This window comes from Crassostrea angulata, chromosome 8, assembly GCF_025612915.1.
Source record: "Crassostrea angulata isolate pt1a10 chromosome 8, ASM2561291v2, whole genome shotgun sequence".
Lineage (NCBI taxonomy): Eukaryota > Metazoa > Mollusca > Bivalvia > Ostreida > Ostreidae > Magallana > Magallana angulata.
The window spans coordinates 38,198,027-38,342,205 of NC_069118.1; the positions used below are offsets into that span (position 1 = coordinate 38,198,027).

Below are 144,179 nucleotides of genomic sequence, written 5' to 3' on the forward strand. Positions count from 1 at the left end.
TGTACACGGTTGCTTTTATTTTTTTTTTTCATTGGCGCCCGTCTAAATCGATGTCTAAAAAAATTCAATCCGTATAGAACTTAACATAATTTATACCGTTTATATTAAACATTGATCAATCTTAGAGGATTAACAATTTTTTTTACACTTATCTAATAAAATGTGGGGTTTTTTTGGGGGGGTTTTGTTGTTGTTTTTTTACTGAATAAAATGCATTTTACACGAAAATAAAGGGCACCTATGAGGTATCAAGCATGGAAACTTATTGTTTACATGTACTTCACAAATGACCGATACTGAATAGAAATACTAAGTTATACCATAATTAACAAAATGCTGAGTTTGGAATAATGTTACCCCAGTCCTGATGCTAAAACAAGAAGAGGAGAAATCTGTTGTTACATTTATTTGGCGGGTTTCAGCAGATATCAGAGTTAAAACCTATCACCCCGTATTCCGGACTTCCACGCTGGAGTTATCTCCCTTGCTATTTTACATATCAATCAACAAAAAAGGGGGGTGGCTGAAACCCCCAATAACTACCCGTCACACACTCCCCTTCAAAACTGAATGTCGCCCCGACATTTACAAAATAAAACACTGAAAATCAAATTTGTTGCCATGACAATCAAAATCACAATTATTCAACTGACCTATGTCATTCAATTTGTAACATATGTTCTAGTCTACACACCAAATATGTTTACAATTGGCCAAATTGCAAACGGAGACTTTAAAGAAACAAAGATATGAAACTAAAACACTGAGGTTACAATTCAGAGTAGTACATACTACTTAAAACAGTCTCTTTCATCACCATGTTAATTCTTTAAAACACACTGATAGTAGTAAATACTACTTGAACAGTCTTTATCATCACAAAGTGCAGTCTCTGTATAAACAGAAAAATTAAAACACAACTTTACACAAATATCTCACAGTCCACTTTTAGGGTTTGTACAAACGATGGTTTTCCCAGTTGGTCATATGTGAGTTTCCTGGGAACTTTAGTTGCTCTTCTTGGTCTGTACCTGTGGTCTTCGGTTCCACTGGAGCCGCTGTTACCCGGGGTATTTGTTTCCACTAGTTCGTCATGCAAATATGGATCTTCCCCACCATCCAGACCACTTGAACTATGAGCTGACTGGAAACTATCCGCTGAACTGTGTGAAATCAACACAGGTTCCACGGGGTTGTCTGTAGGATTCCTCACTTCAACAACTGAATCTGAAGAGTCACTTCCTGTCCTGCACTGCTGCGGAGTGAATGGTTTGGCATTCGGATTTAGAGGGATTTCAGTAATCTCAATGAATCCATCAGAATCTGAGGAACTACTGTCAGCGTCATAGACTGGGACGTCTTGTTTGCTGGGTTTTTTTGGTCTGCAGGATTTCCTGTCGTTATCCATGGACTCTATTGGTAGAGAGTTGCACTGTCTCAGGAGGTTCCTGTGAAGTCGCCTTATTCCACCCTGTCCGGATCTCTTCCTCACTTCATAAACTGGTGTCTCCTCATTCACCTGCTTCACAACAACATATATATCCTGCTCCCAGAATGATCTTAACTTTCCAGGACCTCCCTTCTCTAAAAGGTTCTTCACTAAGACGTGGTCTCCTGGATGTAACCGTGCACTCAAAAGTCCTTTGTCATGTTGTTGTTTTCCTTTTTCAGTCATTCTTCCTGCTTGTTGTGATGCCAATTTGTAAACCTCTTCCATGCGGTCTCTCCACTGAGCCACATATTGGGAATAGGTCTGTTTTCTAGTCGGCTGTTGCAGGTCTGGAAATACCAAGTCAATGGGTAATGTGGGGTGTCGCCCAAACATTAGAAAGAATGGTGAATAACCTGTGGTTTCATTCTTCGTGCAGTTGTAGGCATTAACAACTTTATTCAGATGTGATTTCCAATCCAGTTTCCAAGATGGCTCTAAAGTCCTCAACATCTGTAATAGCGTCCTATTAAAGCGTTCCACTTGTCCATTCCCCTGTGGGTGGTACGGTGTGGTCCGAGAGCCTTTGACCCCACAAATTCTTTGCATCTCAAAGAAAAATCTGTTCTCAAATTCACGTCCTTGATCATGGTGTAATCTGCTTGGCATCCCAAATTTTAGCACAAAGTCGTTGAAGACCTTCTCTGCAGCAGTTTTTCCCGACTTGTTCCTTGTTACATACACCTGTGCAAAGCGGGTATAATGGTCCATCACAACAAGTATATACTCAAAACCACCCTTGCAGCGCTCTAAATGGAGAAAATCAATTGACACAAGTTCTAACGGACAAGTGCTGGTAATTGGCTGCAGTGCTGCTTTGCGTTGGACATGAGGCTTTTTGTCCTTGATGCACTGACACTCCTGAGTAACATACCGCTCTATCTCGGAACTCATATGAGCCCAATAGAACCGATCCCTCACAGAGCTCAAAACTCTTTCAGCTCCTAAATGTCCTAAATCATTATGTAAATGCTTCAGAACTAGTTTCCGAAAACATTTCGGTAGCACTACCTGTTGAATTATTCCCTCTCGTGGGTATGAAATTTCTCTTCTCAACAGTCCATTCTCTACTTTCAATTTGGCCCATTCACGCAGTAGGCACTTTGCAGCTGGGCTCCATCCCTTTGTTACTTGCTTGGTAGGTTTTTCCCCCTTCTGAACCCAGAGTAGGACTGTACCTATGTCTTCATCATTGCGCTGTTCCTTTGCCAGAGTATTGTTGTCAATAATAGGTAGGGATGCCCCCTGAATCAACTGCTCTTCTACTGCTTCAGCCTCCTTGACAGGTGTGCTAATGCTGCTACAGGTAGGCTCATCTAGTCTCACTGCTGACACAATGGCATCAATTGTATCTGGAGAACACCTTTCGGTAAACTGAGATACATCAAGTGGCATGCGGCTGAGTCCATCGGCGTCACAGTTTCTCACACCTGGCTTATAATGGATGTGAAATCGAAAATCTGCCAACATGGACACCCACCTTAATCTAGTAGCATCCAACTTTGGGGCCGTAAAAATATACCGTAAAGGGTTATAGTCACTGTACACTTCGAAGTGAGGAGCGTAATATAAATAATCACGAAATCGTTCAGTGACGGCCCACTTGAGTGCGAGGAATTCTAATTTCCCTGAGTGAAGATGGTAGTTCTGTTCAGCAGGCGTCAACGTCCTGGATGCGTATGCGACTACTGCTAACTTTCCATGGTCCTGCTTCTGGTAGAGAATCGCTCCCAAGCCCATTTGTGATGCATCAATATGTAGAGTGTATGGTCTATCAAAGTCAGGGTATGTCATCACTGGTGGGTGGAGTAGGATGTCAATGAGCTCTTCCAAGATGTTCTGATGTTGAGTCGTCCAAGTAATGTGCACTGATGACCCCTTCTGTCCGGATGTCTGTGACTTCATTTTCTTTTGTTTTTTATTGGATTGAGTTGGGACGTTCTCATTCCTCAACAAATCATAAATGGGTTTAGCTCTGCGAGAGAAGTTGGGTATATAACTCCTGTAATAACCAATAAAACCCATTATTTTTCTTACATCTCCAACTGTTTTAGGTCTCTGATCCTTCAACTTTATTACTGCCTCTTGGTCTGTAGGGTCTACAGTATGTCCTTGCGTGGTGACTAGGTGACCTAGGTAACGTATCTGCTTTTGAAACAGGTGGCATTTACTAGGTTTCAGTTTCAAACCCTTTTCCCTTATACGAGTCAACACGCACTTCAAGTCATTCAAATGGGATTCAAATGAATTACTGTAAACCAGTATATCATCCAAATATGGTAGACAACATTTGTCCCTCAATCCCTCAAGAGCTTCATTCATGTAGGCTTGGAAAATTCCTGGAGCACCAGTGAGTCCAAATGGAATTCTATTCCACTCGTACTGTCCCCATGGGGTCACAAACGACGTATACTTCCGACTCTCTTCCTTAACAAAACCCTGATGATATGCTTTGCTTTGATCAAGAAGAGAAAACCATTGACTTCCACCCAAAGAATCAAGAGCATCCTGGACTCGTGGAATTGGGTGCTGGTTCTGGACAGTTTTGGCATTCAACTTCCGAAAGTCTACACATAGGCGGAGTGATCCATCTTTCTTTCTCACACAAACAATTGGACTGGAATATGGTGAAGTTGATCGGCGAATCCAGTGCTTTTGCAGTAAGTTGGATATATAGTCCTTGACTTCTTGGTAGAGAGGTCTAGGGACGGCCATGTAAGAACTATGTACTGGCGCCTTATCCATCAACTCCAATCCGAGCTCTAAATCAATAGCACATCCAATGTCGTCATCATTGACTGTAAATGCTTTGCATTCCTCCCTTAATAAACTCTCCACTCTTCTTTTCTGTTCTGTATTTAGGGGGGAATCTGTTAGATCAACAGGTGGATCCCACTTCCCATCGTTCTCAGCACTCACTTGGTTTACTGTGGTCTGAACATGGTCGCTACTCGAGCCTGCTATTCCAAAGGGAATGGATGAACAAATCTTTTCAAAACGTCCTAACAAAGTACCTTTAGACAAGACAGAATCATTTTTGGAAGGATTACACAACAGTAATTTCACACGTCCGGCGTGGTTTGGCTTTACCTCCACAAGCATTTCCTGAGTTGATATTCCCAATGCATCGAGTTGGTGAGATGGGACGAAAAGAGCCTCACAACCAGGCTGGAGTTGTCTGCCTTTGAATGGTACACTAACGACTATGGATGACTGCTGTGGGACGAAAATATTCCGACGTCCTACTTTTACCGTACCAAGCGTTTCATCTTCATTGTCTTTGAGTTCTTTGTAGAGTGCGTTGACTTGTGCTTCATTGGCTGCAGGAAGAGTAAGTCTGAGCAGATCAATTGCATTATTACTATGGACAGTTTGTAATAAATGTTGTATGACATTGTATCCCAATATTGGTTCATTGCTCGATACACTAGTGACAAGGAAAGGCACCTGAACAGCATTACAATGTTCTGACAATTTCATCATAACAGTTACAACACCTTCAACAGGTATATCTGAACCAGATGCAGACACTAATGAAACATCTTTTAACTGCAAAAAGTCTTCAACATTCTTTACATGCGTATACAATTCAGGAAAATGATTACCAATCCATGACTTGTTCATAAGGGAGACTTGAGCCCCTGTATCCCATAACACTTTTACAGGTTTCTCATTCAAAAATAAACATACATGACATGGTTTACTAACAAGTTTGACAAGGTTAGGCCCAATGTTATTAACTTTTCCTTTTATTTCCTTTACTTCATATTTCTCAAATTTGTGGTGATGCTCTAGACGGTTGTTGGGACAACTTTCTTGTTGGGCCGCCCTTTGTCCCTCTAGGTCGACCCGCTGCTGTTTCCCGAGAGCTTGAACTTCTTGCTTGGACACTCCTGTCGACGATGTCCAGATCCACCGCAGTTCCAACAATGATTGCAACGCTTGCCGACAGACTGGCAATCTGTACAGGATCGTGGTCCGCTTCGTGAAGGTGTTGGTTGAGCCTTTGCTGTGTTCGGAGATTGTTCAACCATCTTCTTCAATGCTGTCATTTCGATCCTTAGTGACTTAATTTCACTGGCAAGATCATTCTTTACTTCCTCTTTCACAGCATTGATTTCCACTGAGTTAGAATTGATTTGAGACACTGAATGTTTGGCTTGCAGTTTGTTATGTCTTTCACTCTCTTGTATGGTAATTTGGTTCAGTTCATGCATTAACGTTGCATCTGTTATTTTCACATTGTCCAAATGTGCTTTCATCTCATGACGCAGTGTTGTATCTCTTAGTCCAGTGTAGACGGTCCGTCTAAAGAGTCCAGCCACCAGTTCTGGACTGTATTTGAGTTCATGGCTATCCTCCTGTGATGCAAAAAGGATTCGGTTACGTAGATCCATAACCCTCAGGAGAAAATCGTTCGGAGTTTCCTTTGGATTTTGTGTGGCACTAGCCAATTCACTGTACAATTCGGTTGCATTCTTTTCTGCATAGTGTCCCCTAAGGATGCTTCTAAGGGTTGCCAAATTTATGTCTGGCCTTCCGTCTAAATAGCTGCGCAGGCTTGACGATGGGACTACTGCCTTTATTACACCATCTATTATGTCCACATCCGAGTATCCCTTCTGTTTACCAGTTTCAATCTGTCTAATTAAGCTGGTATATGAAATCCCTGATTTGCAATCCACTTGCCCACTGATCTTAAAATCCTTATGTAATTTCACTGCTGATGTACTTTCAGTCTTTGTACTTGCTGGTTCATTAGAGGCTTCTATTTTCACGGTTTTGTCTGTTGATGTGCCAGGACTCTCTAATGCAAATTTCACAGCTAACAATGTTGTTTGTGCTTGGTCACCCTCCATTTCCTTCATAAAAAATCTGTCGGCTTGCATCGCCACCTTGAAACGCCCCTTCGCAGAATCCACTGGCTCCCCAAATTCCTTCAGAATTTCTGCCAGGACTTCTAATGGCGCCATCATTAGCTTTGCTCGCACCTCCAGCATCTCCTCTGTTATGTTTTCCGACATCATGGGATCCCGGACGAGCCCCCAAAATGTTACCCCAGTCCTGATGCTAAAACAAGAAGAGGAGAAATCTGTTGTTACATTTATTTGGCGGGTTTCAGCAGATATCAGAGTTAAAACCTATCACCCCGTATTCCGGACTTCCACGCTGGAGTTATCTCCCTTGCTATTTTACATATCAATCAACAAAAAAGGGGGGTGGCTGAAACCCCCAATAACTACCCGTCACAATAACCCTCAATCAAGTTAAATCAGGGGACTGTTCCCACCCTATTTATTTAGAAAACGACATTTTTCTTCAATTTACATACAGAAAAGACCCCCAACCCAATTTTAAGGACCGGTGTTTATTTTATTTTCCTATCCAAGACATTAGGAAAGGTCTGGTTCCCACTTTCACTTTAAAGGAAAACAAATGGTTATGCAAAAACATCTGGAGAGAGAGAGAGAGAGAGAGAGAGAGAGAGAGAGAGAGAGAGAGAGAGAGAGAGAGAGAGAGAGATTGCTCGAATAGAAAATAATTTTCCAAATATTGAGGTTTAAATGTTTATGCCTTTTTTTAAACCAACTTTTCTAATTTTCAGATGAGTCGTGAACATTGGAATAAATGTATTTGTTGTTTATGCTAACAAGACAAAGTATAATTTTGTTTCAGGTAATAGCTTTTTAACCTTTAACGATCCACAATAGCCCAGGATTCATTGAACATGGATTCAAAACACATAATTATGTATTACTCAGTATTACTCAGTATTCAATTAGACATAATTTTCATGTTTAAGTATCAGTATACATGTAGGAGCGGAATTGTGTCCCAATAACTGTTCCCTGAGCTTTAAAAGTTCCCATCCCCCCTTTGCTTTTAATCTATAAAAATCTAAGAAAATATATATATCCACTATAAAATTTGTTTAACTTTTCAATCGGTTTTCTATTCCTAATGATTAATTTATACATCTCTCTACCCAAGCATTTATTGATATTCTAAGCATCTACTTTTTCATTTTCAAAAAAAAAATAAAAATGCGTGTCCCTATAGACCTAAATCCAATATTCTTTGATCAATTACTTATTATAAGCAGTAACGTTTTTGTTCTTTTCTACTCTAAAATGCTTCGAATTAATATCAGAGTTATGTATTATGGATTGGATAACTTAAGTTACAATGCTTCAAATTGTGGGTTTTTTTTTTTATTTATGATTAAATTCTTAAGGAATATTATGGGCGACGGAATACTATAAAACAGTTTATTTTGTTTGCCACGAGTTACAGTATGTAAATATGTAATAATTTTATTCAGCCTTACATGTACATTACTTGAAAACAATAACAATACTCGAGCTTGTTTTTTGTTAGCAAAACAAACGGAATTTTGCTTGTAACTCAAGTTGAATTTCAATGTTTAAAGAAGATGGGTGGATAAGGCGTGTAAAATGCCCATACACGGTCGGACAAGCTACTGAAAAATTAAAATATCAATAAATCTTATATTTAAAAAAAAAATCATTAAAAACAATATATATTTAACATATTATTGATTTTAAACATATGAATATGTTCAATACTTGGAACATGTTGACTCAAACAGGCGTATACATGTGCGTATCAAAACCAGCAAATAGTATCCTTTTTTAGAACTTTAAGGCATTTTCTTTTATAGAGTGGGTCTGGGCTCCATATTTTTTTTCATAGTCTAATTAAGGTGTAATGGAAAACAAACCGATTTCAATTAAAAAAAAACGTGGAGAGATGACCCACTATACATTAAAAATATTATTTTGTATCCCAACAATTGAACGTTTTGAAAAAATGATACAAGTTCGTAAATTCGTAGCCAAAGTGACACATAATATTTAAAGAGCCTTCTTTGTTGTGTCCGAAATGGTTCCTGACATAAGCTAAGGTTATGTATTTAGGATTTTTATGGTGTGGGTTCGATGTTAAATATATTAAAAAATGAATATAGTTGGAAATTGTGCTTTGGCAAACTCGTATTGTAATATGTTTGAATAGATTTAATTGGGAAAAAATACATTCAAAATTGTATTTTACGACTAAACCGAATGGGCATTTGCGCCATCGTATACCCCCATTGTCTTTTTTGTCATGGATTACTATTGCTCAAGTTAACTGTTTTAGGCTTGAAAAAACAGGGGGGGGGGGGGGGGGGAATAATAAGATTTTAAAACTTTAGCTCAAATCGTGCCAAGCCCTGTTTTTCATGTTCAATTTATAATTATCCATTGATCGTTACTGTTACTCGAGTAGGCTATTTGTATCAAGCGTTGTGCATATGCTGTATCATATTAGAAAAGTTGATAAATATTCACAAAGTGCATTAAAATTTAAACAGGCAATTTAGCACGAGATTCTAATTGTTTCTAACTGGTTTTGAAATTGTCTGTCATCCTCTTTTTGTCCGCAGTGTAGTTCATGCAGCTCTTCTGCTGTGGCGAACAGTGCACAAAAATATTGACGTTTCTTTAAAATTGCCATTAAAAAAGGGGTTAAAATCGGTATAACCTTGAAATCTTACTTCAATTTTCCTTTTCACTTAATTAGTTTACATCTTTATTTTCGCCATATACAAATTTCATCTCTTTATGTACATATGCATGCATATATAGTAATGGCACAGGAATGATTTTCCTAGCATCTTGATAATTAATTATGTATACTTTTTTTTTCTTTTTAATTGTTTCAGTTGATATAGGATTATATGACAAAATAAACCCATCGAAGAATATTCCAAACAACATTCTTAAATGTTTTTAACCGTGTTTTCCGAAGGAAAAATCTGGTTATTAAAATGGTGAAAATGGCGGGCGGGCGGCTGCCAAAAGGGTACCCTCATTGTACGGATAACTCCTCCTACAGTTTTCAAGATAGGAAGTTGTTCTTTTGCAGATCAATTGTACATATATCAGAGGTGTGCATATTGCTAGGGTTTTGATTTCCGATAATTTATGAAAAAAATACCAGCTTTTGAACTTAGTCATTTTTTTGCAAAACATTGCATATAGGGTACCCTCATTGTACGGATGACTCCTCCTACAGTTTTCAAGGTAGCAAGTTGTTCTTTTGCAGATCAATTGTACATATATCAGAGGTGTGCATATTGCTAGGATTATGATTTCTGATAATTTATCGAAAAAAATACCAGCTTTTGAACTTAGTCATTTTTTGGCCAAATATTGCATATAGGGTACTGTCATGTTGTAAATTTTGAATTTACTGGGTGGGTGTAAATACAAAATTTACAACATGACAACTAGTTGTCATGTTGTAAATTTTGTATTTATACCCACCCAGTAAATTCAAAATTTACAACATGACAGTACCCTCATTGTACGGATAACTCCCCCTACAGCTTTCAAGATAGGAAGTTGTTCTTTTGCAGATCAATTGTACATATATCAGAGGTGTGCATATTGCTAGGATTTTGATTTCCAATAATTCATGAAAAAAATACCAGCTTTTGAACTTAGTCATTTTTTGGCAAAATCTTGCATATAGGGTTCACCATTTCACTGGATATGGGTTGACATGGATTATGGATACAGTTCACATAAAAGAAAACCCGGTTTGCTGTCACATTGACAGCTTTTCACTTGTTATTGACAAGATTCGATGCTCATACTACATTACAATATGCTAATATTATCGTTTGTGCCCATTTTCGATTTTTCTATTTAAACCACATACGGTCATCTTGAAAAGGTCCAATTCCTTGTTATTTTTGCACACTTTGGAGTGATCTGCCTTTTTGGACCAAGATATAGAGTATCCAATTACGTAACGGTAAGCATTGTCTTAAATATTTTTTGCAGAAAACTTACTCAAAATGTGTAACTTTGGACACGAAGTCCAAAAAAAATATATTTGATTAGTGTATACTGTGGGCTCTTCAAGTTAAAAGCCCTTTATAGAGCGAGACTTTACGACTATAATAGATACAATAGATTCCTCTGCTCAGCAAGTTATAACCAAGATGGAGATGTTTTATCAGTCTATAGCAATGTTCTTAACTCTTAGATATCCAGAAAGAATTTATTGGTATCTGTATATCTTGAAGTGTTTCATTTTGCGTATATATATTCCAGAAGGTTATCACACTTCTACCAACAAAAAGTTAGAAATGAAGATTCTGCTTTAATCTGCCATTAAACCTACTAACGTTTACTTTTCGTTTATTCCGTTTCATTATACCTCAGGTTGACAAATTTGCCATAACTTTGTAAATGCCTGGTTATCATAATGAACATTATTTTTTTTTCATCTTATACTGGTATTTAATAAGTATGTGTGAATGTGCATGTATGAAAGTTGTGAGGAGCAACACACAAAATTCTTAGATTAAGAATGATAGCAACGCTCTGAGGCTGAGGATTGGAGAACTTTTAACTTTACCATTAAATCTCCGCACAGCACTCTAATTCCACAAAATGAAATAATGGCACTTTGTATCCAAACCTAGTGAGAGTAAGTTTTCCAAATCACAACAAGAGTTTTTAAAGCTCAATTGTAACAAAATTTAATGAATCTTGTAAAAGCACAAGAAATATATAAACAGTAAAAATCCATTCACCTGGACGGACAAGAAAAATAGAGTTATTAAATCAACAAATATCACTAACAGCATTTCATCAACACTCTCAAAAATAATACTGAATCAAATCAAGTCTGATCATTAAATAAACAGATCCATAGTTTACATATACTTATTATATAAATATTGTCGAAAAATCTACTGAATATTTTCTTCAAACAAGATAGAGAATTAAACTCAGTAAAGATAATATATTTGTAAAAACAAATTATATAATCATGATTATGTATAAAATCTAATTTCACACAATTATTATCATTATATCACAAGTCTTTTATGTATCACAGCTATAGTCTTTAATCGTCAACCATTGGCTCAGACGGGTCATGTGACCTTGACCTGCGTGGACCACATTTTGGGTCGACCCTGGTTGTACTCTCCGACTCCCTCCGCCTCTTTCTTCTGCGTGTACTCGATCAGTGCGTTCATGCTGAGAGGCTCCCATTGAGAGATGTAGTCGTAGTAACGTCGATGCCTCTCGGGGACCGGGGCGGACTGACAGGAAGTCCTGTCCTCTACCAAGTCCTCCGTCGTCAGACCCAGCACAGACTTGGATTTGGTGGGGGTCGGCAGCTTGGTCGCGTTGAATGGTCGCGGGATGTCTGCGTTGTCATACATGTCTCGGAACTTGTCTGTAAAGGTCCCCTTGACATTCGTGTCCTCCTCCTTCATGAAGATGTACTTAGGCTGTGGATGACGGTGTTTCCGGCGACTCATCTGGAGGATGACCTCATCTGTGAATCCCTCGCCACCCAAGTCTTCTTCTGGTTTCTGCCAGTCCTCATCGTCTTCTTTGATTGGCTGGCTGGTGAGGTCACGGCGGGTGTTTCCTCCTTCCTTCACCCATTTCATGTAATCTGGCTCAGATTCTGCCTGAAAGTCAAAAAATAAAACTTCATAAGATACCGAATGTATCTTGGAAAAGTTTTTAAGTCTATTGCATTAAATTATAGCCAAAACTGTACAGCATGCCATGTTATTTTTCTGTCATAACTTCTGATCAAAGTAAATTTGATGTAAATCTGAGACCAATCAGTAAGTTAATGACCTATGAATTTATTCTTGACTTAACAGCATAAATTTATCTACCGGTAAACAATCTCAATCCTACATCCCTCCTCTTAACATTCAGTGTGGTGAATCTAGAGAGATCCTGGTTTTCTTTTTTTGGTCACTTACTCTATCGTCCATCCATGAGGGGAGGTAACGCCCCACCCCGTCCTGGTCAGTATCAAGGGAAGCCACCTCAGGGGGTGGGTTGTTGTGGATCAGGATGTTGGTGCGGTCCTCATTGTTCCTGGAGGCCCGGTACATTAGGTCTACTCTGTGCTTGTAATGGCGCACGCGAGCAGTCTTTGAATGGTCTTGTAGGCGAGCCAACTCTGGAACCTGTGAAACAAAGTGTACATCTACATGTTTAAACAAATAATGAAAATTCAATCTTTGCTTAGCAAAAAAGAAGCTATTTGTTAAAATATGACACTTAATTAATCGTTTATATTGGAGATGTACGTTATATAACTTTTCTGTATTAGTAATCCAGTTTATGTATACATTAATTTTTAAAATCTATGATTGATTAATCTCATTAACAGTAGAACATGCATTTATAAACTTTATTAATGACTGTCTGAATCTCAGATGAATTTGAGATTTTGTGCTTTATGGTGCACCAAACTGAATGGAGCACACTCAGCACAGTGCCATTTAGAATTGAGCACAGTTCTGTTTCTTGTACAACCACAACCACCAATTGCTTACGTCTTCTTGTGGACAGAAAAACCTCCTGACTGGTGGGCGGTCCTTGCCGACACTCTCCCTCACAAAGGCTCCAAAGGTGTCCTGTTAAGGTTCAAGGTTATTACATGACAATTTGTCAAGGTTAATATAATAGACATGCAATACATGTAGTGGTATATTTATTTATGCATAAAAGCATTTTTGTTTATGTTACAAAGCTGTTTGATTCATTAAATCTTTTGTCAACTGCAGATTGCAGGTTTACATTTGCTCTGCCATTGTTAATCTTGTTCGATTTGTCTTTATATTAAAAATATATATATATACATTTGTTGATTAATATTGCATGTAATGCATTATCAACTGACTGGCTGACAACTACTGTTACTGAGAGGCCTGGTTTAATGTACTTATATACAGAGTTATTATTAATGGATTAATGCCACCTCTGTTTACCTTCAGCTCCTGGGGAATGTGGGCGTCGGCCTTAAGCAGTCTGATCTGGGACTCGTCCCTCAGGGTCTTCAACAGTCTGTCCACACCAGCTCGACCTGTTAAAAACAAAAATACCCTGATAAAGAAAACTCAATGGATTCTGATTAATGAGAGCAAAAATAAAGTTTATGTAGTTCAAACCAATGAATTTTTCTATTGTAAATCATACAGAACAAGTGGCATTCAACAATTATACGATTTGAACCACCTTTAAATGGTACATATATTTATTGATCCAAGGAAATATAATATAAAACCCTCTGTTTAAACAAATGTATACCATTCATGGTGGACTTGTTAAAATCTGTCTACATCTGTCTCATAATTCAAATAACTAAGTACCAGTATATATATTGCAGGGGTAAGCATGCACACACAACTTTGGGTACATCGGGTTAGGGATCAAAACACATTATTATACCAAATCTAAATTCAACCAGGACAAATAACATTACAACTTTCTATCACATTCAAAAATGACAGCAGTAATTAATCATTTTAAGTCAGTTATTTCAATAAATGTCTCCATTTTTAAAACATATTCATTGCGATGGGTCTACTCATGAGATAAATGAATAAACGTTGAAATCAGTAAAAGTATTGTAACATTAACATTTTCAAGGTTTAAAGTGTTTCCCAAAGGGAAAATTAAAACAAAAATGGAGACATTTAAACTTAACCATCTTGCAGATGTTCTGATTAAACTTAAATTTGGTATATAATAAACCTTGTTAATTAACAAATAACAAATATGGTGATGAAAACAAAGTGACTTAAATTTTAATCTTTGATTTAATATCAGATTTCATTTTTTTTCTTTTGGCATTCTTACAAAGGTCAAACTGATTTCCAATGACCATTTAAATAAACATTGTACACAAATTTAAGTTTAAATATTCCACCTTTCTCCCTCCTGCACCTACAAACTTTAAATGTTGTGACTGACTGACTGTTAAAATAACCACCGACACTGGCAAATTGATCTTCTCAAATAGGAGTTATCTCTCTTTGCATTTAAAAAAAATGGATTTCAATTCATAAACTATTTATAATCATATAACAAGATTTTAGTATAACAGCTGGACTAAATCAGTGCAATAAGAAGAGGAACATGCACAGAGCCTCCATAAACAATAAATTATGGATGAGATATTGGTAAATGTCTCATTGTTACGGAGGAATCATCAATTTGCCAGTGTCTGATGGGGCAGGGAAGAACAACACAGGGAATATATTGTCCACACTGGATCAAGGGAGACAACCGATTACCTAGGGAATCAAAGGACATCTCGGAACTCTCCCGCTTTCTGCGTTTTCCTGTGAGAGAGGCAAGCATTTGTCATATACATACACATCTGTTAACCAAAATGCAGGCGAAGCAATGGAAATGAAATTAAATGTATTACGATGCAAGCTGGGGATATATATATGCATGTCAGCTATACACTTAAAATTAAAGATGTGTTAATTAAATTGATACATGTTTTACAAAATATAATCTAAAAAAAAGCAAAACAAAAGTAACCATATAAGCCTCTTCTATGAAACCTGATGGCCAAATATCATATTGTTGATTGATATTAGTAATGGTACATACTCTTCCCCTTCTCAATTTTTTTAAAGAAAAGATACTACTTTGTTTTCATTGACAAAAAAATAATTAATAGCTTTTCTTCTTCTGCTGTACATATAAAGATATAATCATTTTACAATAATGCTAAAAACAGAAAAGAATCTGTGATATTCGTGTACCATTTATGACCATTTTAAAACCAGCAACATGCAAGCAATACTTTAGTGTTTTTTATCTCACAACCAATTAAGAAGATGCACTGCACATATTAAGTGCAATAGGGACAGTTAAAATAGCATGTCTGAAGATGGAAGCCAAGATAAACTTCATAAAGACAGAATGTTTACAGCACTGCGCAAATAACTTGTATAGCAATCTAGACATTTGATAGTGTGAGCATGGGTAGTCCATTGTTTAATTTGCAAAAATACAAAAACGATAATAAAAGAGTATAAAAAACCTGTTTGTTTTATTGCCAGTATCTTGATAAAATAGGTTGCATTGAAAAATTTATTGTCTGATCAAATCAAATTTTGTTTTGAATATTTTATACAAGAATGTTCAGCTATGAAAAGTTTTATTTTATTTTAGTGGTTCTGTTTTACATGCAATCATCTCTATCAGAAAGGGACATAACTCTCTCCTAAACTTTCATAATAGAGCCAAAAACTACTTGCAACTTCTCAAAAACTCCAAAAGATATAAGCCTTCAATAGTTTTTTCCCTTATCTTAGACTATCATATTCTGAAAACACTTCTGAATGTTGTCAACAAGATCAAAAAGAGCAATACATAATAATTAAATTGAAAGCTATTTAGGTAAAGCAATATCTGCATACTCCATCAATATAAAATTTATACATTTTGTACATACATGCAGGGATAAACACCTATACATAGATACATACAAATCATACAAAAAGCCAAGTAAAAATGCATATTTAACACGATTTACATTAACCCACCTCCTTCCTTCCTGAGCTTGCTGTTGATGGGCTTGACAGCCTTCTTCTCTATCTTGGGGTGCAGGAAGTAGTCGGCCCCTTTACCCAGCACCTGGTATAGCTGCTTCTGGTGCCACTGGAGCTTCTCCCCCTCGGGCATGCTCCATGAAGGGTCGCGGTCCAGTAGCTCCGTGTTTGTGGGGGTACGACTGACCGGCGACAGGTTGGGGTGGAATCGCCGCGACTTGGAGGGGGTTCTGATGGGGCTGGAGGGGACATTGGATGAAGGGGTGGGTGGGGTGGTGACGGAAGCTTTGGCCTTGGATTTTCTCTCTTTACTGGCAGACCTCCTGTCTTCCTCTGAAAAAAAAAAGAAAGATAAACCCACTGATTTTTTTTTTCAAATAAATTGCACACATCACCACTTCTGCTTTAAAAACTAAACAGCAACAAAACTAATTGCCATCAACGAACAAAAAAAAACATACTGTACAACTTATATACAAAAAATTGTTTAGTATTTGAAATTATGATGTAAATCAACGTAACCAATACACTCAGAATAAATCTGACCTACGGCTGATTTGACCTCTGACCTAGACAAACACTCAGATCCCAGAGGGACATGGTGGGAGAACAATCTCTCCTGACTTGGCCATAAATCTGTTTCAGTATCTGTCGAGGCCTCCCCTATGTAGAGTCTGATGTGGATAAGAAACCCCACTATTGATTTTTGCCGGTCTGCTGCAGTGATTTATATTTTGAATTTCTTCACATCATAACCCCCACATCGCGCATCTAGCACAAAATGGAACTCGACGCATCCAATGAATTGAATATTTCAATAAGGAAGATGCAGATTTAGCAGAAACGGTACCTCATTGTATCATTGCTTCCTGGCTTTTATGTGCATATAAACAACTTTTAAATACCTAAATGTATATAAACATTCAACACATTATAAACTTTTAGATATGAAAATTTTAAAAGACATATTTTGAACCACTACTAAAATAACTACACATGATTTCAAACGACAACATTACAGAAGTACCAAGCGTGTGGAGGCCCCTGTGAATTTACAATTGAAATGCCTGTACACGCTGTAACATACACCTGTCCGATTTTACCTGAGATTGCCTCCAGACTGCTTGACGATGACCCGATGGAGTTAGAAAGTCGGGATCTAGACGGAAACATGGTGGACAAGAAACGGGGAAACTAGCACAGAGAAACAACACCTATAGAGATCACAGTCCAGGGTTTATTTAGATGTGTCCCAAATCTCTTAGTTCCATTCCCACAGTGACAAACCCGCATGTGTAAATATCTCTCTCGATCCTTCAATCAACAACTTGAAATTGTCATTGTAGAGTTCCAAATTTTGATCAGAATCAGTCGGTTTGAGTGCAGCTACAGATAATATTCATACACGATATAAAGATTTCCCATCTAACACAGGTATACCTGTATATACCTTGCCACAGCGTGTTCAGGTGAGGTACAGGTATATAACCAGGTATGGGTTACAATTGCATGGTGATATTGAGTTGGGATTATCCAGGTAGATTTACGGCCCTATTTAATTCCTTTTGAATGCATCCGATACATTGAATCCAACTAAATCTTTATTATTAAGATTAGCAGATTACCCCATTCAACTAATCCATAACAAAGATTATCTTAACCAGCTCTCTAATTTCAGAATATGTAAATTTTATAAAGAAATAACATCTAAAAAGAGGTTAATGAGCTTTAGGCAATTAACTCTAAAGAAAATGCATTATTTACCCTACCATCTACACCCCATTCCATCAGGTGTAAATGAACAGTTAAAAAATTTTTTTTTTGCCTGTACCTATGTTATTAAAGTATAGAAATACCCAAATTATATTTATTTGAGTGCAGGTAGGTTTTTATCTCTGCATCCATTTTACAGGTGAACTATTTTTAAAGATGAAACACCTGAGAAACTTCCATCCTGCGGCTTAATCCCGACACCTGGAGGCCTCTTTTAATCAAGATTGATCCCCCTACAGGTAAGCTTGTTTATTTTAAGGAGTAACAATGTCAGCAAACTCTGTAAATACACCTGTAATTATTTATGTCCACAGCGAGACCTGTATACACACGTCAATCAAAAACAACCCAGGAATTAAAACTGAAGTACATTATCCGCTGAATTCTTCAAATTCGCAGGACTTTAAACAATTCAGGAGGAACAACTCTTTCTTAGTATCTGATTTACCTAGAGTACCTTAATCGAGCATTCAGCATTATAGTTATCAACCTTGAAGATGAGAGAATAAGATTGCCTAAACTGAATCGACTAAAATTAAGATTTTTTTGTTATATCAAATTTTCTTCAACTTAATTTTTTTTTTTTTTAACAATAATAGCCGTCTTGAAAATAAAAAGAAATACATTATCTTTATAAAGCTTTCTGATTTGAGGTCTATTCTAATTACATAAAAGGGTTGGGTTTGCAAACCACTCAGTAAAATTCAAGGGGGAGAGATTTAAACAATTATTTCACCACATTTCTTGCATATAATCATCAACAATGCAGCTCGGTGAATCCAAACAGAGCACAATTTCTGCCCCAATAAACCTTTTGATCGAGTCCACCAAAAAACTCTTCTGTGATTCAAGGTTAGAATGGTCTAGTGACACACAAATGCAAAGCCTTCTTAACCATCTTTTTTGCCTAAAATTAGTCTTAAATAGGTTAAAGAGGACCAATTAAAAACCCCCTCAACAAAATGGAAATTTCATCTGGGAAAAGTACAAATTTTGTGTGCAATACCTAATTTGACAAGCAACTTTGACATTGCAGCTACAAAGACCAACAGGTGAGGACAAAAAGTTGCATAAAGAAAGTGGATTAACCACAAGCAACACTGCCTTGACTCTCTCGCCCATGGTACTAGCCAAAAACACTGTTTGTTCACAGAAATTGTAATTTTTCCTTTCTTGACATAACAACTTCCAACTGACTTGCCTGTAAAACTTGTACCATCTTATTCTTCTAAATTTTGACTTACTCTTGCTGGTCAAATTGAGAACTCATTGACAATTCTTGCTTGTGAGTAGGGAACTTATATTTAAATATGTCATTACAGAACTTCTGCAGTTTGTATACTGCTTGGACTGTAAAGGGCTCCTAAAAGTAGCAGCCTTGATTTAAGTCTAAATTCTAATGTGGAACATGGCGCCAGGTCAGAAGTAACTTGCCATGAACATCTGTGTTCCGTACCATTATTGGGTCAAGATCACTTGGAGGGGGTCTTGTTTCTGGACTTACCTATAGAATTTTTACACTGTTGAAGTAAAGCTGCCTCTTTGGCCTGTTTCTTTGCCTTCTCCAACTCCTTTTGCTGAAAGAAAACTTCAATATTTAGACTGACTGCAGCCAAAAAGTCTGTACACAATATAAAAGATAAACAAGGATATTAAAAAAAAATTAAATCCCTGAACGGACAATTATTAAAACATGAACAAAATATTGTTATCTAACATCTAACACGAAAGTAATTTTAGTAATTAACTCTTACTGGTAATTATGGCACAAAACTCAAAAATTTTAATAATTTAATCAACAATTCTCATAACCTTTGTAATTTATATTTTGCAGTTTTCATTTTTCAAGCTTAACTTTGGAGCTTGCATGTTAGGAATATCAAATTTTATTATTAGCATACATTCATTGTTCTACACCATAGAAAGAGAGAGCAAATTAAGGAGTAAGCAATACAATCCATATGAAACAGTTAACAAATCTAAATTAAAAACAAAACTCATTTAACAAAGAACAAAATTTGGTTTCACTCCATATATTTTCAAAACTGCACAATGACTTTTTTAAAAAAAATTGTCGTTTTAATTAATCTGAAATCTCTATGGGGTTTACCCATGAAACAAGAGCCGCACAACTAGACAAAGGGAAGTCGTATATTTATGAAAATCTCGGGGACATGACAATAATCTACCCAGCCCGGCGTGACTAAAACTGAGGCCTATCCAACACAATGTAACCAATGGAGGATCACTAACGCACTAGCTCTATACACTTGTGTGAATGACACCAACTGGAAAACGGCAAACTGCACTTACAGGCATGGCATTGAACAATTAACAAATTCCTCTCCAAAGAAACAATGGAGGCTCTTTTTTTTGTTTTTTTATCTTCTTCTGTTGTGTAGATATATTGTCTTCTTCAATGAGCCATTCACTGATCAAATTTCTAGATGTTCATCCATTTCTTGGAGACAAAGACAAAGATTTTCAGTACTGATTGTTCAAACAGGGGACTCTATTTCCCTAGCCGTAATAGTCCTCTCTCAAAAATCCTTCGAAGTCTGTCTATCGAGGCTTTGGAATCCTTATTTTTTTGGGGGGTTGAACAAAAATTTATAGTTAAAGTCCCAGTGTTTTCAAACACATCTGATTCTGTTCACACTAAAAAAAATGAGCTATATCTTTCCTACTCAGTAGACAATGTACAAATATAACATAGCCAAACACTTTGATGAAAAAAAAAAAAGACATTGAAGAAACCCATTCAAAAAATGACAGATCGATGTGATTAGGTTCAATAACCGCCAAGCATCGCTCCTTGTAATTAAAAAAAAAAGATCATTTAAATTTCATGAAATGTAGCTCTATAGGATGGGGTGAGTAATGAAATCCATTTCTTCATACAAAAGAATTTCTATGTACTTGAATTTTGCTTAAATATGCATGCTTTTTATTAAAGGTTTGCAATAAGGCACTTTGATGCTTTTCTAGCACTTTTTTTGTATATGTCTGAACAAAATCATCAAAAATGCAATCAATATACCTGTATGCTTAACTATGAATTACAACTGATGCCTATTCCTTTGAAGGGTGAATATTGAAAGCAGATTCCTTTGAACATTGACCTTTGACAACCAAAGCTTAGAGAAAACACACACACAATATCTATCTGATGTTTTTAGTAGTAAACTTCCATATGATGGTAAATAACTATATGAAAACAATGAAATGATTTTTTTTGAAAAGTTGCTCATCTCATTTCTCCTGATTTTTCATACATAAAGAAAAAAATTGCTAAAAAGGAATTGACCATTATGCTTTACAATAACATGATGATTCTCCCTCTATTAATTCCCCCCACATTTCCTGTGGTAACATTCAGATGCTGTGCCACTCAGACAAACTGATTTCAAATGGTGCTAGAACTTGATTTCATCTATTCACCACATGAGACCAGGCTGTCAGCCAGTAGCGTGTCTCAGTTGTTTCCCTTTGCTGTTGTTTCCCCCTGCAGTTTCTTCCCTTGTTCCATTACTTATCTCCCTTGGCCATCTAAAATAATCGTTCTAAGGCAAAATCAATTTAATAGTTCGATAAAGTTTCTTCTTAGGCAGCTAGATTCAAAAGAGGTTTCATAATAGGTAACAATTAAGCTAACTTTGTATTTCCTTTTATAGATCAAGTCCTAATTCTAAGTATCATATACACTTGGAATTTCCTCATAAAAAAATGAAATCCCCCCAAAAAAGAATTTTAAAAAATTAAAGAAAAAAAGAAAAGAAAATGACCAAAAACAAAAAACCTCAATTTTCAGATAGAATTGACACAATTATTTTACCTCTAGTTTGCCTACAAGTTCAAGAGGAATTCTACCTCCCCATTCATCATACAGTGTACTTTGACTGCCCTACTGTAAAGACATGGCCTGTGTTGTGTACAGCCCATCAAGGTCCATTGGCCCTGGAATGGATAGCCCCCTCAACTTCAGTGAAACAGACCATTAGATGATGACTACTTGGTAATCACACATGAAGGAATGCTATCTTCTGGCAATATCAGAGCTAGGTCTGATCAATTTTTTATTGTTTTCTCTCTTCCCTACAGTTAATGTCCTATTGATTCGTAGAAAAAACATTTGTACATCAAAGGGCTATTGTAAGAAACAGGTCTTACTTGTCCATTCCAAACTACAGTTTCTAACCAGTGAAAGGCATGACTTCATTTTTCCATTTATGCACTTTTAAAAAAAACCCATCTTTCTTAAAAAACTGTATTATGATGAAAACCTTCAAATGCTTACAAATCAAACTTCCAACACAAGAAAATGTTGTCTTTTTCTAGCATCTGCAAAATGACAAAATTTAAACTCAATTTCACATTCTTTTACACTATAACCTCCAAATTAGAATAATCAAATTCAAATGGACAAACTTTGCAAAACAGAGGTCCATGCAGAGACAAAACCATTACAAGACAAAATTGATAAGCAACATGGACTACACTGTCCTTCCGTAGTGGTATAGACATTTGTCTTGGAATCTAATTAAGATTCTCTCTGGGACATCAAACATAATGCAATCAATGAATCAGTCTGCATACAAGAGTTATTCTGCAACTCTTTTCCCTCAACATGTGCCAGACAGACAAATATAGCTGCAAAATATACAAATAAGCCCATTAGCACCAGGCCTTACTTTTTCTGAACCAGGAAATCACAAAACCAGGAAAACCCACAAACCAGGAATTGCAGGAAATGAAAGCACCGGAAAAACCACACAACATGGAACCTGATTTCAGAAAGAACATGGCCAAATGGTTTCAATTCATTCATATTTCTCTACTACTTCCCTCCCAGTATTTTCTCATTTAATGTATCTCCACATGGGATACTTTTTTTTTATTACCTGAAGAAGTTGAGTTTATCCGAATTAAACCTAGCCAAGTGACTAAATCAATGGATGCACTCAATGATGGAATCAATGCCGGGGCCCGCTGCAGAATCCCCAAGTCTCCGTGAATCTACTTCATAATTGATTAATTTCAGAAAATATTCAACGACAAGTTAATATGAAATGCATACTGTATTACATATACTCAATGCGCAGATCCCATTTCCCCCATTACACATGAAACAAAAGCGACATCGCTATCAAAACCTGAACAAAGATTTCAAAGCAAATACCTGCAACATCATGAGGCCTTAATTTTTCTGCCAATAATTTGTTGTTCTTGATTTCAATAAGATAGGGATCCTAAAAGTCTGTACACCCTTGGAAGAAGAGCCCATGAATGAACTGTCAGTTCCACACCAGACAGACGATTTTCGGAGGCATGCGGTCCAAATTTAATGAGCCTGGTATCTATGTTTAGGAAGAGAATCAGTCCTCTTTGAGATCGATAAAAAACAAGCAATGTGAATCAATATATAGATGTAGCTCCCAGCCCAATAAATTGTTAATGTACAGGAGAAAGCAGTGAGACTCTAGCATTCACAACTTCTAGTCTGCACCCATGGTAGGCGTCCCAAAGGAGGATGAAACACAGGTACCATTCTACTGATAAATCGACCCCCAAAAAGTAGCCACTTTGTTCATTCACAGATTCCTGCCTCTCAAATTTGCAGTAGAAAGAAAATTATATCGGCATCAATCCAGACCTTTCATGTACTTGTGTACATGCCAACGGCTTAAAATAGCGTCAATAATTTGCGTAGACTGGACATAGACCACGGAAGACTTGATTGTCAATCACTGCGGCACTGACCCAGTCTCTCTTGAATTCCAATTGATTGACCACGCTTCGTTCTCACAATATACAGTCTTGGAGACCATCGCTCACAATGGGCATAACGATAGAGGTATTATCTGTCTCTATTGCTCCCTCAATCATCTTTTCCAGCTCTAGCCACCGTATATATACATACATGCTATATCAGGGTGATTCAATAGTCTGTAGGTTCCAACAGGCCAAAATTACATCAACTTGTGTGTTTCTAACTACCACATAGGGTCAGACTACTCCTATTCGAGATGTCAAACTCTCCATGGAACAATTCAATCCTATTTTTGCAGAGTCGTCTCTAGCATTCCAAATCTACAGCAAACTGCACCCTTTACAACAATCCAATGCAATGCCTAATTAACACGCAAGATCTTGAATTCTGCAATATCCATCTCTTCGTCCTGCATGAGTTTCAAAAACAAAGGCCTCAGTGGAGCATTATCTTTGATATGAATGATTTAAATGCTAGAGCCACTGAGATGTACATATATCCTATATTGGTCCTTTTATCAGGAGCATCTGGGAGGCATTAATAATTTAAACAATTATTCAGGCATCGCCTTCTATGTTCTATTCATCACGTTTTACACAAAGGAACTTAAAAAAAAATTTCCAAAAAAGATCAATGTTTCAAGTATAGATGCATCTACCAACTAATGGATTTCTCATAAAGGGATACTGACAAATCCATTCAAAGCCTATAAATTATCAATTTGTGTTGCTTTCATGTTTCAAAATTCATGAACAAAATTTTCTATTTGGGCTTAAACTTGGAATGTAAGAAACATTTTGTAACGCTTGATCTAATTATGCTGTCAAAAATAAGAAAAAGATACAAAATTTTTGTCAGGAACAACTGTTATCAACTTCCAACAATCTCATGTACACACTTGGAACAATTAAAGCACCATGCCAAGCAATAAAACTAGAGTTATCTTTCCCTGAAGCTGGGTAATGACCAAGGACTACAACCAATTACAGCGAGCAAAAGATCGATGCAGAGCCTTTGAACTTTCACCAGGAATCCCAACCACCAAGGTTGTTGACCCCAGGCATTGCAAAAAATAAAGCAAAATAATGGTCCCCCAAACACATCCTCTCACCATCATCTAAATTGGACAGTCAAGTTTAATGCCAAACATTGAGATTCTAAACTCCACTCTGGCAAAATCTAGACTAACTATTGAAGATGGTGTGTAAAATTTGAGTTCCTTTTAAAAAGCAGAATAGAAGTTAAGAAACTCAAAGTGAGGTCAGAATTACTAAGTTTTTCTAATTGGTGGCATGATTAAAAAAAAAAAATTCCAAAGAAGATAAAACAAAAAAAATCAAATTTTTTCCCCCCCAAAACCACTCTGTGTTGTCTTGCAGGCAGGCAACCAACAGTCCCCTCAATTTTGCAAGGTCCTTGCATTTGATGTAAAGAGCTTGATTAAAAGTCCAATTTGTCAATTAAAATATAAGAAACCAATCTAGAAAGTTTTAAAGAATTCTAATAAAAACAAAAATGCTACATAGTAATTAATTTTGTATATCCCCAGTTAAAATAGAATTCAAACTTGAATGAAAAGCAAGATCATTCAGAAAAACTGATGTCTAGAAAAACATTCTATGCCTTAGTTACCTCAACCAATCAAAAGGGCACCTATCTAAGACAAAGAACTTAAATCACAAACCCGTTAATATGGCCCTAAAATATGTAAAAATTAAAGTAAACATTTCTTTAGAGTACCTTGGTTTTAAATATGAACTATGACCCCGGGATAATGGAAACAATAAGAGTTCTAAAAATAAACACACCGGAAGAGCTGTATACATATTAGAACCAGCAATGGTTTCACAATTTTGCTATTTTTAGATTAAAATTTATCCATTCTGACGATTTTTTAGGTACTGCACACTTTTCGCCCCAAAATATTTAAATCAATTTTGATTATACATGTGTTAAACATTTTGTTGAAGCAAAAAGAACTGGGGGCGAAGCATGTGCACACCTCTTTTTTTAAAAAATAAACATATGGTGTAATAATTTTTACCACATTCCGGATTGCGTTAAACAACGCAATGTAGCTAAAACAAAAAAAAACATCATTAATTAAAGTATTAAAAACGGTCTTTATGTAATATCGTTTTTATATATTGTATCAAAATAGCCTGTTGTTATTTGTGCCTCCATCGAGTTCGGTGTTTTGAAAGTCCGTAGTCTAAAAATAGATTGTGACGTCTGCTTTCACATTCGGCATCGGAAAGATGACAGATACCGCAAACTGAGTAAACCATGTAAACAGCCGTAAAATGCTTCATGTAAATATGATTAGCAGTGTTTTGCATACTCACATAACATTGTTTTGTAAGTTATAGGCTTATTATTTACTTGTAAACTTAGCAGTGTATTTGATCTGTCACTGTGACGTCTGCTTTCACATTCGGCATCGGAAAGATGACAGATACCGCAAACTGAGTAAACCATCTAAACAGCCGTAAAATGCTTCACGTAAGTATGATTAGCAGTGTTTTGCATACTCATATAACATTGTTTTGTAAGTTATAGGCTTATTATTTACTTGTAAACTTAGCAGTGTATTTGATCCGCCACTGACATGTTGACTTGTTTACATTTCATTATCGATTATGCCGGAGACGCGTTCTATATGGCGCTAATGTACTTCACACAGAAGTAATCGGACAAAAAAGTTTTTTATTATTATTACCCATGGTTTATCATTCAAAAAATATACTAGCCATTACTAGGCTACTCTTTTTATATGTTTAAATAAGACAGAAACGCCTGTGTTTATCAAAGGGACGTAACTCTGGTATCGGTGCAACAAATATATGGCAAGCTAGAATAGTCATAAATCAAACAAAATATTGGAATTGATTTTTGTTCATTTACTGAAAATAAAAACATTTTGTATCAAGTATGAAGTCAATAATGTACAATTAGCTTGAATTTATTAGGGTTTTTTTTTTCCATTTTAATTTTTTTTTATAGAAAATAAATAAATATCTATAGGCCTAAAAAAATTCATTATTGTGTAGATAATTTTTGTACTCAATGTTATATCCTATCATAGCCCATTAGCCCTTGAATCAATAACACCATACTAAAATTTAGAAATTAATTATTTTGCCAGCTTTCTTTTGTGCTTTCTTTCCCCACTGAATTTTAAATTAAGGATTTATAACAAAATTCTTGAATATTTCATGTACAATGTACGTAATCAAAAGTTTAAAATATAATAAATATAATAACATGAAATAAATAAATGTGATTAAAATTGAAATTGTCCTGTTCTTGTATTCCTTTAAATACAATAAATGCTTGCACAATTACGCTTTTCAATTTTGAGATTAAATAGATGCAGTACACTTGTAGGCGATTGTAAATATGTGCTAATTATTTTCTGATGAACAATAAATTATTATGAATTTTCTAATAAAATTAGGAGAACCAAGTTATGGGTATCTTAGGAAATGTTTAGCACTTCTCACAATTTGGATATTTTAAGGATTTATAACAAAATTCTTGAATATTTCAAGTACAATGTAAGTAATCAAAAGTTTTAAATATAATAACATGAAATAAATAAATGTGATTAAAATTGAAATTGTCCTGTTCTTGTATTCCTTTAAATACAATAAATGCTTGCACAATTATGCTTTTCAATTTTGAGATTAAATAGATGCAGTACACTTGTAGGCGATTGTAAATATGTGCTAATTATTTTCTGATGAACAATAAATTATTATGAATTTTCTAATAAAATTAGGAGAACCAAGTTATGGGTATTTTAAGAAATGTTTAGCACTGCTCACTATTTTTAAGGCATTTTTTATTATTTATATCCCCTAATATTAATATTTCTCTTGCTGATTAAAATCCATTTATAAAACTCCCCTTAAAATAGAAATCATAACATTTACTATTTTGATTTATTCATGATAATACCATTTATTATACATGTGTATTTTATATAACAGGATGCCTCGCAATGAGAGAAACAACTTTAACTGTGTCTGTTGCACCAAGCGAGTGAGACCAAGGGACAGGAAAACAGTTAACAAAGACATCTGCAAATATTTACAGAAAAAGTTTCTTATTTCTGCTCCGAATAGGTCCATAATTTGTAACAGATGCCGTCATGTATATAGAAAGGAACGTTCCAAGACTGCTAGCATCCACCAGAGAATGCAGCTCTCAGACACTGACAGTGATGATGATTTTCAACACCAAGAACCTCTGCAGACTTCAAAAAAACCAGCAACACAGACCAGTCCACCATCCATTCATTTACCAATTTCATCAACAGTAAAGAGCCATGCATACTGTTTTATCTGTAAACGACCTGGCCCTAAGTTGGTTGTAGTGCCATCAGATTCTAGACTTTCTGTGTTTGTTGAAAAAAATATACTGATTGCAGAAGGAAACAGATGTTGTCCAAATCATTTACAAGATGGAGTCCTTACTCCAGAGGCCCTTCAAAATCTGAAGACAACTGACCACATATTCTTAAATAAACACTCTGTGCTAGATCTCCTAGGTAAAATGCGTCACCTTTGTCAGACAAACAAATCTCACAGACTCAATTTTGATAGCAGAGACGACCTTAGCGACGAGGATTACATTTCTCTCACTGGCCTGAGCAAGGAAAATTTTCATATCCTGTTCGAAACTGTACATGACCTGATAAAGAATACTCCAACCAGAAGCTCCAAAACAACATTGGCTATATTCCTGTGCAAACTAAATTCCGGACTTTCCAACAGATTTTTGGCTACATTATTCAATCTTACAAAATCCAGTTTACGGAGAGCAGTGAAAACAGCCCGTCAAGCTCTTATGGAAAATTTTGTTCCCTACCATCTTGGTTTTCAACATGTGACTCGGGAAGAACTAATTCAAGACCACACTCGTCCTCTTGCTGCGTCTCTCTTTGGAACTTCTGGAAAGGAAGCAATACTGGTCCTTGACGGAACGTACATTTACATTGATAAAAGTTCGAACTTTCATTTTCAAAGAAGATCCTACAATGTACACAAAGGCAGGCCTCTTTTAAAACCAATGGTCATTGTATCAACATCTGGTTACTTCGTATCTGTTCTTGGTCCATACCTTGCTGACAGTAAAAACAATGATTCATCCATACTTAATCATATCATTAGGACCAATGCAGAAGACATTCAGAAATGGATCCAAGAAGATGACATTTTTATTGTCGACCGAGGGTTCAGAGATGCGATTCCTCTTCTTCAAGATCTTGGTATCCAAGCAGAAATGCCCAAGTTCATGATAAAAGGCCAAAAACAACTGTCCACAGAAGATGCGAATTCGAGTAGACTAGTGACCAAAGTAAGCAACTCTCTCTTCAATTTATTTACTTTCTGAACTAGATGTGCATTGTGCATCTAATACTTTTCTACTTACATGTATATCAAAAGTTAACACGTTGTATTAATGTATGTGCATGTATACTAGCATATACAGGTTGATTAGTCTAAATGAAAATAATTGCTTTAATTTAAGGTTCGATGGGTAGTGGAATCAGCTAACGCTCGCATCAAGAGATGGAAATACCTGGAGAAAGTGCTTCCTACGAACCAGATCCCTTATATTGGAGATTATGTTAGGATAATTTGTGCCATCTCCAATAGGTTTCTGCCTCCTCTATCCTCAGGTAAATTACCTGGTTTTAAATATTAAGATTTGCATAACGTAAAAATAAATTACTGGTAATGTCACATATACATAATTATGTGTACATGTATCAATAATATAAATGTGACAGTTATACTGTTTGTTTTTATTGTGTCTGTCTGATGGTTTTAGCTCAAGAGGATGATTCAGCAGTTGCTGCGAGAATGTTGCAGCTCAGTCACCAGGTCAACAGTCTGAAGGAGCGTGTTGAGGCAGAAGAGTTGGATGGTAGGAAATCATCTGTGTGGATCGATGCATCTACAGTACATGACTTTCCAAAGCTCACAGAACAACAACTCCGTGAAATGACGTGTGGTTCGTACCAACTCAAGCTCTCAAGATGCTACATTAAGGAACATATTGATGGAAATCATGACATTCTCATACACAGAGAAGACCGTCACCTTTTGAAAGTAAAAATGCAAAGTAGGCATGTATCATCCAAAGCACACATCTTGTGGATCTCCTTCAATGAGACAGAGGTAAATGCATTAACAGTTACTGGTAGTTAAAAATACTAATTGCTAATGTTACAGTTCATTGTAGCAAGCTGATTAATTGTAACATTTAATACCTCTTGTGCTTATTCAATTCAGGTTACAGCATGGTATTGTCGATGTAAAACCGGTGCACGAGTAGTTGGGGTGTGCGCACACATTGCTGCAGTACTTTGGTACCTTGGATATGCAAGGCACATCCAGGACTCCAAGAACATTGGTGTAAGAAACTGGGCAGAATATGTTGAGGATGCAGCCAATGTGCCAGAGGTGATAGATACATCTGATAGTGATGACAGCATTATTGAAGAATGAACATTTTGTTACAGGGGGGTTTCTTATGTACATGTACTCTTGATAACTTTGAATTCATCAATTTTCAGTGTATAACCTTATGCTTTAAATGTATGTGAAATTAGGAATTTATCTAACACATAAGAGCAAACTGAACAAGTATCATTATTAGATATCATTTTATTGGCATTTGAGGTGGGTGACATGCCAGTCGCTAACCTCAAGTCTCAGTTGAAAACCACTGTAAATAATGAATGAAGTGTTCTTCAAAACTGACATTTGTAAAATTCCCCTACATGTTATTTTGTAAAAGTTTATTTTATTTTAAAAAGAATATAAAAGGGTTTAACCTTTTTTTCTTTTTTAAAATAATATTTTTTTTTACATTTTTCTAATCTACTGATTAGTCATTTTTATTAGTTTATTCTGTGATTAAACTGATAACTTCTTTGCAATCTAAATGTTTTTCTTACAAATTGCACTGTAAAGAAACTTCTACAGATAAGTTATTCATATACCGGTACATGTCATTCTAAGTCTAAATATGTGAATATATGCAGAATGTGAGATGCAAAGCTGTACATTATGTGTACCAAATTAATGAAATATACATATATATATTTATTTACAATTTTATTGTCTTAAACAAAATGTATTAATGTTATGTTGTATAATGGTATTGACTTGTGATTACCTGATTGGAAATCAATATGACATATATGTTCTACTGGTCAGTACCTCAGTATGCGAGTTAAGGTTCTGTGGAGCATGCAGTATAATCAATTTAAGGTGGTATGGGACACTTCCATTTTCTTACGTATTGTTTATCGAAATAAAGAATAAAAACCAGTATAGTTATATAAGTAGTTTCTTTCCCAATATTGTCACCTTACAGCGTAGTGTAGTGGGTTAGAGGGTTTACTACGAATCTGTAAGTCATGAGTTCGATTCCTGCTGGGGGTTTTACAATTTTTACCTCTCGTAATATTTTTAAAAAAAATTTTGTTAAATATTGTAGAATTTGAAAATTCTAAACCAATGAAAGTAGTTCAATTTTAGTGTACTTTAATCCACATTAATATCAACAGATGTCCCATACCACATTAAGCCATCCTTGCTAGTACACTACAGTATGTGTATTCAAGTAAATCTTGTATTAATAAATTGTAATTATAATTTCAAATATTTACATTAAATAAAATAATGGAAAAATAATATCAATAAATATGTAATAATTGTTACCTAAAGTTGGTGATTGGTTAACTTTTAAATCTTATTAAATAATTTGGTACAAAGAACTGATTAATATCTTATGTTCCTTTATGAATTACATGTGTAGCATATCACTGTGCTTCTTAAAATCAAATTGGCATCTTAATGTTAAGAATTAGACATGTTTATAATTAAACACACTTTAGTCTTATCGTGATAAAATATTCATGTTAAAGATGTTGTAATGTTTTGATTTTAACTATGAATGGTTATATTTCCCAAATCAGTTCTTATTAATGATTAATTAAATCATAAACATTTATGCATTACTTTAATATGTAATAAATGAATTCATATTTACTGTTACCATGTTTTCAGGGCTTTCTTTTGTATGTTAGCTGAAGCCTGTACTTACCAACCTGACAAATACTGATTCTTGCACATTTAAAATTATTTCTCACCAGTAACAGGTGGTGTGCAAGAACTTTTTTTTGACTGCTCATTGTTGATTGAAAAGATGGTGTTATAAAATCTTAATAGTGTGAATTTTATCGAACTTATATAAAATTCAAATACATACAACACATTTGGAATACTTACGAAAGTATTTTCCGCGTATCTATATGCAGCTGATATGAACATGATGAAGTCGCGTCATTTTAGTAATCTTACAGGAAAAAATAGACGCCGAATAACTTAACAAACCCAACTAGTAGCACATTCCGGATTTAAATATGAATGTAAAAAATACATCTATACTACACTCACGCTTTTTGGTCTTAAATATAAAGATGTACAATGACACGAAAAATGCACAATATCATCACATGTAAGTTAACAGTTTATATTGACATTATTTTCATTGATGTGTTCCGCGGCATAATTTTCTCGCACGATTGTTGAATGCTCGTACATCAGCGTGTGTTCAGCTTTTGTTATACTGATATTCAACAGACAACAAAATATCAGATTGCTGACTAGATTCCAAGCATAACACAATGAATATCAAAAAATGCTAAAACACATTTTTGATCAATTCCATGGTAATTCTGGCATTCGGTTTTAGATGCGTGACGAAGTATACTGAGCTGCGTACGTGCACAGGGGCATGAAGTATGTTTGTATATAACGATTTATTCGGTTTTATAAGGTACATTTGGAATTTGCTCTTGTTTGTTATTAATTCTGAAAAAAGTTGTTATAATTTTATTACAAAAAATCAATTAACTACCTATTTTTGTCATACATGCAAACTTCGAAAAAATTCCCGATTTCAGAAAACCGGGATTTCAATCAACATTTTCTTACGCACCATGTGCATTTTCGTGAACGTATGAGCATTATCAACTCGTTTGTGATTTAAAGAACACTCTTTAATAATTGTAATTAATATACTTCAAATCATATTTAGCTTATCGATCATGATTTTGAGTAGATAAATGCCAATAAACGTCCAGTCACGTCTTGTAATAATGATACATATTTCATGACGTTACATTATAAACAATGACGTTATTTTTACAAATTTACATTAAAATACAATCATTTTGCAAACTCTGTTATTGTAAAAATATCAGAGATATTGAAAAAAAAATAACAGTTAATTAAAGCTAAAAGTCTATACTATCTATGATTTAAATTAAATCAATTTTGGAGATAAGGCCATTTTTGATGGTTTGTGGCCCTAGTCCTTTCAAGGCCACATTTCAATGTCCAAATCCATGCTTTGTCATTCCACTAAAAGATGCACTGATTTCAAATGGTGCTAGACAGTATTTTCACTCCAAAATCTATTCACCACTTGAAACCAGGGACCTACAGCAGATTCTCATTTCCATGGAAACAGCTCACATGACCTGCAATCAAACCCCCCTCTAAATCCATCCTAATTTTGTGCCTACAGTAAAACTTACTGGTAAAATGAAGCCCTGTGAACCATAAATTCTTAGTTTCAACACAAACCAAGATTCTCAGCTCCAAACCAGAAATCATTACGATTTGAGGAAGAAAAGACGCAAATTCCTGTTTTCACAAAATTTACTTCTATGCGAGTTCTTCATCATCAGCAAGTTTTACTGTATACATGTAACCCAGATAAGATTTGTATCTCCCCAAGATTTCCTTCAATCCGAGTTTTATATAAGTGAGTCTTGCTGTTAGTAACCCCAACAAGTTATGCGTACCTTTCGGGCTTCGTTATCGGCATCTTCCCGCTTGGCTTGTGCGAGGGCGTCCTGTTTCTTAATGAGCTGTTGCTGTAACAGGACTTTGTCCTTGAGCATCTGATGCTGGTCCTGCTTGACATCATTTTTGGCAATGTCCCACTTCAATGACAGTTTCTCTAGTCTCTGTAAGACAAAAATAAAAAAAAAACAACCTATCAATTTCAAAACTCTCTTTGTAACCCATATAGATGCATTATGTGATCTCATAATTTGACAATACAAGAAACTAAAGAAAAAACTGTTGCATTTGTTCATCAGGCTCACACAAATAATCAAACTATTCAGACTGCAATTGATGAGACATTTGTTAATTGGCACTGATCATCTTGACAAATACCTCCAAATTAATGGGGAATTTGCACTCCGCACTCTCTCGGTATGGGCACTTACTGATTTGAATGGCAATATTTTTCTCTTAATCAGTGTGTAATTCTAGTACAATGAAAACTTTAAATTCTCTAATCAAATCATATTATATACATAACATAGTCCCAAGCTGCCATACCAAGTGGCACATTTTTCTGAATGACTCATTGTGTTCTAATCCTATTTCCTACTACAACTTAGCTTCCTTTTTTTCCCCCATGTGAGGTGACAACAAACCATTAACTCCCTTCCCACAGACCACAAGTTCAACAGAGAGAGAAAATGCCACACTTGAATTATACCATTAATGGAGTGGAGCTTCTCTTCTATCTATGGCCATGCAACCTTATAACCTTTGACCTATGCTCAGATCATGCATTGACCTTCGATTGAAAAAATCAGAAAACGGGGTTGGTTGGTTGGTGGGTGGTTGTTACTAAATATGTGTAGGAAAGTAAAGACTTTTAGTGATATAGAATTATAAATATCACTCACTGAATTAAAGCAAAAAAAATTAAATCAATACTAGAGAGTAGGAAAATGCAATAAATATGGGAATGTGCAGTTATTAGTACCGGTACACACTGCAGTCATTAAGTTACTGAGCCCTTCCAGTTGATTGATCACTTATTGGTTTAAGGGTCAAAGGTTACAAATAACTTTAATGAAACTGCTGCAGCGCTGATCATATGCATCAAAGTCACAGTGACATTATGCAAAGTTCCTCTACTCCATTTCTCTATTAATAGGCCAACAACAGATCGACTGAAATCAATAAGCCAAAGCAATGAATGCACTCTGCAACTAAAAAACATCCCTGCCCAAGTTCAACGCTCTGGTGAGGGACCTAGTTTTGAATCCCCTCTCATTCATTTCAAATATGAGAGAATTATTGTATTAGACAACTTCCAAGGCCGCCTCAAAACCTTTCCTCCGTTGGCTGAATATCTTATCCATTTACAAATTTTCTGCTATAGATTCCAGTCAACAATATTTTTGAGGTTTGAAACCAACATTGCTCTTCTACTGTGTTAATTTCTGGCACATTTAATTTTAATGGTTTATGATTGAATGTTTCTCAATTTCATGCCTAGTTGACCACCAGAAGGTGCAGAACATTATAATTATCATGGAACCAAAAATGTATTGTCCAAAATTGGAGAAATTAACATCAACAGGGCAATTTATTTACAATGATATACAACACAAAATGGATTGAGAAATCAACCAAAACAGCTAGAACTGCACAAAGACACGTTAGAATGCTCCAAAATCTAAAGGCTAATACCAAATGACAAATTCTTAATTTCCTTACTTAGAAAAAAAGAAACAATACTTCTTCCAAAAACAAAGCTAAAGAATCATAAGATCTTTCCTTCTTTTGTTTCCAGTTTGATGACCCTTGTGTTAAAGACCCCTTAAATTATAAAGGTTACTTAAAGTCATTATCCAACATTCACTAATTGCATGTATTTCCTTTAAGTTTACGATCATTAACAACATATCCAGAATTTTTTCATCGGGAAAATCCAGTGAAAGCAGATCTATTGATTATTTCCAAAGCATTTCAACAGTCCTGCATGTAGAAATACGGCTCCGCAGACAGGAGATGGTCATAAAGGATCCTATATGCCAAATAAGCGTGTTATAATGCCGGCAATAACTTTTTTTTCCCCCTCTTAGAAAAACTGGGTCAAAATGTGAGCTCTTTGCACCAATTTTCAACATCAGACAGACCCCAAATCATCTTGCTACATTAAACCCTGTCTTTGCATGCCAACAGAGGCAACAATGGAAAAACCAAAGGACCCACCAAACCACACGGTGACTTGGATGTTCCATAATGAATGAAAGCTTGGTCTATAAGCTTCTTTTGATCTCATTTGCAAAAATTCTGCAATGGTTCTCAAGAGCTCATCAACTGCATGCAAGATGACAAATTGAAAGCAAGAATGATAATTGTCTAGGGCTTACTCAGATATTTGTAGCAAGTATCAATATGGGCCCAAGTTTTATTACCAAATGCACTACTTAGTCTGATGATAACCCGTATTTCTCGCAAAGTCTGCATTTCTTTTTAGTTCAGACAACATCTGTAATGGTAATTTTCAAAAAACCTGTTCTTTAACCTCAACACTATTCCAGTTGTAAACTCAATATATTTATCATATAAATGTTGACAATGAGGGGTTGAGGGCACAATTGATTATGTTAGCCCCCAAGGGACAAAAAATATTGCCCAATGCGAAAATAAATTCTTCAAAAATTCTACAACATATTAATAAAGTAAAGAGCATATTATCATTGAAAAACATTGGGTCCTTATGAATATTTAACAATATTCATAAATGCAATTGCAACAGACCTCTCTCCTTCAAACAAACACAAAATATCTTACTAGAACTATGTCTCCATATCCCTGCTATCTTACCTCTATGTTATATCATTGTCATAATGGCAGAGGTCTGACAGTTTCTTAAAAGTTCTTCTCAACTAATTTTCTGTTAATTCCATGCACAATCATGAAAAAACTTGGCCATATTGAAAGCCTGAGTCTATATCTACCTATAAACCTCCACTGCATGCAATTCACCCTCTCTCGTTCACTTGAAGACTTGTAAGCACACTCAATCAATGAGAACAGAAGGGGAAAAAAAAAAGAACAAAAGTTTAGCACACATGTACACACATACGGGACAGCAAAACGAGTTTCTATGAGTGCACTCAGGCGAGTCCTGTGTGTGGACTGAGAATTCGGTTACGACTTCTGACAGAAGAGTTTGCCTGCCTGGAACTGATTAAGGGTTCTGATTACAGCATTCACAATGGCCAGGGTCAGGTATCTATGGCAGAATTGTCCTTGTAAGGAAGTCACCATGCAGGAATACCATACATATCTTGTCCCAAATCCTCCATTATATCATTTTTAAAAACATAAGACTTGAACAATTTTCTACAGTCAGTATTCCCTTCCACAAAGTTCCAGTTTTACGCAGGTCTTGCGAAATTGCTTTAAATACTGAAAAGGCTTAAATGTTTACAATGCCCTCAACACAGTGTGTACTCTAAATAAAATACCTGTTAAATTTAGAACATATTGAAATCAGAGACTGTGAAAAATACTATGAATGAACAGAAACTTTATACAGAGTAAATGGCATTATTTTAGTGCAATATACACAACACTTTCTATTGGATAAATTACATTAATTTCTTAATAGTGCTCTCAGCAATCACTGTGCCTTTGTCAATTCTAAAAATATGACTTCAATATCACTTAGCAAATCTTTAACTCAATTAAAATCTTGGATTATGTGCCCCATGAAGCAATTACCGAAATACAATATTATCTACCCGAGTTACACCTAAATTCCTTCTATACCGTAAGACAGAACCATTCAGAGATCAAATATACGGGCGATCTAGCTAACCGGGACCCGTGACAGAGACAATGTTCTGAAATTAATGTAGTGTGCAGGGTAGGGATAAGTTTTAAGCTTGCCTGATAGTCGGAGCAAGCTCCAGATCTAAGACACACACAGAGAGCAATGTACCATACAAGCTAGCTAGCCCACTTCCTGCACAAGTCTTTGGCTAGGTTACTTCACAATGTTCATTTGCCTGTGCAATTTTTGCTTTTTGTCCCCATCTAAATTACCCTTAAGAATACTTGTCATTGATTTTTTTTTTTTTTAGGTTTAAATGAGAAAATTATTCAATATGTGCATTGACCTCCAATTTAAAGGTTAAGCCAAAATAGTTTAAACACTGTCTTCTTGCACAAATGTTGCTTCCTTTAAATTTAAAAAAAAACAAAATATTTTTGCTATCTATTCTTAACAGTAGATGTTAGCTTGTACAGCTGCTGTGCCATGAATAAAAACAATTGTTGAATACCGGTATATATGCACCAAAATAGACACTTAAATACTGCTTTTCAAAAAGGAAAAAAGAGACAACAATGAAGTTGCGAAAGGAGTTGTTGGATAAAAAGTAGAAGATCATCAAATTTGAAAAAAAAAAATTGAATAGCACTGTTTTAGTTAAAAATGTCCAAGGTAACAGATATAACGCTAAAACAAAATATACTGCAAACTTACTTTTATCCTTAAAAAGGTCAAATAAATGTTTAACAACACACAAATTGTTGTTTTGATTGTATATATATATATATGAACATTAAAAAAAGAGAACTCTGGTAAGATATACAAATATGTGTAAACTTTAACCAAAAACAACCACTTTTTATTGTACATGTTCAATAATATAAAAAAAACACTTGGGGAATCTACAATGTATATATGAAATAGTTCTTACAACACAGAAAGACACCTGCTACAGCAAAGGTTTTTGCACAAGGTTAATGGTGTTTTGCCAACCAGAAACAGAATAAATATCAATTCACTGTCTTCCTTTCCCCGGGACACTGAAAAACTAATTCTCTACATAAATATGTACCCAGGTCTATACTTTCACACTTTACTTGCCGATACATGATCAGTGAAAAAAGAAAAAAATCCAGCTTGACCACTGGAATTAGCTGGAGGGATTTTATTTCACTTTACTCCTACCTAATACAGTCAAATAACTCAATCTGACTCATATGCATGATTGAAAATTCAGCAAACCATAACAAAATATCTTCTTGTACTTCAACTGAAATGTGTAAACCTCCAACTATTTCTTTTTCATTTTGATCATTTTTTTGGGGGGGAAAGATTACTGATTATGACCAAAAATAATTTTTCTATGGTAGACACAATGAAAAAACAAACATGCATCTAGTTCAGGCCTAGCTATGAAGGCTTTGATCGCAAACTTCCCCTTTGCATATCTTTTTTGGAACGTTGAATTTGCATATCTTCCTCATCCCTTTGTTAAATATCTCCCCTCCCCCTTAAAAAAACCCTAAAAAAAAAACTGTTTTGGATCATCTTTTTGAATTCCATTTTACTAACTCTGTAAAAGGACCCCCTAGATATCTCCCATGACAGATTCCTTCTCATGTGGCTCACAGCTATAATACAATCAAGTCTACAAGTCTTTTCCATTTTTGCTCATGTTTCTGCAAATTTCCTCAATTTCTATTACCCAATCGAAAAAAAGAAAAAAAAAAAAAAAAAAAAAAAAGAAGGAAAAAGAGTACGAATTATCGCTTTCACAATATCAAGGTCCCACGTGTCACATTGAAAACCTTATTTCTGCCGAGGAATCCAAAGCCAGTACTTGTCAGATCCATGTTGTCTTGGCAGATAGGAGCAAAATAAGGGTTACGATTACAAAACTTTTTTTTTTCTAATTTCCTTTTTTTGTCACACAAATAAAAAACAAACTGCTATAATCACCCAATGACAATAGCACAAGAGTCAATAAGGCCATGTTTCATTCTCTGGCATAACATAATTACCTCACAAAAAGGCTTTAAAATTCACAAGATGCAGCTAAAAAAACGACAGGGACTTCACACCATGCTGATGCCTGAACCATTACAAAGTCGCATTTTTTATGCGATTCATTTGCCGATGCACAAACATTATCCAGCGTTGATGAGCAATCGCGAAGTTTAAACTGACATGTTTTGACTAAATTAATTAACAGATTAAAATGCCAATTGATCTTTTTTCAATCCTTTTCCCTCAAATGAGCCGCTCTCCTTCAAGTCTGACATAAAATATCGCTGACATTTCTTTTTTAGAAAAAATTAAGCAAAGCATCAAATACGAGTATAAATGAAAGAATATAAAAAGGAAAAAAGGGTACATTCAAGTTGCTACTCAGAGTAATATTGCACCCATGTGAAAGAAAATATATTATCAATTGGTTACTAAAATGAAACAATTTCTATCACATGGAGACTGCCATGCATCTCAATCAAGTGGACCAAGCTGCAATGTCTCAGTTTGACTGTGGTACAACATGACAAGGGTATGACAAACCATGGCCTTCAAGTAAATCAACATAACAGGCCTGCATATCCTGTCAACTCAGCTCAAGAAGCAATGCTAAGGAGAGAAAAAAAAAATAAAAGGGTTAATGCATCTGGTGTACACTCGGTCCAAGCAGTGGGGAGATCAGGTTACACATTAGCCTGCAGCATCATCAGCATGACTGGCACTGCTGCCAGCATCACATATGGACTGCGTCGGTTTTAAGCAATACATGATATACATGTATATCATAGCAATAGCATGACTGAAACATACCCTGCACATGATACTAGAACACTCACCCTATAGGGCGCTGGAATGCGAGATTCCCGGCGACCAAACAATGGTCTATGGGGACCAGCTCAGATGACATACCTTCACATGTATTTTGTGTCATAAGCATCAATATTTAATCTCCCCGTCCCCTCGATCCATTGTTCAATGAATTAGCCATGTTGTTTGATCATCCTAGATATGGCCGGGTACAATCTCCCCAGAGAGCTAGCTGGCACATTCCTAACTCAATAATGGGTACGGGCTTGCATGAGTACAGCACATACTTTGCAGAAATTTATATATTTTTTCCCCCCAGTCCATTTACAATTAACAACTTCACTTCAGTTTTAATATTTAAATATCATTTGTTTTCTCATGACATACGAGCCAAAGTAATCTAGTTTACTATACAACACTATTATACTTATACAATAAATATTGATCAAGATAAGGGAAAAGAGGGGAATATACATATATACAAGCAGATATACCTTCACAAAAATAGACACAGACGCATGGTCAAAAGTACTCAGACCAAGAAACAGTTAATATGTTTGCAAACTGTTTGTAATTTATGACCTGAATGATTTTACACATACCTGGAGTTTTACAGGTGAAAAACAAATACACAGGTAAATCCGTGTAACACATCGTAGGCAACATGCGGAAGTTTCACTCTCTCAAGGTCAGCTGACACCTCCCCGTTAAACAGAAACAAGAAGAAGAGCGCAAGCACCTGTTTTAACCTTCTTCAACCCCAACAGAGATACCGAGAGTCGAAGAATTGAGAGAGAAAGAGAGAGAGAGAGAGACTGGGAGTGTGTGTATATGGTAAAGAGTCCCGCACACTGGTCAAAAGCTCAATATTTCTGTAAGCAATTTCTAGTAACATCCAATTAACAAATCAATAATTAAAGCAACAATAAAAGGGGATCACAACAGGGGAGAAACAGAAGGGGGGTAGAGAGGGAAAAGAAAAAAGGAAAAGAGAGATCTCGTCTTAAATTAAAAAGAATAAGTTGCCTTCAAAGGTAAACAAGAATACAAAGAACAAATACCTACCCGTAGGTTGTTCCCCCTTTTTCTAGCAAAGGTGTGTAATTGGTTTGTTCATATCCTGTGAAATCATATGCTTGGGGACTGGATGGCACCACCAAGGTGAAAATTCTATCACCAGTCTATATAGCGCACAGGTCAAGCTGACAATATCTTTCTTTCATCTGCTCTTAAAGTCATATTCTATGTCTTTACCATTAAAAAAAAAAAAATAATTAAAGAAATGCAACTTGTTGGAACGGAGCCTCAATTCAGATGCACACTGTACAAGTACGAATACCGGTAGCCACACTGCTGGTCAGAGAGAGCTAGGAAGGGGTCAGAGGAATTTACTTGCCTCTGGAGTCTACTAGTGCTACTGTCGAAAGCATGGTCAGTAAAGAATGGCTCCAAAAATACAGTTTACAGTTCACTGACCCTAATCTGCCTTTGCTTTTACTGGCCCAGTGAATTAAAAAAAAAAGTAGGGGATTACCTAGATGGAAAATAGAGAATTATCTATGGTTAAGCCAACGAGGTTCAAGCAGGTTTCCTCTTTGAAAATTTTTATAAAAGTACATGACACTACTTTTTAATATCCAACAAGAATGCCAAAAATAACCGCTGCAGTAGTAAACAAGGTAGAATAGATTAGTTTTGTTGACCTTGATAAAAAGAAGAAATTGAATTTCCTTCTGAACTTTAATATGCATTGATCTTTTTATCATCGTAATGAACAATCCAATTGATAAGAATAGAATAACAAGAGAAGAAATATATAAAAAAAAAATTTTTTTATAGACAACATTGTATTAGATTTTTGATCATCAGGTCTCAAGTTTCCACATTTATAGAACTTGTTGTCAGACATCTTCAGTAGATTTTTTTTTTTAGATTCTGATTTCCAGAAATAAAAAAAAAAAATGGCCATAACCTATTCCCCCTTTTCTGTGCCCCTCTCACCAACTATTGACCACAATAAACCCCAATGCGGAATTATTTCATTCTAACAAAAGCTTATAATTCTGTATTTAAACAAATTCTCTTTTCCCCCAAGGTAATGCTTATTGAGCAAACAGTTTAAAGCTTTTGCCTAGTGCTACTACTTCACGGACGCTAAAACGAACTTGTCCGATTACACTCTCTCTCTCAGATCAACACCCCTGTCACAATACCGTTAGCTGGACATTACATGACACAGTCCAAGACCGCTCGGCTAATCAGCTCTTTTTCCCCTCCTCATACCATATTCATCCAGTACTACCTTAAACCCCCTAAATCCTTCTCTAACTTTCAACAGTAATTGTCTAACGATTTTGGTCGTACACAAAAACCAAGTCATAATGCCACGGTAATACTCTTGCCTTCTGACCCCATCTCTATGTTAATGAGGACCCGTTCTTTAGCTGTCATTGAAATCATTATGTGGGACTTCTTTCAGTAGCCATGATATATGTAAGAATGCAGGCAGTCATAATTTTACAGCAAATTTCCAACACCTAAAGTACATGCTCAGCAGCCCTAGCTGACGATTTATTGCCTCCATTGCAGCCAATGAAAAAGTCCTGCTGCAAACAATCTATTACTGAAATTTTTGCATTTTGCAAAGCAAGCAGAAATCGGCAACCTATTTTTATTCCTTAAAGCGTCAACTTACTAGAATATCTTTTCCCCCCTTTTCTTTATCATGAATAAAAAAAAGCTGTACATGTTTAAAAATCACCTTGAAAGTCTGCATGTTCAAAGAAAAATAATCATTTGTTAAAGGCAGAAACACCTTTCAAGTTAATAATTATTGGAAGATAAAAAATATAAAAGATGGTATGCTGCAAATAACTTTATTTCATAACTTTTCAAAGAGTGTTTCTGAGGGGAATTGTTCTGCCCTTTTGAATCCTGTTATACAGAAACTGTCTCAGACAGCAAGCCCTTATGCAAGCATACCAGTTTTTATTTTTTCACCCAGAAGCCAGGTCTTCCCCTCAAAGAACAAGTGTGAACATACAGAACGGACTTCAGAGAAAGGGCCTATTGACTTGATGTTTCCTTTGTAAGCTCTCAATTGACCCTGTTCTCTCTCCCTCTCTCAAGTTGGCAAATATTTGGCTTTTACCTCATTACAATTGATTTCACACAAGTCATCAGCGATTCTGTCACAACAGATGGTGGTAGATCACAGGACAATACGGGAGGGGATCGAACTATTTTGTTACATGCTGTAATTGAATTAATTGATTTTCATTGGCTCCTGGTTATATTACTGGTTATTACATCACAGACATCAAACACACTTTCTCTCCCCATTTGTCCAAAAATAAATATTTCTTTTTTATATGATCAAAAACTTGGTTAGTTTGCAACCATTTGTGACAGTTCTATCAACTTGCTGCGCATTTGAGCCTGAGGTAACATAAAAAACAATTTTTTTTCTCTGATGAACTGCCCAGCTGAAAGATTCTGCTCCAATTACAACACTGTGCAACCTTATACAAAGAATAGTACATGTAATAATTTAATTTCCCCACATGGGATGCTTAAAGAAAAGCTAAAATATGGTGATTCTTTTCCATAGACATGATGTCAAAAACCTATAAAAGGTTGATCTTGCTTCAATGTATATATATATAATCTTACAAATATATATCTTTATGGATAAAATATCAATCTAACTTAAGCCAAATTGTAGTATGGAACCTATATCCATTTAGACTTCTCTACAATCTGTGCTAGTCATTATTATCACGGACGAAAATTTCCACACAAGACAAACTTCATAAACATCATTTGGTTAAAAACAAAAATCCATAAATATTGATGCCTAACAAAACACGGGCCCTGTAATTTCAGGGCTACATGTATACAATTTGGTTTTTGCTGTATTGACCCACGAACAACCGCAAAATCTTCCCAGGCACACAAAAGGACCTGTGGTGCTTTCCTGTTTCTAGTTCAGGATTCCTCGCTGTTGGATGCCGTCCATTAGAAACGGGGGAACCAGCGAAAAACCTTCCCCAAAAACATCAATACCAAACAATTGGGCATTTTAACTCAATCAATTTCCTCCACTTAACTAACCATATTCATTTCATTGGATCTGAATTTCCACATAAAACTCCTTTTCTCCCATGCCAAAGAAACTAATTTCCTTCCAACGGTTAAATTAGGACAGGTCATTTCGTGAAGCAAATTCATAAAAAAAAATATAATAAAAATTCAATCATAAACAAAAACCATGATGGATCATATTCAGGCTCTTCCAATATTCTAAATTACAAAATTGCATAACGGAGTGTGCTAATTATTCCACCTGACTACTTTGCATCAGAGTGTCCACAAATATGCAAAATACTGGAATGAAACAGTATCTCCCTACAAAACCAACTTAGTGCATCTCCATGAATCCTTTTGCAATCTCTTGTGATCTTACAATTTGTTCATGGAAACAAATCAAAATGTCAACTCTTTAGTTAATATATCAATCCACCGTCTCTAAAGTTAGATACACTACCATCATAACATATATATTCCACAGAACACATATATTTAAAGTGGTATCATTTTTCATAGACCAGGTAATGGTATAAAAACATTAAGTCAGTCTATTGCAAAATTGCAACCATGTCTTAAGTTTCAATGTCTCAAAATATATTTAAAGATATAGATAAACTGCAAATGAGACAAAAACTTGAAGGATCGAATTTCACTTAGAGAACCACTATTGCAAGTTTGATTTAAATAAAAAAAACCTCTAGAATAGTTGGATATTAATTTTAACTTAAAAACCTACTATTTCCAAATTATTTTTTTTTTAAATCTTGATCTCATATTGCTAAAAACTATGTGATAGTTTCCCTGCAACCATTCAAACAATCTAATTGAAGGAAATGTCACATATTTTCACAAACCTTTCCTCCATCTTGAAATATCATCAAGGTATATAAGTATAATAGCTCAGTATCGAACATACAGTTTGAACACGGTACACCTTTTCAAAAATAGACCAGGGCACAGCGAGCTAATGTGACAATTATCAAAAGAATAAAACATGGCAGTTGTACATTAACGACAATCTCCTATCACGAAAAACTCTCCTCCGATTACATCAGACCAATTCACGGAGACAAGTGAACTCCAGATAAATGCAATCAAATAAACTAATTAATGGAAAGGAACACCAACAAGAGGGAGAGGGTTGTCTGGTGGATTCTGGGGTAGGAGCTGCACAAATCATTTCTATTGTTTATGATGTTCAATCAATACCAAACTCATGAAAAACAATGAATGAACCAATCAAACTCCTTGCTCTGACAACTTGGAAACAACCTTTCCCGGGCATGATGTCTAGATGTACATTACATGTACAGTTCTATATATACTAATAGGATAAAATTTATCATTACAAATAATCCTGAGAAAAAAATCAAAGCCAAGAAACAGTTAATGAATGCAAGGAATCAATGTTTCTACCTTCTGTAATGCATTGTTTAAAACTGTATATCGGATCCTTAATATTAATCTTATATTTAGATAGCATCTTATATTAGTATCAATGCATACCGTAACTTGACAACAAAATCATCATTCCTTTTCAATTCCTCAAGTTATCAAACTGTTATCAGCTAACCAATGTATATGGCATGTAATGCTTATGATGGTGTCACAAGATTTGATCATGGATTCTGTAATTAATACAGGTATATGCTGCGACACGAATGATCAGGGATTTCGCAGAAGACGTTTCGCAACAGGAACTTGGCAGTGAACTCGCTAAGTGATTACACTTCCTGTCCCCATTAACGTCCTGTGTTCTTCAGAAATAGCCATTCCTTTACAAACCTGCTTTAATTAAGACTCATATACGTGTATACTAATTCTGGCAGGAGAATCATCCATTCTGCATGCTTCGAAATCCTGGACTTTGTTTAACATAGTCAGGGGAAAAATATTTGGAAATATTCTGTGACTCCAATTTCAGCATGTTCAGATCAAATAAGATAATTATCATGATTATGCTTACTTGATATGTTATAAATTAACAATCAAAGGATTTTAAATATAGAGCAATTGCAACAAACACACAATAAATAATGCCTCCCCCACCATATATGAGTGCTTGATAATATGCATAACTACCCGGTACTACCTGCTAAAATCAGCATTTTTAATGTTTATTTCTTTTTGCGCCGTGAAAAATTAGCACTTGGGATCTAGCAAGTTCTGTAAAAAGCCAGAACTTCGGCTATTAATTTTCGTTAGTTTTCAATTAACTCTTTCTACCAGCAGTTTTGTCTTTATGAGGCATTTCTTGAAACCTGCTCTATCATATGGTTCTATCTATACACAGAAAAAAAAAGAAAAATCAATCATGTTTTCCTCAATTTTACCCTGCTATAAAGCTATAAAATTCCCCTTCCTCTCTGTTTCTAAAGTTTTTTTTTGGTTAATAATATATTTAAGATTTCTGCTCAACTATACTCCATAAAATGAGGCACTTCCTGTCTTGTATTTTCCCCCGACAAACTTCCTTTTCCGTGTAATTATCACAACAGGCAGTCACCTTGCGTATGCATCGAAACCCAATAACATTTTTTTTTCACCTCAAGTTTGCAATTCAGTTTCGGGTTTTGGGTAACCGCAAAGCTTCAATTTTCCCATTGATTAAACCAACAAAATCTAGGCATCATTTTATACAGCATAATTGATAAAAAAATTTTTTATACTGCCTGAAATCAAAGCTTCCAATCACGGAGACCTGGCCAGATTTCACATCAAGTATGGATTTTCGTTGCAAACAAAAACAAAAACATCTGTGATTATATACCTGGCAAAAATGGCCTCATATTGAGCTGTAATTTCACCCGTGTTATTGACACTGAAAAATTGGCAGGTAATTTTCAGGTCGCAAAATTCCTTAGCCCCTCCTCCTCTATTCACTGACCACTTCTGGCAACACACCCCCCTAATTGTGCTGAATAAATAATAAAACACCTTCCCTACATGGTTTCTGCTACATGGGTTGTATAGGGACACATATGGCTGATGTTTACGACTCTATAAAACGCAATCTGTGTAGTTTGGCATACTACCTGTCAGATTCTCCAAACAAGGAATCATAAAACGTGTCAACATGCACAAAAAACTTACTTCCATAGAGTAAACTGTGAACAGGTAAATTTCGTACGACCATCCTCCAATCTCTTTCCATGTTACACCTATATTATCAAAATGACAAGCTTCTCTAAAGTAAAGTTGAAATTGATTAACCCTTCCTTTTCTTCTAAAAATTTTTTCTATCTATCCCTCCCTCCCCCTCTGTCTCTCTCTCTCTCATCAAAGCCATGATTCAGAAGTATTGTCAGTTTATTTCAAGTAACCCTTGGGGTCAAAGCTGTATGAAAGCAATTCAAAGATTTACTAAAACAGCAATACAGCTCTAAACTTCGTGGAGCATTTATAACATTGCAATGTAATTACTAGCATAAACACTCAATCATTTTACCCATCCACCGTGTATAACATTTTAAAACAGGAAACCAACCTTTCCCCAATACCTTTTTTTCTCTCTCCCAAACACCTACGAAGATCAATTTTCCAATGAAGAGGTGTACACTGACACACAATTATATGGTTCCACCGGCCGCCACATCATCCGTCCACTATTAGAAACATTCACACAGATTCTGTCCAGCTCTAGGTGGTATGCAAAAGGTAACGTGTTAACGTATATTCCGAGAGAAGAAGATTGACCACAAAAAATGCCTGTGGGGCGAACCAATCAATATAAAACCTGTTGTGTTAGGTAGCAGGCTGACCCACTGTCAGGCCAGGAGTGGAGCATTTGTACGCGTGAGGGTGGTAATACTGGGCCATACTGAAAAAAACTTGCAGGGCGATACTAAAATAAAATTTGAGATTTAGTACAAAGCTCAGTGCAGAAACTGCATGGATTTTGGAAGAAAAAACTTGCAGGGTACGTGATATTAGAAATTAAATTTAATTTATTTAGATGACCTAGTGCAGAAACTGCATGCATCTTGGAAAAGTTTGCAGGGCAATACATAATAGGACTGTGCAAGCCTTGGTTCAGAAACTGTTTGGTGGCAGAAATTCACATCATAAAACTAAACCAATTACCATAGAAAAAAAAGAAGAGAACTAGTTTTACTCAAGATCCGACAGGGAGCTTGATCATGTTGATGCAGGAAATTATGAACCAGGTTAACACAGGAACAAATCGGAGAACACTAATTGCTAACAGTGCAGTTCAAAACAAACTTATGAACAAACAGCAAAATCTAACAACTTCTCTCTTGACAATTTTCAGAGCAGTGATCAGAGTAGTTCATTTACCTACAAGCAATATGATAAAATCCCTTGTATCAAATATGGGCGACAATGTTGAGATAAAACAACTGATCTGGCATTTAGATACTTTTGATCTGATCATCTCCGTTCACATATAGTCACATATTTTACAATAGATTTATATCATGCATGCCATGGCCCGATATAATTTTGTTCTCATAATATAATGTAAAAACATTTTAATTATTACTAAACATGCTAAAGATTTTGGTCTTCTGAAAAAAAAATCACGAAGACAAACGATTGGTCAGTCAGCATACAGGTGGACATTTATCCGTATATTAAACCTGAGATTAAAGAGATGCTACTGTAATTATAATTATACTCAGTCTACTAAAACCCAATCTCCGTCATGGAATGATTGAGGTTCAGGATATTCCAACCACAATCCCTATACATGCGTCCTATCAAGTCTTGCTAACAATGAATACCTCGAGAACTGGCCCGGCCTTATTAAAACACATACATACATCTTCAATGATTCAAAATAATGCTGCATTTGTCTTCAACCACACAAAATAATGAAAATAACAAGAAAACAATTATTCTGTTAGTCTCTGAATTAAAAAATTAATTTTCTCCTTTTTTTTCTAAAACAAGCAGAATCCAGTAAATCATTGACAATAAATGAATTCTGTCGTTAAAATAGTAAATGCAATGACTTTATGTTAATATTGCAACACTTTAAGCTAGCACATGCATATACCATACATCCCAGTAATCAAAGGTACAAAAAAATTACTACACTTCAGTACATCTCCTTATAAATATATAGTATATGGAACAAAGGACTTGTTGCTTAGCCTTTTTACTATCATTAAACACCCAATATTAGATCTATATGATTTTTCTTATTACATATCAGAATAAAGCCCTTCTGTTCATGAAGACGAAACTCCATACCCAGGATTGAATATCAAACCTTAGAGAAGTGACTGACCGATAGAACAGTGGCAACATCTAATTACAAATTCTGGACTCGCCAAATAATAATGAGCTATTTATAACAAAAAAAACGACAACTTACCTAGGACTGTGACCATGCGTTTAGAACGGGTGAATAGCTACGAACTCGTGGCACTAACGACCTTTCCCATTACCCCTTCATTTAAAAGACCCTACTCCTCACTGCTTCTCAAAACCGGGGCACTGTAGCGCAACGGCAAAACATATCTGAAAGTCGATCAGGCATAACTCAGTTCCAAATTTCCTACAATCCACCCACATTGGAGGAGGAGGGGAAAAAAAAATTACCCGACCGAACTGTCACCATTCGATTCCTCTTTCTCTTTAACTGAAGCTGGGTATCGGTCCCTAAAAAATATCGTGAAGTTTGTCGGCAACAAAAATGAGAGGAATTCCCGTACATGCAGTAAACTGAATTATTGACCAGGATGAGGCCTCTGTATACCGCGCAGCAATTTCTGTGTACACACGCACACTTACAACAGCACATATACCCCACAGCTGTTGATCTTCCCGCTGCAGAAACAATAGAAGTAGACTTTATACGGCCCTCCATTGAGAGAGAGAGAGAGCGAGAGAGAGAGAGGTGGGGGAAATATACCTACTCGGGGGAACCAGATATATCAATGTTTCAGCATCCTCCACCATCTCTGACACCACTGGGACCACTAATTATGAATGTTTCATTGCGGCATTCTACAGGGATCGGACAAATTTCACCGACTTCAAAGTGGACCGAGCGGTGAAAAAAGGAGATAGACCAATACATCTACCGAATAAACGTCAGCTGGCATGATTTTATTTCATGACTGGTCCCCATTTTTGCATGAAAAGCCTTTTTTTCCCATCCTGTCATGCCCTCAACTCATCTCCATTCGCAATGTCTATATAATTTGTTCTTGGAAAATTTACTTACTGGTATTTGTACACTACAGTTCAATGAATTCAATTACAAACCTAAATGGCAATTTTCCTTTCTTTTTCTTCTTTTGAAATATATCCATCTAGATATATCTTTCAATCAATAATCAAACACTCTTTAATTTGGAAAATATAAAGATCTTATATCATTAATCTTCTAAATTGGATTTTCTACTTGAACAACCAAATGAAACATGTTTTGGCAAAATTAGTACGAGTATCAAATTGTAAAATTGTATGTACCACTTTTATGTCCCTTTAATGATCCTCATTAAAAATATTCTCTGCATTTTCCTTTTACGGGCCCCATTTTGGTAGCCTTTGTATGAGCTTCCACAATTCTTACCAATAGTTTAAACCTTTAAACCATTACACAAACACACAAAATTCAGTCATAATTGCAACTCATTCAATGCTTAAAGAATAAAAAAAATCTATTATCTAAACAAAGCCCCCCGAAACTTGTACAAGCTTGATTTGGCTCAATTATTGATGAAAAGGTTACCAGGGCAACAAGGTAACTCATTTTAAGCAAACACAACTTCTAGCCGTCCCGCTTCGACGACTTATTGAACGGATACTGTTTCGCGATTACCTAAACAAACTATTAAACACCGCTGAAATGGATATCAATACCGACCGGTGACTTGACACAATATTCATACACACTCCGTAAAGTTTGATAACAATTCAGCCACTGACGCAAGATTCAGGGAGAGGAGAAGGGAGGAAGAAGAGAGGAACCCAAGCTAAATCGAAGAAGCGTATAGTTAAAAAAAAAAAGGAGTATACTCATGTTTCAGTGGGACAATCAATTATTTGGCTGCAGGACAAGCTGTTTAGACATGTTTTTAACTCGGTGTTTTTCTATCTACTTTTCCGTCATTTTAATATCATAATGCTATTTCTTCACCCCCAGTAGAAGATTAACTACATGAATATTCACAATATAAACCTTATTTTTTCCATGTGAATGCTCAAATGAAATCATATTTTTTCATAAAACAAATAAATCTCTCCTTTGAAAAAACCCTGTAAGAGGTGTTTCATTTCCAAAAATAGTTTATTATTGTTTTTTACTGAATGCAGATGGCAATTTTGGAAAAAGAAATAATTTACAATACCATATATATTAAATTTGTAGCCAAAAAAAAAAAAACCATCAAAAAGTGAAGATGAAAATCTAGAAATGAAAGGTCGAATAAAAATAAAAGGGCAAATAAAATTAAAGAAGAACTGAAGATTTTTTACAGAAATCCATTTCTGCCAAAGGGGAATAAGTCATGTACCAATAAAAAGTATTTTGCTTTAGGTACAGGTCAATATAGAACACAAATTTAAACACAAAATTTACTATGAAATATGACAACTAAGAAAATATAAAAAAAAGAAAAGAATAAATGTCTTATTTTTCTCATTGAAACTAAAAGAGAGTGCTGTCTTTATAAAATCTATTTTTATCTAAATTATCAGTATGGTATATTACAATAATAACATGAAATAGGTGTATACCTTGCATCAACCTCTGTTACAATAACCTTTACTTTTAGAAGAATAAATCAATTTACTTGAGAGAGTTAGTTGTTCTGAAAAACAAACAGACTTTAATTACACAAATTGTGTGTAAATTGCATTAGCTTGCTGATAAAATGTCAATATTTGACCCAAAATTAGATGTTTGAAGGCGGCCCAACATGGCCGGCAGATCTCAGTGAAACAAAAAAAACAAAGCAGAGTTTATAACGCAAAGATTTTCCCTGCACCAAACATTGACGTTGATAGAAATATTTATATGACAAAATGCACCTATGGAATTTATAATAAACTTATTGTGTTGATTACGGAGGCCCCTGGAGCAACAAACCCCAGCAATACGGCAACCCAAACCGGGAAACCAAACCGAGCAGGGCTCCCCTAATTCAATTTCCCACCTACCACAGTACTACAAATCACCCAAGCATTTGGAAATTCCCTGAACAAATAGTTAATTCATTATCCAGTGTAGAATCAATTTCCCCCATTCTGTCTCTCTATAACAAATGTACAAATGTACCTGATCAATAGAAATGCAGAGATGAGAGAAAATGGGGGAAAAGGAGGGGGGTGGGGTTAAAAAAGGAGCTGTTAGACTATAAATAGTCATCAGAATTGAAGGTGACTGTAACTCTCACTATACAATTAAACTATTTGTTTACGGACACATCATTTCTGCAGCCCTTTGTATGAACATCTCTATGTAAGCCATTTGAGAATTTGAAAAAACCTGTATATATAGTTGGTTGAGATGTCTGATGAAGAGAAATTCTGCAATTAAATATATGCTATCCAAATTTTATTACAAATACTGTTTTAACATTGCATTTAGCAACATATTTGGCAGGAATTGAATTTGTGTAGATTTTTATATTCATAAGCTTAAAATGCAAGACATTTTGCTATGCATTTTTGATATTTTGCAGATTTAGAATTTAAACAGACGCTACTTTCCACCAAAGAAATAGAAGGCATAAATTAGGGCAGACTCGGCAAAGGGACTTAGTTTTATTCGCAAACCCTAGATATTAAGTAGAACTAAGAATAATTGAGATGCTGCATCACTAATAACTAAGGCTTCAAAATTCTGCTTTGTTTCATGACTACATCTTTTGTACCAAATTTGTTTCAAATCTATATACATATGCATGTATATCATTGGCTTCTGTAAATGATCAGGGGCAATAACTCTGTCAAGATCCTTTACCTCTGCCTCACTGGATTGTCTCCTCTTGTTCTGCCCATTGTCTGAAGACTCGGATCCTAGGAGCAGGTTGTCCTCGTTCCGGCTGCTGTTGCGGGCGGAGCTGGCCTTCCTTCCCGGAGATCTGCTGCTCCTGCTGGACTTTTGGGATGAAGTGTTCCGTGGGGACAGAGAGTCCTGCACTTTTCTGCAAATGGCAATGGTGAAAATGTAGAAAATGTGCAATGAAATGATATTTCACAAACTTTTGCATGAGGTTCCAAATATATGTACACTCATATATATGTAATTACTACTATCATATTAACCACATTCTATGGAAAAAAAAATTAAATAGAACTTTGACTTATTTCCTTTCTTAAACACTTTGAATAACTATCAGATTAATGTTGCTTTTCGTGTAATTTTCAAAGACAGATGTTATCAATTTTAAGGCTTACTCATGCAGATCTATGCCCCTGATCTATAATTTGAATTAATGAAAAACCAAACAAAAAAGAAACTTGAACATGTTGAAATGCTCTATGGATTCTGAGTGAATGCACTAAATTTGTAAGTTAAACAAATACATTGACAGAAGAAGCAGCATTTGAATGCAATTACCAACATCCAGGTACAAGTTGACAAGATCATCAATAATGGAGGGAAAGATACTCCGAATGGTGTCAAGACATGAATATTTCATTGTAATTTATTGTACACCGTGGCTTCATAATTGTTCCACTGCAACCATTTCTTTCTAGGTCAACTGCTGAGTAACCTTCAGAGACCTAACACCCTATAACTCCATTAAGAAGGTACTCTTACTAGCCCTCTTGACATATCCCTCCCCCATTCCTTAATTAACCCATAGGTTTGAAAGATTCTTTTACATTTCAAATAAAATTTAAAAAATACACTTTGAAGCCATTTGATTTTTTTTAAAGCTTTATACAATGTATAATCAATAGCATGTGCTAAATAAAACTACAAATAAATAAATCTTGATTAAATCCTTTACATGTAATTCATATTATGACAGTATAGTATCTTGCAAAGATGTTGCCTCCCTATTCAAAAGAGAACACATCCATTCTATAACCCCAAAGCTGACAATTCAATATAATTAGAATTTTCAGAAAAAAAAAGAATCTATACTTCAATGCCTTGGGTGTGTAAGAAATCAGCATGCTTTTATTGATGTACATATTCAGTCAAATTTTTTGTGCTGAGGTTAAGTAGCCATGTTTGTTCTGTTTTTGTTTTTTTCAGAAACAGCTGATTAGGCCATCCTTAAAAAAATGTTTGTTTGAAATTGCCATCTGGAGTTTTCTAGACCCAGGAGGAAGGGATTTTTATTTTCAAACTTGGAGTTTAACTAATTAAAAATTGGTAAATAAAATAGAATTCTCCATTATCAAAATTTCTTTGTTTTTTGCTAATAATATTGTATCAGAGGGGAGGCAATTCCAAACATTCAATAATTTTATTTTGGCCATATCAACAGTCAATGGTCCAATTCATGCATTTCTTCTGAACAAAACCAACATACAAAATAACACAATCAGGGGGTGAAATAAACACTGTTAATTGGTCAGTATGGTTAATAATAACATTACCAAAATGTTATGTTTTTCAAAATTAATCAACATGTTCTCAAATCAACAAAAGCATTCACATTGTCAAATGATGAAATACCTGACATCTTTGTACTACAAGGACCTGTAAAACAATGGTTTTTTGAGTCAGAGTCCCTAAGCTTAAACATATGTTAAAGGTATATAATTTATGAATTTTTAATGTATGTAAGTGAAATTGTATGATACAAAATTGGTAGTCTGTCCTTAGAATTGATTGTATTATTTTCGAGAACCATGCATTTTAATTAAAAAGGACTATGTGCGGTATGGTCAAATATCTGCCCCCGATTTCAGCCAATTTTTAAATAGTATCGTATAAAAATGAAATCTTCACAAATCATTGTAGAGAGGATGCCTATAACTTTAATAATGATTTTAGTCATCATTGCTCACTCCCTGTTTATCTATGACGTCACCTTAATGACCTAATTCCCGCAAATTTGCGAACAAATGAAGATATTCTCATTTTTGCTCTATATTTTGCATTCGGAAGTATAGAGCGCAGGTCTGCTCAAGTGCGATTTTAACATATGTTTTTCTTCAGATAGTTATACATATTATACTAAAAAATGGTACTTGAGTAAGCCTGCGCTCGATGTTTCCAAGTCGAATAACCATCGGAAAACACCCATATTTTGCTACAAAACATCAATTTATCAACATAATGCAATATTCATAACGTTATTTCTACATTATGACGTCACTGTGGTGATAACCTTTTACACCTTTATTTCCAATATGATTTTAACTATCTTTCACCTTATTTTAAAGCTCTTTCTAAAACTTTGATTTTGGGGGGCAAAAATTGCATAAAACTGCATTTAGTCCTTTCATGATAAAAAACCAAAAAGAATTTACTTTACTTTCTCTCTAAATTTTTCAAATCCAACTGTAAAATTCATCAATTAGTAAATATACTGTATACAGGATTATTTTTGGCCCATTTATTATTTTCTTCTCCCTTCTACACCTGAAAAGGGTTTCATCCTGTCTTGAATTCACCCAGACACAACTGTGGGATAGATATTCTTTAAAATTTTAATTAACACAGTAAGAAATTGTCTCGGGTTTGCCCAGTATTGCCCAATATTAAATTTGCCCACTTACAACGAGATTGAAAGGGTTGGGAATAAATCATGGGTGAATATTTCCCCGTTTACAGTACAAAATATTAGAATAAGCTTAAGAAATTTATTACAATTAAGATACCATGAGGTTTTGAATTAATTGTCCTTACTATTATAGAAAGCAATTGTCAATTTTATCTTTAAAAAGTACAAATAGAGTTGTTAAAATCAGACTTTTTCAATACAAAAAAAAAATCAACAGTGAAATTTTGAAAAAAGAAAGGTCTCATAAATGTTTCAAACAAAAATTGTCCAAACTTTGGCCAATTTATATAATATAATATCCTATCTAAGATGAAAGCTGAAGACTATAGAACACTAATCGAACGTGTAAAGTTGTTGTGTATTTCAAATGAAAATTGCCCTCGACAAAAGGGCTATAAACTATGTTAACTTCAAACGTATTATCGACAGAAAACAGATGAGGAAATTCGAACGGCGACGTACAGAAAGTACTATCAATCGTAAAACACTGCAATTTCTCAATGAAATGGTGCATGTATGATATACTATCTAAATGCCCTCTTATATTTAAACCAAAATCATCAATAGGAAGGAAATATATCATAAATGAGCGATAAAAACCTTATCGATATTGATCTCTAATGTAAACACGACCGACGACATAACTTACACGGGTACAGTGGGCTCGTACTCCGGAACATACTGCTTTAGAACCGCTGGTAGACTGCTGGATAAGTGGTCGGCTGTTTTCATTTTTAATTTATGTTGATAGTTTATACACCATTTTATCTTTGAAGCATGATAAATAGATAAACGGAGGTCTTCTCCGGGGCACCTTGCCAAAGAAAAGTGTTTGTCACGTGCTCAACTATGGTAACTTCCTCTCACGTGACTGCCGAAATAAACATTCCCGCCAAATTTCGGTGCGCTTACTTGATCGATTACTTACATCATGTATACATTTGAAGTTTGCGCTTGATTTGAGGTTTCATCGTTGTCATTGTAGGCCTTTATACAATAACTACGTTTTTCTGCAAATTCCTTTCATATTGCTGATATAAGGTTTTTTTTTTACATTTCAGTTATTACAATGCATGTACATGTATATATATCAAATTAACTGATCGAACATTTCAGTTGAAATAGCCAGGTTACTATGATATATGTATAATATCGTACTTAATCACCGTCTACTTTCAAAAGAATGCATTTATAAGTTTGATAAAGATTTTTTTTAGATGTATCAAATGTTTTAATCTTGACGAAAGAGAAATAACTCTAGCCATTCTTTGACATCAAATGACGGCAGATGTCTCCGATGACGGTCAACTATTAAACAAGTTTTTTTGTGGTATTTATTTTTTTGTTATTTACTCAGTTTTCTATTTCTATTATTTTTTTTGTAAATGTGGTGGAAAATAACGTATGCATTTAGCAATAATTAAGTAAGATTTTTTATCTTTCGCAAATTTTGGGCCACTGCTCAAAATGGGCACAGCAAGAAAAAATTCCAAATGACACGGTTGAAATTATATAATAGTTTAATACTGATCAATAGAAAGAAATGATCAATCAAATAACGAAAGAAATTGTAAAGATTAAAGACATGTATAGAATTAATATAATTTGTTATTACATCAATGTCGTCATGTATGGTATAGATTTATATGACATATATCAATCAATCTAATTATAATTTTAAAGCTTCCATCCGCTCCCCGGTTTTGGATATGTCGCGTGAAATATGTCGCGAAATATGTCGCCTAAAATATGTCGCACATGCACAATCAATTCAAGCACTCAGAGCGCTTTTAAAATACTGAGGGGCGCCGGTACTTTTTTTTTATAGATTTTGTGGGACACATAATCCACTACTTTACCGGGAGCTGTTGGAAGTTATGATTTTAATTCGATTGCAGGCACGTAGCATCGGGGGGGGGGGGGGGGGTATGGCAGGGCAGAGCGGGAGTATGTAAAAAATTGATATAAAAATAAGGAAAATAGGAGTGAAATTGAAGTTATATAGAAGTTATATTGAAGTTATAGATACACTAGCCCCCTCCCCCAACACACGCACAGATTAGGATTTTGAAGATTTAGGAAAATTCAAAATCCCCCCCCCCTTTTTTTTTGGCTTGTCAAGATTTTTTTGATGAGTCTGCCCTCACTTTCAAAAACGATGCTACGTGCCTGGATTGTATTTCAATCTAGCAATTTTCTCTAACAACTCAGTGCAAATATTGTGACTTGTGAATGCGTTCTATATTGGTTTAGTAACTGTGTCCCGATCTCCAAATGGTGGGGAGTAAAGGGCATGCAGAAACTGGGTGTTGAATGAGGACCAATGCCAGGAGCCCAGTTTCCGTGTGCGAGGCAGACGGCAGTACCGGTAGGTACATGTGCAACAAAAAGCGTATATTGCACTAGCTTCAAACAATTAAGGTCGAAAAATAACACCGTTTGTTGCGCGGACGTGTTCTCTCTCTCTCTCTCTCTCTCTCTCTCTCTCTCTCTCTCTCTCTCTCTCTCTCTCTCTGAGAGTTATCAGCGATAGTTTCAAAATATCTTGTAGTTGACAGGACTGGTAAAGCTGTATACAAAGTTTAATTTTGTTCATCAAAACCACCTGTGTCAATTCATTTAACAAATACATGTGCATACAAATCAACGAAATACACAAAAAATGTGTTCGATCTATGAGTGAACCATAGCGCTGTATATATATATACTTGTGTAATACATTAGTGGCATGGAATCGCATATTCCTAGCAATTTAGTTTTTCGATGATTATAATTACTCGTGAAATGAGTTCGTTGGGTCATGATTTCGTGGGTCAAGTTTTTCAAACAATAAATATTACAGAAACAATTGAATAAAATTTCATCTTTGCTAGTCAAAGGAGGAACGGAATGTTTGGAAAACCCTTGTGTGCGTGATCGTAAATGCAGCCTCTCCAAATTTCCATTTCTATTAACCCTCGAGGGGTCAGCAGATTCCGGATAAATTACATAAAATACAACAAAGATTCTCCACACCGATTGCGACACATCGGCATATAATTTTTTTACTTGCATTTTACAAATATTTTGAAAACTATTTCCCACCAAAATGATCATATTTTCAAATCGCTTACATGCTACATTATATCATACCATTTAAACACATTATTTGTTTGTGGTGTGAGGAACCTTAGATTTAGAAACATAAATATACATGTACGATCATATTTAGAGCTGAGCATATCCTGTTTAACCCCGTCCCCCTACCAAAGACAAGGAACCAAAATTAGATACCTCCCCTCCCCCCACCCCGCTCGACCCACTAAAATGTTCCGATAATTTGGAGAAGAAAAACATGATGATATCTCGATCCGTTGATTCACCAAACTGCGACATTGTCGATGATTTTCACTGAATCGAAGCGACCAGCTTTTCTTTGTCAATCAAAAGGTCTGTCTCAACCATGGATCGAACCCAAGACCTCAAATAATTAAACGCTGGGAAGCTTTCTACATGTATACGCGGTAATCACTTAAATCCACAGCGGTTGTATCTAATGAAACAAAGTAGTTAACAGTTTATTCCTAATTAATTATTCAGATTTTTACATTTTGTCTTTGAAAATATCATTGTAATATTAAATACTATAGTAATTTATTAGTAAGAACTGAAATCCCATAAATGTTACAACACTAGAAAAAATGAAATATTAACACTATGAAATAAAAAAAGCTTCGTGCATATAATATTCAGTAATATCATTATTATCAATGATAATGAAGATCAGTTTTAATTATCTACATTGTATCTTGTTAGTGTTTTGTTGTGTTGTTGTTTTTTTTTATTATTTTCAATTTGTTCTTCATTTCCTTTGCAAAATACATCAGATATATACACCACTACTACATGTAATAGAAAACCCAAATAAAGTAGATTAAATTCATTTATTACATATATCACTATAAATTACATTATGGTATCTGCCTCCCCTTACAAAGAGAAGATAACCCTTGATTTCATTCTTTTTTTTGTGACAAGTGCATTGAACAAAAAAAAATTCACCTAAAATCAACACAAATGTACTTCCAGTTGAAGGAAGTTACAATTTCCTGCTGTAAGGTCAGTGTGAACAGAACACTGAAGTCTTACCGATATCTTAATGAAAGGAGTGGTTGTTTACAATACACATGTACACATATATGTAATACTGGTATTTTTTTTCCCTCCCACCATCCAAATAACATATACACATTTTTAAAGCCAGATGAAGTTCAGAGCATATTTCCACTTGGAAGAATGGAAGAAAATTGTTTCATATGTGGTAAAATTATTTCCTGTTGTCAAAAGGTGTTTTCTTCACATATAAAACATAAGATATTCCATGATTTTTATAAAGCAAAGCAACAGAATTGAATTCCCAATTTTTACAAAGAGCAGGTTCACCAGCAGAGTTTTTATTTTCACATATATAGCACATAAGAATTTTAATTTTTGTTTATATCATTTGTTCATTTAACAAAAAGGGGATAAATGCTATAGAAAATTAACAGGAATGGTTTGCAATAGACATATAATAATAATAATGTATAAAAAATACAATCGATAAAAAAAAATCTATCAACAGAGATACAAAAAATATACATGGAAGATAGCAACACAGCTTTGTTAGCAGCAAAATTACACCACACAAGTCACATGATCAAGAAATTCTCTCATTGAGCCATTCACATCACATGTATGAAAAGTTTATTCGATTCTTAAAAAAAAAAAAAAAAAAAAAAATTGAGAATTTTTATCCCCAATGCTGCAAACCAAAATTTTTTCGCAAATAAAAAAAAAAAAATATTTAAAGTCCAAACAGAAAAGGAAAAAAATAAAATATGATGGCAGCAAATATCAAATATACATCTTTAATAAAATATTTGAGAGATCATTCATGGAATGTTGAATTAAGTAAAATGTCTCAGTGTTCTGAGCAGGCATACATGAATAACTCCAATTCCACCATACATGGACAATTCTCCTCATCAGTCAATCATTCATACACAATTCATACACAGTTTAAAGATTACGGTAAGTCAAATAAAACCAAGCCAATGAATATCAAATCTACTAAATCTGCTTTTAACCAGAAATAAGCAAAAGTGGCTACTGGGTAGTCTTCATTCCATTTTAATTGGACATAGATCATGTAGATATTATTATTAATATTTTTGCATAAACATTGGAGAATTCATTTTAAATACTAAACCAAAAAAAAAAAACATAAAAAAAGAAGAAATGCATATTACCTAGTTAATTTTTGTGAAAATTGTGCACATCATACCATTTAATGGTACATTAAATTAAAATCTTTTTTTATTGCTGTTGAATTACTTTCTGCAGACTGCATATTCCCTTTCAACTATACGACATGGCTTGTGACAAGTTTTTGATTTTTAAAGAGTTCAGGAAGTGGTGGGAATACCATACATGTAGTTTGAAGGAATGCATTATACTTGTTTCAATGTTAAACACAAATTTCACGTACAGATCGAGTGCTAAAATGCAATTGAGATATCACTTTTTTCCCTCACAAAATATTGCCTAGTTGCATTGAAAACATACATAGAGAATTGGAAGAAAAATACTCAACAAGAGCATAGTATTTCCATATGATAGCATCATACACTCAGTACAGTTGCGAAAAAGGTATGTGCCATTTTGTGTACAAAATCTTCGTCAGCTGTGTGGTTATGACACAAAAATCAAAGTAAAATTTGAAACGCTTTAAACTATATATACACTTATGATGAACTAGCGTCCTGTGGCTTGCTTTGCTGCCACGATTAAGGGTCGGAGGGTTTTGAGGTCTTTCGCACATTTCAGGAAATCGTGCACCAGAAGTTCGTCAGTATCTGCGCGATCCTCCACGTCCACTTCTAATGTCCGGTCAATAAAATTCTGAAGTAGTTTAGAGAGCTTTTCGAAATTCTTAATTTCGGGTTTTCCCTTGGTGGCAATTCTATAAATAGCCTTCAGTGGGGTTTCGTTGAGATATGGAGGTTCGCCTTCTAACATTTCGATTATCATGATCCCCATTGACCAAACGTCCACCTTCTTGCCATAATGTTTCCTGCAAAAGAATCATACAGTGATAACTTCCTTGATAAAAATGAAGAATCTATTTGTAACTCATCTCCAATGGATAACACTCGACTTAATTATCAACTTCTGATTAGTTGATGTTTATTTTGATATCAACTCTGTACTGACAGGACAAACAATTCTATACAATGCCGTTGTATTTTTATTTTGCCTTTTAAAGTTATCAACAAAAAAAAAAAAGAAAAAAAAAATCAAAACATAAAATGGGTCTTCCATTGCTTTTGATGGGACATGATTATCCTCCTGACAAATGGGAAGTATGCTCAGTAAAAAACCACATCTTGTTGGATGAAAAGTCATGTCCCACCAAAAATCATTAATGATTCTTAATCTAAATTGAACAGCACCATTTGTACAAACCTAGATACAACTTCGGGAGCCATCCAATATGGAGTTCCCACCATGGTCTGTCGTTTGGAGTTATCCCCGCTCAACTGGGCACAGAACCCGAAATCGGTGAGCTTGACCGACCCGTTCATTCCTAATAGTACATTGTCACTTTTAATATCCCTATGTATAATACCCTTGGAGTGCAAATAGTTCAGAGCCTGTAGGCACTCGCGGGTTACCGCGGCGATCTGTCCTTCGTTCATAATGGTTTCCGTGACAACGTCGGTCAGCGCACCTCCATCTAGGTACTCCATGACTACCCACAATTCATTTTTCTCCGACAGGAAGTAACAATCTAAGAAGTTGACGATGTTCTGATGTCGGTAGGTTTTCATGACTTCGATTTCTGTGATGAGAAGCTCTTTCTTGGGCTGGTTGGCTAAATCCATCGATTTAATGGCCACCACTGTATCTCCTTCTTTGATTGGCTTTGCCATGTACACACAACCTGATGCTCTGTAATACCAATTTCAAAGCATGTTTACAAAAGTTTTTTTGTTAACATCTGAATTTAAATTTCCAAGGCTAATGTATCTTAAAACATTTAACGAATTATTCAAAATTCTACCAAATTTTTCAGAAATCAAATTAAAAATAAAGTACAGTTGAAGTTTGATATCTTGAACACTGATATCTCGAATACAATGGATATGTCGAAGTGATTCTAACTCCCAACAACTTATTTTTTCAGTATTTTACCCTCGATATCTCGATTACTGGGATGTCTCAAAGTGTGTGAAAAAGATTAAGACATTTGCAATTACTGTGGAATCATTTTTAATTGGGGGGGGGGGGGGGTCAATGTTCGTTGGTAGCCATATTTTTTTTTCTGGTACTTGAAATGTATATACGTTTGTGGGGATGTAAATTCACAGGCAAGGGTTACCCACGAAAGCAACGAACATCAGTCCCCCAGAAACAATGATGATTCCACAGTACTCAAATAAATATTGTTATAAATACTAATATTAATGTTAGGTAAATCTCCTATGATCTTCAAAAATCATTTCACAAAATAATCAGAGTTATTTCCAGCTCTGCTGTTACTTATAATTCTTATATTATCAATCTGTAGCTTGTTACAGATGTAAATAAAAACTTGTTTATGTATGAACCTACAGCTAGGCTTATACTGTGGTTTCATCAATATTCGTTGAATTCCAATTTTCGTGGATTTCGTTTTTAATTCTATTCATGAAATTAAATGTTCATTGAAGTGCACTTTCTACTATCAATTTGTATTGAAAGGATCATATGCCACGAATTTACATATCCTTGAATATGTGATTTTCACTTTTTCCATGAAAAATGATACCCTTGAATATTAATGAGGCCACAGTAGTACATTTGTAAATGGACTTCTTACCCAGCTCCCAGTTTCTTTTGAGTGGTGTACTTAGAGGTGGGGTCCCCAGGTGATGCAAGTGCCCCTGTTAAAAAAAAAAACAAACAAAAAAATCAGTAATCAAATGAATTGGCAAACAAGTACGGTATGTAGTTTTCAATTTCAAGAAGAAATTATCCCTATGACTTGATACATGTATTACTTGATAATTATACAAGTATGATGCAGAGTAAAATCTTATTGATAGTATAAAAGTTGATGTTAATGTGGGGCTGATCAGGTATGTCTGTTCATGCATTTTTAATTTTATATGGTGATTTTCCTTGTATTCATTTGAGTTTAATAAATTCTGAATGAAGCATATACAATACGGACAATTTGTACTGGAAAACAAACCTTCAAAAAAAAGTTTTTAATTGAACAAAACTGAAATAACTTAAATTGAACCAAACTGAAATAACTTAATAAAGTTTCTTTAATTTCTTTTCTAAGAAGCAGTTGAACTTACGAAGGCCATTGTTGATTTCTTCGTCTGTCATGTTTTTCTTTTGAGATTTGGGTCGCCTCTGGATGGCTTCGGCTGGAGGTTCGTTGTCATTGTCGATCGTAATTTTGTTCACACCATCAACAATATCAGTCTTATGCTGCTAAAGGAAAAAGGGATATAATGGTAACTATGAAAATTAACACAAAATACAACTAAATGTCATAGTTAAATGTTATAGTTTCTAATACATCTCAAAACTTGAGAAATTGTGTTTATTATCATTCTTTTACCCTCTCATAAATGACTAAACACCATTCTTTGACCCTCTCATAATTGATTCAAAACATTATGTAACATTCATTTTTTTACTGAAATTTACATCTGCACTTAATTCACAGAAAAACTCATCAAAAATCATCTAACATGTAAAACTTAATTAATCATTTACAGCACAAGAAGTTTAATTCAACGTATAAGCAACATTTTTATAACTCAATTGAAGATAAAGTACCAATAGTAATACTGAATGGTTTCCTCTTTTATTTACACACTTACCTCAGCGTCTGATGGTGTCCTCTCAAAAACGGGGGGCACCACATTGTGTGGGGCGGGAAGCTTTTCTTCATTTGACTTTTTGCTGTTGCGTTTTTCCTCATCGCTGTAATCGAGTTCATCATCGGACTCGGCGATTGACTGTTGAACGTTGATAAACTTGCCCTCCCCAGGTTTTTTCTTGACGGACTTGGTGAAGGTTCGCAGTGAATTAATAACAGCCTCTGGATTGGCTGCCTGGTCAGCTTTCCTTTAAATCGTCCAATCAAAAAGCAAGTTAGAATCTCTCAAGATCAGATTCACTTAAACTCTACTTTCAATGTAATTTCTTGAATGCATTGTCAAAATTTATAAATAATTGATGTCTAGGTGATAACTGATTTATTCGGAGAACACAGTTACCGGTACTGTGAAATCATTAGAATTTGTGGAGGCACAATTTTCATAAATTTCATTGGAAACAAAAAATGTACATCCTAAAAATAAATTATACAACCATTCATCATTTATACTAGCAAATCCAGGAAATAATATCAGAATTCATGTAACTGAAAAATTATCAATTCATGAAAAAATGACCTCCACAAATGAAAACGACTTCATGCAGAGTAACCCACCATCATGAAAAGTCTTTTCAGCTGACATCACAAGTTGATCATTAAGTTTATATCAATCATTAAACTTTTATTTATCTTTAATTCATCAATAGGAAAAATAAGCAGATCTATATATTTTGTATATGCGATAAATATAAAACAGTTTATGACTCAATAAAAACAATGGTATGAAGGAAATGAATTGCATAATAAATTGCATCCAGTGAGCTTAGATGTCTTCCTCCTCTAAACCCCCCCCCCCCCCCCCCCCCCAAATTTTTGGTTCGAGTACTAGGGTAAGGGTGGGGTGTTATTCCAAAATAGGAGAACTTGATTTCATCAATTATAAATAAAGCATTTTGTTGGGCTAGGTAGGTTAATTATATTATTATTAACAACAATATTTAAATTTTGTGATAAACAAAATTATAGGTAAATATGCATATATCTAAATAGAATGATATTGTCTGCCTGTCTCATGTGAAGTAATTCTTACAGTTGATTCGTACAGATACAATGGAATATGGTGCTTAGTAATAATACGGTTTATAAGATTATTTTACATGTTTTGATGTCAATAAACAGGGTATGGAGAGGACGTTTTAACGTACTAGCTCTGATTTACCAGGACTACGAATGGGAAGATTAATTATAATACTTAAATAGAATAAAACTCGCAAGGTATAACAGGTGTCTATATCCTTATCTAATTAATAATTTCATACCGACAGCCTATGAAAGAATATGTGTCGGATAATATACCAGTTGTCAGAACAACTTGTCAAAGGATATCCAAGATTACTCAATATATATCAAAGGCTCTCTTGTCAGAAAAGGAAGATTAAATTGACAATACAAAAGGAAATCTTTTAATTAGATATATACAGGAAGGCTTGCAATATAATGCAAGACTTGCAACATAAAAGTCGACTAAAGAAAAACCTCCAATATAAACAATGGGTTTTGCTATAAAGGAAGACTTTATAGGAATAGGCATTACGATACTAGAATACTCTTCAAGGAAAACTTCCCATACTAATTAAATGTATTAATTAATATAAAGACCAAGACTCATAATATAAAAGGATTAAAATGCATGATATGATGGAAGATTTGATATAATGGAAGACTTGTGATACAAAGGAAGACACTTACGATATAAAAGGAAGACTTACGATATATTGGAGGACTGGAGTAAAGCAGTCCATGCTGGAGGGAGCCCCTCAAAATCCCCAGTCTCCTGATTAAAACCTACGTGAAAGTTGTGTTTGACGGCTGTGGGGGGACCAATGTTCATGGCCGGGGCGTTATCGGAGGAAGACGACCCCGAGGGCCGCTTCTTACCACCAATCTTGAAAGGCATGCTTAACTGAAGCAGAAAAAGAAAATAGGCAACGATAATATATACGATTACAAAGCCAGAACTGTGTGTGTAATATCATAAATACAGTATAAATATCACATAGGAATACATAATCCTCAGTCTCAACCAAATTTTTTTTTTTCTGTCAACATGCACTTTTTTTTTTTTTTTTTTTTTAAATAAGCAGAATAATACTTCTGAATCAATGCTTCTGAATTTGATTTGTCCTCATGGAATTTATTGCAGGATTGACCTTAACAGTTAACTTTACAAAGGTGTATGTATTGACAGAAAAAAGCAATCATGGTTTTGAGGCTCGGGTACATCTCCATGCTGTACAGTAACAACAATAAGGTTACCGAGCAATATCTCGTTCCGTCTCGCTACAAAATACAGTACATAGTAGAGGTGTATACAATACAAAATGAGTATACATGTACGACATAACACACAGCATGGTTAATCATCCATAGGTTCATCACACTTCCAAATACGAAGCATAAAACGCAGCGGAACTCTTGGAGGATTAATAAATTAATGTGGAGGAGGTGATCACAGTCTCATTCATAGCTAGAGGAGTAACTTGAGGGCAGATCCAACACAGCAGAGAGGAAGAGGCGGATCCAAGAATTCCATGGGTGGGGGTGTGGCGATGATCTACTTACGAAATGTCTGCTGATTTCAGCAGTTTTTTCCATGTCTCTGAGAGTATCAGATCTCCCGTGACCATGTCAATATTTATATGCAGGTTGTGTTTGACTTCCGTTGGCGAGCTAATCTCGTGAATCCCAGAAGACGAGGGGTCTTTCTCGCTGCTCGCTCCCATGCGGCTTTTGCGAAACTTTTTTATGAAACTCATGCTCAACACTCTCTACTGTCTACAGTTGCTGTATCAAAAAAACAAGTCAAAGTCAACACTGACAATGGATTATATAGCAAAGGAACCATGAAATCTGATTATCAGGGTTGTCTCTAAGACCGCGGGGAATTTCCCTGCCTATAATGCCTAATTACCCGGCTATAATTGCATTTCAAACACAATGTAGCTATAAGCAAGACCCCCTGACCCCCCTGCAACTTTTTCATTTCATCCTTCTTCTTCAATTTTTAGAGACAACCCTGTATTATATATCATTAGGTTCTTAAAATATCTAAGATCACCTCCTGCTTTTTAAAGACAAACACATTACCCCACATTCTGAAATATCTAACAAAGTAGCCAGTAGCCTTAATTAATCTTGAACTTACATGTTGTACAGCGAAGAGAACAAATGCATGCTATAAGCTAGTTCATGACTTCCTTATGAAGTCTAGCTTTTAAACCTTCCGAATCAGCTGGTACCTATACACATATACAAGGTTCAAGGCAGTAACTGAAGGCATGTTTCCTCAAAATACACCCTAGCTACAATGTAGCTAATATTAGAATATGTCGACATGTTCAAGTTAACAATAAAAAGAACCCCAAAACTTTCATATGTTCCATAACAAAAATATAAGAATGTCAAGATTAAGAACAAGTATTTAATAGCACTAAGATGATTTTCAATGAAGGCAATATTTCTTCACCAAGTCCAGCTGCAAACAATGAAGACCTAAATTTAAAAATATATATATAAATCAATGTTTGGGTCATGCAGAGATATCTTCTAATTAAAAACCTTTGACTTCCTTAATGAACTTTAATAACTACAGGAAGGGGATTTAATTGCTTTAAAACTTAAAAATTCACAAGCTTTAAGCTTCGTGACACTGCACGTGTAACACAATCCACAATTAAGTTATTAAAAATTACTGGAACTTCATACAACTCTTAATTTTTCATTAGTCATCTTTAAAAGAATTGTTTATTTGCTCTCCCCAGAATGACTGAAGAAAAAGGAACCAAATGAAATCAAGATTTTTTTTTCTTTTAAACACGAACAGAAATTATAATTTATTCAATGAAAAAGCAATTTTCCAACTTCCAAAGCTTGTATATGTATGTACATTGAACACAAATGTATATATGTGTTAAATTAATGTGAATTGGAACCCTGTGATTTATGTTCAGATAGATTTCATGACAAGTTGCGCAACTGAAAAGATTTGGAATCCAGTTTTTGAAATAATTATGCAAGCTCACTCCAATTAAATCTTCCTATCTTAAAATCTATCAAACTCTGGCCTACAAAATCAACTATAGAAACTACAGCTAAACTATTAAAAATAGATTATTAACTTTAAGAAAATCATCGTGGATAAAAAAAACTTACTACCTTGCACTTGATAAGCATTTGACAAGAGAGAACTTATTCACTCATTCACTCAATTACCCATTGCCTTAAAATGGAGCATTCTAAAAAAAACAGCATTATATAAACTACAGGCTTTGTAACATCCTTGTCATAAAATCATAAAATTTAAGTCTGATAGCGATAGACCTTCTAGTGCAATTACCATTCGTGACCATAAGCTGATCATGAAATACTGACATACGTATGTATTGATTAATCATATCAATTTAAAGTACATGTACGTGTGCTGTATTTGATTTTATGACTTATATAAACACGTACCACTCAACACATGAATGAAATAACATTGTTAAGAAAATCACAACACACGACATGCAAAATATCAAATATAGATCTCAGATGATCTCCTCCTCCCACTATTTCAATAACAGTCGATCACCAGGACGTAAAGTTACTAGGCGTAAAGTGATTATATTTGCCTTATTTGTACATACATTACCTTTACTATATATCTGATATGAGATTAATCTGAAAAAGGGGTATGCTATATAATTTCTACCCATTGTTCATGGAATCAAGATTAATTTTTTCAAAGTTGAGAATATACTGGTACATGTATTTTATATGATTTTCATATTTGGCTCATCACTAATTCACTTGCAGTTAATTCAGTTTGTTTTTAATTGAGTTGATCCTCAAAATTAAAAGTTAAGCAAAGTCAGAAACTTTTAGTATTATTTCATATTTGCATGATCACAGACCAAGAATTTCCTTACAAACCTCAAAACTGAATTCTTCATAAAAATCCATGTACTGTAAAATTGACGCTCATGTGAAGATTGATTATTTATAAAACCAAAGAAGATCAACTGAGCCAGATTTCAGATTTCAATATAGTTAAAAAATAGGTACCAAAATTGTGTAATTCACAGTCTCTTAGGACGGGGAGATAAGAATTGTGGTAACAATCAAATAAGTAAGAAATCAATCTTTTTGGAATGAAATTTTTTGTTTTTCGATCAGTATATAATATGGTGGCTATAACAATTTATTTTGTCTTTTTTTTTTTTTTTTAAGAAAAACAAAATCAAATCCTGACATTCATCAACCCACAAATTTACATGTGGTTAAAACATTTCTTAGGTTGCTCTACTTTTACGTCTCAAAAACCTTTGATATGGGAGGACAAAAAACAAACTGCTCCTTCCTGAATAAAAAATTAAAAAATTGTGTGTACATGAAACAAACCTACATGTAATTACAGGTACAGTATTCAGAGCTTCGCGGACAAATTCTTGTAAAGGATTTAATTTCCTTCCTGATGTAGTTATGTCACACAAGATTGAAAAAAAACTTGAAAATGTTTTAAATCACATTCCTCGAGAAGAATCACGGCGTAAGAGTTTTGTCACACAATAAGGGGCCACATTCTGTGTGTAAACTGTAATTTGTCAGCTAGTTCCTTTCCAACACTATATAACTTCCTCAACCCATTCGACAAAGTACTTCACAAACTGTTTTAAAAAAAATAAAAATCCCTATACATTGTACTTATCCTATCGTCATACAGTAACTTAGGCCCACTGCATGCACAGTTGTAATGAATATCCATGTAGTTGACAATGATCTAATTAAACGCGCGTATCAAAAAGCGGCTCATTATATTTGCAACAGAATAACAGTGCATTAAATACCGCACTCTAGCTGTCTTGTATGAAATTTTGCGTTCCTTCCTTGTACTCGAGGGGAGATTTTTGCCCAAGTTCTGTTAAACGTCCTGTAATTTGTATGTGTACTATGTTTATATATATACATATCAGTCAGATTCTTCCTGCATAAAAACAGTGCCTTTGTTTCCCTGTCTAAAATACGAACAGTCACTTCTCATATCTTCTCAAGCCTGGCAGCCAAACACAAAAAATACCCTGATGCATCCCCCAGATCTACTTCAGCTTCATTGTAACATATCCCATGACTAACAAACACACAATGGCTATCATTTAATCGCGATGATGCATTACTGTACAGCGAGTTCGAGTGTCACATGCCAAGCCTGCTAGGTGAGTGGTAATGTTTAGATGAGTTCAAAGATGTGGCAATCAGGCTCAGTGTAGCAATTAGTCAGTTGGCAAAACTTCACTGTCTTTGTCCCGGCGTAGCACGTACCTGTAAGCCCCTATATATATGTCTGTATAAATAGCGTTTGTTGTTGCTTGTTTTTAATAGTGTGTTCCCGTTTTCGCACACATTTGATAATTGTATGAGTTCAAAACAATAGGTGTGAATTGTAAGTGTTTTGATAACAATTATAGTCTGCTTTTTACCCGAGTTTCAATGGCATTTCAAAGAAGAGTTTATTGTATAATGTTCATATAACCTGGTGCGATTCCTGTGGCTTATATGTACACAATAAGGGGTGGGGGTGGGTGGTGGTTGAACAATAAACAAAATATTAAAAAATAACCATCCAAAATTTGTGCAATATCAATTTACATGTAACATATATGACAAAAAATGGGTACATCATATAAAATATTGATATATCAATTTTTCCTTGCGTTTTGTAGCTTTGGAACTAGGTATTGAACTATAATTGAAGCATTAAATGTGATACAGACTATAGCAATTAGGTAATTAACTTACCTGGACAAATTCCCGTTCTGCACACATTTTTTCTATACTAGATTTTCAAATGTGTGCAAAACGAGAACAAACTGCTTTTAATATGCATTAAAAAAACCTTGATGGTCATGTCTATTTTTAGACTGTATTGATCTCCTGCAACCTGGAGACATCAGCAGTGCATACCTGTCCCATAATGCATGTATACAAATAGAAAGCTTGATTGCTGTTCAGTGTCAAATTTTTTTGGAATGCATGTTCTTAATAAATAGAAAATGCATATCTTAATTGACATCATTTTGTGAGATGTGCACCACCATTAAGTTAAGGTGGTATATTTACCAAAAAATATTCTTTAAAGTTAAGCCACAATTACAATTATTATGAGCCTTGGACCCCTTGGTTCCAAACAAAAAGTGACTTTGTCTAGAGCACCCCTGCATCCATATCAGGAACTAAGACAATTAATTAAATGTTTCTTAAGCTTTTTAAATATATGAATATGCTTCCTTCCTATTCCGAGGCTCACTATTCTAGATCATCAAGCTTTTCCAAGGCTCTACAAGTTATATATAAATTAACTGCAAACTATATCAAGTTTAAGTCCTTAGCATAAAAAATGATTTCCATCAATGTCAATCGATATAAAAAACGTACTAAGTACATGAAGTATTTATTTTGTGTCCAAATTTTGTATCAGTCCAAAATAAAATTGTTTGTTTGGAATTGCCTCCTGCCTCATTGAAATAGCTTCTAATAAAATTTTAATGGCAAAAAAAAAATAAACAACTCTTTTTTAAATGGGATTTTTTAAAAAAATCAATTTTTGATATAGTGAAAATTAGACCACGCACCGTCCCCCCTCCTAGGTTTAGAAACCAGGCAGCAATTCCAAACAAACATTTTTTTTAAAGATGGCCTTATTTACAAAGTAATGCAGAATCTCATTGTACATATATATACAAGAATAACAATGTGCAACCCATGATATTGCCCCGACCCTTCTGTCAGACAAGAGAATGAAATATTTTAATAAAAAAGTACTCCACAGTACTACTGGGTATATTCTGCAAAATAAAGTAAAATTTATAAAGTACCTAATAGCTGCCCTATCTGTATATATAGTCATGTAGGTGTAGAACTTCAATGTACTACAATGATCATGTGCAGATGATTTGCCCCATTCTATCAGACAAGTTAATGTTGAAGTGATAATTGCCGGCCTAATGACAAGCCATCATTACTACAGGTACTAGGTAATAGTGACAGTTGTGTCTCTATCCCCTGCAGATACAACCAAGTCTACCTGTAGTTACACAGGTAGTAACAATATACCTGAAGCTCTCTTTGACCAGAGAGCAAGTTCTTATCTAAAATATACCTAAAAGATAGCTATCAAGTATCCATACATATCCTAACATTTTTTAAATCCACTTTAGTCCCCCATCCCCCCCCCCCCCCCAATTCGCCTATCCTACCCCCCCCCCCCCCCCCCCACTAAAAAAGATAAATCAAAATCTTCATTATTTTCACATTAAACAGTGAAGATTTAATCATATTACAATGAAGTGTTTCATAAATCCAGTTGTAAGTTTGATATATGGTAATAAAATGTCTAGTATTCACTAAGTGAAGCACTATAAAGCATTTTGCATGGTAGTAAAACTAATGGGAACAAGAACTAAGTTTTCCAATAAACACTCTGTATTACCGTCATCATTGTCATACCAAGTAAAGCCCACTCATAATATCATTGTGTAATCAGGAAATTGAGAATATCTATCTACCTACTATAATAAAGTCCTACAGTGTACTAGTATCCCAGCTAGTACTCATTACAATACATGCGAGAGAGCTTGGTGATATATTGTTATAATCACTCAAGAATTTTAAAAGCAAATATACTACAAGTACCAAACACCAAATGCCCAAGTTGTACGAATCAATTCGTCACAAGAACTCAGCAAATACATGTACTACCAGAATTCTTTATAGAATCCACTGAACTTAATACATATATGGTAATTTTGACGACAAAGACATTTGCTTTTTTAAATGACAGCTCTGAATAAATTTCCCTGGAAGTCAGTATTTAAACAAAACCAAATAAATATTACATCTACTTAGTACACTTTAATTTGTAGCTTTATACTTTTTACAGGTATTTCTCTTAAAGTAACAAATAAATTCCTATCCGGGTTAAGCAGTTTTTAACAAGTTGTACAAACACTGAAATGCCTTTCACATTTAAAAAGCCGATAAGAAAATTTACTCTCCATAACCCAAGGATAAACAGAGGACTGACAAGCGTAAATTGTTATGGTGCTAAAAAAATCTCGGGAACATCCTACGATATTCCAGGGAATATCCTAATCCCAAGAGATATTCAATGGAATTCCTAATCCCAAGACCTGGATTCTGTAGGGGCAGCATCAGACCTTAAGCTTATCTCAGGATAATCCAAAGATAAAGACGCCGGTTAATCTTGGGTTAAATTCCCCTAAAATTTCCCTGAATGATATTTTAGACACACGACAATGAAAGTGACTGTGTAAATATGAAACCCCTAAAAATATGAACCTGTACTTGAAATATTACAATTCTTTTACTACAAGATGGGTGTTATATTGTGTACATTGTATATGGAAGTATATTGTTGCATTAGACTGCTAGTAGGACCTCTTGCCTGGCTGTAATACTACCGGCCCCCTATGTTTTGTTCACCGTGAAATCCCATTGGACAGGATTTTAGTCAAGATACAACAGTCTTACATCCTCTTAACTAACACCAGGATTCAAGCTCTTACATCTAGACCATCAACACTTCCAGCTAGCCTACAAGATTTTCTGATGCATCTCATATTTCCTATATTTAAATGCATTTTAAGTGTTTATTGTCAAGTAACATTGTAGGCATTTATTTTTTTTTTCTTTTCCTCAATTGAAATTTTTAATTCAATATGTATATGTGTTATCATGTCTTTTAGCTTTGTTTTCATCATGATGGGTTCGTATCATAGGAATATGGGGACCAAAATGGAAGCTATCAGTTTCTGATGTTTGTGAAGCTGTTGACCTTCATCTGACCTTGACCCTAAATAATAGGGATTGACCTGACAATGAACTTTGACCTTTCTAGTAAGAAAAACCTCACACAACAAGTCACCAGCAAATTGCGATTCCTGTGCTACAGAAATCAGTTAAAAGGTTGAGGTCAACATCTGCAATTACAACAAAATTACCAATCCACTGAAAGTATACTGCCATACAAGTTCACATTAAGTCATATATCTAGTGTAGTGTTACAGATCGGCACATAGTTTTTGGTAAATGGTAAAATTAATAGGCACCACTGTCCGCTTCAGGAGACGCAGGTTATGACTTTTCCAACAGGGATAAAATAAGCCTAACAAGAAGCACAGCTAACATATCAAATGAGGACAAATCCAAACTGCTTTAAATCTTGGTAGACAGCGCACAGTTTTGATTCACTTCAGTGCATCCAACCATTGTTTATCAACGAAATCAGACAGAATGTAATATTAGATACAGTGTGTATGTACACACAGGAATTTGCATTATTTGGGTTTTTTTTTTTATAGTTTGTTAACTATTTTTGTGAGAAAAGAAAAAAATATCATGTGTGCATGAGAATTGAAAAAAAAACCCAAAGAGTACATTTAAATTTAGGAACCATTTTAGTCCATTTATCTCATAGTATGAGTAATGGTGGGCCATCCTTTTAAATTAATCAACTAGGCTATTCAATGATTGATATTTTGTTTGAAGTTTCATACAAATCAACATAATAAAACTAAAGAACTTATAAAACAATGACAATGGAAATGGGCTTAATGATCCAGATATCGAGAAATAGGAATTCCTTCAAGTACAGGAAATATGGATCTCTAAAAAAATAATATCATCCAGAATCTTTTTTCTTGCCCATGAAGAAATTCTTCAATTATAACAATGATTTTCTTTTTTGAACTTTTTGAAAATAACAAAGAAAGATATGAAAAACCTGACCTGAAATCTGATAAAACTGTTGTATATATGTTTAAACATAAAACAAATGAATCATTGAAAGTTGGGTACAATGCTACTGTATTAAAAAAATTTGGTAGGATAAAAATGATAAATGCACAGCTCAAAAGTGGAATTTCTGGTACATATATGCATGTGTGTCATACATCTATGACACATAAATTGCATGCATGTGCAAAACATTTATGATACTGGTACTATGACCTTTGAATTTTAATTGCCATTGTTTGAACTGCATCCTAAATATGTTCACTATAATGAGGTCTAATTGACAAAATTAAAAATAGTGAAGTTCCAGCGACTGATGTTTATTGTTGGAGCCGTATGGATAGTGGATAAGTCCACACACTAGTATAGAGAAAATACTATAAACAGTTCAGAACACTTTCGTGTGGAAACTTCTGAACTTCATCAACATCTAAATTGACATTTACTTGACGCATTCACAATCAAAAGTTTATAAAATCAAGCAGTTACAAATAATGATGACTCCTTATGCTAATTTTAAATGGTAAAGAAATGCAAGTTAAGTTAGTTAACATAAAAAATGTAATTAAAACAGCGCCTCCAAATCTGTAAACACAATATCAATGGCAATGGTGGTGTAATAATAATGGCAACACTAGAGCAGCTGCATACACATATCTGCCACCTTTATTTATAACTAGCCACTCAAACAAAATCCTAAAAATATACATGCGTTATTTTAAACGAAAGAATTTGATAGGACTTAAAATAACTCATTACCACAAAGCTAGCCCTTCTCTTGACTTTGGACATAGTAGTCTCCATGATGACAAAGAAACAATACACTGTCCAACATGTATGGGTGATTATCAACAGGACATGAATGGTGAATATGACAGAACAGAATACAATACCTAATCACAAAATTTTCCAGTTCCTGAATGTGTAACTTCCTTATTCGAGACTTGCGCGCTATGTTCACACCATCTGCTCAAAATAGAACAATCTCGTACTATGACAATGCTTTTATGTTCAGTTATATGTTCATAAATATAGCTGTAATATTTTGCTTTTAGAGATATACCATCATTTTGAGCCTTTGTTTGTTTGGTTTCTCTCCAAAAATTGTTAGCAACTTGTTTCACTTTGAAAAGTTATTTTTTATCGTTATTTTCTAGTGGAATACTGATAATAATACGTCATAACAAGGAAATAATTGATCTATTCTACTTACCAGTAATTGAATTTAAAACATGGATACATAATTACTTCATCAATATGTTCAAAACGTGCAGACTTTCTTTTTTGGGCAGTAACATTACTTCCTGAAGTTTGTTTCCGGAAAAATTGACCCACAATGCACCTGAAAATCAAGAGGCGTAACTCTAAAAACATAAGAGAATTTTCTTGTACAACTTCCACAGCTGCTGACGACACTCATGGTAAATAACGAACACCCCCCCCCCCCCTAAAAAAAAAACCAAACAAAAAAAACCAAAAAACAAAACCAAAAAAAAAAAAAAAAAGGAACCAAAAAATAAAAAACAACCCAAAAAACACCCCCCCCCAAAAAAAAAACAATCAAAAAGAAAAAAACAAAAAAACCAAAAATACCCAAAATTTCAATGTGATATGTTCTCAAAATAGAAAATTAATCAAAGCGAAATATGAAAGGAAATAAAGTATGCCTTTAGTATGGTTTATCAATTAACGAGGCCGGGTCTACATGTAATTTGTTCTGCCCTAGATTTTTGAATGAAATTTTTTACATGAATTTCTACTGATATAATTATTATTTTAAGATAAAAAAAAAAATAAGACCGTTTGTTTAAGGGGTCATCTCAAAGTTTGTTAAAACATAGTACCCTATGGGATTTTGCTTGAAATGTATCAATTTTGCATATTTTTTACAATTTTTTTTAAGACTTCTACCCTAGGGATTTCTTTTATGCCCAATTTCCCAGATTTGTCAAATAATGCTTATTTTTTATTAGACAATGTGGAAATGGTGATCTTTCTAGTATTATTAAAACATTCAGACCTATTTAAGTAATAAATAAAAATATCAGATCACATATTAAGGGTCATTAATATAAAATACATGGTTTCTGTTTTGAAATATATTATGAATTAAGCTATATTTAGGCGGGTTAAGAAAACGTGACAGAGGGCTAGGCTTGCCGAACCCTCTTCACTAATTTCGCTAAATATCTGCAGTTGAAACTATCACGCCATTGCATCAACCAAGCAAAAAGATGACGTTACAATACAAATGAAACGCTGCGCAAAAGCGTGCGTACTCGATCTGTACTCGGCCTTGTTAATTAAAATAAAATTTTAAAGTTTGCGTCAGCCATTGGAATAAGAATACATTATTTTCATCCAAAGAAAAATTCAAACATATTTAATGAAAAAGATAATTGCAAAATAAATTTCTCAAAAAAAAAAAAATAATGATAAAAAAAAAATAAAAAAAAATGATTTAAAAAATATTTTGCTTATAAAACTTTTAATTGATAAAAAAAAAGCAGTAAAAACCTGGTATGAAAAAAATAAATTGTCTGCTGCATGTTATAGCTTTAACGATTTTTAACTTTGTCAGTCACGATTTGAAATGCTTCACTAATGCATTAAGCAGTGGTCAATTCAACATAAATTATAAAAATGTTGCACAGGGTGGGCAGCTACACATAAATTATAGAAACATTCAACAGTGGTCAGATACACATAAATTATAGAAACTTTCAACGTCTGTCAACTAAACATAAATTATTGAAACGTTCAACAATGGTCAGTTATAAATCAGTAATTCATGAAAACGTTCCACATTGGTCAGCAACAAATATATTATAGAGACGTTCAACATTGGTCAGCTACACATAAATTATAGAGACGTTCAACATTGGTCAGCTATACATAGATTATAGAAACATTCATCATTGGTCAGCTACATATAGATTGTAGAAACGTTCCACAATGTGGTCAGCTACAAATAAATTACAGAAACGTTCATCATTGGTCAGCTACAAATACATTATAGAAACGTTCATCATTGGCCAGCTACATATAGATTGTAGAAACGTTCCACAATGTGGTCAGCTACAAATAAATTATAGAAACGTTCATCATTGGTGAGCTACAAATAAATTATAGAAACGTTCAACAATGTGGCCAGCTACACATAAATTATATAAACGTTCATCATTGGTCAGCTACACATAAATTATAGAAACGTTCAACAATAGTCAGCTACACATTACCTATAGAAACGTTCAGCAATGTTGTCAGTTAAACATAAATTATGGAAACGTTCAACATTCATTGGTCAGCTACATATAAATTATAGAAACGTTCCACAGTGGATCATCATTAGAAATTACCGTATACCGAATTAACTGATCCAAATGGTTTAAACACTATACGAAGACTTACAATGCTCTGTGATTGAAGACAATGGGACCACAGCCCTTTTCCTTGTTATGACCCGCGTAAAGCAAGGCTGCTGCATGTCAGGATTCTTGTCCCTTCTTATAATAGACTGGGTAATGTAGCAGACAGCCAAAGAAGAACGAACCGGAATGCGATGGATCATCACCGCCATGCTTGAAGACAGCGCCTTTGCGGACGACATTGCTCTACTGTCATCTACTATAAACCATCTCCAGTACAAGACAACAAAGCTAGAAGACAACTCAGCTAAGGTCGGTTAATTGAAGCTTACTGCGAAGAAATGCAAGGTGCTGAAGGTCAACAGTAGGAAGCCAGCCTGAATGTCAGAAACAGTTGAAGAGATGGACAGCTTCACTTACCTGGGTGCCAATGTCACCAAGTACGGCGGAGGCACAACCGACATCAGGAAGAAGATCGCGATGGCCGGGGGGCATCCTTCAGGAGGCTAAACAAAATTTGGAAGGTTAGGTTACTATCATCAGCAGAAAGGTCAAAGTCTCTCTTTTCAAAAGCCTAGTGGTCTCCGTTTTTTTTTATATGGATGTGAGACATGGAAACTCACAAAGACAGAGGAAAAGAAGATCGATTCCTTCCAGACAAAATGCCTAAGGAGGATTCTTAAAGGGTACCTGCAGCCCAGCCGATGTGAAACATATGTTAAAGAGTTTATTTACCAAAATTTAATGCAAAAAACCGCATCGAAATCGGTGCAAAAATAACGGAGTTACGCCTCTTCAAAGTGGCTATTTTTACCTGCTTTGGGAAATTTAATCAAGAGAAAACAGAATTAGGCGATAACGAGGCTTCAGCGGAAGTGACGTCACGAGGTCAACGGGAGGGAAATTTCCTTACAAAGCTATACAAATTAAATTCGATTTTTCAGCCAAAATGATCGATATAGGTCTAATGTTTTGACGTATCTTGTTAATTTAAGTATTGTAGATTTAGAAATTTGTATCCGTTATTATTTTATTACAATCAGATTTCTTTTTAAAGGATTTTAAAATTTGTTATTCTCGTCGCCTTTTTACCGATGAATACGATATCTTGAAACGCTTACATGGGCCGATTTTATGTTCATTATTCATTTTTTGATTACATAATATCTTTCACACACGAGTGATCCGAGACAATGACACAGGTAAACTAACGAAGCCACTGCTCCAGACACACGTGTATCTGGGGTATGTATACACAAGGTACACGAGTCTGGTGAACAAAGAGAGTTTCACACCTCTAGACTGGTAAATTGATTTGTGTATAATTAGCTACTCAATTGTTAAAAGATAAAACAGAAAAATAAATTAGACTGTAAAATCAAGCATTCGTCAGCTAAAACATGTGTATAGTCCGTCAATCAGTGATTAAAGAATCATGCATTATACTATTAAATAGTAAAACTAATGTTCGAAGTAAATGCCTTTATTGTTACTTATCTAATCACTTAATTAAACGCTTTAAATACATGTAACTCCGTATAGCTTAAATTGTAATACTGACAACGAATCATTATGAAATCTGAATAAACTGGAACATTTTGACAAAGGATGTAAATAAATGTAAAATTAAATTCCATTATCGTATTTTTAAAAGACAGACTTAATCATGCAGCCATCTTGGACTTTCGCCTTGATCCGTTAATAATCCCGTGTATGTTTGTTAAAGAATGCATACTATTTTGATTTTTATTGGTCCGATATCAATATTATTGAATAATCGGGCGACACCATTTGTAATTTTATGCCTTATACGAGGAATAGACCCCGAGTTACCTTTTACGAAATATCATTATGTATTATCAATATTAATATGTAAACGGTGTGACCGTTAGACCGAGCGCAGATTTAACACAGTGCAGTTTGATTTTTGTAGAATAAAATTTATTTGAAACGCACACAGTAGGATCCGCCTGTTTGCCTATTCAAATCATTAGCCGAAGTTTAACTAAACGTCGCGTGCTCAGTCTACATTATGACGTCATATTTTAGACGTAAAACGTTCAAGTTTTGTCTTCGGAAATAGCCGAAGAGAGTTACGTTATTCCGAACTTTTATTTTATTTCTTCTTTCATTGTTCATCAATTTAATTCATATGAACGCCGCTGTAATAAAATTAAATACTTTATTCGGTATCTAAAAGATCAGTTAATTGACCTTAATATATTATTTTCCATCTGATAATTTGATAAGACATACATAGAACAAGTCGTGTTTCTTGATTAAAGCACTATTGAAAATTATCTGGTTTCCCTTTTAATTTCTTTTAATTCGAATTACCTTCTATTGAAACACTGGAACGTATTTAATCGAGTTTAGGGGCAACAAACATCGATAAGTACCGATCAATCAATGATCGAACTAACTTTTTAAAAACAAAATGGCTGCCAATATGGCGGCGCCCAGGGCTGGAAGAAATTTTTTTTGGCCTTAGTACCCCTGATTCAACTTTCATTTTTCACTGATTTTCTTATATATACGTGTTACCATTAATCCTCGCTTCGCGAGGCGGGCTTCGCCCGCCTCTCGCTGCGCTCGGTAATATGTAAACGGTGTGACCGTTGGACCGAGCGCAGATTTAACACAATGCAGTTTAATTTTTGTGTGATAAAATCTATTTAAAACGCACATAGTAGGGTCCGCCTGCATGGTTGCCTACTCATACCATTCGTCAAAGTTAAACTAAACGTCGCGTGTTCAGTCTACATTATGACGCATATCTCAGACGTAAAACGTTCAAGTTTTGTTTACGGAAATAGCCGAAGAGAGTTACGTGATTCCAATTTTTTTATTTCTTATTTCATTGTTCATCAATTAACCTCATATGAATGCCGCTGTAATAAATTTTAATACTTTATTCAGTATCTAAAAGATCAGTTCCTTGACGTTAATGTTTTTATTTTCCATCTGATAATTTGATAAGGCATACATAGAAAAAGTCGTGTTTCTTGATTGAAGCACTATTGAAACTTATCTGATTTCCTTTTTAATTTCCTTTAATTCAAATTACCCTCTAATATGTTTTACGGTGCTACCGTTCTGTCGAGCGCAGCAAGAATTATACACATACCTTGCATCATTGTCAACTTATAGTTTTATTAATGTATCAACGAACGTCAAAGAATTTTTGAGAGAGTATATTGCTCTACAATAAGTATTACCAAAGGTACTAATTTTAATGGTTATGATACATACAGCGCAACCCACTTCCCAGAGAGAGATCGAGAGAGAGAGAGAGAGAGAGAGCCCGGTACCTGTTTGTAGGTGTGTAATTTCCCACTTTTAAATTTAATGGTCTGACTATATCCCATATCTACATAATTTTTTTAACTGTTTATTTTTTTATTTTATTCCTTTTTGATTTATTTCAAAATGTCCTATTGTTTATTTCCTCCCTACTCATTCATGCTTAATTAGCTTAAAATGGATCAGTATGACAGTAAAGTATGGCTCTTGCTAATATATATACATAAAATCTCTATATTAAAAAAAATTAAAAACAAATCATACGTCAATGAGGCAGGTATCGCAGTCTGTACTGAAATAGCTAGTACACGCATTACAGATGTTTGATCCACCTCTAAATTTATCGCGGGAAATATAGCGCGAGTGCACTGTGACGTCATCCATGACTTTGTTCGTCTTTGTTTACGTTTCTCGACTCATAACGGAGGTATGGAAGCATGTAACAAATCTTTTGAGTCTCGCCAAAGCATATGCGGTACTCAAAACGTGTCTTCAAACTTTAAGTCACTGTAAATTACGAGTTAAAAGTCGGCCATTTTTGGCATAGCACCACGGGTGAAAACATTAGAGAGCATTATGGGACGTAGACAAAAAATTTTGTTTGATGAACTGTAGGTTTAGCTCGTTCTTTTTCCCGCGCACACTGGTTCTTAGAGCTCGCTTCGCTCGCCGGCGCTGCGCGCCGGCGAGCTGCGCTCGCTATTAAAATACTGGAACTTATTTAATCGAGTTTAGGGGCAATAAACATCGATAAGTACCCGTCAATCAATGATCGAACTAACTTTTTAAAAACAAAATGGCTGCCAATATGGCGGCGCCCAGGGCTGGAAGAAAATTTTTTTGGCCTTAGTACCCCTGATTCAACTTTCATTTTTCACTGATTTTCTTATATATACGTGTTACCATTAATCCTCGCTTCGCGAGGCGGGCTTCGCCCGCCTCTCGCTGCGCTCGGTATTAATCAGTTAATAATGTCACTGAGAAATCATTCGAAAGAATGACAATATTAACAAAATATGTTTTTTATAACAATAATGCTTTGATTAATTGTAATTTTGCTTCATATGGTGTGCATTTATATGTAAAATGTGTTACACATTTGACGAAATTCATGAAGCAAACAATTATCCGAATTCGGCATTTTTGTTCGATAAAATACAGGTTAAACTTAAACAACAGTATAATTAGTCATCCAGGGTTGATAAGGAAATAAAACAACAGGAAAAAATGTTCATATATCGATAAAACAATGCAAGAAAACGAACAGTTTTCACACGATATTCCTGTTTCTCATACAGCGGCGTTGACCCCGTGACGTCACAGTTCATCTCGCGCCAAATCGGCTTGATTCAAAACTCGTTCAGGTGTGAAATCGGGTTTTCCCCAAATATCTCGAAAACTACTTATGCGATCGCTGTAAAATTTTCAGGATGATGTTTTTACACATAGATCTCCATTATATCAAAAATTGACCGGCACTGCAGGTACCCTTTAAGGTCAAATGGCAACAGCACATATCAAATCTGATTGTACTGGAGATGGCAGAAACATCTAACATCAGGGGAGATATCAGAAGAAGGAGATGGAACAGGATCAGCCACATATTAAGAAAAGATCAAGAAGATGACTGTGCTGTGGCTCTAGGTTGGACGACTGAGGGAAGAGGGAGGAGGCGACACTAGACAATAAGGCGATGGATGGAATACAGCGCGCCGAGAGGCCCCAGACCGCAACATGTGGAAGGCAAAGGTCCATGCATGCCTTATGTGCCTCCTGGCACGGAGAGAATTAAGGTTAAGGTTAAGGCCACAGTGGTTAGCTACACACACAAATCATAGAAATGTTTAACATTGGTCAACTAAACATAATTTATATAATTGTTGCACAGTGTGGTCAGCTTCACATAAATTATAGGACCGATCAACATTGGTCAGCTTCACATTTATTATAGAAACGTTCTACAATGGTCAGCTATATATACATTATAGAAACGTTACAAAATGGTCAGCTAACATAAATTATAGAAACGTTCATCATTGGTCAGCTACACATAAATTATAGAAACGTTCATCATTGGTCAGCTACACATAAATTATAGAAACGTTCAACATTGGCCAGCTACAGATAAATTACAGAAACGTTCCACAATGGTTAGCTACAAAGCTACACAATATAATATAAATTATAGAAACGTTCAACATTGGTCAGCTACACATAAATAATAGAAATGTTTCACATCAGTGGTCGGTTATAGGACATAGTTTCTTCTTTATATATGTTGCTTTTATTGATAATTGATAAAATGTTTCCGCTTACTGTGGTTTCATTGATATTCAAGGGTATCAATTTTCGTGGATAAAGTGAAAATAACAGTTTGAAGGATACGTAAATTCGTGGCTAATGACCCTATCAATACTAAATATTAGTAGAAATTGTAGTTCAATGAATATTTAATTTCAAGGATAAACTTAACAGCGAAATCAACGAAAATTGTTATTCAACGAATATTGATGAAACAACAGTATTTAATTTTTGCGGTATTGAGTTTGGTAAACCCAATAAACATATCATTGTGTATAACTTACAGTAGTTGAAACCGTGTAGAACACATTTAACAATTCTGTTTACGTTAAAACTTTAGTCATGAGAAAGGTAAACAAAAAAAAAAAGAAAGAAATAATTAACAATAAACAAACAAAACAAAATGAAGTGCGTAATGCAGAAGTACCTGTCTATTTATTATTTATTCGATGTGAATCGAGTCGGGTCTCAGAATGGGTCCAGGAATACTAATTCATTGCATACATGTAACTCTGATACAACAGTGACTATAGACGCCCCCACGTCTACGGTTACGTGAATTAGATTCGGATCTCTCAGACTGCAGCTCCAGTGCAATGTGAATCGGAGGGCTTTATCTTTGATAATAACTACCGAATCCTGTCGTTGGAATTATTTAAGAAACCTCGACCAATTCAAATCTGAAATCAATGGCCAGGGGGTGACGTATGGCTGCCTTCGGATGTATTGACAAGGTAAATCCGACATGCACTCCGATACAAGTTATCTTTTGATCTTATATAAGGAAAGCCTTAGAACTGAATTTGAGTTTGTAGTGTTCTAGAAATATAATGCACAATTTAGCAATTTGATATATATTGAAATATTTTAAATCCTTGATATATTCAGAAAGTGGATTAAAAATATTTGTTACACATGAAAGAAACCCTACAAAATATTTCAAATGGTGATTTAAGAGAGATTTATTAAAATTCTGCTAGAGGTATGAACGATAACTGTTCCAAAACTATCAATAGACGTCGATTTACTTTCGTTTTTTTATACTATAGTCGTATAGACTTGGAACATCACGTGCAGAATTGAGACTTTTTAATTATTTGAGCCCCTTGACTGTTAAAAATATGCTGGCTGCAGTATTGTCTTCTTTGAAGATTAGTAAATCCAGTGGAAGGGCATTATTTGCCAATCTCTAACCCCCCCCCCCAAAAAAAAAAGAAAAAAAAAAAGAAAAAGAAAAAAGAGAAGCAACACATGAATTTATGCTAAACATTAAGTTTTAATTTGTTCAAGTTTTAGTCAACGAAAAATTAAAAGGTTAATTTAGTTTTGCTATATGTTTTTCAATGGCAGCTCTTAGATACGACATGCATTAACTTAACAAATTAAACGCATCTCATTTTAATAATGACGGCAAAATGAAGTGCATGATGTAGAAATACCAGACATATGCATCTTGGGTTGGCTGTCTCAGAGAATGTGTCTAAGAATGCTAATTTACTGATATATATGTGATATTTCTATGTGTACGTGAATTAAACAAGACTCTTCATTCTGCAGCTCCACCATGCTAATACACACGTATTATGCTGACCCTCCATGGCCACGATAGGAAGAATCGATGGAGATAAGAGACAGCCACCTTTGACTCGTGACATTGGGTGAGTTGTGAAATATATACATGTCTGAGTGTTTGTACGTGTTAGTGCGAGTTGAGGGACTCCTCGTAATACATCCGAAGGCATTGCTATCTTGGTATATCACTTTTGCACTCCGTATCTACCATACTTCAGATCCATATATAAGCAATACATTAAAATTGAACAAGAATATATGGTGTGTTATTTAGAAAAATAAAAAAATCTAATATTTGGGTACGTATTGACGCCCTTTGAAACTCTGAGATATTGACAATTTCAATTATGTTTAATTGTTAATTGAAGTAAAATTGTTAAATTGAAGTAAAACAAATTAAACAAAACGTATTACAGCATAGTTTAGTGAACATTTTTTGATAGGTAGGAACTATAACTCTCATTACTTTAGCCATTTTTAAAGTGCTTTCACATTGATATTTGTACTAGGTGTATATATATAGTTAATGCAAATGGAATTAAATTACATATGTATAATGTACACGAATATGTGATCCTCGAATAAACTTTTCTGACAAATTTACTTGATTAGTTTGCTAGTATTAATATATACATGTATAAAATCAGAACAAATGACATCTGAATAAACTCTAAGCATTTTGTTTTTGTACAAATTAAAAGTGACAAAAGATAATTAATTCAATAATCTATTTTACGTGAGAAATTCTTATAGAAATAAAGATGAAACGTTGTCCACGTCTTAGGAATGATCAAATAAACCATTGACGATCCTGTTAAAGAAAGGAGAGTGATGTATATTTCAAGGCAATTCAGTTTGACTTTACAAACCATGATTTCCATCTAAATAACACATAAATATAAAGTTATAAATTGAACAGTTTAAACGAGATTGAAACTTTATAAAAAAAACATTTTTACAAATTAATTTAAAGGAGGAATATTTTTTTCGTCATTTATATTTCAATTCACTTGGAGAAAATATGTTTTTAGTCTAAAATGATTTCAGACTACTATTGATCTTGTAACTGATGTTCCAAAATAAAAAAGGCTACATTTTAAAATGTAAAAAAACCCAAACATTTAGAAGTAAAATGCCTTGTTGGAAAGAATAAAAGAGTAAATACTGATACACGTACAGTGTTAGCTGCAGGTCTGTAGCTCCCGGTCTGAAAAAAATTCAGATAGAAGTCCTGGGAGCTACAGTGCCTCCCTTAGTGAAAAACTGCAATTTACAGCGCACAAAAAATTGCGCTAGTTTTGGACTGATTAATCTCATTTCCGAACATATTCTGTACAAATATTTGATTCCAAAAATTTTCTCAGTCAATTGACTACAGATATCGTCACTTTACTTGCCTCTGATATTCTTTTAAACACGATCACCAGCCCTGTAAAGTGAAGTGGTGCATTTGTTTACATGTAAAAATGGCGACTCTCGGTCTCGACGTGAATTAATATATTTTATTTCCGAGGTCGGTTAGCATGTTTCAAAGAAAGCATGAGGCAAGTAATGTAACAATTTCAGTAGTAAATTGTCTGAAGAATTTAATGGTACTAATTGTTTTCACAGAATTTGTGTGAAAATAAGGTTAATCCGTGCGCTGTAAATTGCAGATTTTTTTTTACTATGGGAGGCACTGTAGAACCCAGGTCGTCCATCCGAATTTTTTCAGACCGGGAGCTACAGACCTGCAGCTAGTACAGTGTATGTTAAAACGAACATTTATTATGTGGTAATTAGAGGACGGTTAAAATACTGAACCAAACTATATCGTTATAAAATCACTCATGGAAACTACTTTAACAGACTTAAATCGTATAATCATGTGTCCAAATAACAAATAAATGGTTCGGTAGGTATTATTTAACTTGATGATCTCGTGGATCTGATTTAAATACTCCTTATTAGTGATATCTCGTCATATCTCGTAGTGTCTGATCGTTAATCGGGACCGAGGGTATGATTTTATTCAAATTGACAAAATATCTTATTGTTTAAATGAATGTCTTTGTGACTTTACATTGTCTAACTCATGAAAATATCAATAATTGAAATAGGGCTTGAAATTTCACACGGTTATATCTATGCAACAATCAGTTTTTCATACATTAAAAATGAATCCTAATTAGTTCGTTGACATGAGGCATATTATCTGCAATAAAAGACCTGTAAGATATTTTGCATTGTTTTATTTTAAAATTCTAACAATTTAATTGTATCTATATTGAAATAAATTCCAAACTGATCTATCTTAATATATTTGATTGACAATTTAGGAAATTGTTGGAAATTTTTGTAGAATAAAGAATAAAAATAAAAATATGACTATAGTTTGTTACAGTCATTTGGCATCATGACTTGCTCATTTATTAAATAATAATCCATTAGTTTTTAAGGTTATACTAGTATATGTTATATATGCTGTGAGCTAAAATATGTGTTTGTCAAAATGCATCCTGGGACCCTCGTACGAGCATTACAGCAATATATTCTGTAATTTATGAATTTTTCAAAGAGAGAATTTTTTGTTGATTTTTTTCAAGATACATATATTGGAAAAAAATTACTGTAAATAAATTTTCATGTTCATTCAAATTCATTTGCTGAATTATTTTTATAATTATAGTTTGAAACGTACGGACAATGATCGCCCGAGTTTGAAATAATAATTGTTGCATGACGCTAATATTAGTACTTACGTAAAGTAGATCCTGACCCGGAATCGTGAACTGCCTGTTAAAATGCATTCAGACAGAGATAGATAAAAGAAACAAAAGACAGTCAGACAGGGAGTGGATTTAAAGGTGGTATCATTCGTTATGAACCGCCTTCAGCAGTGGAATCGTTTAAGGAGTAACTTTATTTTAAGTTAAAACATGTATGCAAACAACTTGCTCTATGCAAATCAGTATAACACCGAACATTTGGTTTTATTTGTTCAATATTAACTAATTTAAGAGAGAGAGAGAGAAGAAATTTTAATGACATTTATGATTCCGTTCGTTATTATTATTACGATGTTATAATGAAATATAACTATACATCAGATCAGCTTGGTGACGTTGGAGTCAAATCCTTATCTTGTTTAATATACATTACACATCTCGAAATTAGTAATGCTAAATAACAGCCGCAAGTGCAACCTTGCAAAAATGTCTGTACATATATAACTTAAAACGTATTCATTTATTTTTATTAATGAATTAATTAAAATAGAAACTAAACCAAATGAAACATAATACAATAGAAATGAAAGTAATAAAAAATAAATGAAAGATCGTACAGTGCAAATGTTTTTTACATAATTAATGAAATCAAATATTTCAACTGAAGGTTTCTTTAAATCATTTCAAAATAAAAACTTTATCAGAAGAACCCATTTTAATCTATGATTACATCGATTATATATGTATTTATATACCCAATTTCTCGTATTCTACGTTACACAATATTTTGTACTTTACTCGATTTCAGTCATATATACTAACATGTTTTACATAAAACATATAGTTAGGTAGGCTATTAGTCTAGGTTACACAAGTCGTTGGTATATGCCCACAGGTACTACGTGATCTTCACTAAGGCACAATGCTTGTCACACATATACTATTTTGATAAAAAGGTAATATACAATAATAATACAACTAAAACTTTCCAAATCATATTGAAAAAAGGCAAATAAGTAGTACATATATTTTATTTTCTATACATATATATACCGTAATGATAACGTGATCTTCACTAAAGGCACAATGCTTGTCACTCATATACTGTTTTGAAGAAAAGGTATTATAGAATAATAACACACTTCAACTTTCCAAATCATATTGTAAACAAAAGCAGATAAGTAGTGCATGTATTTTATTTCCTAAACAAATTTACCGTAATGATTAAAACTTGATTTTGACCTTCACCACAGAAAAGTGCTGAGTATCCACTAAGTTGACAATTTCTCTGCTCTCGCTTATCTGAGACCTACTTTGTCAAAATTTAAATCATTTCTGTTTTATCCTTCATGATTCTTAAAATGGTACAAGACGTTTGGAGTGAGACATGTATAAATGTTTGGCAATGGTTTATATAACTTAGACAACATTGAGCTTGCTATTCATTTGACGCAAGAGTCTAGTTCCTTTTTTATGTGTTATTATTTACGATTTGTTAATTTTGTAATATATTTTTATCTTTTTGATATGTCAGACACAGTTCTATTTTTGAAAATAAAAACACCACCTGAATTTGAACATTAAAGTTAAATTTTAAAAGCTATCAGACACAAGTAAAGAAATTTTGTCTATAAAATGCAAATGGCCTGTAAACTGTTAAGTTACTGCCCCACTGATTTTGATGAATCTCGTATATCTTACAAACCCATTGTGAAGCAAAACAGCGTTGATACATAATCAATTTTCTTAATTACATAAAACTGAAATAATAAACATTATTTATAGATATCACAAAATGCCAGGTTCGAGGCCACAAATGGTAAGAATATTTATAGAAATTTTGAAGATTTTTTTTTTACCAAACTATGTCCATCAGGGCAGGTCTCCAAAAATTCATGTTTGACAGAAGCACTGATTATATATACATGTACTTTCGCAATAACCGTCCGACTCGTTACTTAAGACAACGAATGTTTAATGGCAGAAAACTTAAGAAAAATCGCAACTGATTGAAACAGTAATACATGTATAACATTTAATGTTATAAATCTATTGAGTTGGTGACCCAGAAGTTAGTAGTGTTTGTTTAGATTTTGTTTAAAATTGTTACTTAATGTAGAATGTTTAATATTAACTCTTTACTTTTATTAATCAATGGAAATAAAAATATTTTGAATTATTGTCACAGACTAAATAATCGAGACTGATCAGAAAATTTACTTCAAAATTTGAAGTACATTAAAACTCACGAATATGTTCTGTTAAAAATTTTGCACTAAAGTGTTGAATATCTATTTTTGAACAACACTCAAGGAAATTATACAGTTATCTACGGGTATATTGTTGTTTCTAATAAACAAATAACGAGTAAACATGTATACATTTCCATACCGTATAAGACAATAAAGTGTTACATGTTTAATACATGCTAACACAGGCATGGTAGTATTTTAAAGAGAAGCCATGGAATTTTGTATCATTGAAGCAAATAGTTCATGTTTCTGTTTTATAATATATTTATAGCATCAAAAATTTGTTTACCTAAGATATTCGATCTATGAATTTTATAATTGGAAAGCTATTGATTTCAAAATCAAGCATCACTTTATTGTAAATAAAGATTTCACAGTGCATGTTCATACGGTAAACTTAATTAATCATGTGATATCCAAATGGACGCCATATCATCAAGTTCAATAACAAGCCACAAGGGATAATAAGTGGAATCAATTTGACAATCGTAGATTTTTTGCCCAGCATCGTTTAGACAAATGGCTAGGCAGGCGTTTGGAAGTAGTGAAATGCAGAGATGAAAATCTTCTAGCCAAAGGTCATGTTTCTTTGAAGGATTATCGCAGCACTGGACAGGTGTAAGAGCGCTTCCAATAGCGGCCTTTTTATCCGCCGCTTCGCGAATTGTGTAGGGATTGATGTCTGTCAGACCTAGCTTTACTCCAGAACCGTAATGTTTTCCGCGTATGTGGACTTTCTCTTCAACTTTCAATGGTCGATTTGTAAAACAAACTCCACTGTCTGACCATGGTCTGTGAATTGCTAATGCACAATTCTTTTGAAGTAATATTACCGAATCATGAACTTCATGAAAAAAAATCTCACTTTGTGTATCATTTTGGATTTCTGGATCTAAAAAATTGCAATGGCTTAATAAAAGAAATATATAATCAAAAAATTATCATTAGATTTTATTTCAAAGGTTACCTAATTTTTGCCTACATGAAATTACCTCAAGTTACTAGTAAGAATTGATATCAGTGTTTATAAGTAACAAAAAGGTGTCCTGTATAGATAGCAGCATTGTGATATCTTGAAAATCAATTAATAGCATAGCTAATTATAACCATGAATATTTGATTTAACACTCCAATGAAGATTCCAAAGGACAATTTGGGCAAAAATCGTCAGATTTAATTTTCAAATTTTAGATATTATTAGATTTATTTGAAATAAAAAAATATGAAATCTTAATCAAAAGAAGTAACTTAAAATTAAAAAAAAACTCACTAAAACAATGATAAACTAAAGGTACTATGAGCAAGCTCACAAATGATACACCCCGCTAAAAAAAAATCATAAGTCAAGTATTTTTCTACTATGGAAAATAATGGATGCTATCTATTTCACCGTCCATGTTCTGTAAATAACTGCTTTTCTTTTAATTGTTAATGCTTATTCGAGTGCATAAACCAATTTCTATTGAATTCCATTTTATTTAAACTTAACTCTTAATAAAGACATTTTCATCCTTATGATAACAAACACGATAATCAACATGTCATAAAATTTTGGTATATCAAACTCTAATTTTTTTCTCGAATTTTTCCACACACAAAAATTAGGACAGTCCATTTTTAGAGCCGCGGGCGGGGAATGAGAATCTAAAACTTAATTTCACATAAGCTTTGTGTCAAAATTAAGCTTCAGACAATTTCCATTAAGGCATACGTTTACTCAAAATGAAAAAAAACACCACTGATGATAATGTGAAATCATCTTTTGTGTGATAAAAACCTATCACAGCAGTGTTATTTTTCACTTTCAAAAAAGGAGGTCAATGACCTACTTTTTGAAATAATGGCCATTGAAAACTTTTTGAAAATTAAAAAACAATCCCAAAAAATTGTACACTATGATTGAGATTTTCTTAATTGTGAAAATAATACAAATTGCTAAACTTTTTGAAAAAATGAAATACAGTTTATGAATGGCAGTGACACTAAACAGACACAAAGCATTAAGTTTTCGTTCACAATTTCTATAAATATTCCAGTCCAAATTTCCAACTCTATCAGTTTTCAAATTCCTACCCTTTTTTGATTCAATTTTACAAAAAATGAATGATGTTAATACTTAAACATTTAAAGCATTAAACTAAGCTTATTTACCTTACTCCGCAGGCATAAACACCTATATGAGGTCAATGAGCAAAATTTTGAGATACGGTGTTTTTTATTGTTTTTAAGCATTTTTCAATACTTTTGTAGTGTGTGCCATTCAATAATCTAAACGAAAAAGTTTGATAAAACCAACAGAATATATGCAAAATTATGTTGAATAACACATTAAATCTTCACTTTGAATATTACAGTAGTACCAAAAATATTTCAGTGAAAAACAATATCTGAAATTTTAGTCCGAATTTCCTCTGTATTGCTTAAAGTCCAACTGAGCCTAATTCAATAACATAGTTAAAATATCGAATGGTATGTCAATATAATTCATTTTATAAATAATTTTAGTGTTAAGAACAAATTTTACTCGTGACATTGATCTTCATAACAATCCAAATTTTAGAACTAAAACCTTGAGTAAACAACGTCCTTAATACAAAACATGCACAGACAGAAATTAATCATTTTTAAAATTTGACCTTGAACTTGCCCATGTGACAATCAGCAGCCTTTGTGTGAAGTAAGAACTACCAATGTTTCTCCATAAGAAAGATTTGGACAGGGAACAAGTTTTGCATTTTTTATGCAAGTGATCTTGACCTTATCCGAATGATACATCCTCAGGTCATCAGCAATATTTGTGTGAAGTAAGATCTTCCAATGTTTCTCAATAAGAAAGATATGGACCGAACACGAATTTTGCAGTTTTTCTGCCAGTGACCTTGCCTGAATGATTTTAGGTCAAGGTCATGATACACCCTCAGATCATAAGCAAACTTTGTGTGAAGAAAGAACTTTTAATGTTTCTTCATAACAAGAGGCCCATGGGCCACATCGCTCACCTGAGGAATAATAGGTATGATAAAATCAGCTTAATGGAGTCATAATACAAACTATCTGGACAATGTACAATAATACATGTAGATCCTGTATAAATAAAATCCATTTTCCCCTGGATATTCTTATGTTTATAATCATTAGTCCCTTTTCTAACAAGATGATTTTATAGTCATATCATATGTTGAGTATTGCAGTTCTCAAAATGATCCTTAACAATAGTTTATATATTAGATATAAACGTACATCAAACTCTGAACCTTCTCGGGAGGCCAAAGAATTGTCCTGGGGCCAAATTCTTAACAATTATAAAGAAACATCTGGCTGATTAGTTTCTGAGAAGATTTTTAAAGATTTACCCTATATATTCCTTTGTTAAACTTTGACCCCCCCATTGTGGCCCCACCCTACCCCTGGGGATCATGATTTTCACAACTATGAATCTACACTACCTGAGGATGCTTTCACACAAGTTTCAGCTTTCCTGGCTGATTAGTTTCTGAGAAGAAGATTTTAAAAGATTTACACTGTTTATTCCTATGTAAAACATCGACCTCCCATTGTGGCCCAAACCTACCCCCAGGGTTATGATTTTCACAAATTTGAATCTACACTACCTGAGGATGCTTCCACACAAGTTTCAGCTTTCCTGGCTAATTAGTTTCTGAGAAGAAGATTTTTAAAGATTTACTCTATATAATCATATGTTAAACTTCGACCCCCCATTGTGGCCCCATTCTACCCCCAGGGGTTATTATTTTCACAACTGTGAATCAACACTACCTGAGGATGCTTCCGAAGAAGATTCAGCATTGCCGGCAGATTAGTTTCTGAGAAGAAGATTTTTAAAGATTTACTCTATATATTCCTATGTTTAACTTCGATCCCCCATTGTGGCCCCATCCTACCCCCGGGGGTCATGATTTTCACAACTTTGAATTTACACTACCTAAGGATGCATCCACAAAAGTGTCAGCTTTCCTGGCTGATTAGTTTCTGAGAAGAAGATTTTTAAAGATTTACTCTATATATTCCTATTTTAAACTTCGATCCCCCATTGTGGCCCCACCCTATCCCTGGGGGTCATGATTTTCACAACTATGAATCTACACTACCTGAGGATGCCTTCACACAAGTTTCAGCTTTCCTGGCTGATTAGTTTCTGAGAAGAAGATTTTAAAAGATTTACACTGTTTATTCCTATGTAAAACATCGACCTCCCATTGTGGCCCCACCGTACCCCGGGGGTCATGATTTTCACAACTTTGAATCTACACTACCTGAGGATACTTCCACACAGGTGTCAGCTTTCCTGGCCGATTAGTTTCTGAGAAGAAGATTTTTAAAGATTTATTCTATATATTCCTATGTAAAACTTCGATCCTTCATTGTGGCCCCACCCTACCTCCGGAGATCATGATTTTCACAAATTTTTATCTACATTACCTGATGATGCTTTCACACAAGTTTCAGCTTTCCTGGCTGATTAGTTTCTGAGGAGAAGATTTTTAAAGATTTGCAGTTCTCAAAAAGATCCTTAACAATTGTTTATATATGGGATATAAACGTACATAAACTCTGAACCTTCTTGTGAGGCCAAAGAATTGTCCTGGGGCCAAAGTTTTAACAATTATAAAGAATCATCTGGCTGATTAGTTTCTGAGAAGAAGATTTTTAAAGATTTACCATATATATTCCTTTGTTAAACTTTGACCCCCCATTGTGGCCCCACCCTACCCCTGGGGATCATGATTTTCACAACTTTGAATTTACATTACCTGAGGACGCTTCCACACAAGTTTAAGCTTTCCTGGCTGATTAGATTCTGAGAAGAAGATTTTTAAAGATTTACTCTATATATTCTTATGTAAAACTTTGACCTTCCATTGTGGCCCCACCCTACCCTCGGGGGTAATGATTTTCACAACTATGAATCTACACTACCTGATAATGCTTCCACACAAGTGTCAGCTTTCCTGGCTGATTAGTTTCTGAGAAGAAGATTTTAAAAGATTTACACTGTTTATTCCTATGTAAAACATCGACCTCCCATTGTGGCCCCACCGTACCCCGGGGGTCATGATTTTCACAACTTTGAATCTACACTACCTGAGGATACTTCCACACAGGTGTCAGCTTTCCTGGCCGATTAGTTTCTGAGAAGAAGATTTTTAAAGATTTATTCTATATATTCCTATGTAAAACTTCGATCCTTCATTGTGGCCCCACCCTACCTCCGGGAGAAGATTTTTAAAGATTTACTCTATATATTCATTTGTTAAACTTCGACCCCCCATTGTGGCCCCACCCTCAGGTGAGCTAAAAAGGTTAAGGTTACAATACAATAAGTTGTTAAAGTTGGTTTCTGGAAGAACAGGCTTTGTAAATTTTCTTAATAAATATTGACAAATTTTTTAATTTTTTAAGCTTTAGTTTTTAAGATCTGTGTACAAACATAGAATTGTGAGCAAATCTCTGTATCTTGCTTATAATTCGAAGCTTAACACTCAAATATGGTTAGTAAATAGAAATTGTAAACAATTAAACACAAGAAACATGCACTACATGTATAACAAATAAAGAACACAATTTATTTTTTCGAAATGAATCATATATATACATGTACAGACCCTGAAACGTACTACTACACCAAAAAAGCGTGCGACTTTCGTGCGAGAAACGTTTCGTGTAAACCGTTTAGCGTTTCGTGTAAACCGTTTAGCGTTTCGTGTGAATCGTGAAGCGTTTCGTGTAAACCGTTTAGCGTTTCGGGCAAAGCGTGCAGCGTTTCGGGCAAAGCGTGTAAATCGTTTCGGGCAAAGCGTGCGAGAATCGTGTGAAACGATCATCAGATTTCTTTCGGAACTCTCTGACAATTTAATTGTTTCAAAATAGCGCTCATGTTAAACATTACTTTAAACTGTTTGTGATTGGCAAAACTCCTATAATATATTCTCGTGAAAAAAATCTATAAGAAATGATATACTTATCTTTTAACAAAATTGAATGAATTTTTAACAAACAAAGAAAAGTACGCGTATTGAAAGAAGACTAGTTACTGAGACTATTCGGCTGTGTACATCCAGTATACATAACCTCGGACATCGGGTAAGACTTGCACCTGGCTGAACCTGTCAATCAAACTCTGTGTATTCTATTTCATTGGATGGTCACTCGTCTCTTTTTTTGTCAATAGCCAATAGAAATTTAATGACTTCAAGGTAGTCGGAATCAGTATTTGATGATGCACACAATTTCAATGATATATTATTTTAAATTAACATTAATTTGAACAAAATTAAATGTAAACATAGAAAGGAAATATTCTGTTCATTTCTATGAAATGCGGGAAGTAAATTCTTCTGAATCCCGATTAAAATATTTCTAGTTATTAATTTAATTATTTAAACACTGATAACGGAAAACAACAAGTAATTATCACACAGAAATTTTCCTAAAATGTACACATGCAATTAATTACTATGGGAATCTATATGCACTATACCAATATCAAATAGATTATGATAGATATATTGTACGCCGTTATGCGGGGCGCCGGTTATGTAAACGAATATTGAGACAAAAATTTAAATTATTTTTTATTTTTTGTTCTATCCGAAAAAGTAATGACAACTTTCTTTATTGTTTAATCGATTGATTTTTTTTTCTGTGATATTATGTACGGAACATTTATTTACGCGAATGATTCGACATAAGAAAAAAATTAATCGGTTGTTTTATAGCATTTTTCTAACTAATGTGACTAATTTTATTTTACATAACTTTCAAAATCATGAATGTAAATAATTACAGGTTATACTGTAAGTATTTTTACATCGTATTCTCTGAAACCAATACAAATATTAATGTGAGAAGAAGAAAAAAATCCCGCCGAATACTGAAAAACCGATTTCAGTTTGTAATCATACGGATTTTATTTTTGGTATTGAATATTGTGTTACGGTAACTTTTTTCTTTTTAATTTTTATTATTTACGGCATTAATAAGAATCATGGATATTTCTTTTGAGCAATAAATATATTTATAGAAGTAATATTTTAGGCTAACTCTGTGAATCAATACCATTTTGCTTTAAATATAAGTATCAAAATAATTTAATTAATCAATTCAACACTTATGTACATATATGTTTCTAATATCGGTATTTCTATTATTTCGTGTTTTCTTAAAATTAATTCTTACTAACAGAGTCAAGGTAAAAATCCGAGAGGAACCGAATCGATCAGGATAAAAGCGTGTCCAAAGCGTGTGAAAAGCGAGCAAATCGTTTCGTGCGAGAATCGTTTCGTGTAAACCGTTCAGCGTTTCGTGTAAATCGTTTAGCGTTTCGGGCAAAGCGTGCAGCGTTTCGTGTAAACCGTTCAGCGTTTCGTGTGAACCGTTTAGCGAGCGTGTAGCGAGCGTGCAGCGAGCGTGTGGTGTAGTAGTACGTTTCAGGGTCTGTATATACCTACATATTTCCGTCAGCGATATCAAACTCTATTTAAACTGAATAAACTCGAGAAAATGCCGAGCATCTCAACAAAACCTATTGCATTAATCTACATGTACCATTACGCAAAAGATTATGCCGAATTACCGATAGAATGAATTGTATTTCAGTACCCCTACATCCGATTTTGCTTAATTTGCGCAGGTAAACAGTTAACTGTTTGATTTACCGAAGTCTCTGTTTGATTTGATACGTAAAAATCACGAAATACAGACGATAGTTTCCAGGTTACAAAGCATAATGAGAACGAAACGAAAATCAGAACAAGCTAACACCATCGTCATGTGTGAAAACTATCAACGCATTGAAATATTTAGCCTCAATTTACTTCACAAAATCGGCACCAATATATTTTGTATGTTTCAAAATTTCCCTTCATACGCAAACTGTTGCACAACAAGCAAATTCATCATAGTCAGAAAGACCTTTTTCGTATAATGTCATGGCTGCTTTAAACAAAGAACCTCGTTTTAGAAGTATGGAATCATTTTACCGTATGCCGAACCCGAAGCTATTAAACTGATTGAAACACGCCTTTCCTTTATTATTATTTTCGTAATAACTCAGATTTGAAACAGAATTACCACTTAATTTTTGCAATTTATATTTTCCTTCCCATAAGGATAATTTATGCTAAACTAGGTTGAATTTGCCTCAGTAGTTCTTGAGAAGAAGATTTTTAAAAATGCACCCCCCTTTTTCTACAGTTTCAAGGTTTTCTCCGCTTTGAATACAGATCAAACTTTTATTTCTGCAATTTATATTCGCCCTCCCATAAGGATGCTTTGTGCCAAATTTGGTTGAAATTGGATAAGCGGTTTTAGAGAAGAAGTTCAAAATGTAAAAAGTTTACAGACGGACAGACGGACGGACGGACGGACGGACAGACGGACAGACGGACGGACAGACGGACGACGGACAAAATGTGATCAGAATAGCTCACTTGAGCTTTCAGCTCAGGTGAGCTAAAAAGATATGGACCAGACACGAATTTTGCACAGGCAGATGGACAGACGGACAAGGTGATTCCTATATAACCCTCAAACTTTGTTTGCAGGGGGTATAGTTATCGCGGAATAATAAATAATTCTACCTGTGATCCAAACATATTGCCATTTGATAACCTTTTTCTTGATAGTTCGCAGCTCAACAATCAGTTTTTCCATGGTTTCTCCTTTGGTGAAGATTTTATTCATTGCGTCACAAACGTCTTCTGTTAATTTGAGATCATTCTTACTTAACCTCCGAATAGCCTTAAAAAGATAAAGAAAAAAAATGAAAATAAAGTTCATACCTACGCTGTGTGCAACGTATTCGAAGTTATTATTTCTTTTGTTAGTTTCTTTCAATTGTGTTGTGTTCTTTGTGTTATTGTGACTTGTAATTATGTCCTAAAATGCAATTTCAGCCAGATTAGCATTTGTTGCAAGTATTTTCAATGAAGCAAAATTAATATTTTTTCTAATTATGCACAATGATCAGATTGCATAAAGAGATTATGAAAAAAAAATTTAACGAAAGTGCAAAAGTTTTTTCATTACCTTTTTGCACTTAAAAATAATCTCTTTAAGTTATTCGATCAATAATAGTCCCCGATTCAATGAATCAAGATGCATAACAGAAAGGTATGGGCTTAATACTCATTATACTTGGACATAATTTTAATGTTTAAGTATCAATATGTAAGCGGAATTTATACTTATAAATGACCTTTCCCTTTTCCTGCAGAGTTGCCCCTTTTGATTTTAGTCTATAAAAGTTAATATCTTAAAAAGTTCTATAAGGTATACAAGTTTTTTTCAATAGTTTTTGTATTTCTAATGATAAAATATACCTTTCCACCAAAGCATTTCTTATTTTTATGAGTGTTTACTTTTTTATCTTTAAAAATGTGCTTGTCCCGATATACCTGAATGCAATCTTCATTAATTAGTTACTGCTTATTTAATTATACTTTTTGAAAATTTCTCTCTGTAAATCCTTTCCTACTTTAAAATGCTTTAAGTTAATATCAGAGTATTTAATATATGATGGATATTCAAGGTTAGAAAAATAAGGCCCTAATATGAATCGGATATCTTAATAGTTATAACTTGATTTAAAATAATTTTTAATCAAGAAATTCAAAGGCTTAATCGAGTTTGGCTGGAAATGTATTCAGTATTATTTTGACAGTGATGAAAATTTTTAGGTAGAGTGCTTCAAAGGTTAAATTCTTGCAAAATTTGGTTTAAAAATTTCAGTCCTTTTTTATGCATTTGCATGGTTTTACTTTAAAAGTCTATCACACCCTCAAGGTTTTTTGTACATGTCACACAGAACCTATAAAATAATTATGTTCCAAACCATTCAAATATTCTGCATAAGGCAAACAGACTTTCCTAGTCGAAAACTACCAAATGATAGGTTTTTTTTTTATTAAGTATAGTACTATAACAAACAAGTTATATCCGATTGGTCAGATCATCAAATGGAACTGAAGTTAAACTACATGTATTACACAAACGATCATGGGTATGATTAATCTTATGCTGCGCTAGCTCGCCTCAAAGGTCGCACCACTCAGTACTGAATACTACAGGTATTTTATACTTGTAGTAAACTCAGGGTGCGTTACAAATTACCCATATCAGTTCTAAAGCTCTGTTGTTGAAAACATCTGTTTCCATTTCCGTTGAAGTGTCATGACAAAGACTATTCCTGTATTGTCTTATCCTCTCCACGTCATCAGCCATAGTGATGTCGGATTTTTGTGGCTCTTTTCCCCATCCATTTGTAGGTTTGGCAATGTAATTCAAATTTCGAATAATAGCGCACATCAATGTAACGTCTAAGTCTTTTGACGAAGATGGTTTGTTCTTATTCAGGCCTAAAAGGTAAAACAAAAATTATAATATGAATATTAAAACTCTAATGAATCATTCTAAGAGTATTATGAGGTGGTAATTTTGGTTAAGGCGTGATCAAATCCAAAAAAGCACGAAGAATTATGTGAGATATAGTCACGCCCCGACTAAGATCATCACCTTATTATTATTCGAAGAATAATTTTCACTTTCATTTTCAATTTTCAGCAATTTCACCTTTAGATATTGTAAATATTGACATATTTATGTGATTTTGACTTCTTTTAATTATGAAAACCCCATCAATACCTCATTTGAATTGATTTAACTGTACTGCAAAAACTCGATTTGTAGTGTTACCACAGACAAAGGCTTTGAAAAATGTAAATATATGGAGCGTAAAATTCAAAATTTAAGAACATTATGTACTTCAGAAATTAAGACCAAAGAAATATTCAGACAAAAGATGAGACATGAAGTCAAATGAAAAGCGGCGTGTAAAAGTAGCTCTATACCATTTACACCAATTTATTATTTAGCGCTACACTAATCATAGACTGGTCTTCTCCGGGGACCCATCCACATGAACATACATATATACAAATGCTTAAAATGAGGTATATTGTGTTAGCCAGCTCATTAAATAATATTCCCATTATATCTGTATTATAAGAAATTTATTAACCCCAGTTTCTTTTGAGGGTCGACCGGACTTTCCCATGGTTAAATCCTGACCAAATATACAAGCTTAAATATGGGATATATGAAATTACATGTAGCCAGCCCCTTCAATAATATTCCAATTATACCGAGTACAGCTAGAGGCGGGCAAGTGTTCATCCTGAAAAATGAAATAATTCTTACACAAATCAATACCATGATTTGAGATTTAACTGTTTTCGTAACAATGGCACAAATGCTGGCGAATAAAAATCAATTGCCCGTGACGAAACCTCAAAGAAGAAATTGTGTTTTTGCAGCACATGCTTCGTGTAACTGGCGACTCTTTGCGATAGATATCATTCTTTAGTAGCAGTTTCAAAATGGAAGTTCTGTAAGCAAGCTCACTAATGATACCCTCCGCTAAGAAAAAAAATCATAGTTAAAGTATTTGTTTCTTCTCTAGAAAATGGTGGGTGCTATCTATGCTATCACTATGCTATGCTATAGCTATATCTACATATCTATGTTATCCATGTTGTATCAATGACAACTGCTTTTTTTTTTTTAAATTGTTAATGCTGAAATGGGTACACAAACGAAACGCATGACTGGAATCAAACCATTATAATCCACATGTCAAGCAGCCATTTAACGTTTTGAATTTTCGGTATAGCGAACTGAGGTTGGAGAAATTAGATCCTAATATGGATCGGATACCTGAAGAACCGTACTGCGTGAGGTAAATTTTCGAAATGTAATTGACAATGATGCGAAAAATGTGTAGTTCCTGCTGTTCTCGCCCAACGGTTGAACTGTTAAACATATAAATAGAATAAATATTAAAACATTACGTGAAAGCAGCTCCTTCAATTTTGAGTTTCCCTGAAGACGGTCACAACGCCCCTTGAATTTGTTTATTTTTTCCTCAAATGTGTCTGGTAAATTGTCGTAAGCCTTTCTTAGTGCATCTACACAGACACTGAGAAGGGCAACATACCGGAAATAGTTTCCTTGGGTCTCCGTCGAAAACTTTTTGCTATCTATAATAAGACAAAAAACCCACAAAAAAAACCAACAACAAACAAAACAAAACAAACAAAAAGAGACCTATGGGCCACATCACTCACCTGAACAATAGTTCTTTGTAACATTTTTATTTTTCCTACGCATTCCTATGTTAAACTTTGAGCCTCGCCCGGGCCCAAGTTTCGGTCCGAGGGTCACGATTTTTACAATTTGGATTCTTCACTATATCAACAAGTTTTTGTGTAATTATTGGCATTTCTGGTCCAGTAGTTCTTAAGTAGAAGATTTTTAAACATTTTTCCTACGCATTTCTATTTTAAACTTTGAACCTCGCCCGGGCCCCAGTTTTAAGAAGAAGATTTTTAAAGATACACACCCTACATTCACTGTTTCGCAATTATCTCCCTTTTAAAAACAATTTAGAATTCCCTATCCATGAGGATGCTTTGTATTTAGTTAGGTTTAAATTGGCTCAGTGGTTTTAGAGAAGACGTCAAAAATGTGAGAAATTTACACACGGACAGACAGACAAACGGACGGATGACGGACAAAAGGTATTCAGAAAAGCGCCCTTGAACCTTCGGTTCAAGTGAGCTAAAATGAATTACAAAATGGTAGGATTATGGCGAAATGCACCGATTTTATCATCAAAATCACGCTTAGCGTTCTTGATTTTTTTCTGTATTAAGATCATTAACATCCATAGTTTGGGCATTTATTTATTAACCTGAGAAATAGACTTGATCTTTAAAACCCCCACAAAATAACAATATTTTCATTAAGTATTTTTTTGTTTATTTAAAGTAGATATTTACTGTCAAAGGTAGATTAATATTGACACCGAATTCGGATTATTTCCCCCTTTTTACGCTTAAAATTTTGCTGTAGGATTACCATCGCAAAATTTGACTTTTTTTTTTGTTTCATCTTACATATTTTGTATTTAATAAATCTCCTTTATAATTTCAAATTATGGCAGGCACGTAATTTCAGTACTAAAAAAATCCCATTAAAAAAAGCAAAACCCGAACCTCAAATTTTAAAATAAATATTTCGAATTAGATCTTATCGCATTTAAAAAGTGATAAAGCGCGTAATTTTTCAAAGTGCGTTGTGCAATGTTGAGATCAAGTCAACGCACTTTAAAAACAATAATGTTTTTTTTCATACTGCGTGGATAGGTTAATATTTCATTACGAACTTAAGAAAAAAATGATTAAGGTCTAGTCGAAGTTGGTAAGAGCCTCAAATATGATATACATTTTTCTTTCAAAAAGCGTAAAGCGTAATGACGATGACAAATGATGATGTACACAAGTAAGGCATTTTGAAAAAAAAATTGCCAAGTGTGTTTATTTTGTTCCAGATCTGAAGTACTTTGAATTTTTTGTTCAAAGTGCGTTACAACACTGCAGGTCTCGTTTTACCAATGTTCAAAATTTTTGGCATATCGATTAAAGAAAAAAATGATTCACGATTCTTCGTAAAAGTAAGATTATATGAAGAGAAATCTTCGTCATGAAGAATGGGCATAGTGGATCTAAGCGAAGCGTGGCCCATTCTTCTTGACGAAGATTTCTCTTCATATGAACTTACTGTCTTAGAACAGAACCCAACCCAATGAAATCAAAGATTTGAGGAAAATACACCGCCCCCAATTGTATCCAAATATTGTCGTGCCTTAAAGGACGCGTGGAACCCGGTGTATTTATTTACGTGAAAATCGAACAAGCGTATTTTTAGAGTGGACTTCCAACTAAGTCTGTTAGAATGAATATGATTTGAGGGATACTGGTTTTTATTAAATGAGATTTTGAGTTCCATTGTTTTAAGAAGTTAAACTTAAATCTATGCATATCATTAAAAATATACCTCAAATCTGTACAAGGTAACCAAATATATGCAAAAGCCGTGTTCTCTCTTTAATGAACATAATTGGTCGAAAACTATACCCAAACAGTCTTAAAAACATCGCTGGTATCTGATGTAAAGGTGACAAAAGTTGTGCAATTTATATAGAAAAAGATTTAAATGTGGGGATTTTGAATGAATTCATTGTGATTTAAAATAGTATCTTTGACGGGCAGCTTTTATTTGTGTGTGTGTGTGTGTGTGTGTGTGTGTGTGTGTGTGTGTTTGGAGGGTATACATAAAGCCACGCAGAGAAGAGTTTCCGAAACACCCCTTTTCAAAGTTTCCACCAATCAAAAAGAGTTCAGTACTCGAGAAAAAGAAAAATTCTTCAACACACAGACTGCATTCTTTGCAAGAAATTGGGACATTTGATTGGCTGAATAACTGGGTTATGTTTCAACTATTCTTTTCCCCCTTTTTATGAAAAATGTTTTCAAATATCAACTTGAATTGGAGTTCAGACTAAAAGAAAAAGCTTAAAATGCAAAATCGAGACCCTCCAACTGGTCAGTCCAAGGGCTATCTTAGTACTTAGGCAAAAGTAAGTACCAATTGGAACTCTTATAAAACACAAAACATATCTAAAATGAATACTCCAATTGAAATGGAGTTTTAAATAAATAATAATAATAATAATAATAATAATATATATATATATATATATATATATATATATATATATATATATATATATATATATATATATATATATAAACACAGATATGCACCTGAAATTGTTTCCATATGAAACCGAAGAAAAATCCTTGAAGCATATCTAGATATTCTTGAAATTTAAAGATAAAGAAAAAATATGAGAATGCATACCACCGACAATCGTGTTTATCTGGTTGCTCTTCAATCCGTCTAATGACAACTGATATCCTGCACTATCGTCTTCTCCCACGTCAACAATTTCAAATGTTTGGGTTTTAATTTCTTCACTAGAGTTATATATAAAATATTTTGTACTTTCAAAAGAAATTTCCTTTTTTTTGTTCATCTTGCATATAAGCCACTTCGCATCAAGATAATTTTGACCTGCCGTGAACTGGGTCTGAAACTTGATAACGCCAGCAGTAGAAACCACCACAGGTCCCGAGATAAAGATCATTTGGCTTGCTGTTTAAAAGAGAAAAAACATTCGATATCTAAATCTAAAAATTATAGGTCCCCATTTCGAATGGAGGACCACGTTATTCTTTAAACCGTAACTTTTTTCAATTGAGCTCGTCCAAGAAAAGGTCCTATTGTTCTTGTTCTTATGATTAAACAGTTCACATTATTTATAACAGAGTTTGTGTATTAAAATTGAAGAAAAGATTTCGTTTCATTTAAAATGAAATTTGAAGCTTTTCATCAGATACCCCTTTGAATATTTGTTGTTGGTTGTCGCTAGATTCCTTGGGGTTTTAAACTTTACATGAATTATGGTATTCTATAAAACACATCTAAAACAATATAAAATGTATGAAGCTGAAATCTTTAAGAATCATTATAAGCAAAATAGTGCATGATATATTTGTTTGCTTTCCGGCGAACCGTATCTGACAATGCCATCATTTTAGATTTTATCTCTCATATCTTGCCTGTAAATATAAATTGGCTTTATGTCCTAGAACAAACAAGATGTCAATGGGCCTTACGGCTCACCAGAGCAACAGTATATTGTACATGTATCATTCTATATCTGTTCTTTATACATTTTCCCTATATATTTCGTTATTTGTAAAATCTTGCATTGTAATCTTACAAATTGTAGCATTGTAGCTCTTGAGAACTTTACATTAAATATTTTTCTATATATTTCTCAGTTAACCTTTGAACCCCTCTTGCATTGGGGCTCGATAAAAAGAATTAGAAAAAAAACTTTGGTATAAATATTGGTATTTCAGGCGCAGTGGTTTCTAAGATTACCTTTAAAAGACACGCATCCCACTTTAAACTAAATACAATGTATCTACTTCAGAATTTGATTTTTTTTAAAGATCTGTTTTCAGAATAAATAACTTCAGCAATAACGCGAGGAAAATATGATGATGCAAAATTTACGTTGCCAAAAATGTGATATTGCTTGTTTATCTACAATTGTTATTTTCAGATCCCTTAAATTTGAAACAAAAGATTAATGGCTGAGACATTTTAATCGACTTTCGTAACTCACATTTAAAAGAAATACAACACAAATTGACAACTCTTAAAAATGAATGTAGTGATAAAGAACAGTGTTCAAAATGAAAAAAATGAAAAGTCATAAGGAAAAAAAAACAACCAAAAAAGGAATAGAGCATACATGTACACGGACGGATCTCTACAAAAAAGAGGTAGGATCAGGAGCCTTGGAGGAGTAATTCTGATTTACACCCAACGTGTGCTCTTTGTCGTGATTAAGAAAACGGGAAAATCAATAATTCAATCCATGATGTTTATGTACGTCGTATTTATCTAATTTATAACTCTGTTTATTTAAAAAAAAACATTATAATTTCGTTACCTGCCAAGAACATTAATGGAGTACTAAAATTTTACTTAGGCGATAGACGACATATAAACACAACTTTAACTATTAGATGTATAAATAAAGGTGTGTGTGTATGTATGCGTGTGTGTGTGATATTTAAAGTGACTATGGACTGAACATAAAATATGACAGAATAATTGTCTTAATAAAACTTTTTTTTTTTAAAAATGGTGAATTTTCTTAATCACTAGAAGACCCCTGCCCTAACCTAAAAGCTTAAAGCTTAAAGCTATCACATTTTTTTGAAAAAAAATGGTAAGTTTTCTTTATCACTAGAGGACCCCTGCCCCAACCGAAGCTTAAAACTTAAGCAAGTTAGACCAGTGCCATTACATGCCATGTCATGCGAACAATGTTTGATGCAAAGAGTGTACCATTGGTTTTTACTACATTGTTCAAATAAAGTTATTAAATTACTTTTAAATGCTCGTTAAATACTGGTGTATGTATTATTATTACAATTTAAAAACACAATCATATTTACCGTCCGTTTCTATGTCAATGTAAGCGCTCACTATTCCAAAATCATTGGTTACAGTAATGATGTAACATCCATTGTCACTGAATTCGAGATCTTCTATTGTCAATTTCGGACATTTCAAATCTGATACATCTATTGAAAATCTTCCTTTTGCCTCAATGATTTCTTCTTTGTTTACATTCATCATACGTGTCCACCGAATTCGGGAGGGGGCAGGGTAAGACTTTATCTTCGCTTGTAGTATAATTGTATTTCCATGAGCCACTGATTGGGATTGATCTGATAACTTTAAAGAAACGACCGGTTCCTCTGTAAACAATAATAAAGCAATAAATCAAACTGTTACAATTTTTGCATTTAATGAAATAAAATAATAATGCTCGGACAAATATTTTGAATTTTTAGAAGATATAATTTTAAAAGATATTTCGTTTAAGATTTTAAAAGAAAATATGAAGCAAAAGGGCCACATCACTCGCTTGATAAATAATAACTATAACTCCGATCCAATCATTTTCATAGTATAAAATACAAATTATCTTTGAAATTTAGTCGAGTCTATCTAGTTTGAAAAAAAATCTTTAAATTGTCTTCACATATTCCCATGTTAAACATCCAATCCATCTTTTTGTTTCAGTTTTTAAAAAAACTATTCAAAGATATTTTTTATATATTCCTACGTAAAAACTCAACCTTGTTTTATGTCCCTACACAGGTAAACCATGGTTTTAGCAAATTTGTGTCTACACTATCTGAGAATGCCTCAACAGATTCATTTTTTTCTAGTCACATTGTTACTAAGAAGAAGATTATTAAATTATATATATATATATATATATATATATATATATATATATATATATATATATATATATATATATATATATATATATATATATATATTGATTACAAATAGTAATCAATAAAGCTGAAGATCTCTCAGCTTAGATGCGCTAAAAAGTGACATTTACTTCCAGTTACAATCAGCCTCTCGTAATCAAATGTTGTCTTCCCCCATTTGTTGCGTACATGTATTGAATATACACCTTCATCTTTCTTGCTGACGTTGTTAATGCAAAGGACTGGACAATTACCAACATTTGAACTTCCTTTATATTTAGGCTTGGTTATGTCAATATTTTTTTCTCCCTTTTTCCACAAGGTAAACGTATCGTTGATAAAACTTCGTATCGTTGCTTTATATACAACCGTTGTATCGTACACTGCTTCAGGTACATAACTGGTGATCACTTCTGGGCTCTCTAATAAAGTAAAATTACATTTCATACAGAACATTTAGCAATCATAAGGAATGGGTTTTACTAAAGGTTTATTTATTAAATGTAAATTATTTTTATATTAGAATAATCCATATCTTTTTTCACCCTGTATCAGCCCAGGACTTCAATATCTGCAAGATAGCCGAAAGGTATTTGTCTAGGGCTGATATAGGGTGTAACACAGATATAGTATGTATCAATATGCAATGTATTTATTACATTAATAACATATTGAAGACATGTTTTATGCCATTGGCGTTGTTTTGCGACATATGGCTCATTTTCTTAAATTTCTCTTAATTCTGAGATGGAAAAAAATCAAAGCTGCTCCAAGATGGGTGCAATACGGATCCGTATCAGCCCCAATGATTAATATTAGCCTTGCAGAATCCGTATCAGCACTTAAGACTAATACGGATTTGATAGTTTTACCTGTATTGCATATGTAGAAACCCTTTATTTAATATTAAGTATGTAATGAATTTGAATAATCAACCATTCACTGATACATGCATATAATTATGGGTTTTGAGACTTTTTATTGTCATCTTAGAAATGATATTTGAACAGTATATTTTCCTAACAAATATAGATCATAAACAGTTTATGTCTTTACTCTTCTAATTTAGTACCCAGAGATGTATGACAGCATCAGTTTATAACTCTTAACTGTGCAATCATTTGTAAAATTTAAGAAGGAAAATTTTTCTGTTTCTATCTCAAATCGAGAAAAATATTATAAAAAAAATATACAAAAAATGATGCACAGAAAAATGTTCTTAACAATTTGGAAATTTTGTCTAACGGGGTTAGGAGATAAAAGATCAACTTTCAAAATGCTCTTTACCATGTATCTTAAGTTTTAAAAAAATACTAAGAAAATTGTTCCTAGAACTGGATGCGCTGGTATTTTAAATTTGCATGTAAAAGAAAGGGATCGATATTATCAACATAGTGGTTTGATTGTACAAAGGCTTCAAATAAAGCTATTACCCAAGAATATGTTTTTTTTTTGGAAATAATAGTAAACGTTTTTATGAAACAATACAAAAAGAGGCTTGCACTTTTGTTTTAGTTTTCTGTAGGTATAAATGACACACATTCAAAATGATTTTACATATGAAGAGACCTGCCATATATAGAAAAGGATAGTATTCAGAAAAAAATCCAAAATTGAATACTTTGAGAAGAATTATGTATCAAATAAAATGTGATTGAAGATTTTTGGATTTAAGATCTCAATCGGCTTTTATTATTCTTCAAAGTGGTATTGCTTCTGAATTGTAGGGAAAGCCTTCTTGCCGATGACTTTTAACTGCATTTCTTTTGAAAGTCCCTCCAAACAGTTAAAGATATATCGAGTTAAGTTATAAGGGATGTAGAAGCTCTGTGGCAAAGCACTTTGAAAAAAAAATCAAAGTGCGTATAATTTGGGACCTGATTATCGCACTTTGAAAAACAAATTGCAAATTAAAGTGCATTAAACAGGCACATCAACATATTATATTATCAAGATACTTATCGTCTTTGAGACGAGTGTGGGGGTGTTTGTTAACCAATGAACAGGTCAGTTAACAGTATGTCATCTCTTACCCCTCATCTTTCCTTTGAAAACATAAAATACTCAGCAACTTGACGTAAAACGTATAAGATCGAAAAAAGAAATACGCCTTGCTGTTGATTCAGTGAAGGGATACTGAAAAAAAAACCAGAGTTTGCCGAACAATAATTTTTCCAATGGTATGTTATATAAACTGGAAGTGTTTCAACATAAACTTTTATTTCTCGCATTGAAGTTCTAAAAGATAGATCATATTTTTTATAAACATAACGAACTCATCCTTTTTTACATCATGTTCGTTTATAAGCACACGTTAATTAACCAGTTGAAATATGTTATGCATCGATCCTAGAAATCAATAAATATGTAAATCATTTTCATTTATGGTATAGCCTAATGTACCAGATAAGAAGCAAATTTGCTACATACACAAAAGAGGAAAAGCCAGTTGCCTAGCGATGTAGTTTATGTCATATTTGGATGATTCAAATCTTCCGAAGTGTTTCTTATGTGAAAATTTTCATACTACGTAATCTTATGAGAAAAGAAAAACATCTATTTGAGATAATGTGTTTCAAGATAGCTGAGAATGCATTGGGTTTAAAAATATCCCATTGAGCTAAACAAGGATAAAACAATCATTTATTGTAAATAAAATTATTAATCATTTCAACAAAACTCGAGCAATTTCTTTTTTAAAGTGCGTTATTGTTAATACAAGTTTATAATGTACTTGCAAGTTCCACATAATATTATTGCTATATCAACATATATATTTAAACGTTTTTTAAAGTTCAAGTGAGCTTTTCTGATCACTTGTTGTTCGTCGTTTTATGTCTGTTTGTAAGCTTTTCACATTTTTTACTTCTTCGCTGGAATCACTGGGCCAAACTCTACCAAACTTGGTACAAAACATTGTAATGGAAAGTGGATTCTTAATTATAAATAAAGGCGTAACTTTTTAAAATCTTCCACTTCACCAGAAATGCCAGTGTTTATACACGTACCATAGCTTAAAATAAAAATATAGGAGATATGTTTAAAAAATTTTTAAAAAGAAGTTCAATGCTACAATTTGTTAGATGATTATGCAAACATCCTTAATTAAATATTGTAGATTATTCATTGCTAAAACTGTACTAGTGACCCCCGGACCAATACTGTGCCTCAAGAGAGGTTTAAAGTATAACATAAAAAGATATAGAGAACATGTTTAAAATCTTTTTCTCTAGATCTACCATGCTGCAATTTGTGAGATTGGTATGCAAGCATCCACAGAGTGTAGATTCTAAACTTTCTGCGACTCCCAGATCAATACTGGTACCCCATTAGTGATCAAATTTCATATACCGGTATATGGAAAGTGTTTGAATACAATTTGTGAAATTATCATGCAGGCATTCTAAGACGATGTATTAGTGGATTCAAATTGAGAACACTGTGACCATCAGATCTAGACCAACTGGGTATCCAAGATTGGTTCAGAGTTTAACACAGAACATAGAGGTATAAAGGAAACATGTTTTAATATAGTTTCCTCAAGATACAATGCAACGTTTAGTCACGGTATTTAACTAAGTATTAGCATCCTCATATCGTCATATCAAGGTCCCATTAAACTTATTTCACATTTTTATAGTGATGTTTTTTATCTTAAACGCAAGAATTATAATTTACGTTGTGGCCTAGAATAATAAGATTTGCCCGTTGATCCATCTTAAATCTTAAGATATTTTAGAAATCTGAATTATGTCCAAAAAGGCTTCTTGTTATATGTTGCGTAATATAGATCTGGTAAAACAAGAGAGTTTTTAATACTTTTAAAAAGTTTCATATTTAAATAGATATAAGAATTACTGTTCAGGTGAGCGATGTGGCCTATGGTCCTCTTGTTTTAGTATCACTGCACTTAATTTCCAACAAAGCGTATTTCTTTTTCCGTTCTTATACGTTTACTCTAACTTGCTGAATATAATATGTTTTGGAGGGAAAGATAAGTGGGAAGGGGACCTTCTTCATGTAATCAATTGAATGATGTACTGGTAATTGACCTGTGTCGTTGGTTAACCCTGCTACCGTTCCAAAGACAGTAAATCAGATGTATTAGTTTTAAAAAATCACCATACTATCAACAAAAAAGAAATCAAAACCTCAATTTGTGATTGAAATATTTTTTCATTGTGAGTTAAGTGTCTCGATGAGAAATTATGTTGATCTACCTTCATAACGCATTTTGAAAAAAAAATTCAAATTGGGAATTTTTTTTGAGTGTGTTGCCACAAAGCTTGATAAAAATTTTAGGATTAGAAGTATAGATATAATTCAGCGCACAAGATTATACATAGTATTATTCTAATTTTCAACTTTTGTTCTAGTATGTAGCATTCGAGACCATAGACATTAAAATCTCAATTGTATCATGTGGTTGATTCCTGCAAACATATTATCTTGTGCACCCTCTCACGGTGCCCCAAGCTGCGTTATAAGGACTCATCAGGGGTTACATCTTATGTAATTACAAAATAATTATTCACGATGACATCACTTTTCTCAGTTACTAACTAATTACTACATTTTCTTTATTCACTTTTGGAAATTCATACAGTGGTATACCTTTGACAACATTCAGCTGAATTTTATTGCTTTGAACTTCCATATCATTTATGCAAGCTGCCAGAATAAAATAAGTCCCGCTATCTGATTCAATACAATTCTTTATCGTCAAGATGTATTCACCAATATCCTTTTTAGTTTCTAAGTTCTTTTCCAATGTTGTATCAATGATATTGCTCCCAGTCTCTGATTCCTTTTGCCATGTCTTGCAGAGTACCTTTGAGACGTTTCTAATGCGACCATTGATTATAACGTCTTCACCAACATAATATCTACAATTTCTTTGATCAGGTTGAATGTTTATGCCAATGGTTTCTACAAATGAATTAAATGGTATCATTAGTTTCAATCGTAATCTTTAATTGTCGGTCACTACATGTACATGCAGTAAACTCACTGTGTAATACGTAATATCTTGCATTGCTTGCAAACTTTATATGCATTTAGATGAATAAAATGTCGTATTAAAAGTTTATACAATTTGAGGGAATAAAGGAATGATTTTGTTGACAAAGATTAAGGCATGTTTTTAGATTAAGTGTTTGTTATCAGCTGCTCTATGAATTAAAAAAATATTTCCGCTCAGCATTGCTTTTAAATTCACCACTAACAAACTCGTATGTTCTAGGTGGGTGGAAGAATTGAAATAATTATAACATTTTTTCAACGACAGAACTACATGTTCCAGATTTATCCAATAAAGGCGATGATAATAAGAGCAAAAAACAAAATTAGGTATTTTTCACAATGCACAAAATTAAACGCCGAGGAATTGCTTTTATCCATACTCAAAGGAACAAAAATATTTTAGCAGTCACATTTATATTACAACTCATGCTTAAAAAGTAAAAAAAAAATGCGGGAAAACCACTCCAATCTGAGGCTAGCAGCCTTAGAGAATCACTTAATATAAAACACTAACAGAGTACGGAAAGTCCTAATCGAAAATGTGGTTGATTTGTATCATTAAATTAGACTTTATGCATTGAATGCTTATTTTTGGATGTTGTCGATCTTTAAAGACACCATGGCTGTGCAGAAAAATTATTTAATTTATAACTTAAATCTATATTCATTTTGATGTTTATTTGTATTATATATATATATTAATGTTAATATGTTTGATGTATTTAGTTTGCTTCCGCGACTAAAATTTAATGCAAGACACTTTACCCCCCAAAATATTTTTGTATTAGTGATTAGAACCCCCCCCCAAAAAAAAAACTCCGTAAAAACCACCGCTAAAGAAAATGATGATATTTGAATGATCACGCCTTTGTTAATTTTTTAGCATTGTTTCTTTATACAAATCAAAACATATATTCCAAGGCAAAATATTAATTATTTTAAGGATATAAAAAGGCTTACCGTTTTGAGGCAATATTTTTATTCTATGGACATTTGAGTATACATCTTTTGTTGTCGACTTAACTTTTATTCTGTAAGCACCTCCATCTTCTAGGCCTACGTCATTGAGAACAAGCGTGGGATTCCATAGGCAATTTTTTGTTCCTTTATATTTTGACTTATGTATGTTAACATCAATAAACTTTCCATCATGCCGCATCTGCCATTTGAAATATTGAATAGAAGGACAACATTCAATGGTTCCTTTCAGAATGACTGTCTCGCCCTCTTTAGCTTCTGTTCTACCATTTATGTTAACAGCTACAAATAAATCCAACATTGAAACTTAAAGAAAGGAGGATGAAAATTACATCAATAAATGATAATGACATTTCGTTTGATAAAATTATCGCCAAGAAAATCTAAAATCAGATATACTCACAAATGTGTTCCATTTTTTTTTAGCTTCTTGATTTTTTTAACTAATGAAAAGCGACTTTTATACCAAAGTGACGAGTATGCAGCTTTGGAAACACTACTGAAACATGTTCCCTATACGACTCGAGAGCGGTGGTTCTTCTTTTCTCGCTACTGAATATATTAAAAAAATCATAGCATAACATTTTCATAATTTATACAATAAAAATTGAGTTGAGTCATCTTTGAGCGTTTTAAGTATTAAAAAAAATATCTTAGTTTGATTATAGCTTTGTGTAATTAATGTTTGTTTTGTAAATTTTTTCAATGTTCATTAAAAAGGTCCATTGTATTCGGAGATTTTTCCTATGCATCCCCTCCTCTTGCTAAAATATATGCATTGTATTTTATTTAGACAACTTTAAATACTCGACCAAATCCACCATGCAGTTTTTCTAGAATGTGCTTTGTTATCATACTGTACACAAAACAGCGTTTTACATTCACGCTAACGGGATCTTTAGTTTATGTTTCCGAAATATCACATCTGCATGAATAAACACAGAAATGATAATACAATTACGGGTAAATTTTCATTGGACTTTTGCTATGTATTCTGTTCATACATAATAATGATTTCTTATGAGAGAAAGTATAAAGTAACAAATATACATTTCAACTAAGTACTTACTTTTGTCTTCGTGATGACAAAAAAGTATTTGATTAAATGCAAAAAAAATAAATTTTATTTGTTAGGAAAGGAAAGATAGAATATGTTTTATCGTAAAAAATGAATAATGTCATACGGACCCTGTTTTACAAATTAAATACGTGTACGTTGATGAAAAGATGTTGAATTCTTCCATTCTATGGATTAAAATTTTAGTTGATCGAAAGGTATTTGCAGTCTCAAAAAGGTTTGTTGTGATGAATTTGACTGTTTTCAAGGAAACTACATCAACTCTCTCCAAAATCATTCCGGAGCGATTATGCAATTTTCTGCTACATTACGCGTATAAGGGAGGCATTTTAACTGTGGTGAGGGCCTTGCCCGAGACACATCTAAATTATTCAAACCAAGGAAAGTGTAGTGAAATTAACAGCATTATTGTAGGCTTATAGCTTTGTTATGTAAATGTCAATAATAAGGTGTGTCGATGTACCTATTTCGTAAATGTCAACCCGTGCACGCATGGTTCAAAGTCTAGTATCCAAAAAATTTAGAGGTTTAAATTTTGCTATTGTTCTTGCACAATAACAATTAGTTTTTTTCCATAAGCTATCTCAGAATCGCTTAATTACACCATATGCTGTATGAAAATGAACGGCTTCCAAGGTTCTGTTGGGCGACTTCAGGTTCACACTTCCGACTCTCTGGATTCAGCGTGCGGATGGTTTCTTTATCTTCAATTACTTTTAATTAATTTTTAACAGGTTCGGCATGTCCTGGAAACATTGGTAAGCCAATGGATCAGGGGCCCGTTTCACTAAAAAGCGTACGCCCGGCGTAACCCTACGCCAGTCGTAAGTCCGGACTTAGGTCAAATATTTGGACTAAGGTCCGTTTCACTAAAAGGCGTAACTTTGCGCCCGCCTTAAGTTAAGACAAAAATCTACGTCTAGCCAAGGGTAGTCGTAACTTATGGCGTAGACAGGAATTGACTGATAATTCTATTGCTGAGAATATCGGTGCTGACCGTAATGTTAAATTGTACAATTTGTCATGTAAATTTTATTAATTTCATATGAAATTAAGAAAATTGATAGTTTTGATAGGTGGTACCAATTCTTGAATAGAAACTTTCTTACCATGTTTTATGCACATTCTTAAAGTTTATATTTGCATTTGCCGTTTACATGTTAAAATGACATATTTAGACAATCGATATATAGTTTTCATTCGATTATTTTTATTCAATAATTTGATTGACGTTTCATATATTTTTTTAGTAAATTGGGCAATAAATAATCGGAAAATATGTTTACATAATGCACACGTAGTACAAAGGTATATTTGTATCAGAAATTTGTAGCATCTCAAGCATTTCATCCCCCCCCCAAACTTCCACGCAAAATATGTGTGAGCGGGATACTTTGAAATTTAAAACTCACTAAGTGAATTATTGACTTTTATATTTTCCTCTTTTTTATTTCATTTTTGGTGAGTAAAAGGTGTTAGCTTAGGTATTTAAACTAAGGTTAATCACAAAAGTATTTTCAGTATTGTTAAAATGTAAATACCAAAATATGATGAAAGCTAAAACTATGTTTTAGAGTCGTCAAAGGTCCCTATTTTTTTTTTAAATATTAAATAATGTATTTATCATACAACCGATGCAAAACACTGACTCCAGATTAAATATATTTTATTTCGTAGGCTACACCTACTCTTTATTAACATCAAATTTATATGAAGCCTCGTTCAATATACTAAATACACATGTAAGTGTACTTGGGTAGTTTATGTTGAGTCCATCACACGTCTGACACATACATCTGTGCCTTGGATCTGATAACTTTGGTGAAACATTTACAAATAAACGTGCATACACTTATGATTTGTATGTACCCGTTCACTTAAATAGTTCTGGAAAAAAACTAACTTCGGAAACAAATTGTGTAAAAATAAAAATTAGACTTGGAATTTATCATTTTTTCTCCACATTTTTTACTTTGACACAAATCTTTATATGAAAGTAAAATATATAATTATTCGAGTCTCTTCGGGTTTTTTTGTGTGCATGAAATATTAAAATTTCGTTATATTTAGTATCTGTTGTATATATGTTTGTATGGTTGTTCGATGCTTGCTGTATATTGTCCAATCCATGATTAAATAGCTCATTAATGCATTAATTTGCTATATTTTCTATGTTTAAACAAATTAGCTGATTTTCTCTCAATGGTTAAGCAAGAGAAAACCAGAAAATTTGATAAAAAAATATTTATACTCGGGCCATAATTGACGCATGATCAAAAGACAAATCCAAGGGTGTTTGAAGCATGGTGAAATCATCGTAGATATCGATAACAAAATAGTTCTGTTGAGTTAATAATTTCAATTGAACATTATCCTATATGCTTCATCAAATATATCCTTCTAATAAAAGATTTCAGCAAGTTTTGCTGTGTGATTTTGTCACTTAACAGGATTAATTTTTAACAACAATGTACTGAATTAATGGTAACCAATATACCTTAATACTCTGTGGTTCTCTCTCTCTCTCTCTCTCTCAATCTCTCTCTCACGCAAATACAATTGACAAGTTTCTATCGTTCTATCTATATAAACAGTCTCTCTCTCTCTACTGTTTATCATCTGTGCGCGCATGTGCATAAGCTCGTTGTCAAGGACGTAAAGTTCTGGGGCCCGTTTCACTAAAAGGCGTAAGATACGACGAAACGAAAGTTAGGCCTTAGGTCGTACGCCAAAATTTAGTCCGGAGTAAATTGTGTTTCACTAAGAGGCATACGCCTGGCCGTAAATACTAGTATCGAACTAAGTTAAGGCCAGACTTACGTCCTTGACAACGAGCTTATGCACATGCGCAGGCATGATAAACAGCAGAAAGGAAGATAGATAAACAGATATATAGATAGATATTCTTTAGATAGATAAAAAGATAAAAACTTGTCAATTGTGTTTGCGTGAGAGAGAGAGAGCCGTAAAGTATTCAGGCATATTAATCCTGTTAAGTGGCAAATCACACAACAAAACTTGCTAAAATGTTTTAATTGAAAGATATATTTGATGAAGCATATAGGATATGTTCATTCAAAATAATTAACTTATTATGGCCCGAGTATATATATTTTTTTATATTAAATTTTCTGGTTTCCTCTTGCAATATCATTGAAAGGAAATCAGTGAATTTTTTTTTGAAAATAGAAAATATAGCGAATTAATGCAGTAATGAGCTATTTAATCATGGATTGGACAATATAAAGCAAGCATCGAACAACCATACAAACATATATACAACAAATAATGCAGTAATGACCATGGATCGGACAATATTAAGCAAGCATCGGACAACCATACAGTAGATATCAAAAATAACGAAATTTTCTTTTTTCAAAGAAAAAACCCCCCAAGAGGTTTGGATTAATATATTTAATACTTTCATATTTAGATTTGTGTCAATGTAAAATGTGAAGCAAAAATGACCTAGGAAATAATTGATGAATTCCAAGGCTAATTTTTTTTTTTACACATTTTGTTTCAGGAGTTAGTTTTTTTCTCGATTTATTTAAGTGAAAGGGTACACTTGGTCCTTTCAAATGCCGAACATACAAATTACCTTTGTGTAAAATGTGTGTAACCAAGTTTTTAATGATGGCGTATTTTACAATGCCTATATTGCTATTTCTTTGACAATGTGATAGTCAAATTCTTGATAATTCAAGTTCATCAGTTCTAATTCAGGAATAATTAAACAAACCATAAGTGCATGCACGTTTATTTAATTTGTAAATGTTTATCCAAAGTTATCCGATCCAAAGTACAGATGTATGTGTCCGATATATGGTGAACACAACATAAACAACCGAAGTACACTTTCACGTCTATTTAGTATATTGAGTGAGGCTTCATATAAATTTTAAGTTAATATAGAGTAGGTGTATGTAACCTACGAAATACAATCTATTTAATCTGGAGTCAGTGATTGCATCGGTTGTATGATAAATACATTACCTAATGTTTAAAAAAAATTAAGGACTTTTGACGAATCTAAAACACAGTTGGTGCTTTCGTCATATTTTAGTATTTACATTTTAACAATACTGAAAATACTTTCGTGATAAACTTTAGTTTAACTACCTAAGCATGACATTTTTTACTCACCAAAAATGGAATAAAAAAGAGGAAAAAATAAAAGTCAATTATAGAGTTTTTAATGTCAAAATATCGCGCTCACAGATATTTTGCGTGAAAGTTGGGGGGGGGGGGGGTGGGTGGGTGGGTGAAATGCTTGAAATGCTACACATTTCTTATACAAATACACCATTGCACTACATGTGCATCGTGTGTGTATATTTTCTGCATTATTAATTGCCAAATCTACTAAAATATATGAAACGTAAATCAAATAAAATAATAGAATGAAAACTATATTATAATATCGATTGTCTAAATATGTCGTTTTAACATGTAAACGGCAAGTGCAAATATAAAGAATGTGCATAAAACATGGTAAGAACATTTCTATTCAAGAATTGGTACCACCTATCAAAACTCTTTATTTTCTAAAATTCATATGAAATTAATCAAATTTACATGACAAATTGTACAATTTAACATTACGGTCAGCACTGATATTCTCAGCAACAGAATTAGCAATCATTTCATGTTTACGCCAAAAGTTACGACTACCCTTGGCTAGGCGTAGATTTTTGGCTTAACTTTAAGGGTACCTGCAGCCCAGCCGATGTGAAACATGTTTACCAAAATTTAATGCAGAAAACCGCATCAAAATCGATGCGAAAATAACGGAGTTACGTCGCTTCAAAGTGGCTATTTTTACCTGCTTTGGGAAATCTAATCAAGAGAAAACAGAATTAGGCAATAACGAGGCTTCAGCAGAAGTGACGTCACGAGGTCAACAGGATGGAAATTCCTTTACAAAGCTATACAAATTAAATTTGATTTTTCAGCCAAAATGATTGACATAGGTCAGATATTTTGACGTATCTCGTTATTTTAAGTATTGTAGATTTAGAAATTTATATCCGTAATTATTTTATTACAGTCAGATTTCTTTTTAAAGGATTTCAAAATTTGCTATTCTCGTCGCCTTTTTACCGATGTATGCAATAACTTCAAACGCTTGCATGGGCATATTTATGTTCATTATTCATTTTTTGATTACATAATATCCTTTCACACACGAATGATCTGAGACAACGACACAGGTAAACAGGTAAACTAACGAAGCCACTGCTCCAGACACACGCGTATCTGGGGTATGTATACACATGGTACACGAGTCTGGTGAACAAAGAGAGGGTTTCACACCTCTATACTGGTAAATTGATTAGTGTATAATTAGCTTCTCAATTGTTTTTTTAAAAAAAACCAGAGAAATAAATTAGACTCTGTAAAATCAATCATTCGTAAGCTAGGCCTAATACATGTGTATAGTCCGTCAATCAGTGATTAAAGAATCATGGATGAGACTATCAAATAGTGATCAAGTATTTATTTCGGAAGTAATTACGTTGGTCTTTATAATTTCTTATTTAACTAGAGCAAAGCTCGTTGCAAAGCAACGAGTTGGTCTTCCTTTAATGTCGAAAGTAAAGCTATATGTTCCTGTAAGAAGTAAAGTTCTTAAACCAATAACAAGATCACCTAAAACGAAAAGAACAAAAATCTAATAATTCTTGGTACGACTTAACAAAATCCGAATGATTCTGAGAACGAATTAACAAAAACCTTTTCGATTTCAAGGACGACTTAACAAAAAAATCCGAATGTGTTCAAGTACGACTTAACAATTGTTTTGGTAAGAGTTAATTTAACTTTCAACTTTATGCTATTTTTTAAACCAAGAACGTGGAATCAGATTTTCCGGAAAAAGCAATTTTTAAACCCCAATTACTCTGTAATGCATTATCCGATTTAAAAACGAATTTCAGTGTTAGAGTCTGCTTGTTATGCTCTACAAAATGCATATACGTTTTTTATTTGATCAAAAAAATTCAAATTTTTAAAAAAATTGATTTATTTAAGGTTTCGACCGAATTTAGTGACGGATTTTCATTTCCAGCCTTATTACAGAGGCAAAATGATCAATATATAAGCTCGAAAAATTTCAACATTCTATCTTTAAGCGTTTTTGGGAACAGCCGCGGACAAAATGACTTTTTGAAATTTTTAAAAATGACGTAACATAAAAACAGAAGTGACGTTGCTATAGAAATTTAAATATCTTGGAGGCATTATAATTTCACATTATCTCTGTAAGTTTCATAAAAATCAGTTAATTTTTTTTTGAGTTATGAAGCCGAAAAGGAGTCAGATAAAAAAGAAAAAGTTTATTAATAACTAGAGCAAAGCTCGTTGCAATGCAACGAGTTAGTCTTCCGTTAATGTCAAGAGTAAAGCTTGATGTTCCTGCAAAAAGCTGAGTGTTTAAATCAATAACAAGAGCAACTTAAACTAAAAGATAAAAACAAAATCGAATAATTCGACTTAACAAAATACGAATGATACTATGTACGAATTAACAAAAACCTTAACGATTCTAAGAACGACTTAACAAAAAAAATTCTGAAGGTATCAAAGTACCTAAAAAAAATCGAATTATTTTTGGTACGAGTTAATTTAACTTTGAACTTTACGCTTTTTTTGAAACCAAAAACGCAGATTCAAAATTTCCGAAAAATCACTTTTTAAACCCCAATATCTGCTATTCATAGTCTGATTTAAAAACGGATTTTAGTTTTGTACTCATCATGAAAATTACCGTAAGTTACATATGTTTAATTTTTAATATTGAAAAACATGAAAAACTAAAACAAGAGGCAAATGGGCCACATCGCTCACCTGAGGAACGATAGGTATGATAAAATCAGCTTAATGGAGTCACAATACAAACTATCTGGACAATGTACAATAATACATATAGATCCCGTATAAATAAAATCCATCCCCCCCCCCCTGGATATTCTTATGTTTATAATCATTAGTCCCTTTCCTAACAGGATGATTTTATAGTCATATCACATGCTGAGTATTGCAGTTCTCAAAAAGATCCTTAACAATAGTTTATATATGGGATATAAACCTACATCAAACTCTGAACCTTCTTGTGAGGCCAAAGAACTGTCCTGGGGCCAAAGTCTTAACAATTATAAAGAATCATCTGGCTGATTAGTTTCTGAGAAAAAGATTTTTAAAAATTTACTCTATATATTCCTTTGTTAAACTTTGACTCCCATTGTGGCCCCACCTTACCCCTGGGATTCATGATTTTCACAACTTTGAATCTACACTACCTGGGGATGCTTCCACACAAGTTTCAGCTTTCCTGGCTGATTAGTTTCTGAGAAGAAAATTTTAAATATTTACTCTATATATCCCTTTGTTAAAATTTGACCCCCCCCCTTGTGGCCCAAACCTACCCCCGGGGTCATGATTTTCACAACTTTGTATCTACACTACCTGAGGATGCTTCCACATAAGTTTCAGCTTTCCTGGCTGATTAGTTTCTGAGAAAAAGATTTTTAAAGATTTTCTCTTTATATTCCTATGTAAAAATCCATTCCCCCATTGTGGCCCCACCAAACCACCAGGGACGATGATTTGAACAAACTTAAATCTACACTACCTGAGGATGCTTCCACTTTAATTTGAGCTTTTCTGGCCTAATTGTTTTTAAGAAGAAGACTTTTAAAGATTTTCTCTATATATTCCTATGTAAAACTTGATCCCCCGGGGACCATGATTTGAACAAACTTGAATCTACACTACCTGAGAATGCCTCCACACAAGTTTAAGCTTTTCGCGCCGAATAGTTTTGAGAAGAAGATTTTTGAAAAATACCAACAAATTTTCAATTATCTCCCCTTTAAAGAGGGCGTGGCCCTTCATTTGAACAAACTTGAATCCCCTTTACCTTGTGGTGCTTTGTGCAAAATTTGGTTGAAATCTGCCCAGTGGTTCTTGAGAAGAAGATGAAAATGTGAAAAGTTTACAACAACGACAACGACAGACCACAGACAAATTGTGATCAGAAAACCTTACTTGAGCCTTTGGCCCAGATGAGCTAAAAACAAAATAAAGGAAACATAATTGCATACTTTTATTGAAAAACAAATTTTCACAGATAACAATTGTAAATTACTTTAAACAGCCTTAATTTTGTTTGTTATAATTTCTTATCAAACACAAACCACAACAAGGCATGATGCTTTCTTAAAGTTCCATTACAGTAACTGTTCATGAATTATCTGATTTAATTTGAATTACTGGTAAATAGTCTGTAGAACACATTAAGGAATATGCATGTGGGTAGAGGTGACAGGTTAACCTCAAGAGCTGAAAAGAATCAACAGGTAAAAACCATGTGCCCACCAATAGCTGAAATTAAAAAAATCAATAAGCTGTGTTTACATACATGTACAGGTACTAATAATAGCTGTGTTTACATTAACATATGCATAGTATTTCTGAGAAAAAAAATACACTGACCATGCAGTGTAATTAGTATGACATATCCCGATACATGACATTAGATGGCACAGAACAGGTTTTTTTTTTATACATTTCATTGTAGCCGGGGGACGTGTGTCTTCAGAACTCTGTAACTAGAATTTCCTCAGTGCCCATTCAGCACAAATACCTTTAATTCACTCTTTTATAAGGCCAATCACCAATTTCTGAAGAAAATTATTAGTCAAAACCTGTAAAATTTTCTAATACTGGTTTTTATGAGATTTTGACCCTTTCATATTTTGCTAATTTTTCATGATTTTTCAGCTTTTTAGACCTCCCCCAGCCAATTCCCTGCAAAGGGTTGACCTTCCGTACCATGTGCATGTTGCGCCATCACATGTCAGAAACTTACCGGTGTATAGTTTATAATGCCCAATCCACCTACTTTTCGTGTTATTTACCCTCCCGTCTATAACTTGCATTTTCACTGTCTAAAGTCAACACAACAGTCATAGCCGCAGGTTTCGCATTTTACTTCTGAATCTCATGTACCTAACATATGGGGCCTACATATTGCATATCAATTTCAACAAGAGACATCCCTCTAACTAATGATAATCATTAAAAATCATTTCATGAATTTTTGCAACACTCATTAGCCTTCAAGTACAGCAATTCTCAATTTTACAAAAATATTGACGGGTACTTTATCCAAAACTGTCCCTTGCTACCTTTAACTTACACCAACATTCTCTGAAAAGTCATCTTGTCTTAAACTTACAAAGCGTATGCTATTCTGAGAAAAAATATACCTCATTTTGCCAATTCCATTAAGGATTAAGAAAAATATGGCCATTTAAGTGAACCCACCATTTCCACTTTCCTCTATTTAACACAGATTCATAGGGTTGTCCATAAATAAAGCATCATTACCTAATCTTTTAGAGGTCAACTGTTCAACCTCCCTAAGTAAGAAACCTTATTCAAAACTACATACATATACATGATATTATCATGACAAAAGCATCACATCACTTAGAAATACCCTTACATGTATACCCTCCCCCTATCTTTTGATTTTCCTAAGAAGCATTAGTTTGAACACTTTAACCAAATATTATGAAATTTAAATGCTTCTATTCTGATCAATTGAATAATTAAAACCATTGCAATTGGTACTTTAGTAAAAATCGTGAAATTTGAACACGGTGGAATTAAAACGACTTACAGTATTTCATCCGAACAGCGTCAAAGTATAATTTTCTGCTATACCATTTCTTATTAAACGAATTGTACTGTTTTTTTTTTTTTGCAAATTTTAGGGAGGATTTTTTTGTCTTTTCTTATTAATGACAAGTTTTAAAAACAATATTATGTTTAGTATGTATAAAATTCCATAAACAATTTTACAAAGCTTTGGATTTTGGTTGCACATTGAAAAAATGAGTGATTGCGCGATAATACATGCTCATTTTGAAATTTAAAGCATTATTGATTTCTTTTACTAGATAGAGATATGCACAAAATGATGTTGCTCTGTGTAAATCAAATCTTGAGAAAAATGTTTTATAGATATCAAGGAACATTAACCTAAAATCTGAACTTAAAGTTCTTTTCATCTTGCACTCTGTTTTACATGCTCTTTCACAGGCGATAATCATATGTAACGGCGAGCCAGACGAAAGTTCTAATTTTAATTAGATTGAATATTTACTATGTCAAATATATTTATTCAATTAAGCAGCAAGCCTGTCTGAGTTTTTTAATTCATTAATTAAGTGGAGGTGATATGGTAAAGATCTGCTATATTCAAATATTCAGGGTAAAGTTATCATCATGCAAACATGCACTCTAATTACAACATTCTACTCTTGTGTGCCTTAGGACCCTCGCCCCTTTTAATTGCACTGGTTTACAGTGTGTGGTGCGGTGTTCAATACAAAATAAGACATACATACATACATATACATAATAATAAATAGAAATTCAAAAGAGTGGTGTGCAAAACATACACGTGAAAATACACTGGACAGATAATATTCCGAGATTTCTCTGACTAAAATGCCCGCTTTTATATTGTTACGCACGTCAAAAGCGGAGGTCAGAGTCAGAGAATGTCGGATGAGATTGAAAAGTGCAAACACTTTGAAAAGAAAAAGTCAATATGACATATCCTGTATTGAAACATACCTTTAAAATCTGTCATACGTTAGTTGAGCTGAAATTTCCACTATCGACGTCTTACAGGCCATTCTTCTGACACACCGCTATCAGCTGTTGTTTGCAGTCAAAACATAGCGAGTTGACATGGTGAATCGTACGATAATTATTTCGATTAAAACTAATAAGACTAATAAAAACTAACAACGTAATTATCGACCGAATCCACGAAATCGTTTCAATAAACACTCTGATTAACTATATAAAAAAGGAGTTCGGTTTTATGACCTGTACGAAATGTTTTCAGCAGGAGTTACTTTCAGTGTGAATTTTGCATTATTTTTTAAACCAACGACGAGGAATCAAAATTTCCGGAAAAATCAATACTTAAACCCTGATATCTCTGCAATGCATAATCCGATTTTAAAACGAATTTCAGTTTTGTATTTAGCTTTGCAAACTCTACAATATAATATATAATTTTAAGTTTTTTAAAATAAAGTTTTATGAGCAGTACGAATTGTTTTCAGTAGGAGTTACTTTCAGTTTGAATTTTGCACTATTATTTAAACCAAGAACGCGGCATCAAAATTTCCGGGAAAATCAGTTTTTTAACCCCGATATCTCTGTAATGCATTCTCTGAATTTTAAACGGTTTTCAGCATTAGATTCAGCGTAAAAAGCTCTACAAAATACGTATCCGTTTTTTATTTGATCAAAACATTCAATTTTTCGAAACATTTGATTCGCTTCCGGTTTCGACCGAAAGTGACGGATTTTTATTATATAGCCTTATTACAAAGGTAAAATGGCCAATATATAATCATGTACAATTTCAAGCCCTTATCCTGAAGCATTTTTGAGAAAAGTCCCGGACAAAATGAATTTTTAAAATTTTTTAAATGACGTAACGTCAAAACGGAAGTGACGTTGTCTTTAAAACGTTAAGATCTTTGAGGGACGTTAACTTGCTATAATCTCTGAAAGTTTCATTAAAATCAGTTGGAAACCTTTTGAGTTATAATGCCGAGAAGGAGTCAGAAAAAAAGAAAAAGTATAATTACTAGAGCAAAGCTCGTTGCAAAGCAAGGAGTGGGTCTTCTGTTAATGTCGGAAGTAAAGCTGGAAGTTCCTGTAAGAAGCAGAGCTCTTTAACCGATAACAAGAGTAACTAAAATAAAAAGATGAAAAAATCGAATTATTCCTGGTACGACTTAACAAAATACGAATGATTTGAAGTACAACTGAACAAAAATATTTCCGATTTCAAGAACGACTTAACAAAAAAAAAACCGAATGTGTTCAAATACGACCGGAAGTGACATATTTTCATTTCGAGCCTTATTACAGAGGTAAATCGACCAAATCATTACCATTGAAAATTTCAAGCCTCTATCTTAAAGCGATTTTGAGAAACGCCGCGGACAAAATAACTTTTTGAAAATTGTAAAAATGACGTAACGTAAAAACGGAGGTGACGTTGTCAAGAAAACTTCAACATCTTTGAGGGATAATAATTTCACATAATCTCTGAAAATTTCAACAAAATCGGTTGGAAATTTTTTGAGTTATAAAGCCGAGAAGGAGTCAGAAAAAAAAGAAGAAAAAGTATAATAACTAGAGCAAAGCTCGTTGCAAAGCAACGAGTGGGTTTTCCTTTAAGTGACAGATTTTCATTTCCAGCCTTATTATAGAGGTAAATCGACCAAATCATAACCATTGAAAATTTCAAGCCTTTATCTTAAAGCGTTTTTGAGAAACGCCGCGGATAAAATGACTTTTTGAAAATTTTAAAAAGGACGTTACGTCAAAACGGAAGTGACGTTGTCAAGAAAACTTTAACGTCATTGAGGGATAATAGTTTCACATAATCTCTGAAAGTTTCATTAAAATTGGTTGGGAACTTTTTAAGTTATAAAGCCGAGAAGGAGTCAGAAAAAAAAAGAAAAAGTATAATAACTAGACACGATCTCGTTGCGAGCAACGAGGAGGTCTTCCGTCTAATTTTAGAATTTAAGATACATGTTCGATCTTGATTTTGCTATTTAACAGCTAAACATGATTTAGAATAGAAAAACGGGTTCTACATTCTCAGGGCCAGATACTATTTTGTTTCAGGGATAAGAGCTTTGTTCAACAAGTGTTTAGAAATTCGTTACCGTTCTTGAGATACAGTATCGGAGAAAAAAAATAACACATAAATAAATGATTACATTACTTGGATACAGAACTGTAAGATAAACATATTTGCTTCTATAGCCTTTCATTAAATTTCCCTCAGTAAAGAGCTACAGTTGAAAATTTTTTGAGCCCTTTAGTTCCCTAATTCTAGGGGCCAGTCCCTTTTTTATATCAAATAAAAGGTCATTTAAATCTCAACATATTTTGTTCAACAACTGTTTAGAAATTCGTTACCGTTTTTGAGAGATATGGGAAAGAATGTTTAAGGGGCTGATCCCTTAACTCCTTATAGGGGCCGTCTAACGAAAATTTGAAAATTGCATACTATTTAGTATATCATTCTGAGTATCTTTTCTTCTTTACTGCATTTCAAAATATTTTTCCTTTCTGAGATATTGGTGATCAAAATTCTATAATTTTGGCCCATAAAACCTTCTTATTATGTAACACATGATAAAATCATTACATTGCTTGGATACATAACTGTGAGATAATCATATTTGCTTCTATAACCGTTCACAAAATATCCCTCAGTAAAGGGCTACAGATAAAAGACTTTAGAGCCCTTTGGTCCCCTAATTTTAGGGGCCAGCCCCTTTTTCTCGATATCAAATAAAAGGTCATTTAAATCTCAACACATTTTGTTCAACAACTGTTTAGAAATTCGTTACCGTTCTTGAAATATATGAGAGAGAACATTTTAGGGGCTGATCCCTGAACTCCTTATAGGGACCCTTTAACGAAATTTTGAAAATTGCATATGATTTAATACATCATTTTGAGCATCTTTTCTTCTATACTGCATTTCAAAATATTTTTCCTTTCTGAGATATATGTGATCAAAATTCTATAATGTTGGCCCCTAAATACCCTTAATTACGCAACACATGATAAAATCATTACATTGCTTGGATACATAACTGTGAGATAATCATATTTGCTTCTATAACCGTTCACAAAATATCCCTCAGTAAAGGGCTACAAATAAAAGACTTTAAAGCCCTTTGGTCCCCTAATTTTAGGGGCCAGCCCCTTTTTCTTGATATCAAATAAAAGGTCATTTAAATCTCAACACATTTTGTTCAACAACTGTTTAGAAATTCGTTACCGTTCTTGAGATATATGGGAAAGAACATTTTAGGGGCTGATCCCTGAACTCCTTATAGGGGCCGTTTAACGAAATTTTGAAAATCGCACATGATTAAATTTATCATTCTGAGCATCTTTTCTTCTATACTGCATTTTAAAATATTTTTCCTTTCTGAGATATATGTGATCAAAATTCTGGACTTTTGGCCCCTAAAAACCCCTAATTAAGTAACACATGATAAAATCATTACATTGCTTGGATACATAACTGTCAAATAAACACATTTGCTTCTATAACTGTTCACAAAATATCCCTCAGTAAAGGGCTACAGATGAAAGACTTTAGAGCACTTTGGTCCCCTAATATTAGGAGCCAGCCCCTTTTTCACGATATAAAATGAAAGGTCTTGTAAATATAAACTTTTTTTGCATTACATGTGTTTACAAAATATTTTTCAGAAAAGAGATAAACTAAGAAAACCATGAAAAATTACGACGTTTTTTTAGTCTCAATTTTGGGGACCAGGCGAGCTTTAACGCCTTTTGAGCATGACAAATATAAATGCCAAATTGCACATTTACAATCTCTTGTCTACAATCCCTGAAAGTTTGAACTCTATATCTTTTACCGTTTAGGAGGAGATCCCTGGACAAGCCGACCTTCTGAAAATCGCTAAAACGTCATTTTCTCAAGAACAGAAATGACGTCATCAAAATAAAAAAATGTATATTAAGTTCGGACTAATATCTATTAGATCTGAAAGTTTCACAAAAATCGATTCAGCCATTTCCGAGAAATCGCCTGCACAAATTTTGTAAGAAAAAAAAAATAATAATAGGGAAAAAGAAACCGAACGAAAACAATAAGGTCTTCCGTTGAAAAACGGAAGACCTTAATAATAAAAAGAAACCGAAGAATAACAAGAGGGTCGTCTTCCGTTTTCAACGGAAGACCCTAATAATAACTAGAGCAAAGCTCGTCGCAAAGCAACGAGTGGGTTTTCCGTTAATGTCGAGAGAAAAGCTAGAAGTACCTGTAAGAAGCAGAGTTCTTAAGTCAAGAACAAGAGTAACTAAAACAATAAGAAAAAAATCGAATAATTCCTGGTAAGACTTAACAAAATATGAATGATTTTAAGTACGACTCAACAAAAACTTTTTCGGTTTCAAGAATGTCTTAACAAAATAAACCCGAATGTGTTCATGTACGACCTGGCACGATTATTTTTGGTACGAATTATTTTTTAAACCAAGAACACGGAATCAAAATTTCCGGAAAAATCAAATTTTAAACCCCAATTTCTCTGTAGTGCATTGTCCGATTATAAAACGAATTTCAGCGTTATATTAAGCTTAAAAAGTTCTTGTTTTTGCTAAAAAAAAATCTCAAATTATTGCTTATAAAAAAGTAATCATAAAAAGACTTACTAGCCCTTTTAGCCCCTAATTTGAGGGGCCAGCCCTTTTTTCTTTATATCTAATAAAAGGTCTCGGAAATGTAAATATATTTTGTTCACATGTATTCACGAATTGTTAAACGTTTTCGAGATATCTGAAAGACTGTGTTTTAGGGGCTGACCCTTTAACTCTTTATCGGGGTCTCCAACAAAAATTTTTTAAATGCCATATTGTTAAAAACATTATTCTTAACATTTTGTGTTCTACATTGCTTTTCAAAATATTTCTCCGTTTTCAGATATTAATGATACAAGTTTTAAACTTCTGGCCCCTTGAAACCCCTAATTACGTAATACATGACTTAGCTATGGTACTGTAAAGATAAACAGCTCTATAGTGAACATTTATGCTTCTATAATTAATAACAAATTTTTGTTCAGTCAAGAGATATGTAAGAAGATATAAAGCCCTCTTGGCCCCTAATTTGAGGGGCCAGCCCCTTTTTTCTTGATATTAAATTAAAGGTCTTTCAAATATAAACATATTTAGTTTACCAAGTGTTCACAAAGTGTTAACCGTTCTCGAGATATCTGTATAAAAGTGTTTTAGGGGCCGACCCTTAAAATCCTTAGTGGGGCCATCATCAAAAAAAATTTATGGTGGCATATTGTACAAAACATTATTTTGAGCAACTTTTGTTCTACATTGCTTTTCAAAATGTTTCTCCTTTTTCCGATATAAATGATCAAAGTTTTGTACTTCTGGCCCCTTGAAACCCCTAATTACGTAATATATGACTAAGCTATGGTACTGTATAGATACACGGTTGTACAATTAACATTTTTGCTTCTATGATTGATAACAAATTATTGTTCAGTAAAAGGTTATTGTAAGAAGACTTTAGAGCCCTCTAGGCCCCTAATTTGAGGGGCCAGCCCCTTTTCCTTTATATCAAATTAAAGGTCTTGCAAAAATAAACACCTTTTGCATTACATTATTTCACAAAATATGTATACATCAAAAGATATTTCAGAAAATGTTCAAAAATTTTGTGGAAAAATGTGCTTATTTTCAGTTCAGGCGAGCTTCGAAGCCTTGCACAATTTTCATAAGTGTAGGCAATGGGGTACGTCTACATACATTTATCTACAATCCCTGAAAATTTCAAGCTTTTATCTTGATTAGTTTCGGAGGAGATGCGTGGACAAAATGACACTTAAAAATTTACAAAATCGTCAATTTCTGAAACCGGAAGTGACGCCATAAGTTTAAATTTTAATAACATCGAGTATTAACGATACCAAATAAGTTCTGAAAATTTCGTGGAAATCGGTTAAATAGTTTTTGAGATATAAGCCACAAAAAAAGTCAGAGGAAGAAAAATAATGAACTAGAGCAAAGCTCGTTGCAAAGCAACGAGTGGGTTTTCCGTTAATGTCGGAAGTAAAGCTGGAAGTTCTTGTAAGAAGCAGAGCTCTTAAAGACCGGGTCTGGGGTATAAATAGCAGCCAATGAGGAAAATGGAGGAAATTTCAATTTTCTTGCCACCTTTCACTTCAGAGGATAAATTTCTGAATTTACACTTTAATCAGCAAAAACTATAAATTAAATTTTGTCATGCAACTAAAGTAAACTGAAAGACATCTCTAGATAGTAAAATAATTATTATTGATGGATTACTGCTTTAGAAATTCATATTCAAAATTTTGAAGTGATCCAGAAATTCAAATTTCCTCAGATTTGATTGACAGATGAGAAATCGGCTTTTTGTTTACATTCCTACCGGAAATGGCTATTGCTAGAGACGCACAGTAAATGGCGGGACAGCTTGTCTTACCTCAAAACTGAAAAACACTAAGTAATCCTTCTTAATTGATTTATTACTCTATCATCACTGGTAATCATAAACAAAGAGAAAGAGCACACACTTGTGTAGAGCTGGAGAGTCAGTCCTGCAGCTTCACACTGATAGTATCAAGTTCCCATATCTGTTTACGCATGGGGCCTCCCAGGTCACAGGTTCTAGCAGTTTTAAATTATAAACATATAGGTCATCACATTAGTTGAGAAATCTATGCACTGATGCCACTGATCATGCTGATATCATTATTCTAGTGAAAAATCCAACTTTCCCACAGATGTTTTTTGGGTCTAGAATACAGCTCTGTAAAACCATATTGTCAAAAGTTTATCCCTTCAATAAAGTCTTATTTCTTTCCAAAATTTGATTTCCACCATATCGGACAGCTTCTAATGGGTCTGCATAAACATTGGGGACATTCCTAAGTTATTGCTGTTCTGACAGAATCGTGCAGAATTTACGTTGAACAAACTCCCCTGTAAATCACCAGTCTTCATCTGTCTCATTTCTCACTATCTTAGATCACTAGTCGATAATTCTTCTACATCCCAATTTATGAGTTGAAAAACTTTACAATTTCTCTTCCTTCCAATTCACCCTGTTTGATCTTTTCCGCCATAATTTGGATTACAAGAATGTTTTGGAGGGAATTTTATTAGGGCAGAGGTAAACCAAAAGGAAACTTGAGCTTGTAATCTACTACAGTGAACTACAGTTTGTAACCTTAACATCTGATTTAATAAATTTTCTGTGAATATTTTTTTCAAATATTTCTAATAATTAAAGTTCAGGCCCACATGCAAAATCATCAGGTAAATATAGTTTTTCCTTCCTGGAACCTCTTTCACATTTGCAGATTTGGAGGCTGATTTATTGACATTTGGCGGGAGGGATTCCCCACTGAGTCAGGACTAGTTGTGCATTAGCCTATTGCACCTAACCCACACTGTTGTTGATAAGAGTTATTCTGACCAGTGAATTTCTTGGTTTTTTTTTTAAGTTTAAGGTATTTTCTAAATAATTAAATGTATGTGAAGAAATGATGCTTACTATTATAGATATTTTAACAAAGCTCTAGTTACAAAAAACAAAACAACAAAAGGGATGCTTGTATTGGCAGTGATCAATTTAGAAGTACATGCATGTGTAGATGCTTATTACTTGAAGATGAAAAGCAGGGAAAGGAACTATGCACACCGTTTCATTTTTAAATGACCATTAAAATTATGTAGTTCTCTGATCAGCACGTGCTTCTGGTATGCAGCTATCTATTAATAGATTCACTCTGCCGTGTTATCAATTTGGAGGAGGGGCCTGCTTCCTTATATGCTTAATTGCCGTCCGTGTGGATATTCAACTAGGTCAACCCCGGTCTTTAAACCAATAACAAGAGTAGTTTTTAAAAAATGAAAAAAATCGATAAATTTCTGGTACGACCCAACTAAATCCGAATGATTTTAAGTACGAATTAACATAAACCTTTCTGATTTCTAGAACGACTTAACAAAAAAAATCCGAATTTGTTGAAGTACAACTTAACAATATTTTTGGTACGAGTTAATTTTACTATGAACATTACACTATTTTTTAAAAAAAGGACGCGGAAACAAAAGTTCCGGAAAAATCAAATTTTGAACCCCGATATCTCTGTAATGCATCGTCTGATTTTTAAACGGATTTCAGTATTAAGTTCAGCTTAAAAAGCTCTACAAAATTCGTACATGTTTTTTATTTGATACAAAATTCAATTTTTCGAAAAATTTGATTTACTTCCGGTTTCGACTGGAAGTGACGGATTTTTAATTCCAGCCTTATTGCACATGTAAATTGCCAAATTCATAACCACAGAAAATTTGAAGACTCTATCTTAAAGCGTTTTTGAGAAATGCCGCGGACAAAATGACTTTTTTAAAACTCTAAAAATGACGTAACGTAAAAACGGAAGTGACGTTGTTATGGAAACTTTAATTTCATTGAGAAATTTTAATTGCACATACTCTGCAAGTTTCATTGAAATTATTTGAAAACTTTTTGAGTTATGAAGCCGAAAAGGAGTCAGAAAAAAAAGAAAAAGAAAAAAAACTAGACACGATCTCGTTGCGAGCAACGAGGAGGTCTTCCGTGCGATTTTTTGAAGGTTATATGACCTTGACTTTGATATTTGACCCTTTATCTCCTTATCGGGGCAACAATAAAAAAAATTGATGGTTGAATTTTGTCAGGAACATCATTCTCAGCATTTTATTCTATATTGATTTTCAAAATGATGCTTTTTAAAATATTTGTTCTGTTTGAGGTATGTTATCAACGTTTTGTACTTCTGGCCCCTTAAAACCCATTAAAAACCCCTTAATACGGAGCACATGATAAAATAATTATAATATATTGTTAAATAAATGTGAGATGAATATATTGCTTCCTAAACATATAACAAAATATTTTTCAGTAAAGTGCTATGGAAGAAAGACTTTAGAGCCCTTTTGGTCCCTAAATTGAAGGGCCAGCCCCTTTTTCTAGGCATCATACGAAAGTTCTTTTGATATTAAACATATTTTGTTCAACAAGTGTTTAGAAATTCTTTGCCATTTTTGAGCTATCTGGGATAGGACGTTTTAGGGGCCGACCCCTAATCTCCTTAATGGGGCCAGATAACGAAACTTTTATGATTGAATATTGTTTAAAACACCATTCTAAGCATCTTTTATTCTATATTGCTTTTCAAAATATTTGTCCTTTTTGAAATATATTCGATCGAAGTTTTGGACTTCTGGCCCCTTAAAACCCCTAATTACGTAACGCATGATACAAATTTTATAATGTATAGTTTTATTAGTGAAAGATGAACATTTTTGCCTCTTAAACATATTACAAAATATTTCTCAGTAAAGTGCTATGGAAGAAAGACTTTAGAGCCCTTTTGGCCCCTAAATTGAAGTGCTAGCCCCTTTTTCTTGGTATCATACGAAAGTTCTTTTGATATTAAACATATTTTGTTCAACAAGTGTTTAGAAATTCTTTGCCGTTTTTGAGCTATCTGGGATAGGACGTTTTAGGGGCCGACCCCTAATCTCCTTAATGGGGCCAGATAACGAAACTTTTATGATTGAATATTGTTTAAAACATCATTCTAAGGATCTTTTATTCTATATTGCTTTTCAAAATATTTGTCCTTTTTGAGATATATTCGATCGAAGTTTTGGACTTCTGGCCCCTTGACACCCCTAATTACGTAACGCATAATAAAAATTTTAAAATGTATAGTTTTATTTGTGAAAGATGAACATTTTTGCTTCTTAAACATATTACAAAATATTTCTCAGTAAAGGGCTATGAAAGAAAGACTTTAGAGCCCTTTTGGCCCCTAAATTGAAGTGCTAGCCCCTTTTTCTTGGCATCATACGAAAGTTCTTTTGATATTAAACATATTTTGTTCAACAAGTGTTTAGAAATTCTTTGCCGTTTTAGAGCTATCTTGGATAGGACATTTTAGGGGCCGACCCCTAATCTCCTTATTGGGGCCAGATAACGAAACTTTTATGATTGAATATTGTTTAAAACATCATTCTAAGCATCTTTTATTCTATATTGCTTTTCAAAATATTTGTCCTTTTTGAGATATACTCGATCAAAGTTTTGGACTTCTGGCCCCTTAAAAACCCTAATTACGTAACGCAGGATAAAATTTTTATAATGTATAGTCTTTTTAGTGAAAGATAAACATTTTTGCTTCTTTAACATATTACAAAATATTTCTCAATAAAGGGATATGGAAGAAAGACTTTAGAGCCCTTTTGGCCCCTAAATTGAGGGACCAGCCCCTTTTTCTTGTTATCAAACGAAAGCTCTTGTAAATATGAATTTTATTTGCTCTATATGTTATAGTAAAATATTTTCAGGAAAGGAGATAAAGAACGAAAACCATTAAAAATTACGTCGTTTTTTCAAACTCGATTTTCGGGTCCAGGCGAGGTTCGACGCCTTTGAAGCCAGACAACCATAAATGCCTTTAAACACATCTACAATCTTTTGTCTACAATCCCTGAAAATTCAAATTCAATATCTTTTTTCGTTTAGGAGGAGATAGCAGGACAAAATGACCCTCTAAAAATCACTAAAACGTCAATATCTCCCGAACGGAAATGACGTCATTAAAATAAAAAATTATATATAAGGTTTTTATCAATATCTACAAGATCTGAAATTTTCACGAAAATCGGTCAAGCCGTTTTCAAGAAATCGCTTGTACAAAAAAGCGTAAGAAAAAAAAATAATAAAAGGGAAAAAGAAACAAAGCAATAACAATAAGGTCTTCCGTTGGAAACGGAAGACTTTAATAATAATAACTAGAGCAAAACTCGTTGCAAAACAACGAGTGGGTCTTCCGGTAATGTCGAAAGTAAAGCTAGAAGTTCCTGTAAAAAGCAGGGTTCTTAAACCAACAAACATAAGAAACTAAGACCAAAAAAATTGAATTATTCTTGTTAGAGTTAACAAAATCCGAATGATACCAAGTACGAATTAACAAACCTTATCGATTTCAAGAACGACTTAGCAAATACAAATCCGAATCTGTAAAAGTACGATTTAACATTTATCGAATAATTTTAGGTACGAGTTAATTGAACTCTGAACATAATACAATTTTTTTAACCAAGAATGTGGAATCAAAATTTCCGGAAAAATCAATTTTTAAACCCCTATATCTCTGTATTGCATCGTCTGATGTTAGAACGGATTTCAGTTTTGAATTATGAATAATAAGCGCTTATTTTCTGCTTTATGATAAATAACTAATTATCGCTTAAAAATAAGTTATTATGAAAAGACTTTGTAGCCCTTTTGACCCCTTATTTGAGGGGCTGGCCCCTTTTTCTTTATATCAAATGAAAGGTCTTGTAAATATAAACATATTTTGTTACACAAGTATTCACGAATTGTTAACTGTTCTTGAGATATCCGAACAACTGTGTTTTAGGGGCCGACCCTTAAACTCCTTACCAGGGCCATCACAAAAATATTTTTAGATCCCATATCGTTAAGAACATTATTTTGAGCAATTTTTCTTCTACAAGGCTTTTCAAAATATCTCTCCTTTTCTAGATATCCATGACCAAATTTTTAGACATCTGGCCCCTTGAAACCCTTAATTACGTATCATATGTCTTAGGTATGGTACCGTATAGAAAAACAGATGCACAATGAACATTTTTGGTTCTATAATTGATAACAAATTATTTTTCAGTAAAGAGTTATTATAAAAAGACTAAAGAGTCCTCTTGGCCCCTCATTTGAGGGGCCAACCCTTATTCCTTGATATCAAATAAAAGGCCTTGTAAATATAAACACATTTTGCTCAATAAGAGTTCAGAAATTGTTGACCGTTCTAAAGATATCTGAACAATTGTGTTTTAGGGGCCGACCCTTAAAATCCTTACTGGGGCCACCAACAAAAATTATTAAGGTAGCATATTGTTAAGAACATTATTCTAAGCATTTTTTGTCCTTTAATTCTTTTAAAAATATTTCTCCTTTTCTAGATACTAAAGATCAACGTTTTGAACTTCTGGCCCCTTGAAACCCCTAATTACGTAACATATGACTTAGGCATGGTACTGTTTAAATAAACAGATATACAATGAACAAATTTGGTTCTATAATTGATAACAAATTATTTTTCAGTAAAGAGTTATTGCAAAAAGATTTAGAGCCATTTTGGCCCCTGATTTGAGGGGCCAGCCCCTTTTTCTTGAAATCAAACGCAAGTCCTAGTTAATCTGAACAACCTTTGCATTACATGTGTTATAATGTTTACACATTAAAAGCTAGGGCCGAAGATGTGCGAAAATTTCGTGAAAAAAATTGGTGCCTATTTTTGAGCTCGGACGAGCTTCGCCGCCTTGTGCATTTTTCAAAATATCAAATAAATAGGATCATCTACAGACATTCATCTACTATCCCTGAAAGTTTCACGTTTCTATCGCTAGTAGTTTTGGAGAAGTTACGTGGACAAAATGGTCCTTAAAAATTCACTAAATCCTCAAAATTTAAAACCGGAAGTAACGTCATCAGCCAGAAATTTTACAATATCAAGTTCATTTGATGCTCAATGTGTCCTGTAAATTTCATGCAAATCGGTCATGTATTAAAATAATTTTAAAAAAACTAGAGCAAAGCTCGTCGCAAAGCAACGAGTGGGTATTCCGTTAATGTCGGAAGTAAAGCTGGAAGTTCAAAAGTCGTTCAAGTACGACTTAACAATTATTTTTGGTACGAGTTAATTTCACTTTGAACATTACGCTATTTTTTTAACCAAGGATGCGGTAGGAAATTTCCGGAAAAATCAATTTTAAAACCCCGACATCTCTGTAATGCATCGTCTGATTTTCAAACGGATTTCAGTATTAGGTTCAGCTTAAAAAGCTCTACAGAACATATATTCATTTTTGATTTGATCAGAAAATTCATTTTTTCGTAAAATTTGTTTCACTTCCGGTTTTGACCGGAAGTGACAGATTTTCATTTCCAGCCTTATTGCAAATGTAAATAGCCAAATTCATAACCACAGAAAATTTCAAGACTCTATCTAAAAGCGTTTTTGAGTTACGTCGCGGACAAAATGGCTTTTTTTAAATTTTAAAAATGACGTAACGTCAAACAGAAGTGACGTTGTTACGGAAACTTTAACATCTTTGAGGCATTATAATTGCACATAATCCCTGCAAGTTTCCTTTAAATTAATTGAAAACTTTTTGAGTTATGAAGCCGAAAAGGAGTCAGAAAAAAAAGAAAAAGAAAAAAAATAATAATAATAACTAGAGCAAAGCTCGTTGCAAAGCAACAAGTGGGTCTTCCGTTAAGGTCAGAAGTAAAGCTGGAAGTTCCTGTAAGAAGCAGAGCTCTTAAACCAATAACAAGTGTAACTAAAATAAAAAGATGAAACATAATCGAATTATTCCTGGTACGACTTAACAAAATCCGAATGATTTTAAGTACAACTTAACAAAAACATTTCCGATTTCAAGAACGACTAACAAAAAAAAATCCGAATGTGTTCAAGTACGACTTAACAATAATTTTTGGTACGAGTTAATTTTACTTTGAACATTACGCTATTTTTTAAAACCAAGGAAGCGGAATCAAAATTTCCGGAAAAATCAATTTTTGAACCCCAATAACTCTGTAATGCATCGTCTGATTTTCAAACGGATTTCAGTATTAGATTCAGCTTAATAAGCTCTACAGAATTTGTATACGTTTATCATTTGATCAAAAAATTCAAATTTCCGAAAAATTTGATTTCCTTCCGGTTTCGACCGGAAGTGACGGATTTTCATCTCCAGCCTTATTGCACATGTAAATTGCCAAATTTATAACCACAGAAAATTTCAAGACTCTATCTTTAAGCGTTTTTGAGAATTGTCGCGGACAAAATGACTTTTTTTAAAGTTTAAAAATGACGTATCGTCAAAACAGAAGTGACGTTGTTTTGGAAACTTTAACATCTTGGAGGCATTATAATTGCACATAATCCTTGCAAGTTTTCATCAAATTAGTTGAAAACTTTATGAGTTATGAAGCCGAAAAGGAGTCAGAAAAAAAAGAGAAAAATAATAATAAAAAGAAACCGAAGAATAACAAAAGGGTCTTCCGTTGGAAACGGAAGACCCTAAAAAGAAGCCGAAGAATAACAAAAGGGTCTTCCGTTGGAAACGGAAGACCCTAATAAAGAAAAAGAAACCGTAGGATAACAAGAGGGTCTTCCGTTGAAAACGGAAGACCCTAAAAAGAAACCGAAGAATAACAAGAGGGTCTTCCGTTGAAAACGGAAGACCCTAACTAGAGCAAAGCTCGTTGCAAAGCAACGAGTGGGTCTTCCGTTAATATCGGAAGCAAAGCTGGAAGTTCCTGTAAGAAGCAGAGCTCTTAAACCAACAACAAGAGTCATTAAAATAAAAAGATGAAAAAAATCAAATTATTCCTGGTACGACTTAACAAAATACGAATGATTTTAAGTACGACTTAACAAAAGCTTTTTCGATTTCAAGTACGACTTAACAAAAACATTTCGAATGTGTTCATGTACGACTTAATAATTATTTTGGTATGAGTTAGTTTTACTTTGAACATTACGCTATCTTTTAAGCCAAGGACGCGGAATCAAAATTTCTGGAAAAATCAATTTTTAAACCCCAATATCTCTGTAATGCATCGTCCGGTTTTTAAACGGTTTTCAGTATTAGATTCAGCTTAATAAACTCTACAGAACACATATTCATTTTTGATTTGATCAGAAAATTCATTTTTTCGAAAAATTTGTTTCACTTCAATTTTCGACCGGAAGTGACAGATTTTCATTTCGAGCCTTATTACAGAGGTAAATCGACCAAATCATAACTATTGAAAATTTGAACCCTCTATCTTAAAGCGTTTTTTTAGAAAAGTCCCGGACAAAATGACTTTCTGAAACTTTTAAAAATGACGTAACGAAAAACGGAAGTGGCGTTTTCAACGAAACTTCAACAACCTTGAGGTATTATATTTGCACATAATCTCTGAACGTTTCATTAAAATCAGTTGTAAACTTTTTGAGTTATAAAGCCGAAAAGGAGTCAGAAAAAAAGAAAAAGAACTAGAGCAAAGCTCGTTGCAAAGCAACGAGTGGGTCTTCTGTTAATGTATAGAGTAAAGCTGGAAGTTCCTGTAAGAAGCAGAGCTCTTAAACCAATAACAAGAGTAACTAAAATAAAAAAATGAAAAAAATCGAATTATTCCTGGTACAACTTAACAAAATCCGAATGATTTTAATTACGACTTAATAAAAACCTTTTCGATTTCAAGAACGATTTAACAAAAAAAATTCGAATGTGTTCAAGAACGACTTGACAATTATTTTTGGTACGAGTTAGTTTTACTTTAAACATTACGGTATTTTTTAAACAAAGGACGCGAAATCAAAATTTCCGAAAAAATCAATTTTTAAACCCCGATATCTCTGTAATGCATCGTCCGATTCTAAAACGGGTTTCGGTTTTAAATTAAACTTAATAAAAGCGTCTTTGCTGCTTTATGATTAATATCAAATTATTGGTCAGAAAAGAATTATTATGAAAAGACCTAGTAGCCCTTCTGGCCCCTAATTTGAGGGGTCAGCCCCTTTTTCTTGATATCAAATAAAAGGTCTCGCTAATATAAACATATTTTGTTCTCCAAGTGTTCATGAATGGTAAACCGTTCTCAAGATATATGTACAAATGCGTTTTAGGGGCCAACCCTTTAACCCCTTACCGGGGCTACTAACAAAAAAATTTTTGGTATCATATTGTTAAGGACATTATTTTAAAGAACTTTTGTTCTGCACTGCTTTTCAAAATATTTCTCCTTTTTCTGATATTAATGATCAGAGTTTGAGTTCTGTCCCATTGAAACCCCTAATTACGTAATATATGACTTAGGTATGGTACTGTATAGATGAACAGCTGTACAATTAACATTTTTGCTTCTATAATTAATAACAAAATATTGTTCAGTAAAGAGTTATTGTAAGAAGAAATTAGAGCCCTATTGGCCCCTAATTTGAGGGGCCAGCCCCTTTTTCTTGATATCAAATGAAAGGTCTTGTAAATATAAACATATTTTGTTTAGCAAGTGTTCACAAAATGTTTACCGTTCTTGAGATATCTGTACAAATGTGTTTTGGGGGCCAACCCTTTAACTCCTAAATAGGGTCATAAACAAAAACATTTAAGGTACCATATTGTACACAACATTATTTTGAGCAACTTTTGTTCTACATTGCTTTTAAAAATATTTCTCCTTTTTCAGATATTAATGATCAAAGTTTTGAACTTCTGGCCCCTTGAAACTCCTTATTACGTAACATATGACTTAATTATGGTACTGTATAGATGAACAGCCATACAATGAACATTTTTGCTTCTATAATTAATAACAAATTATTATTCAGTAAAGAGTTATTGTAAGAAGACTTTAGAGCCCCCTTGGCCCCTAGTTTGAGGGGCCAGTCCCTTTTTCTTGATACTAAATGAAAGCCCTTGTAAATTGAAACAACTTTTGCATTGCATGTCTTAACAAAAGTTGTACACATCGAAAGGTATTACAGAAAGTGTGCAAATAATTCGTGAAAAAATTTGGTGTTAATTTTCAGGTTCAGGCGGGCTTCAAGGCCTTGAGCATTTTTCATAATTGGAAGCATGGGGGTACATCTACAGACATTCATCTATAATCCCTGAAAATTTAAAGCTTCTACCTTGATTCTTTCGGAGGAGATGCGTGGACAAAATGACCCTTAAAAATTTACAAAATCGTCAATATATGAAACTGAAAGTGATGTCATCATTTGAAAATTTAATAATATGTAGCGACGATGATGCTCTATCACTCCTGAAAATTTCGTGCAAATCGGTTGAATAGTTTTTGAGAAATAACGCTCCAAAAAAAGTCAGAAAAAGAAAAAAAAGAATAATAAGAACTAGACTCTTGTTGCAAAAGCAACAAAATGGTCTTCCGTTTTGATATACATGTATCAATTTAACTGTAAGACATTGCTTCTCTCACATAAATAAAAAAAGGATATGATAATTATTGTGAATGATATATCCAGACGTTACTTACATGTAAAACAACGAGAATAAAAAAGCTGGTATTTCTCGTACATTTGCTTAACGTACATCGCTATTTATCAGGCTAGATGAAACACCCAAAAAAGTCAGTTAAACTTGTTAAAAACATGTTTTGTTTGAACCCTTTCGGTAAGAACCGGAAGTGACAGTTGACAAAATTAAACCCGTTAAACACATCCCCAATCAAATTTGTATCAATCATGATAGCTTTGTGTCTCAATCACTTACAGTTACAAAAATCTCGCGGACATCGAATTTGTAAAAAGGAAAGCTACATAGAGATATTTGAGATATCTCACCGGAAGTAAAATTTATTTGCTAATTTAACATTATATAAATGACATGTGTAAGATTGTATACAGATATTTTCATTTTATGTAAAATGAATAAAATATGAAAAAACAAATTTTTGAAGTTTTGACGACCGGAAGTTATGCCGGACAAAACAAAATAGTGCAAACACATGTACATACATAGGTCTATTATCCAACAAAGTTTGATTGTTCCAGTCGTCACCGTTTTTGAGATCTCTGGGAATCAAGGTTTTTTGTCTCGGGACA

General features: G+C 33.8%; 4 protein-coding genes across 17 annotated transcripts; 1 reads left to right on the forward strand and 3 right to left on the reverse strand.

Moving 5' to 3' along the window:
* Window positions 1–11,079: 11,079 nt before the first annotated feature.
* On the reverse strand, window positions 11,080–56,554 carry LOC128158656 (uncharacterized). Of its 7 annotated transcripts, XM_052821590.1 has the most exons (11): window positions 56,350–56,472; window positions 54,647–54,670; window positions 52,973–53,156; window positions 33,335–33,499; window positions 19,177–19,249; window positions 15,894–16,232; window positions 14,625–14,672; window positions 13,317–13,411; window positions 12,882–12,962; window positions 12,300–12,509; window positions 11,081–11,993 (listed from the first exon to the last, which is right to left on the reverse strand). In XM_052821590.1, the coding sequence occupies exons 4-11, from the start codon at window positions 33,431–33,433 to the stop codon at window positions 11,445–11,447; spliced, it is 1,494 nt and encodes a 497-aa protein (XP_052677550.1). In that variant the 5' UTR covers window positions 33,434–33,499; window positions 52,973–53,156; window positions 54,647–54,670; window positions 56,350–56,472; the 3' UTR covers window positions 11,081–11,444. The 7 variants fall into 7 exon arrangements, with proteins under 7 accessions (XP_052677548.1, XP_052677550.1, XP_052677549.1 ...); XM_052821588.1 differs by lacking the exon at window positions 54,647–54,670 and having other exon boundaries at window positions 11,080–11,993; window positions 56,350–56,554; XM_052821589.1 differs by lacking the exons at window positions 14,625–14,672; window positions 54,647–54,670 and having other exon boundaries at window positions 56,350–56,553.
* Window positions 25,478–32,022, forward strand: LOC128158655 (uncharacterized). The gene is made up of 5 exons (XM_052821587.1): window positions 25,478–25,944; window positions 27,435–28,803; window positions 28,978–29,128; window positions 29,281–29,630; window positions 29,745–32,022. The coding sequence occupies exons 2-5, from the start codon at window positions 27,436–27,438 to the stop codon at window positions 29,958–29,960; spliced, it is 2,085 nt and encodes a 694-aa protein (XP_052677547.1). The 5' UTR covers window positions 25,478–25,944; window position 27,435; the 3' UTR covers window positions 29,961–32,022.
* Window positions 56,555–59,604: 3,050 nt separating the features above from the next.
* LOC128158976 (serine/threonine-protein kinase PAK 1-like) lies at window positions 59,605–76,801 on the reverse strand. 8 transcript variants are annotated; one of them, XM_052821994.1, is made up of 9 exons: window positions 76,667–76,801; window positions 76,347–76,419; window positions 67,225–67,446; window positions 66,372–66,565; window positions 64,604–64,850; window positions 64,070–64,208; window positions 63,583–63,646; window positions 62,187–62,672; window positions 59,605–61,794 (listed from the first exon to the last, which is right to left on the reverse strand). In XM_052821994.1, the coding sequence occupies exons 3-9, from the start codon at window positions 67,255–67,257 to the stop codon at window positions 61,476–61,478; spliced, it is 1,482 nt and encodes a 493-aa protein (XP_052677954.1). In that variant the 5' UTR covers window positions 67,258–67,446; window positions 76,347–76,419; window positions 76,667–76,801; the 3' UTR covers window positions 59,605–61,475. The 8 variants fall into 8 exon arrangements, with proteins under 8 accessions (XP_052677954.1, XP_052677958.1, XP_052677956.1 ...); XM_052821998.1 differs by lacking the exon at window positions 67,225–67,446; XM_052821996.1 differs by lacking the exon at window positions 66,372–66,565.
* A 22,666-nt stretch (window positions 76,802–99,467) lies between these two features.
* LOC128160939 (uncharacterized) lies at window positions 99,468–113,809 on the reverse strand. The gene is made up of 10 exons (XM_052824225.1): window positions 113,764–113,809; window positions 113,367–113,681; window positions 108,884–109,174; window positions 107,916–108,221; window positions 105,963–106,032; window positions 105,739–105,881; window positions 102,691–103,013; window positions 102,127–102,151; window positions 101,089–101,333; window positions 99,468–99,717 (listed from the first exon to the last, which is right to left on the reverse strand). The coding sequence occupies exons 1-10, from the start codon at window positions 113,807–113,809 to the stop codon at window positions 99,505–99,507; spliced, it is 1,977 nt and encodes a 658-aa protein (XP_052680185.1). The 3' UTR covers window positions 99,468–99,504.
* Between the last annotated feature and the right edge of the window lie 30,370 nt (window positions 113,810–144,179).

Bases quoted from the DNA above. Each gene is read 5' to 3' on its own strand.
- LOC128160939 (XM_052824225.1), bottom strand. From the start codon at position 113,809: ATGCATATAAAGTTTGCAAGCAATGCAAGATATTACGTATTACACA. The intron at 109,175-113,366 runs GTATACCACTGT...TTACTTTATTAG, and splicing joins TCAGCTGAATGTTGTCAAAG to AGAGCCCAGAAGTGATCACC. The intron at 101,334-102,126 runs GTACTCGGTATA...TTTACCTTTTAG, and splicing joins ACACTTGCCCGCCTCTAGCT to GCCTGAATAAGAACAAACCA.
- LOC128158976 (XM_052821992.1), bottom strand. From the start codon at position 76,257: ATGGAGACTACTATGTCCAAAGTCAAGAGAAGGGCTAGCTTTGTG. The intron at 64,209-64,603 runs GTAAGTGTGTAA...TTTTTCCTTTAG, and splicing joins GGACACCATCAGACGCTGAG to CAGCATAAGACTGATATTGT. The intron at 62,673-63,582 runs GTAAGAAGTCCA...TTGGTATTACAG, and splicing joins CAAAAGAAACTGGGAGCTGG to AGCATCAGGTTGTGTGTACA.
- LOC128158656 (XM_052821588.1), bottom strand. From the start codon at position 56,432: ATGAAAACAGCCGACCACTTATCCAGCAGTCTACCAGCGGTTCTAAAG. The intron at 14,673-15,893 runs GTGGGTTAATGT...CCTCTCTCACAG, and splicing joins CAAGCTCAGGAAGGAAGGAG to GAAAACGCAGAAAGCGGGAG. The intron at 12,510-12,881 runs GTAAGCAATTGG...TTTGTTTCACAG, and splicing joins TTTTCTGTCCACAAGAAGAC to GTTCCAGAGTTGGCTCGCCT.
- LOC128158655 (XM_052821587.1), top strand. From the start codon at position 27,436: ATGCCTCGCAATGAGAGAAACAACTTTAACTGTGTCTGTTGCACCAAG. The intron at 28,804-28,977 runs GTAAGCAACTCT...CTTTAATTTAAG, and splicing joins CGAGTAGACTAGTGACCAAA to GTTCGATGGGTAGTGGAATC. The intron at 29,631-29,744 runs GTAAATGCATTA...TATTCAATTCAG, and splicing joins TCTCCTTCAATGAGACAGAG to GTTACAGCATGGTATTGTCG.